The following is a 138535-nucleotide window of genomic DNA, read 5'->3' as shown; positions in this document are numbered from 1 at the left end:
CACCAAAGTGAAGAAAGAAAAACTCCAAACCCATAGAAGGGAATTTGAAAGCCTGAAGATTTTGCATGAAGAAAACATCATAGCATATCTACTTCAAGAAGATGAAATAGTTAATACATGTGGTGTTTTGGTGAAGACATAGAAGAATAAACAATAGTTTAAAAGATATTGAGGTCTCTTCCTGAGATTCAATTCTAAAGTATATGTCATAGAAGAAATGAAGGACTTGAACAATTTGACCATGGATGAGTCTTATCAAAGACAAGTCAAGATAAAAAGATATGTCTAATCAAAGACAAGTCTAAAAAGTAAAAGTTGTTGCCAGTGCTACTGAGATTGGTAGAATGTTTAGGCTTGATACGACTACTAATAACCAAGTCTTGGTGACTAAGGACAATGACTTTGCTATGCTTTGGCATCGTAGATTTGGTCATTTGAGCACTACTTGCTAAAACTTAGTCAGAAATGCATGGTCAAAGGGCTTTCATCACTTGAGAAGACAAGTGATGTTTGTTCTAGTTGTCTTGTTGGAAAACAAGATAGAGAACCTTTCTATCCAAGTGAGCATCATGTCAGACAACCTTTGCAGATGTTGCATACTAATTTGTGTATCCCTATGACACCTAGTCATAAAGGATGCAAGTACTTTCAATTGTTTGTTGATAATCACACAAGAAAAATGTGAGTATATTGCTTGCAACATAAAGATGAAGCTTTTCCCTACTTCAAAGAGTTTCGCACTCTTGTAGAGAAAAATACGAATCATCATATTCATGTTCTCTGCTCAGATTGAGAGGGGGAATACACCAGCACAAAATTCTCTATGTACCTCAAGGAAAATGGGATTAGGCATCAATTGATTGCAGCATACACACCTCAGCAAAATGGAGTTATTGAACGAAGAAATCGCATCATCCTGCAAATGGTTCAAAGTATGTTGAAATATTCTCAACTAGAGCATGCATATTAGGCTAAAGTTGTACACAATGTAGTTTATCTTTTGAATTGTGCACAACCAGAGCCCTTGATGGCATTGTTAGAGTATTCGGGTATATTCGGGTATTTACTTGATTAATTAAACATTCTTTGTTTAATTATTTAAGTTCCCTTTATCTCTTTTACACTTAAGCTAACTTTAGGTGCATATAATTAGTTGTTTTAATTAATTATTATGTGCAAACCTAGGTTTTCCCTTTTTAGGGTTTCTTGACCTATTAAAGGTTGAGTTCTTTCTTTTCATTGTAAGAATCACATTACATATTTTTGTGAATATTGAGCTCTCTCTTTTTTAGCATATTCTTTGTGTTTTGTATGTTCTTCAGATTTTGCTTCATTGCTTCTCCTTGTAACAGGTTATTCGGCTTGCAGAAGATCTTCAGGCTCCTGTGGTGTTGTATTTTCTCAACTCCTATATGGTATCAGAGCGGTGATCTGCAGCTTCCTGTTCTTGTTTTGAGAATTTTTGCTTTGGAAGCAGATCTGGGGTTTCAGGAATTTTTTATGTACTTAGGGTTTGAGATTTTTTCTGAGCACTTTGGGCCTAAACGGACCTCACCATCGTGCTCAGAAGGCCCGAAAACCCCTATGGTCATATAAAATTTGACCTATTTTGGTTCCTGAGCCTCTGGGAGCATTTTTTTCTCAAATACAGGGCGTACGGCCTTGGCACGCAGATCGAGAAAAAAATTTCAAAAAAATTAAAAATTTGCCTTTTTATGGCATGCAGGCCGAAATTTGCTTTTAAAAAAAAAATTCTTTCAAAAAAGTGAAAAAAAAAAAGGGAGGTTTGTTTCGGGGCACATTTTTTGTGGGTACCGCAGGGTACCGGACTGACAGGCCTGTCAGACCTGTCAGTCCGGCCCCTGCGGCCCTCGCCGGCGGCCCCTCCGTCCTTCTCCGGCCACCGCCGTCATTTCTCCAGCCGCCGCCGACCATGCAGCTCCCGGTCTCCGGCCCCCGCCGGCGGCTATCTGCTCCCGTCGGCCGCTACCTGTTCCCCACCGCCCAGCCCGCCGCCGACCATGCTGCGCTCAACCCTGGCACCCGCCGCCGACCATGTCGCGCTCAACCCTAGCCCCCGCTGCTCAGTCGCATGGCTCCGCCTCTCCCCGGCCCTTTTTTCCGATCGGCCACCGCTTCGCCACCCGGCCGCCGCCCAGCCACCGGAGCTCCGCCCGGCCGCCACCGGTGCACCACCCACTGGCCACTAGACCGACAACAAGCAACCAGACCCCCTTTTTTGGCTTTTTCTGGGGGGGTTTGGTTTTTTGGCCCATCTTGGGCATACGGAGTCGGATTTTGGCGAACAAATAGGCGTCGGAAAGCTGGTTCCGAGGCCGACCTCATGGTGTTGGTAATTTTTTCCAATTTTGTTGTTTGACTGTGTTTTTTAACAGTCAAAGTGAGGTCTCTTTTTTGCACTCTGGGAGACGTAGAATGAGCATCCGAACTCCGTTTTTCAAAAACTTTATATTTTTGGAAAGCTTGTGTTGTGTACTTTCCAGAAAAAAGGGTTTTATTCCTAGCTTCTTCTCCATGCATATTTTATTCAGTTTTTTGCTTTTCAGCACTCTAGTGGATATCGTGGTTGTTTCAGGTCCTGGGATCTCTTTTCTGAGTAGGGTGTCTTTGTTTTGATTCTCGTTTCTATTTCCAGTCTTCTTATCATTGTAGCTTGTAATTATGCAAACGCACTGAGATAAAGTGCCATCATGCATTGTTTACTTGGAATCTTGCATATCTTGTGTCTCGTTGTACATGCACTGTTGATCAAGTGCCATGAGGGGGTTGATGTTTGCCTTTGTTTGCCATCTTCCTTTGTCAAGTGAGTGTTCCTTCCATGACATTCACCTCATGATGATGTGTCTTAGCACCTTTGATGTTCTTGGTTCTTCGTCATGCAGCTGTTTTTGGCAGTCCTTTTCAGCGTTCCTGTCCCTCTCCCACTTTCGCATTATGGGGAGGTTTATCCTGTTGGTTCTAATGCTTTCGTGGTTCGATTGATCTCTTCAGGCTTTGGTTTCTCATGCCATCTATATCTTCGATTTCAGTTGTTTTGCCTTGTTTGCCTCCTGATTCGAGTAGTGTCATTTGAGGGCACTCATGCAGATTACAGTCTTCTCTACCTGGTCATGTTCTAGTTCAGTGGATGTTCTTCAGATCAGCAGTTATTCTTCAACAGAGTTTGCATGTTCTTCATGCTTCAGTGGTGTTCTTTTATCTATTTTTGGAGAGGAGTTTTTTTCCCACTGGGTTTTCTCCCTTGTCTCCGTTTCATAGAGATTTCATTGTATTTGGGTACCTGATCAGGCCTTGTTGCCGGACCCATCTTTATTGCTTTCAATAGTTGTTCTAGGTTTTAGCTTCTCCCTAAGTCTAGCTTAAGGGGGGGTGTTAGAGTATTCGGGTATTTACTTGATTAATTAAACATTCTTTGTTTAATTATTTAAGTTCCCTTTATCTCTTTTACACTTAAGCTAACTTTAGGTGCATATAATTAATTTTTTTAATTAATTATTATGTGCAAACCTAGGTTTTCCCTTTTTAGGGTTTCTTGACCTATTAAAGGTTGAGTTCTTTCTTTTCATTGTAAGAATCACATTACATATTTTTGTGAATATTGAGCTCTCTCTTTTTGAGCATATTCTCTGTGTTTTGTATGTTCTTCAGATTTTGCTTCATTGCTTCTCCTTGTAACAGGTTATTCAGCTTGCAGAAGATCTTCAAGCTCCTGTGGTGTTGTATTTTCTCAACTCCTATATGGTATCAGAGCCTGGGTCGGCGGCGTGGAGAGGCACGCAGCCGGAAGGCCAGGTTGTCGGGACCCATCTTTATTGCTTTCAGTAGCTGTTCTAGGTTTTAGCTTCTCCCTAAGTCTAGCTTAAGGGGGGGTGTTAGAGTATTCGAGTATTTACTTGATTAATTAAACATTCTTTGTTTAATTATTTAAGTTCCTTTTATCTCTTTTACACTTAAGCTAACTTTAGGTGCATATAATTAATTGTTTTAATTAATTATTATGTGCAAACCTAGGTTTTCCCTTTTTAGGGTTTCTTGACCTATTAAAGGTTGAGTTCTTTCTTTTCATTGTAAGAATCACATTACATATTTTTGTGAATATTGAGCTCTCTCTTTTTGAGCATATTCTCTGTGTTTTGTATGTTCTTCAGATTTTGCTTCATTGCTTCTCCTTGTAACAGGTTATTCGGCTTGCAGAAGATCTTCAGGCTCCTGTGGTGTTGTATTTTCTCAACTCCTATAGGCATCAGTCCGGAAGAAGCATTGTCAGGGGTAAAACCTTATATCTCTCATATTCAAAAATTTTGGATGCACTGCCTATATGCACATTCCTAAACTAAAAAGGAAGAAGCTAGATGAAAAATCACTTAAATGTATTCTTCTTGGATATAGTACTGAATCTAAGGCACATCCCCTAATGGATCCTAATACAAAGAAGATATACATTCATAGGGATGTAATTTTTTATGATAATAATGATGTAAGTTCTCCTCCCATCTCATCACCTACTTTAGATAGTGCTCTCATGTTTAACATGGATGGCAAAAATGATGGGAATGTTGATAATCAATCAACACCCACCAATGTCACAAAACCTTTACCAAAGTGGTACACTAGTACCATTCGAGATGCAAAGCTAGATGGAGTTCTAGACACTTCCACTTTAGGTCTGAGGACTTGCAACATGGCTTGCAATGAGGTAAATCTAGCCTTGATGAATCCAATTGTTAATGTTTTTGAACCATCTAATGTTTAGGAAGCACACCAATCAAAGCCTTGGAAAGAGGCTATGGATGCAAAATATCAATCTTTGATGAGAAACAACACTTAGGAGCTTGTTGATCTACCACCTGGTAAGAAAGAAATTAGATGTAAATGGATATTCAAAACTAAGTATAAACTAGATGGTAGCATATATAAACATAAGGCTAGACTTGTAGCCAAAGGTTATGCTCAAAAAGAAGGGATAAACTATGAGGAAACATTTTCTCCCATGACAAAAATTAAAACAATTAGAATGATTTTTACTTTAGCTACTCAAATTGGATGGAAATTATATCAAATGGATGTAAAATGTGCATTTCTCAATTGAGACCTTAAGGAAGAGATCTATATGACTCAACCAGACCTGTTAAACAAGAAAATATATGCACACTTGTCAAGTTCCTATATGGTCTCAAACAGACTCTTAGAGCTTGGTATATAAAAATTGATGAACATCTGCTACAAAATGGTTTCACCATGTTGGTAAATAGATTTGTCACTGCGGTAGTTTATTTGAAACTGACCCTGTTTGCCCGATGAGGAGTGACAAACGTTCCAACAGTTGGAGAGATTGAAGTGAAACTACAATCTTCCTCTGCGTTTAAGAGGGGTAGCTCCCTCGTATGATAGGGGTATTTAGGATTTTTGTGTACTTTTAACCTGAAAGTACATAAAGGAGAAAACATAAAACTAAAAATAAATAAAGATAGAAACCCCAGCAATAGACATACGACCATCAACTGAGATTTCTCAACATTAGCAACAAATTGCAAGGGGAGTTTATAAGGTAATATGTGTAGCCATGAGATGACGATAAAGAAGAATGACAAGTCTCAACATACACAGAGATAAGATACTTCAACACATTCAAACTGAGATACCAAAGGTTGCTTGTGCATCATCACATCAATTGTACAAATCACATATGCATAAAAAGACTGCCCATTTGACATACGAGAAATCAATAATGATAACACATGAATACATTTAGAACACACAAACTAAGACGTATTATCCATTATCTTTTGGAAAATATACAAGTCCAAAAACCTTTCTATACATAGTGCAAATCAAAATGTCATTACAAGCCTGGAATTCCAGTAGAGTTTTCCCCTCTGTAAAAAAGTCTTTTTTTTTTCCAACAATGCAAATAGCCTTCTATTTATAGGCTTCCCAGAATAACCACCATAGTAACTAACTTTAATCCTGGGTTAATAACTAACTCTTTTCTGCATGAATTTCAAAGAGTTAATAACTTACACACTTATGCGTGGAAAAAGTCAACTTCCTAACCTTTAGTTACAATGAGTAACATAAGTCACTTTTACAAAAATACAAATTCAAACTTGTAATATTGATGAAGAACCAAGTCATAAGCTATGTTGAGGCACTTCTCCATCTTTATCTACTTCATCTGAAGTTGTTATCATCTTGCCATCTAACCATTTGAGATCACAACATGTCCATACATTAGTGCATTGCTTGTCGAAATAAAGTAGTCATTTGCCCTCCAAAAGCACACATTCCAACTGCATTAGCTAGATATCCTTCATGATCAACACCTACACTTCCTTGGAGTCACAAAGCCTAGCATTTCTGGACATAACATCTTTTCGATTCATTTTGTCAAAGAATTTCTTATGATTTCACAGTTCAATTACATAAATGTTATAGTTTTTGTGATTAAAACATCTACAACTCTCATTCACCGCTTAGAACACAAACAAAGTTTGTAATGTCGAGTTGCATTAATTAAATAATTTTGAGAGCTTCCTTGCAAAATCTATTTTGTGCACACACTATATTCATTGCGCTCCATGAGGTAACGTCTCTTCAAGGTTTTCTATCAACTAACCTAGTTCTGTACATATGTTGCAACCATGGCATTCCATGAGACCACATTCCTCTGAGAATTTTGTCTCAAAGTTACAAGATTTGCATTATATTTTGATTAATGTAGTTCTTTAAACAAATTTGTGTGTCACATATCTCATAACCATATATCTCATGAGATGATGCATCTATGAGGAATTATGTCAAATGAATCAACTAAAATGTATATCCTCTCAGGGCCACGAATTGAGTACGTTGAGGGACCTTGCCAAATAGTTCATTTATCATGTCCTATCTTCTATATTTGCATCCATGCATTTCATGAAATGACATTTCAGAGATATTCTATCAAGCATTAACGTGCATTGCCTATGCGACCATATTCTTTAAAGCATTCTATCAAACACTTTACGTGCATTTTCTATGTCTCCACGTTTTGCACTCATGACTACCAAAGTGGATGTAACTTCCGCGGATGACAAAATTCCTTTATCTCTGCAGTTTGATATTGTGTATATCCTACGATCATTACATGAAATGAGACCATTTTCATTAAAGCATTCAGTCAAACAATTCACATGTCATTTCTGAGCTTTTCCATTATTATGTTTCACGTAGTCTACTATCAAATACCTCACATGCATTGTCCATGTTCCACATTCTACCTGAGTTTTCTGTCAAACAATTCACGTACGTTGTTTATGCATTTACATCCTGCATCATACATGGTGCTTTGTCACACATTTCATTGGTCGTGCAAATCCATTAGAACTCATTAGTCATCGATTTCCTTACTGTCTTGATCTCTGTTTTTCGAAGGGTGAAGAAATTGCAAATCAGCAACATAGTGTTGGATGGCATAGGTTCGTGAAGAACAGTGCAGAGATTCCTTGCTAAGCCCATTTAGTGTTCACTTTGCAGTCTTTTCTCAACATGATGAGGTGACATCTTTTTAAGGCATTTTGTTAGACAATTCGCATGCCATAAGTATGTTACCTATTCTACACACAAATCTACCCAAACATCTCGTGGTATAATTATTTTTTTGCTCCCACGATTTAGATGCATTTCAAACTCCAATGTTTGACAAAACCGAAGTATCTTCACTCCTGGTTCGAAGCTCCCATTTTGCATAGGTAAGAAATTAGCGAAGGCATGGGGGAATTTGACTGAATATTTACCAATTACGTTTTGCTTTAGTGTTTTTTAAAAACTCTTCAACGAATCTGCCATTCTATTCCATGAATTTCCAGCACTCTGAGACCTTTCATAAGATGGTTCAAATGCTTGGTCGATGCCTCCATATCTAGCATACATCTACAACAATAATTGTCAGTATGAGATATGATAAAATCGTACTATCTTTTATGTTGTGCTGAGTGTCAATGTCGTGTTCCAAAGTTCCCATTTTGCACAGGCTGGGATGATGGAGTCAAAAACCTGACCAATTACAAACATCTGCAAATTTCCAAAATCTAGTGAAATACATTATGTGTATATTCTTCCATCATTGCAACCACCGGATGAAAATCACTTTCTTTTCATTACATCCAACACACATTCATAACCTAGAATTTGAAGCTCTTTCCCTTTTTTTTTATTCTTTCTTTTTGTTAAAATTTATGGAAGAGGTTAAGAATGCTCCAGAATGGAGCATTTCTAACCTTCTTGACAAAGTGGGGCCCGCAAGGTTAAGAAATGAGGTTAGAGATTCTTGATTTTGGAGCATTCCTAACCTTTTTGTTAGAGGTTAGAAATATGGGTTAAGAATGCTCAAAAACTAAGCATTTCTAACCATTTTGGCAAAAGGTTAAGAAATAAGGTTAAGAATGCTCAAAAAGTGAGCATTTCTAACCTTCTTCTTCAAAGACTGTGATTTTGACCTCGAAAACCATTGATCACGGAGGAGAATAAAGGAGGAATGCAACTGACGTTTTTAGACAACTTTTTCCCTCAAATGACCAGAATAAAAATAATCTAAAATATTAAATTATTTATTTGAAAAATAATTTAAATATTTTAAATTTAATGCACATGCTTGAGAAAAATGACATAACTTTCAAACGGTAGGGAGTTAGGTCGTGAAATTTGAAACATGCATCAATGGTAGGGAAATGGGTCCACACAATTATTTACACCTCATGAAGAATCCTAGGATGATATACTTTAATCATTTTTGGGTGATAGACACCAAAATTTGAAGGTTTAATATATGACAAATTACGAACTGGGTTCAGGCGAAAATTGGCCACATCATACAAAATGATGCTAATGACATGCGTATCAAATGGTTTCCCTCAATTCTTGGTAATTTCCAAAATTCATTCATTTTTCATATTTTAACTAGCAACGACCTTGGATTGTGTGTTCACTGTTTACGATTGTGTGTTCATTGTTTACGCGTAAACACCTATTGGATCTTCATTCAACATTGAGATCGATTTGAAATTAAAATTTTAGGTATACCAAATATGGGGGCAACACACCAGACATCCATATGATCCAAATATTTACATCAAGGATCAAGGGTAGGATATTAGGATCATTAATTTATATGTTGATGACTTAGTTATCACAAGAAGCTCAGAAGTAATGATTAAAACAACCAAAAAAGATCTCAAGAAGTATTTTGATATGACAAATCTCGGGCTACTGCACTATTGCCTTGGCTTAGAGGTATGGTAAACACATCACCGTATCTTTGTGTCACAGAGGAAATATGCCAAGACACTACTCGAGAAGTTCAAAATGATGCATTCCAAACCCATGTCTACGCCTATGGAACGAGATTGCAGTTATCTACATCTGATACAACTCCTCAAATGAATACAACTCTCTATCATCAAATGATTAGAGGTTTGATTTACCTTACACATGCTAGACCAAATATCAATTTTGTTGTTAATTATCTATCAAGATTCATGCAAGAACCAAAAATGTGTCACTAGAAAGTTGCAAAATGGGTACTAAAGTCTATCCAAGGTACAATGAAATTCATGGTTTGGAATGTAAAAGGAGTGATCAATTATTCTTGACGGGGTACATAGATGCAGATTATGCAAGTTCTATTGATGGTAGGGAATCCACTTCTGAATTATTTTTCTTCTTGGGTTTTGCTCCTATTTCTTGGGGAAGTAAGAAGCAACCCACAGTTGCTTGTTCTTCAGCAGAGGCAAAATATCATGCAGCAACTGTAATGGTTTGTGAAACAGTTTGTCTACATCACATATTGGAAGGATTAGGGGTACCTCAAACTCAACCTACAGTCCCCTATTGTGATAATCAGAGTGTTATCAAGCTTGTTTGTAATCTAGTGTTTCATGAACGAACAAAGCAAATTGATGTTGACTGCCACTTCATACGAGAACATGTTCAACAAAACAATATTCAACTTCAATTCTGCTCCACACAGAAACAACATGTTGATATCTTCACAAAGCCTCTTACGCGTGTGAAGTTTGAAAGTTTTCAAGATTCTCTTATTGGTACTTTAAAGCAATGATGTAATAAGGGGGGAATTTTGGCATATTTAACCATTGTCCACACATGCATAGTTTGTTTTCATTTGTTTTGATTTGTTATTGCCTTCTAGTATATTTAAGAATTGAGCTAGTAATTTGTTGAGCCTGTCATTGCTAGAAAATGCACGGGCTATCTTTTATCTTATTGTATATATACATGTTTCCAATACAATAGAAGATAATTTGGTATCTCTACAGATCTTATGTGTGTGTGTGTATGTATATATACATGTATGTATATATGTATGTATATATATGTGTGTGTATGTATATATGTATGTATGTATGTGTATATATATATATGTGTGTGTGTGTATGTACATATACATGTGTATATATACATACATATGTACATATACATATCTATATATGTATGTATGTACACACATATATATACATGCATATATACATATACGTGTGTATGTATATATACATATGTACATATACATATCTATATATGTATGTATGTACACGCATATATATACATACATATACATGTGTATGTATATATACATATACATATGTATATATGTATGTATATGTATATATATATAAAGATATATATACATATATATACATACATACATATACATGTACATATACATATACATACATACATATACATGTACATATACATATGCATATACATATACATATGCATATGTATGTATATATATGTATATACATATATATGTATACATATGTATATACATATATATGTATACATATGTATATATATGTGTATATGTGTGTGTATAAATATATATATATATGTGTATATACATATGTATATACATATATATGTATACATATGTATATATATGTGTATATGTGTGTGTATAAATATATGTGTATATATATATGTGTGTGTGTGTGTGCGCGTGTGTATATATATAGCTTTAGACTATCACTAAAAGAATAAAAAAGAATTAAGTACTTTTGTAACCACACAGAGCTTTTTAGCAATCTAATAGACTAGATCCTATGCATGTATTGAGATATAATAATAAAAAAAATTCTTCATCGTATATAATTCTATGAACATGGTTATATCTTCTTATAGCTAGTCTCATACATAAGCACATGCAAATCTTTAGATATATATCTAAATATAAACCAAAAAACAATTCTAATCTCCTTGGCTCATCATAATTTTTCTCTTTCATTGTACCGATAAAGGTCTTTCAAACCAATTTAGAGGGTCAATGTCAGGGATCTCTTCATTTGAGTACACAAATTTTATGGTTGACCATTTTCCTTGATATATGTGATATCTGGTTCCTTTCTTTTTGCTCTTTGCTTCAAGTTTGGTTCCTCTTCTGCTCATTTGCCCTCATTGTATTCTTTCACAAAATCTTGTAGCCCTTTTAAAAAAGGCTTGTAATCCTCTCTAGTATATGCCTAGGTATGTCTATATGATATTTTTGAAGTGTTGACTCTAACTATTCCGTACTCAACGAGTTTCTCAAACTTGAATCAAGATATGCTTAAGGTTATAGACACCTGCATAGCAACATTAGTAGATATGAGTCTCTTGTAAGACTTAGTAAGCATCCTTTTGACCCCTTGAAACTTGTCCTCATTCCTCAATAACTAAATTTTCTATTAAACTTCATTAGATAAAATAAGCCAAAATAAGTTATATACCTTTTTCATACAAAAAATTATGCCAAATAATATATTAGAACAGACAATATTATTATTCCAACATCTTAACTTGGAGCAAAAATGGTTCCATACTTCCTTAGCAATCAAAGAAAATATGCTTAATGTTTTCAGGCGTCCTACAAATACTATAAATATTATTATAATTATCATTATTGAAAGCTTAACATGGTAATATTTTTAATAAAAGAAGCCATTTGAAACAAGCTTTCTTAGGCTCAATGTTATTATTTTGGAGACTAGTAAAAATATCTTTCCATTCTTTGTTAGAAAAGCTCAACTTCCAAGATTTATTAAGATGATTAATTAAATCAACATTACTGCAAAGAGAGTTATTGATTAGCTTAGTTTCCATGTTCTTCAATGCAATCCCATCAACCCACTTATATACTTAATGAATCTACTTCTTTGAGGACAGTATAGGCCCTCCATGTACAATCCTTAGGAAGGAGAAGATAAGAACAAGCTTCTTTGTGGACAGTATAGGCCCTCCAGTTAGAGGGAGGAAGATCAAATTCTTGACTCAATGAGGGCCAAGATTTTAACTGCGTATCTTGAAGAATGTCAATAAGGCACTTGATGCCCTTTAGGCACCACTCCCTAGTAGAGCATCCTTGGAGGAGAGCAAGTGGTTTATCCTTGTGAAGAAGGTTCCACCATATGATCTCTCTCCACAAATACTATTGTTGTCAACAATGATACCATTATGGGTTATAAGGATTTTGACATTCTCCCAAGCTATCTAAATGGTTTTAAATGTTGTGGATCCAACATGAGCTATCAAAAAGTTACCAGCTCGTAAGCCATTGAGAGGAACATGCTTCCAATTTTTAGATTTCTTGGGAATATAGAGGCCAATGTTATTTTACACAAGCACTTTCTAGGGTTGATCTCATTCTAGGGCTTCGAAAATCCACTTGGTTGAAGTGCAATTTCTTATAACTTAAGGTCTTTTAAGCCTAACACCCCTCCAATCTCTTATCCAAACAACACCATTGTCATTTCACTAAGTATCATTTTTACCTTTCCCATCAAACCAAAGAAATCTTCTTATCTACTTTTGAATATCATTAACTTGATAGCTGCTAAATAACCAAACTAGGGAGTAGTATAAACTATATGAGGAGAGTATCTTTTCACAAAGTTGCATTATGCCAACTAGGGAGAGGGACTATTGTGCCACTTGCTCAAATTGTGATCAATTTTACTTTTGATCCAAAGCCACATATCTTTTAGGCATGGATTAACAGCAAAGCGAATACCAAGGTATCTTACTTGTTTGGTAGGCCCCCCCCACTGGAAGTTGTATTTTGCAAACCACAAAGAGGGTTTGTCATCCCACACTAACATAACTAATTTAAAATTAGAAATTTTTAAACCATTTGCTTCACAAAAGATGTTTATTTTCTTTATGAGGGAGTCTATATTCTCTTCCTTCAGTTCAAGGAATAAAGAGATATCATCTACAAATTGTATACTTAAAAGATCCTCTCTCTAGTGGGAAGGGTAATGCCCTTGACCTTGGGTGAAATGGATGTTTCTCTAAGAAATTAATATATAGAATTTGATGCAATGACAAACAAGGTCAAGGCGAGGGGGCATCCTTGCCTTATTGACCTTTCAAGAGAAAAATCCTCAGTTAATGTTCCTTTGATATCAAGTCGAACAGAACCATCTTTCATTAGGATCTTAACCAAGTGACAAAAAATGGTAGGAAAATCAAAAGGCTCGCAATGCCATGATAAAAAAAAAAACCATTCAACCCTATCATATGCTTTCTCAAAATATAGAATAAACATTGCTACTTTTGATTAGAGGGTTTGACCCAATTCATTGCTTCCCAACTAGTTAATAGGTTTTCTACGATAGACCTTCCCTTTATGAACCTTGATGTGTGTTGCTAGATCGATATTGTTAAAAGTACATTATATATATATATATATATATATATATATATATATATATATATATATATATATATATATATATATATATATATATATATATATAATACCCCTTTGAATCTAGTTTCTAAAATTTATTTACAATCATCTTAATTTAACACCATATGAGAAAGATGCAACATAAATATTGTCATTTGGTCATAATTGTCTTAAAGAATGAGTATCATAATGTGTCTCAGAAAAATTAATACATATTGACAAACTGCTTTATTATTTTACGGGAAGATATAATCACATTTGCATCTAATAACTATATTTTACATTATTATTTTAATAGTCAATTGTTGGAAACCAAGAACACTGAGAGGGGTGGGGGGTGAATCAGTGTTCTACCGGAAAGGAGAAATTAAACCTTATTAATATAACAACTTATCAACTAGTAAACACAAAAGCATATAACAATAAGCAACAATGTAATCACCAAGATGAACACCATAGATTTATACATGGAAAACCTCAAAGAGGAAAAACCACGGTGGGATTGGAGACCCACAATATCTATCCACTGATCAGATGAATAAATATTACAATAAGGGGCTTGCACATGCAGGAAGGCCAACAGCCTAGAGCACATTGCTCATCACAAAAGGAATCTCACTGACTACATAAAACATCGAACAACAATCTAGAATGAAGATTGAACTGCAAGTATAGCATCTTCCATGCCTGAGTACAGTTTTGGTTAAGCTCAATACCGAAGGCCTAAAACCTCTTCCACAATCCCAGCTCAATCACCAATGGTCAACCAAGTCCTCTGCATGAATGATTACAACATTATTCACTCGCATACATCCTTTTCATTATCCCCTACATTCCATACCATGATCTACAATGAGATCTTACATCATATTTATATCAACCCAGGACCTAAATAATTAGGTCGGCCACCTAAAAGATAATACAATAAATTCATAACTTAAACCCATAATCAAATGATCAACCAAGTCAACATGAGACCAAACAAATAATATCCAACCCATAAGACATCCCATAACACACCAAGAGGTCCAATCCACACGTTACATTAAGCCGATCCATAACCTAGACAATATCAAGACCCAATATAGGTCCATACACGACAAAGCAATAATCCCAATCCACTAAGTCATGAACATGATCACCATCAGCATCTCGAATCTCCACTAGAAGTCGTACAATTACCACTTATGCATATGATCAAAGATCTTCAACATAACTCTGTCGATTAAACCCTCGTCGGAACAACAAACCAAGCTTGCTAGCATACAGGATAACATCTGATCACCAAATCAAAACCAACTGACTGAACATGAATATGAATAAGCCAATTCCATAACCAAAACATACCGGAGCATACCAGATCATGTCAGATCTAAACCAACCAGAAACCAAACAACCTATCGGGACCAATCCAAATACCGGTAAACAGCCAAAGTAGCTAGTGTAGTCGTTGTTGCCAGTGTTATCATCAATGACAAACAACAATGCAACACATAATCAATTCCTTTGAATTGCCAACAATCTCCCCCTTTGGCATTGATGGAAACACTAGATGTGAAAAACATCCAAGTGCCAAGAAATGCCAAACAAGTCTCCCCCAATGGAAGATAACCAACAATCTCCCACAACATGATAAGACAATGAAGTTCTAAAAAAAAATATCTTTGTACCAATTAATCCATCCATAGACTTGAACCAAACTCCCCCAATGGGATACAACCAATCTGAAATTATGCTCCTCCAATAATATCCCCCTTAGAATGATATCTCTGTTAAGCTTTGTTCTACACATAAGTATCTCTCCCCTTAATGTATATAAGTCCTTATGTTTTTCACATGAATATCTCTCCCCTTAATGTATATAAGTCCTTATGTTTTTCACATGAATATCTCTCCCCCTTTGACATCAATGCCAGAAATCTGACTTACATATCGAAGCAAAAACATAAACCACTAAATCACAAGGCTAACTTCTCCCCTAGAGTAGTAGCATCACCACATCAATCTGGAATAAACAATAGTTCTGATAATGCATACCAAACTGATACCAAATAACATCACCAGGTCTCTCTGGAGGGGCAGAAAACCTTAACCTGTCTCTCAAATGCTCAAATGATTCCTCAAACCAATCTAACTTCATTGTCTTCAACCAACTCCTTCAAAGAATTATACTTGATAAAAATATCGGATGACAATAGCAGCAGAGTTATTACAATGAATAACTACCGGTATGTTACAATCCAGCCTTGAATTATTCAACATATGCTTCACCCATAGAACCTGTGTACAGTTAATAGCAACAACAACATACTTAGCTTCAACAAAAAAAGAAGTGCATGACTATTCCTTGCTGATCCATGAAACTAACTTCTTCCCAAAAAAGAAAGATTCACCAGATGAACCTATTTGGTTACGTGTATCTCTAGTCCAATCCACATCTGAACATGCTCATAGTGTAAAATCATAAAACAAAAACCATACCAAATAGTCCTTGAAAACATCTGAGAATCCTAGCTACCAGAGAAAGGATTCAACATAATCAATTCCTTCCTTCTAAAAATATCCATTGCAAACCAATCAACCCAAGTTCCAATAACATCCAAGACCATGTGTTGTCCTTATCTAACTGATCCAATTCCTCTTCCATAGATTTCATCCAACATTCATCTTTACAAACTTCAAAAACTGATGTCGGTACAATTAAAGAAATAAGTATACCTCATCAGCTGCCAACCTTCTTCTTGTCCAATCATCTAATCTTCTGAATGATTTAGCCTTTCATACCTAGAAATCTTTTGACTCTATGTTCCTCTTCCCTTATCTTCAGTTACTATTGAATTTTCTGATACTGCGGAGTAACTGATTCAATATTTTGTTCTGGTAAAGGTGTTACCGATTCAGTTAAGACCATTTCCATTATTGGTTCTCGTTCATAAACTCTGATTTGACTTCTATTCCGCCCATCCACCTTGCCATTAGAGCTCTCCATAATTCCCTGCAATCTCTTTTTACAACATCTATATGCTTTTCTTTCATTAGAATAACCAAGAAATATTCCTTCACCACATTTAGGATCAAACTTTCCAATGAAATCATCTCTCCCGATATAACATTTACTACCAAAGATTCTGAAATACTTAACTATAGATGTATGACCAACCCATAACTCATAAAGTGACTTACCAATAAACCAAACTAGATCCAAGATCAAAGATCCAACAAATATTTGTTGGTTAACCTCCAAATTGATTTCCAAAGATCTGAAATAGGCTTTCAGACCACTACCAGGGGCAATGCAAGATCTGCCATCAATTTGCCTCCCCCTAAGGCGAATGCCTTAGTTACCGAATGAGTTTCTTGTCAGTGCAGGAACAATTTGCTCTACCAGTTGAGTAACAGGGTTAAATCCTTCAGCCAAATGAACATCTGGGGCAATAGATTCTATCGGTTGAGCCTCAGACTTCATAACCCACTTCTTCTCATGCTCCTTCCTAGTGTCATGAACCGTCTGCTTTCCCTTCTCATTAGATTTATCAGTTCCTATCGGTTGATAGGTTGCTTCTACAAAATTTGGCAATATGTCCCACTTTGTTGCATGCATAACATGTAATATCATTCCTCTGAATTGCCTTAATGTAATCTTGACCTGCATTGATTAGCCATATGTCCAAACTTTCCACATGCATGAAATTTTACATTCATTCTGCAATCTTATGTCCTATGACCATACTTCTTACAATTTGAACACTCATCGGGAACTGCATTATTATTCTGATTTTCTCTTTCCTACAATGCCTAGCCATATGATCAAATATATTACAAACAAAGCATCTACCTTTGAATTTATATACATTGTGCTACCTTACCGGTGACCTCAAATTTTGGTTGACCTTTTGATCTTCATTTGCAGTACTGGAGCTTTCTCCATGCTCAAATCCAAGACCACTAGTGTCTCTAGTGTCCCTCCAATCCTTCAATAATTCATCAAGCTTAGTAGAACTAACCTTGAACTTATATTTTCTACTCGTTTACAATAGCTAGATCATCTCTTAGGATTGTTACCATTCTTTCCAAATCTTGCTCACTGTTTTGTGACTACATCAATTCAGTTCTCAATATATCATTCTCATGAACCAACCTAATACATTCCTCAGATCTATCTTTCAGAGATATAGCAAGATTTTCTTCCTTCTTCTTCTGGTCTTCAATCTCCTTTGACATCCTCATAGTTAGGGCTTGCATTTCATTCCTCATAACCAATTTCTCCTGACTTAGCTTCTGACATTGTTCCTTAAGGGCATCCTTCTCTTCATCATCCTGATTTTGTAAAAGTTCCTTCCTCCTAGCTTGTGCAGTTCACAACCTCTCCTGCAGGGTAAAAATAAATTCCTTCGTAGACCTCAACTCATCTTGCATCTTCATGTTCCTCAATCTTTCAACATCATAATCTTCAAGAGCTACTTGAAGTTCCTTCCTTAAACTGATCTCCATAGATTCTGGAAACAAGATCTTCCTCAAGATGTTAAACTTTCTCTAGAGGCACCAGGCTTTGATACCAATTGTTGAACAATGAGGAGGGGGGAGGGAGGGGAGGGGTTGAATCAATGTTCTACCGGAATGGAGAAATTAAACCTTATTAATATAACAAATTATCAACCGGTAAACATAAAAGCATATAACAATAAGCAATAATGTAATCACCAAGATAAACACCATAACACCATAGATTTATATGTGGAACACCTCAAAGAGGAAAAACCACGATGGGATTGGAGACCCACAATATCTATCCACTAATCAGATGAATAAATATTACAATAAGGGGCTTGCACATGTAGGAAAGCCAACAACCTATAGCACATTGCTCATCACAAAAGGAGTCTCATTGACTACATAAAACATCAGACAACAATTTGGAATGAAGATTGAAGTGCAAGTATAGCATCTTCCATGCCTAAGTACAGTTTTAGTTAAGCTCAATACCAGAGGCCTAAAACCTCTTCCATAATCCCAGTTCGATCACTAATGATCGAACAAGTCCTCTGCATGAATGATTACAAGACTATTCGCTAGCATACATCCTTTTCATTATCCCCTACATTCCATACCATGATCTACAATGAGATCTTACATCATATTTATATCAACCCGAGAGCTAAACAATTAGGTTGGCCACCTAAAAGATAATACAATAAATTCATAACTTAAACCCATAATCAAATGATCAACCAAGACGTCCTGAGACCAAACAAATAATATCCAACCCACAGACATCCCGAAAACACACCGAGAGGTCCAATCCACACGTTACATTAAGCCGATCCAGAACCTAGATAATATCGAGACCCAATATAGGTCCATACACGCCAAAGCAATAATCCCAATCAACTAAGTCTTGAACATGATCACCATCAACATCCTGAATCTCCACTAGAATTCATACCAACACCACTTATGCATATCATCAAAGATCTTCAACAAATCTCTGTCGGTGAAACCCTCGCTGGAACAACAAACCAAGCTTGCTAGCATACAGGATAGCATCCGATCACTAGATCAAAACCAACTGACTGAACATGAATATGAATAAGCCAATTCCATAACCAAAACATACCGGATCTAAACCAACCAAAAACCAAACAAGCTACTGAGACCAATCCAGATATCGGTAACCAACCAAAGCAGCTAGTGTAGCTGGTGTTGCCAGTGTTGCCATCAATGACAAACAACAATGCAACGCATAATCAATTCCTTCAAATTGCCAACATGAGTGCTAAAAATTCACTTGATTTAATGAGAAGAAATAGTCAAAATTTGTTATTCAATATTTTAAGTATTATATTAATGAGAAGTTTCAATTTCTCAATGTTAAATTATCAATTTTTTATCAACACCAACATACAACTTTTCACTATTAAAATATTTGAAAACAAATATGGATGGCTTAACACAAATATTTTGATTAGATAAGCTTAGGAGAGGACTCATTTTTTTTAAGTAAAGACATCCATAAAGACAAGTGGAGCTAGTTTCACCAATAGTGACACTAGGAAAACAAACTAAAAACATGCATTTGATTGGAACAAGAAACTAGTAGGAAATCTTGTCCTTCCACGAACTACAATCGAAGCAATACAATCATCCAAATTACCACTAAGAGGGAAACAAGAGGTGAACCCCTCACAAGCGAACCAACAACTAATAAAGGGGAAATAAGAGGATGACAAGAAGGGCGTTCATTTGCCACAAGAGAATAATGAAGTCGAGAGGAAGCAACTCCAATGCAACATGAGTATAACAAGTAGTAGGAGGAACCTCATCAGGGACCTCAACACATGACATAGCTACACTAGAAGCAAAAAAATCATTATAATCCTACGAGGAGCCATCCTCCAAGGTAGGACCTTGGACATTCAAGTGATCTTCATCGGTATTCGTCCACCATATAGTCATTCTCTTCCAACATGAGAGAGAGAAATCTAAAGCCAAGTGACTCATAGTCAAGCAATGACAAAATTTGAAGGGGAGACCCTCATAATTCAACAATTACATCTAAGGCCTATCCTTGAACATCATAGATTCCACATCCTCGTGAAGGGAATTGGAGATTTAAATATCCACCAAAATGCAAGAAAAGGTAGAAAATATCATATAAGAAGTGGAATCATCTACCTTCAAGAAACAATCAACTAAGTTGTCGATGGGCTCATAAAAGGGATCCTCCCAAAACTAAAGGGGAATATTTGGAAGTCTAACCGACACTAGACATGCATTGAGTGGTTTGGTAAGAGGGTTGAAAGAAGAAGACTAGAGTTTGACGAAGAGAGAGTGCTCTCCCAAAGCCCTAAGTTGATCCAAAACCAATTTTATATCCTTAGAAGAGGAAAAAGAAGCAATGAAAAAAACCTTCGCACAAGGAGAAGATATCTACCTTACTAGCCATGAGGGGCTTCCAAGAATCCTCAACCTAGTTGTGTAAGTCTAGCAAAGAGGGCCATATGTTGAAAAATGATACACTACACCTCTACATTAGTATAAATCCACATTTTAAACCCAGTCCACACCACAAACCACCATTTGGGATGGTTTAGCATAAGATAGAGAGTGGTACTTACGTTAAGGGTGAGCAAGTCCCATTCTAGCGGCTTCAAAATATCTAGGAACAACTACCACAAAAGGAAACCAAGGTTGGTCAAGAGAAACTCCAAGCAAAGAGGAACGCACTTGAACAAAAGAGACAAGAACAAGGGTTTCCACCTACAAAGAGACCATAAAGGATCCTAGCATAGAAGATCCAAATTTAGGATTAGGGGAGATGACATGGAGAGCTCTGTTAGAACCTACAAATTGGGATAGAAGAGGTAGGAGAAGCTTGTAAAAACCTACATTATTTGAAAAAATAGTTGGAGAAAGAGAAGTCCCACACACAAACTCAAACTTGAGCTTGGAAGGCGTAGAGAAAGGGAAAACCATAAAACCCTTGGTCGTAGCAAATCCATTCACAACATTACCCAACAATAGGGGCATAAGATGCAACAAAGGAATGACAATAAAAACAAGAGCCAAAGGAGTAGAAGTCATGACAACTAATTGTGTTTTGATTGACATTTAGAAATATACAAAGACTTTACCTTATGTTTAAGAGTTGATATAAGAAGTATGATGCTTGCTTTATAATTATATTTTATAATAAAAAATGTATAAATAGACAACACACAATTCCCCAAAACATAATCGTGATGCCCACACAGAGTAAGAAAAGATTAGAAGATCAAAACCAACACATGTCTAAAGCAAAATTCTAATAATTTTTTTTTGCGCCAACATGAATACTTATCGTAAGAACAATAAGAAACACCCCCAACCACAAACACTTCTAGTAGACTATTCATCAATCCACACCACCTATTACCACCTACTATCACTTGCTTCAACACCACTTCACTACACCACACAAGGCCCCTCAACACTTCCAACTTCAAATGATGGATAATCTCAAACCCCTTTCTCCCACTGGATTTTTACAATGCATGAAAATATTATTCTATTCAAAATAATGTGTGCTTCTTCAATTTTCATTCAAATACAAATTACATATTTATAGGATTTTCATATCCTATTTTATAGGGAACAACCCAAACAAAATTCCTATTAATATTGAGTTGTTTTTAACAACTCAATAAGTATCACTATTATAATTGTTGAGACATGGACCAGCTAAGACTCGAACCTAGGACCTTCCATACGATGTTGGAGTTCTCTACCACTGAGCTACTGGCCCCTCTTGGACCAGTCCATCGTCAGTCTGGGTGTGGCTTATCTCCAACACCAACACCCCCCTTAAGCCACACCTCTCGTGTGCTTGGGGCTCCTAGCCCGGTCCTGGCTCTGATACCATGTTGAGACATGGACCGGCTAGGACTCGAACCTAGGACCTTCCATATGCTACTAGAGTGCTCTACCACTGAGCTACTGGCCCCTTTTGGACCAGTCCATCGTCAGTCCGGGTGTGGCTTATTTCCAACACCAAAAATAATAACCTACTTAACAAATCATGTGACATAATAATATAAAGTTGTTTCTCAACAACTTAATATTATGACACTTATCAACATAAACTCTAATTTCTAACACCTATGTGAACACTAATTCTCAACACCCACCCTTAGTGTGAACATGGGGAGAAAGTAAATCACAATACTTGATGATCACATTTTGCAGTTCATCATAAGATATGAGTAGGGACATACACATCTACTCATGACAAGCAATGGCAGAAATAGCCTTACCATGCTTATTGTACTTTCATCCAAGGATACAGACAAACACATCTACCCATGGAACTAAGGATAGAGAATAACACATCTATCCAAGGTCTTACATCAAGTTTGGATAGGGACAAACACATCTATCTAAAAACAAGGTCATGAATAGGGACATACACTTCTGATCACAACAATTACAGTTAGGGGCACATCCAATCGCAATTACCCAACAAATGTGATTGGGAAAAAACACTTCGAATCACATAAACATAGGTTGTGAATGGGGACAACACATCCATTCAAGAATAACAATAAATTGTAATTTGGGATATACAAATCCAACCACTTACATCATCTTGTGAATAGGAACAAAAACATGCATTCACACATAACCAAGAATTATGATTGGGGAACATGAATTGTGGAAATACACATCAAATCACAAATACAATCTTTGAGAAACAAGTCCTTGGTTTTGCATATGTAGCAACCATTATAGATCATTTCCACTCTGATCACAAATGATATGAGATGGTTGTCGCTGCCACCTGAATTTGATCTTAGCTTAGTCATTTGGGCACAAATAGTTTTGTGACTAATGCAATTTCACGACCTCGTCACTAGTGACTGACAGGAAGTTGTTGAATGTCCTCCAGCCTCATGTACCTCCATCCTCCAGTTGGCTTGTTACCCACTTAGCGAATTTGGCTTCAACATGAAGACCAATTTTAGACCGCTCCCCCTCAAGATGGACGTCGCATACAAGCGATAATACATCCAGTTTACAATTGAGGCAGCTATAATTTAATTTTATTTATTTATTTTTCTAACACATTTGATGCACAATGATAACATCTTAAACAAAATAGGCCCAAAGATAATAAAAACTTCACTTTAAGACTATACAAATTACTACTTTAAACAACTCGACTAGACTGTTATGACTTTCATACATTTGTAGTGGTGATAGTACCAACCTTTGGAATTGAACTTGAATTCCACCATCATGTATTAGCTGACCCCTAAATAGATCAAATTGATTGTCCATGTTGACTGTTATGTTGTTGTCCCAAGGGAGATGTGATACAATTACCTATACGATGGGATTCTCCATCAGCTTGTGAATAGGTGTAAGGGAAAATAGTTGATCAATCAACCAACAATGTGAGAGGGATGTGAAGAATGAAAGGGTCACATGGAAAATCACCAGCCTATCATTTTCTATTACACAATTGGCAAAAATGCCTCTCTCTGTTGCATGAAAGACCCCAATGGCAAGTTTGTCCTCATCTCTTCGAACACCCGATGCCATCCCTTGAATGGTACCATCTATATTTCCAAATATTCCAACATTGGCAATGGACCTTACTGTGGCAATCAATATAGTAAGATTGTCGTGTCCTTCCAAGTCCCTCGATGTGCCAACATCCATAAAAACTCTTACACTGATGAGTTTGTTGTTTCAATTGGATGCACTAAAATCTAGTGCACTCTAGTAGATTCCTTTCTGCTGAGAAGGCACAAAGTTGATCATGACATTTGGCTTAAATGAAGCGCTCAACAACCACATGCCACAATGGAGTATGTCAATTATCATGCTCTTTCTCATAATGAATACCACGGGATCTTGGACACCATCACCAACAATTCCAAGCTCCTCATCTTCTTCAACTTCTACAGCTCCAGCAGAAGCATCCTCACACTTGACAACTTGGACACATGGAAAGGCTAGTAATAATCTGTATATGAAAAGAAAAATACCAACACAAGGCATTGCCATACCCATTTCTCTGCCTGCTCCTACTTGTCGATCTCCAAAACACTATCGTTGATAACAAGCCTCTATGAGCTTTGACTTGATTTGCTTTCCTCCTTAATTGGTAGTTTTACACTCAAGTGGCTTACACTCTGCCCTGTCACAGTGCCTCTATGCCAAACTCCAATGCTTCTATGTGCCCAATTCATGGTTGTGTTAAGTTTTATGTAGTTCAGAAGGTGTGATTGTGGAAGTTGCTTAAGTGCAATTTGTGTTGGATGTTCAACATTAGCATATTTTCTATTCTGTAATTAAAATATTTCTTAGAGTTGTGAGGTTAACACCAAGAGCAATTTTATGTGTGAGATAGTCTGAGTTGTGTGAGACAAGTTTCCTTTCTCTCACTTCATGTAAGGAAAGTTTTGGTTTGCATCATGCAAGGAATGTTTTTCTTAGGTTTTTCTTGCATAATTGATGTTTTCATCAAGAAGGCTATATATGTAAAATTGTTGTAGCAACTAGGATTGTATTCGAAAGGAAAGTTTTCTCTTGAAGATGAATAGAAGATTCAACATTTGCAAGTTTTTCCCCACATTGGGGTTTCCTGGGTATATCGATGTTATCTATGTTATTTTTATTTGTGTGATTGGTTTCGAGTAAATTTACTTATGTTGTTCATTATTGTTAATTAACTCAGTGTATTAATTGTTACAAATCAGATTGTTTCTTTTTTGTGATATTTGTTGAGCAATTAACCCGTTGTTGGGTTATAGAAATTAACATGGCATCAAAGCTCTAAACTCTGAATACGAAGCCAATTTTTGTTTCACAGATTTCAGTTTTCAATTTCTTCGAGGGTTTTAATTTCGCAATGACAACTAGTGTTCGATATGAGGACATGCTTGAGGGTGCATCTAACTTCTTACAATAGAAGGTTCAAATTACATTCGTTCTCAAGGAGAACAGGTTGTGGATCTATTCTAGTACAAAAGTGACTCCACCAGTAAAAGATCCTATTGCCCTAGATTCGCATGAAATCAAGAAGGCCAAGGCTCAGAGGATTATCCTTGATTGGGTATAAGATCATTTGATTCCTTATCTATCCGGGAAAGACACTGCTAAGGAAATGTGGGATAGGCTCACAAAACGTTATCAGAGCAACTATTAGAGTCATAAGATGATGCTCAAGGACAAGTTGCATAACACCAAGATATCCAAGGGCAAGAGTGTGACCTCTTGTCCAAATCGACATAGGTCACGGACGAGTTGGTTTTTGTTGGAGAGACGATTGATAATGATGAGCTCATGTGGATAGCCCTGAATGGTTTCTCAAAGCAATGGTAAGTGTTTGTCAAGTGTGTTGTCGACAGAGATCGCTTACCGAACTAGGCAAGGCTTTGGGATGATTTTCTCCAGGAAGAGATCTGTGAAAATTCTCATTAGGCAGGTCAAACAAAGAGGGTTGACAACAAAGAAAATCTTGCTCTTGCAAGCAAGGGTAAGTAGAAGATCAATAAAGGGAAAATTGAAGGGTCTTCTTCCAAGGATGGGAAGAAGAAAGATCTGAGTAAGATAAAGTTTTTTGCTGCCACCAGATGGGTCACTACACCAGTCAATGCCCGAATAAGAAAAACAAGGGTAAGCAGAATAAGCAAGTTGTTGCTACAACAAAGGTGGATGAGTTTGCAACACGGTTTGAGAATGACTTTTCACTCATTGCTTGTCTCTCAAGTTCAATTGCCAAAAGTGTATGGTATATTGATAGTGGGGCTTCTTACCACATGATGGGAGTTAGAGAATATTTCACCAAGTTAGAGGAGAAGAAATTGGACTTCTGTATTGAGCTTTGAGACAATGCCAAGTACCATGTGACTAGTGTAGGCACAATCAAGTTTCAGAGGGAATCTGGCAAACCTCTATTGGTGGAGGACATGTTGTATGTCCCTAGAATGACAAAGAATTTAATCTTTGTTTCTACTTTGGAGGACAAGGGTTACATCGTGACCTTTGAAGAGGGAAAAGTCTATATCCGTCCTAAGAATTCCAAGGTAGTAAAAGTGATTGGATTTAGGTATGGCAGCTTGTTTCAGTTACAGTTTGAGCTAGCACATACATTGGTGAGCAACTGTAGAGGGCTTGTAGAATTGCGGCCCATGAGGATGGCTCATCTTCACCATGGAGAGCTTAATGTGCTCAAGGAAATAGTGATGGGGTTGCTTGAGATGAAGCTCGAAAAGCATCAATTGTGAAAGGGTTGTGCTCTTGGGAAATATGCCAAGATCAATTTTTCAAGCAACGACAATAGATCTAAAGGGATTTTGGATCTCATACACTCAGAAGTATGTGGGCCCATGTCAACAACATCCTTGAATGGGTATGAGTATTATGTTACTTTCATTTATGATTTCTCCAGGAAGACGTGGATATATTTTATAAAGAATAAATATGAATTCTTCAGTAGGTTCAAAGATTTTAAGGCTCTCGTGGACAACCAAATAGGGAGGAAGATCAAGATACAAAGATCTGATAATGGAGGTGAGTATACCTACAAAGATCTGATAATGGAGGTGAGTATACCTCGAATGCCTTCAAAGATTTTTGTACTCAGGAAGGTACCAAGAAATATTTGATGGTTTCGTACAATGCTCAACAGAATGGGGTTGTTGAATGGAAAAACAAGGCTATAGTTGGAGCAGCCAACGCCATGCTTCATGATCAAGATCTGCCTTGACTTTTACGGGCATAAGCTTGCATTTACAATAATGTATCTGCAAAATAGGAGCTCACATAAAGTGTTGGCCAAATTGACTCCAAAAGAGGTGTTCGTCCGGAAGAAACCAGATTTGGCGCACATTTGCATCTTTGGATGCCTTGTGTATTGTCATATTCCCATGGAAAAGAGAACCAAGTTGGAACCAACTGCAAAGAAGGGTATCCTTGTTGGGTACAATGAAACTTCTAAGGCCTATCATGGTTACATTCCTTCCCTCAAGAAAATAGTTATTCGCAGAGATGTGAAGTTCAAGGAGGAAAGGGCTCTTCAAAAGCCTGGAAGCTTGATGGAGGTTCGGGAGGAGGAGCATGTACATAAGGTTGAGGCTACACAAATTCCTCAAACTTCAATCATGCAAGTTGGATAGCAGAGCAGCCAGTTCAAGCAAGTTGATGAAGAGGAAGAACAAAGGATTCCTCAGCTTCAGACTCCTATCGCAAGGAGGAGAAACATGACAATTAAGAAGACACTAAAAGAGGCCCGAGAGTATGTTGATGATCCTCATAATCTAGTTAGACAAGGAAAGGCTCCCAAACATTTTTTTGATTATATGGCACTTATAAGTGAACTAATTGAGATGGAGCCTTCCAGCTTTCAAAAGGCATCCAAGCATCTGGTATGGAGGGATGCCATGGTGGAAGAGTATTCTTCTATCATGAAGAATAGTGTGTGGGAGGTAGTTCCACAACCCAAAAATAAGTCAAGGTCGAGATGGTTATATTAGATCAAGCATGTTGCAAATGGTAGTGTAGAAAAGTTCAAAGCAAGGTTTGTGGCTAAGGGGTTTTCTTAGAAGGAAGGGATCGACTATGACGAGACCTTTGCTTCGGTAGCTAGGTACTCATCCATAAGGGCTATCATTTTTGTAGCAGCACAGATGGGTTGGAGGATTCACCAAATGGATGTGAAGACGACCTTCCTCAATGGAGTAATTGAGGAAGAGATTTACATAGAACAACTAGAGGGTTTTGAGGTGCATGGGAGGGATTCCCATGTGTGCAAATTGAAGAGAGCACTATATGGGCTCAAGCAGGCTCTCAGGGCATGGTATGTGCATATTGATGGTTACTTGCTAAGTGTGGGCTGCACTAAGAGAGAGGTTGATCCAAATGTGTACTATGTTCAGGTGAAGGGAAAGCTTCTCATATTCGTGTTATATGTTGATGATGTTTTCTTACAGGGTCAGAAGAGCTCATAGCGCATTGCAAGCGAGATCTTGTAGGAGAATTTGAGATGAAGGACTTGGGTTTAATGAACTACTTTTTGGGATTGGAGTTGTGGCAGAAAGAGGGAAAAATCTTCCGTAGACAGAGGAAGTATACAATTGATATCTTGAAGCGATTTAGGATGGAAAACTGTAAGCCAATGTCCACACTATTTGTGACCAACTGGAAGAAGATTGATGCTTCCAAATAAGAGGCAGTGGACCCAACTTTGTACAGACGGTTGATTGGCTCTCTTACGTATTTGGTCAACACAAGGCCAAACATTTATTTTGCAGTAAATTCACTTTGTCAATTTATGGTGGAACCTAAACGTGTGCACTAGGTAGCTGCAAAGCATGTTTTGAGGTATCTCTGAGGCATAGTTTATTATGGGTTGAGGTATATTCAGTAGGATGGAGTGAAGCTCGAGGGGTTCATTGATGCGGATTGGGAAGGGAGTACAACTGGCAGGAAGAGCACTTCGGGGTGTCATTTTAGTTTGGGATCAGGACCAATCCAGGAAACAAAAGTTAGTTGCATTGATTTTTGCGGAGGCCAAGTATATGGCAACATGTATGGCTACATGTGAGTCTATTTGGCTTCAGAAACTTCTAGCTGGTCTCTTTGATCAGGAGCTAGATTCGATAGTCATTTACTGTGATATTCAAAGTTGTATCAAACTCTCTAAGCACATTGAGATCAGGTATCACTTCATCAAAGATTGTGTGGAGAAGGGGTCAGTGAAGTTACAATATATTCCTACGGATGAGCAGATAGCAGACATCCTGACGAAGGCCTTGATGAAGAGAAAGTTTCTATTCTTCAGGGATAAGTTGGGTGTTGTGCATAACACCTTCCCCACTAAGAGGGAGTGTTAAGTTTTATGTAGTTCGGAAGGTGTGGTTGTGAAAGTTGTTTAAGTGCAACTCGTGTTGGATGTTCAACATTGGCATGTTTTATATTTTGTAATTATAATATTTCTTAGAGTTGTGAGGTTAACACCAAGAGCAATTTTATCTGTGAGACAGTCTCAGTTATGTGAGACAAGTTTCCTTTCTCTCACTTCATGTAAGGAAAGTTCCATTTTGCATCATGCAAGGAATGTTTCTCTTAGGTTGTGTTGTGTGAGGAAAGCTTCAATTCTCTTGCATAATTGATGTTTTCATAAAAAAGGTTATATATGTAGAATTGCTATAGCAACTAGGATTGAATTCGGAAGGAAAGTTTACTCTTGAAGCTGAATAGAAGATTCAATATTTGCAGGTTTTTCCCCACATTGGGGTTTCCTGGGTATATCGGTGTTATCCAAGTGTTATTTTCATCTGTACAATTGGTTTTGTGTGAATTTGCTTATGTTGTTCATTATTGTTAATTAACTCAATGTATTAATTGTTATAAATCAAATTGTTTCTTTTTTGTGATATTTGTTGAGCAATTAATTTGTTGTTGGGTTTTAGAAATTAACAAGTTGAAGTCTACAAATGAAATGAGAGGTTGCTATGGTAAGATAGACCTCTCAGGAGCTAAAAATTTCTGCAATACCCATGCGTAGCCTGATCGTTGCACATCACATGTAGCTTGCATCGAACACTCCACTCTCAAACAAAATTTAAAAAAAAAAAACAATCAAGAAACAACAAAGAACTCTCCTATGCTAAAATTTAGCTACTCCTATATTATGGAAACCTACAACTCAAAGGCTTTCATTTTATCGGGCCCTCCTATGAAGGAGTTAAGCCCAATCTTGCTCTGATACCATATTGGATTTTCAAAGTGCACAAAAATATTATTCTATTCAAAATAATATCTGTTTCTTCAATTTTCATTCAAATACAAATTACATATTTATAGGATTTCCATATTTTATTTTATAGGAAACAATCTAATGAAATTTCCTACCAATGTGTACCACTATTCCAATAACCTACTTAACAAACCATGTGATATAATAATTATGCCGAGAGGCATCTACAATGACATCAAAATGTCTATAGATAAAAATTCATTTTTGAAACAATTTGGCATGCAAATGATAGGTAAATGCATGAAATATGTCATGTTTCAGCTTTTGTGCAGGTGTTATTTTATTACTCCAAATAAAATAGAACCCTCGCCACTTGTCTCCAACTAGATTCACAACTTTAATGGATTTGTATTCTTAGTATTTAATATTTTAAAAGAACATTTATTTTACACATGATTCTCTTCTATTATAAGATATCTCTCGGCATATTTTACATATATTTTTTTAAAATATAAGTATACTTCTCAACAACTTAATATTATGACACTTACCAACATAAACTCTAATTTCTAACGCCTGTGTGAACACTAATTCCCAACATCTCCACCCCTTTCAACTTACCACTAACTCAATGTCCTTATCAAAACACACATCCTCTTAAAGCCTGAAATCCCCATCTTTGAGCATAACATTCTTTGGAAGAACCAAAAAGAGCTTGACCCATTTCTACGACTCCTCGTGTGGAATCACCATTTCCAAGTTACATCAAAACCCTTCATAGTTAATGCACACGATGTCACATTCCCATTGTTTTTTTATTTCATCATCCCTGTGAATACATTTGACAAAATGTAGCAAAACATAACCTTGGCACCTAAATAAATTACATAGCTAGAAAGAAAGAAATTTATTTTAATGTCCACGAGACTTAACAAAGTCTATGGGATAGCACATCAAATCTAACCAATTTCTGCAAATCTGCCCGCTTTCTATGTAAAATGTTGACAAGTGGCCCCAACCTCTCGACAAAATCCTCACTAAAAAAATCATACCAAGATCCCTCAGTCAATAATTTATTATACTTTTCCTTAACATCTTTGAAGGTAGCGCACTCTAAAATGAAGTATTTTTCGATTTCAACTTTTCCAGATCTGCAAAAAATACACACTCTTTCCTCCCAAGTTTCTTTTGGTCTTTTCCAACGACCAGTTTCACTACGGAGCTGATGAGAGTTAGTTCTTAATTGAGCAATAATACACTTAGCTTTCCACGAAATATTAGCCCTTATATAAGCTTTTTGATGATGATCAAAAGTAGGATTGAACTCCTTGATATAATATTTTTTCTTTCTCGCTAACTCATTACCCCAAGCTCACTTGTGAAACTTATCCATAACAAAAGCCTTTATCTCTTTACTATTTGTGGGGCATGAATTTAGGTAGATATTCCATTTACTCAACCATTTGACGTTTTCTTGCATCCAAGTCTTCTTTCTTTTGCACAAGGTGTCATTGAAAACCGTTTTAGGCCATCTGCCTTCCTCCATTTGCCCAATTCTTTTGAGATACCTAATGAGACAAACCATAGCAATAGCTTCAATAGGAGCAGCCCAAGTTTCACTCAACATGATATCATAAGGAACCGTATTTTAAATTTTGGACTTGCTTGTTATCAAGCTCTTTTGGATTTGCTCGATCTGCTTCCATCGTGAACCTGAAGTGTTGCTGGCCCATAATTCACAACCATATAGAATAACAGGAAGAACTAAAAGCCCAAAAAGAGTTTGGGAGGCCTTCCAATCCCAAAGCTCCGCTTCTCTACATCTGTTTTGAAGAGCATACCAAGCTTTCCAACCACCTAGGATTCTCTTCTTCCTGCAACCATCCCAATTTAGATTTTTGTTGAAGTCAATCCCAAGATATTTATAGTCTGAAACTTCTTCAAGAATATTGCCTTCAAAGTAAAACTTATGCTGGTTTCAATTTAAAAAAACCATGATTTTTGTCTTGCTGATATTGACTTGCATCCCGACCGTTCTGCAAAAGTGCTCCAAAGCATACAAATACTCTTGCAAACCAAGAGTTGTTTTAGCAATAAGAATGAGGTCATCCACATAAAGCAAAAGTTTTATCACAAATTCACCCAGATGAACACCATCACCATCCTGAGAGTTTAACCACTCTTCCAACTTGTCAATGTATAAACCAAACAACGTAGGAGATAACATACACCCTTTCTTGACCCTATTATCACTTCTAAAGCTTTCAGAGAGACCATCAGAGGTTCTGATTTTGACTTTAACCTCCTCATAAAGCTTATGGACAATAGCTCTAAGATGAATGAGAATCCCAAGATCTTCCATTCTTTTCCAAAGTTCAACCCTAGGAACCGTGTCAAAAGCCTTTTTGAAATCAACAAAACAACAAAAGATATGTTCTTTCTCTTCCCATCTTTTTTCAATTAAATGTCTCAAAGTGATACCATGATCAACTGTGGAATGCTTAAGTCTGAAACTAGCTTGCCCTTTTGCCTGCTAACTATTCTCTTCCGCCCACTTGCTAATTATATTTTGTATCATGTTGCCAAATAAATTTGCAAACAAAGGGTTAATCATAATGGTCCTGTAATTAGAGGGATTATTGACATCTCCACTCTTAAAAAGAGGAATGGCAAGACTAGTAATCCAATCTTTAGGAAAACCCTGTTGTATGATGTTGTTAAAAAATTTCATAATGTGTGACGCCAAAGATTTCAACCCCACTTCAAATATTCCGCTTGAAGATCAACCAAGTCTTTAGCTTTTCCAACACCCAATTTTTTTATACCCCTTTCAATTTCCTGCTTTGTAAAAAGATTTGAATTAGTGTTGAAAATTGGAGGTGATTCCACCCCAACGACCTGCTCGTAAAGCTCTTTAGCATAATCAAACCACTGTTTGGCTGTAATGTTGTTTTTCGTTTGCTTTTTCTTGGATTGCAGCTCCTTCCAAAAAGACTTGGGGTTATTTTTACTAAGGAAAATTAATTCTTCTTGCCTTGTGAGCACAAAATCATTTTTTTTTGTTTTAAAATCTTCTTGTAAATCTTTATGTTCATCTCTTCCTTGTGCAGATCTCTCAAATTCCTCCTTGCAATTTTACATTCTTCGTCAAACCAAGCATTTACCGGGAAGCAATTTGTTTCAGATTTCTTATTCTTAGCCCTTTTACACTCCAATGGTGCACTATGGATTAGATTTGTGAGTTCATGGCTATGGAGACCATGGAACGAGATTCTCACCTTCCTAACAAGTCTCTCAAGCGCAACCTTGAAAATATTGCAGTTGTTTTGGGTTAAAAGAATTTTGCCTTTATTTGAAGATTGTGGAGTACACTGAGTTTCTAGCTCTTGACGTTTTTTATCTGCCCATGAAAAGCTTAAATAGATCGGCCTACAATCAGATTTTAAGTCCCAGAGTTGTTTACCGACTATCATTACCTCCATTTTCTCACATAGGCTATGAGAACAAATTGCATAATCCACAACACTTGCCCCATTATAGGTGTAACAGGTGAAATTACCAGATTTTGCCCATCTAATTGCACCGTTGCAGATGATTAAATCAAAAGCACCACAAATAGTAAGTAATTCTTCCCCAAAGTGATTGTAACTTTTGTATTCAGATACTCTTGTCCACTGATGGTCTTTGACTTCTGTGAGCCATAGAGGATTGCAATCATCTTTACTACAAAGCATGCAAGCTTTCTCACTTGCAGTCCTAGCATTAAAATCTCCTACAAGGAGGATCTCGCCTTGCTAAGCATGAATTGCAATGTCTTTTTTCAAGGCAGTTGAAAGGAAATACAAGAGCAAGGAAAGAAAAATGAAATCCAAGTAAGTTTATTGATGAAGTAAATGTTACCAAGAGAAATGCAAAAAACCTTGGAGCAATCACCCAAATGTGAAGAAGGAGGCACAAGAACTTTTGAAAGGGGAAAAACAAAGAAAAACCCCTTGTGATATTATGAATGAGGCAATGCGTAAAATGAGAGAGAGAGAGAGAGAGAGAGAGAGAGAGAGAGAGAGAGAGAGAGAGAGAGAGAGAGAGAGAAGCTCTTTACAATATTGTCATTAAGAAGAAATGAGAGAGGAGACATCTCTTAAATAGAGATGAGGAGAGGAGTTACAAAGTAACTCCCAAATCTATGAATACCACCATTCATAAAATGCGTGTGCCATGTGTCCACATCCTCTTATGGAGGAAATCTAATATTCCTTAATAAAGGAAAATAAAAGAAATGACTTGTCCTCACACATGTACTAGAGGACAAATTACATGTAGGAATTCCAAATGAATATCCTAAACTAAATACAAATAAACCTAAGCCAAGTAAAGATTAAATATTCTAACACCCCCCCTTAAGCTTTACTTGGGGAGTTTACAACAAACCCTTCAATGGGTTGCAATCCAAGATTTTTACAATGAAATTTGAACTTTTCTTTACAAAGTGCCTTGGTCAAAATATCTGCAACTTGGTCTTCCCCCTTGCAATAGAGGAGTGAAACTTGCTTGTCTTCAATTTGTTCTCTAATAAAGTGGTGTTGGAGAGAAATGTGTTTTGTCCTTGCATGGAAAACTGGATTTTTAGCCAAGGCAATGGCACTTTGGTTGTCACAATACAATTGAGTTGGTTCATGTTGAGGTAGACCCAAATCTTCAAGTAGTCTTCTAAGCCACAAGACTTCTTTGGAAGCATTAGTGCATCCTTTTACTCAGCTTCAGTGGATCCAAGAGAGGTAGATTGTTGCTTTTTACTATTCCAAGAAATTGCTCCTGAACCAACAAAAAAACAATAACCACAAGTAGATTTCCCATCATTGGGATCTCCACCTAGATCGGAATTAGTAAAACCTTTTAAAGTAAAATCAAAATTTGCATCATAAAACAAACCTACATTAATAGTTCCTTTAATATATCTTAAAATTCTCTTAGCAACTTTAAAGTGTGTTTGTTGAGGTTTAGACATGAATCTTGAAACCAAACCAACACTATAAGCAATATCTGGCCTAGTAAGAGTTAAATAATTCAAACTTCCAACTAATTGTCTATACAAAGTATGATCAACAAGAGGAGTTTGCATATCAAGCATTAACTTAGTGCCCAATTCAATAGGAATTGAAACATGGTGAACATCATTCATGTTAAACTTATCTATGAGATCTTGAGCATATTTACTTTGAGATAAGAAAATCCTAGCATTAAAATCTCCTACAAGGAGGATCTCGCCTTGCTAAGCATAAATTGCAATGTCTTTTTTCAAGGCAGTAAAGGGATCTTTGTGTTCCAAACCATAGTTTTGTGTGTTTTTGAGACTTGTGGGGCAAAATAACACGCTGCAATCCTAATGAAGTTTCCATTTTCAGAAATTTTGAACCATAAAATTGTTTGTTTGTGTCTTCTCTTTCTAGCTGAATTAGACGACCTTCTCTTTCTTTCACTAAAACCATTATACTTTCCTGACCTTTGCCATTTCCTGCTGCCTTGTTCCAAACTACCATCTTCGAGTAACCCTTAAACAAAGGGGTAATACACCCTTCATGCCCATGTGTCTCAATGAGACAAATGATGTCTCTCCCCTCTGCAATAGGCCCTAACCCAAGTCCACGTCTTCACGGATAACCTCTGCAGTTCCAACAAACCAAACTCAAGGAATCCTGGGTAGACGTTGATTGCTATTCATATTGACATGCACGACCCAAAATTGGATCTTCAACCACATTTTCCCATGATGACCTTGCACCTCTACTCTCTACCAAGGAATTTGTTGCTATAATTGTGTTGCTAGCTTGATGTCCTGTTAAAACATGCAATAACAACTTTGCCCTTGTATAACCATGCCCTTTTTCCTTCATCTCTTGTTGCTCTAACTTTTGCCAATTCTTTTTTTTTGTACTCTTGCTAGCTAACAGTTAAATCTTCATCAAGGAAGAAATGGGAACCCCTCAGAAGTTGTTTTTGCTTAAAAGAATATGCTTGTCACGCACATCAGATAAGATGAATTTTATGGGCCTAACCCTATCATCACAAATATTGCCCACCCTCCATGCTTGGCAAATTTTTCCTTGCCACCTCACCATGTCACTAAGGAAATCGCTTGCAAGGTCAAGAGTGCGCTCCTTTACCCCATACTCTTTCACGCCTTTAATAATTAAGTTGGCTTCTCTATCTTGCCTTTCTTTAAAATCTTTCTCTTGCATCCTACCAACTTGTGTGTTTGTTGCTTTCTCTCCATTAGTTGACCTGCCATTCATTTGGGTCTGTGTTTTGGGTGCCTTTGGGAGACTTCCCTTTGTCTCTTCGTTCATTGCTTGATAGTCTGCCTGATGATGTGATTTCCCTTCAAGTTGTGAGGCTTTACAATTTATCACCTCTTTGCCTCTGTTTTCTTCTGCTAATACTTTCATACATTGCCAAGCATCTTTCATCTCTTGCCATTCTCGCTTGCCTACTGAGACAACCTCTTGCAGCATTGCTACTTTTAAACATTTATTACTATCTGTCAAAGAGTGATTTGTTGTTGTTACTACATGTATTTTATGTTCCCAAATCTGCTCTTTGACTTCCAAGATCTCCAATCTCCTCTTGGCCTTTAACAATTCTTACACATATAAACTAGAAGACCAAGTGAGAGGAGTGGAAGTGGGACTATATATGCCAAAATCATCCAAATCTTGTCTAACTTTAAACCCACTTTTTCCACCTGCCTGTATTGGAGATTTTAATGAGCTGCACTTGTGACTGAAACCCATCTTAATCCCTTTTCGTGAAAGTTTTTTCTTATACTGTTCCCATTTTAAACGTGCTGCCCTACATTTTAGGATGCCTCGAAACTATTTAACATTTACACAAACCCATTTTCCGTTTTTAACTGAAGATGCGATCTTAACCTTGCCAAAATGATTGGTTTCCACAGATGCAAGATCTTCTTGTCCATTTTCGAAATAAGAGTTTGCTTGAGTTTCCATTTTTAATGAAAGAAAAGAGAAAAAAAGACAAAAGACAAAAGACAAAAGACAGCAATGGAGAATACCTGTTCGCAACCAAAAACATAACAAACCCAGAAAAAGAAGAGACTGGAGCCCACTGAGAGGGGAGGGGCCCTTCCAAAGCCAGCCGGACCCACAGTGTCCCGCAACAAGCCCCTCAAAAGAAACCACTGGCCGACAAAACTCTCTGAAAGCCTGCGTATTCCTCTTTCCTCTGCCCTCAGCGTACTGGAATCCCTCTGGCGTATTCCTGCGTATTCCCTTCGTATATCTTTAAGAATTGGCAGCCAACTCTAGTGATCAAAATCTTGCACGACAAAAAGGATGTTTATTACCAACCAACGACTGTTTGCAAGCCACACAACTGGAGAAAACAATGGAACACACAGAAGAATGTTGTTATGGACACCATACAAGCCTACTACTACAAGAAACCAACTCACGTAGCTGTCAAAGAATCGAATGAAAACATCATATTAAAACCAACTTTAACGCAACACCTGCACTTCTCATCAAAATTAATAGCTTGGATATAGACATTGCTGAGAGACCTCATGACATATCAAAGTAGATGCATCAAACACCAAATGAGCGGTGAATGGCCCACCAAGAATACCTACGTCGCAGTGACTTTTCTTTAAAAACAATGAACTCCAAACCCAGTCAATCAACTAGTTGGGAAATCATTGCTGAAGAAGGCATTTGGTCTATCCTAGCATTAGCTAACAAAATTAATATCCTCAATGCACAAAACGACTGCTCCCCACCAAGAAGCCCGGGAGCTTCCAATTCAAACAAAAGGATTTGGTTTAAAACTGTTGAAAGCGGAAACTATATAAAGAATTGTAGCGTGTTATTTGGTTTCACAATTCTCAAAATAATCGGGTAAATAGTAAAGATTCTTATGCAAATGATCAGGTTGCCTTTTTTGGGGGGTTGCAAAGAGCATCGTGATCCCATTTGACTCACACAGGAGAGAAATCACAAATGGTTAAATGTTCGCAAGCCTGCAACATTAGCAACCATTTTGAAGAGGAATTGTTTTCATTAAAGGGCACCTTTGACTTATTTATAATGGTTTGCATAGATGGAAGAATTCTGAAACATGCAATACCTACAATGGGGCAAGTGTCTTGATAATCAAATTTTCTTCCAAAGTTTGAGTGAAAGAATAGAGGAATTTATGATTGGATAACGGAAGCTGTTAAACTGTTTTCAAAAAGTGGTTATAAAACTTGTGTTATTGACTTCTTCAAAAAAAATTCAAAAAATCAAAGCTGCAGCTAGTTATGTTGATCAAATCAAACCATGACCCAATTTACTAAAGATTTTCTTGATATATGAAGGGGCAGTTTAGAAATAAAACTCAATGTCTATGGAAACCTCCTTCAAGCATCAAAGTTCTTTTGACATAAAAATTTGTTTGATCTTCAAGCAATACTAGACAACCTAATTAAGGAGAAAACTAATTCGCAAGGTCTTAAAAGTTATGAGTTAATGTAAATATAATTAATTCAAGGAGTTCTTAGGAAGTGTAAAAGAATAAAAAGTAAGAAATAAAAAACAAATTGTTTTCCAATTAATGTTTAGTTTGATGAGGAATGCAAAATTACAAGAAGTTTGAAAGAGTCAAGTAAGGAAAAGTTATATAATATACTAAATCGTACAAGCAAATTTTAAAAGGAAAAAAATGAATTCATCAACACAAGGTGGGAAGAGCAAATCTACCTTGCCAAGAATAACCAAAAGCTTTATTGGAAGGAGCTCCAACCAACAAAGAAACAAACTGAAAAAAGAATTAAATACCTCTTTTAAAGAGTGATGAAATCAGTAACCCCTCCAATTATAGCACAATTATAATCAACCCTTTGTTTGCAAAATTATTTAGTAGTATGGTTGAAAATGGAATTAGCAAATCAACAAAAATAAAAGAAAAGCATGCAAAAGGTCAAACAAGTTTTGACCTAAGCACTCTATGGTTGATCATGGTATCACTTTGAGGCGCATCATTGAAAAACGCTTGTGGTGAAAGAAAATAAGTTTTTTGTTGTTTTGTTGATTTCAGAAAGGATTTTAATACAATCCATAGGGATAAACCATAGTGTAGAATTAAAGAACTCGGTATTCCTATGCATTTAAAAAGTGGCTATCCATAAACTCTATGAAGAAGTTGAAGTCAAAATCAAAACTGTGAAAGACATTTCAAAAAGTTTCAAAAATGACATTGGGGTCAAGCAAGTGTACCCTCTTTCACCTACACTCTTTGGTTTATATATTGACAAACTTGAAAAATGGTTGGATTGGCAACATGGAAATGGTGTTCGTCTGGGCAAGTTTGTAGTAATAAAGCTTATTTTATATGTTGCTGACCTTGTTTAGATTTCTAAATCAGCTCATAGGTTGTAAAAGCACTTATATTCCCTTGAACATTTTTTGTAGAGCTACAAGGATGCAAGTCAATACTAGCAAGACCAAAATCATGATTTCCCTCAACAGTAGAAAGTAGAACCGGCAAACATTCTACTTCAAAGGCAACAATCTTGAAGTAGTAACTAAATATAAGTACCTTGGGATTGATTTTAATAACAAGCTTAGTTCGTAGGGCTGCATAAATAAGAGAACTTTGGGTGGTTGGAAAGCTTTATTTTCTCTCTAAAAAATCATGTGAATTTGTTTTGGGCTTTTAGTCCTTTTGGTGGTGCTCTATGGGTGTGAATTATGGACTATCATTTCCTCAAACTAAAAGTGGAAACAAATTGAGAAAGTTCAAAAGTGCTTGATCACAAGAAAGTTTAAAATAAAAATCTCAATTCCTTATGAGATTATGTTGTGCGAAATGATGGTAGTTCCTATTGAAAGCAATTGCTATGATATGTGTCATAAGATATTTAATAAAAATTGAACAAACGAAAGTTAGTAGATGATCTAAGGTTGATTTCAATGACACCATGACCAAAAGAAAGAAGACATGGCTGAAGCAAAACAACAAATGGATGAGTAAGTGGAATATTTACTTGAATTACTACCAAACGAATAGTAAAAAGAAAAGTTTTGTTTTAAATAAGTTTCATAACTGTATATGGGGTAAAGTGCTCTAGGGAAGGAAAAAAAAAAAAAATCTTGAAAAGTTCAATCCCGTGTGTGATCATCAACAAAAAACATACATAGAAACCAATATTTTGTGGAATGCCAAGATTCTTATTGATTAATTAAGAATCATCTCTCATCAACTTCGATGTGAAATGAGATGGAAAAGACCTAAAGAAGTATGGAAAGAAGGGTGTCTTTTTTGCAACATTGGGACAATGGAATTAGGAAAACACTTTATTATGGAGTGTGATGTCTTTGAAGACTTAAAAAACAAGCATGTCAATACAATGACACTTATTTCTTGGCATGGTTTATTCAAGGAGGAGACTATTGAGAAGACGAGGATTCGTATTATCTCCTTGAATGGGAAAATGATGGAAATGTAGAAAACCAAAATAATAAAGTTGGTTGTCTCATAATCTATTTGTAACCTCATGGCCACAAAAATGATCTATATATCTATCTATCTATGAAAACTATTGGTCAAGTCACCTTTAATATTGAATTTCTTAAAACCCACTAGTTTGGCTATCGAGGGGTTATAAAGGACATTTAGTCTATCCTAACATTGGCTTACAACTTTGCAACTAAATTCCTTAATAATAACAGTGGAGAAAAATAAAACCTTCAAAGGTGCACAAAGCCCTTGGTTCCTCTAACAAACCAATGCTTATAGATTAAGCAAAAATATATTAAAAATCTCAAACTACAAATAACTTTGGAGTCCCCTTCTAAAATCAAATTCTTATGACCCATCGGCTTGGCCAATCAAATCCTAGAAAGCATAGTTTCCAATTAGGCTTCATAATTAGTCCAAGAACTCCAAAAGAAGGGACCTCCCTTGAAAAAAAATCCTACAGTCATTACACAACAGCACCCCCAAACATCCTTGAATTAACTTTGGGAATCCCATCACAATTAGTCTCAAAAATCCTTTTGGACAGCCAATGGAAAGTCATGCATTCGACCCATTTTAGCTTTATGAACCTTTATCATCCCATGGACTATATTCTATTTAAATTCAAATCCTCAATGATAATACATATACATTTCAATCATAAATTTAATCTTATATTTTTCTTCAACTTGCATTTAAAAAATTGAAATCCACTAAAAATAATTTTTTTTAATCTTTGTTTGATTTAAATTCATTTTTAAACGATATATGATGGCATAAGTGTCATACGTTTTACTTTAAGTGTTGATGAATCAATAGATATCAAAACATATCCATTTCCTCCACACTTGAAAAAGTGCTCAAAGACAAACACCATTGAATTCATTGAAGCGTGTGTAAACCTTGAATATTATATTAAGGTTTATTTAAACTTCTATCTCACCAAACGAATTGGTGACTTTCAACATTAAGATCAACTTTACCTTGCCTACTTGTTTTTGTTTACTCTATATATACTTGAGCAATTTGTAATATCCTATTTTAGCCAATTTCCAAGTTTTCTCATAAGCTTGTAAGTGAGTTGGGGAGAAACTCCAAACTTCTTGAAGTGCATTGATTCAATATTTTTTAGTTGTTGTTGTCAAAATTGAGCTCAAATGGTGTTCTGAACTGCAATGGCACTTCTCGAAACATTTTTGAGTTCCTAAGATGTTCTCCAAACTTCTTGGAGAACACACCTATTTTTATTAAGTCTTTGAGTTGGGGCCAACCTTTATCTCACTATCTCAAATACATCAATCTCAACAATGCTTCTTTCAACTCAGAGAACTTAAAAATATACTAAAGTTCTAATGCAAATGGTATATCAGTGAATTATTTTTGTCTAGTAGGGCACAACTTCAGCAGAGCCAGCTACATGCTTCTAGTCATACATTGCAAACAAGCGGAGTGATTGCAGGACCTTTATCCACTTCCAGTGTTGTGGCCCAATCATGAGAGGGTAAGGGGAAACAAAAGTTGCAAACTCAAAGTAACCCCATAGCTCAATCGTTCAATGTGCAACTTAAGGATGTGATAGACGATGCCATTGACAAGTTCTTATTTGCCAATGTCATCCCATTTTACGTAGCTCGAACTCATTATAAGGACATGATATCGATAGTGGCAAGGGGAGGACCATCATATGTGTCACCGGGTGAGAGCAAATTGAGGACCACGGACTTGGATAAAAATTATTCCAAAATCAATGTATTCATTGGAGAAACTGAAAGCATGTTGGGTGGAGTTGAGATGCCACATAGTTATGGATGGGTTGACGGACATTAGCCATCATCCAGTCATCAACATCGTGGTTAAATGTGCATGGGGCCCAGACTTTCTCAAGGCAATTGATTGTATAGAGCATTGCAAAGATGTTGATTTTTAGTTTGAGGTCCTTAGCGAGGATATTAAAGAGGTTGGACCACAAGACGTGGTCCAAGTAGTGTCAGATACAGCACGTGTGCAGAGCTGGAAGCAAATAATTGCACCACTGCCAGACTGTAACAGCATGCTCCTAAACTCAACAACGGCCTTGCATTCAGTCTCTTCGACATCCATTTAGTTAATCCATTGTTACTTTCAAGTGGTTGATTGATTTTAATGTGTTTAAGCAGAGTAGGAGATGGCATACTTCAGCTCCTATCTATAGCAGCATTCTATAATTGTCATATTCTTGTATCGGCCTTTGTATATCTCTGTTAATCTATATTTGACCTTTATGAAAGCGAGTAACCACAATCTTGCATATTCATGTTGTGAGTTTACTTGGAAAAAAAAAAAAATTAAAAAAATTAGGGGTGGTATTAAATAATTGTACAAACCAATTGGTTTTCCTGCAAAACTAATTGAATTTCCAAAAGCATGATTGCCTAGTTTCTTGCAACCATGAATACAAATTTTCTCACCATCTAAAACAAAGAGTGAAAATTTTCTCACTATGTAAAACATTAGTGAGAATCCCACATCGCTGATGATTTGTAATGTCCCAACTTCGCAAATCTAAGGAAACACGTAAACAATGATTTTAAATGAATGATTAACTCATCTAGGGTATAATTTGTCTAAATTCATTTGAGTTTATTAGTTATCAATAAGTCAACTCCATATTTAATTCCTAGTGGGATAAAAGGGATAAGCTACCTTAGGATGCCCGTAGCGCTTATCAGGCCCAAGGACAGTACATACCCCCTTGGCCCTCCTGTCAGAAGCCCTTTTGTCAACTGCAGTGGGTGGGCTACCTGGCAGAGGCCTAGTTCCTGCTATCCCTATTGCCTAATTCTTCATCTACCCCACTAGGTTTAAATATGTAATTGCTTTATCCATATTATTCATAATTTAGTAGTAATGCATATTATATCTATTAACCCTTAATTACATAATGATGTTATTTCCTTAATCAGGAGTTGTGATTTATTAATCAGTTCATTTATTTAACTATTTACTGACTTGTTCATTCATGATCATTTACTCATATTGTGCAATCATATATATATATATATATATATATATATATATATATAGATATATATATATATATATATAGATATATATATATATATATATATAGATATATATATATATATATATATATTTATTTATTTATTTATTTATTATTTTTATATTAATTATAACATTTGTCTACCTTTTATATATTATATGATGTATTTAATAAAAACTTTACACTATTATTCAACAATTACACCCTATATACTTTCTGTCTGAATTAATGTTTTCACTTTTACTATGAAATAAATCTCAAAGGCCACCGGTCTTACCTGGACTCCTGCGCTCAATCCCTTTTGGACCCGAGTTAACCCTCGGCCCCGTCTCTGCCTGAGTTTATTTCTCCCTGCGTTGTCCTTGCTGTGTTTTATCACCCTTGCGTTCTATTCTCCTTACGTTTCCTTTCCTCTCTAACCTCCGACCTCCTCACTTTGATGGGATGCCAACACGCACATAAATATCCATGGGAAGCGAAGATACAAAGTCACGCCCCTTTAGAAGAGACGTGACTTGCTTAAAGTCACATCCGCACCTTATACTGTCCATCGTCTTGGGTTACGACCTTTGGGAATATGGTAATACCCAGTGCGATCTTTTTAAGCATTAAGCACCATTAATATTAATAGTTATTTATTAATATTTGTCATTAATTTAATAGTTAACAATGATTCATATTAATTAGAGTTTTAATAAATATTTTTTGCAAAGTGTATTTTATATTTATTATTTTGTAGCACCCATTATATAATAAAAAATTATGTATTAATAATTATATTTTTAATAATATTTTATGGTAACGTTAATTTAATAATTAGAGCGTAATTATTAAATAATGAATCATTTCTTATAAATGGAAGGTATAAATAATTACAAAATGTGGGGTCATGACAGCCCTCCCCACTCAAAATTGCTTGTCCTCAAGCAATCTGGGATTGAGATGATTAATGGTCTCATCTCCTTCCCATGTAGCATCTTCCCTAGGAAGGTTCTTCCATTTGACTAAATACTCCGTTATGGTCCTCCTTCTTAATTTTCTTTCTCGTTTGTCAAGGATAAGTTCAGGTTCCAAAATCAACTTCCCTTCATTATCAATTGGGGGTAGCTCGGTACAAGGGAGAATGTGTTGACCTAAAACCTTTTTTAGCCGGGATACATGAAATACATTGTGTATTTTACTGTGATCGGGTAGCTCCAATTCATAGGCCACTTCACCTATTCTTCTCAAAATTTAATAAGGACCATAGAATCGTGGTTTCAATTTCTTGGCTCCACTGATTTTAATGGATGACTGCTTATAAGGTTGGAGTCTCAAGAATACCAAGTCTCCTACTTCAAATGATCTTTCAATCCTTTTTTTGTCCGCATACAGTTTCTGTTGGTTCTGTGCTTGGTGAAGATTATCTTTAAGGGCATTCATGATATCTGTATTTTGCTGGAGGAAATCTTTTGCACCTGGTACATGACTTTCTGATCGGATGAGATCCCCAAAGGACGTTGCTTCATACCCGTAGAGGGCTTTAAAGGGACTCATTCGAATTGACATATGATGGGTTGTGTTGTAACAATACTCCCCAAGATGCAGCCATTTGACCCAAGCATTCTGCTGACCTGAAACATAATTCCTTAGATAACCTTCTATCCATTTGTTTACTATTTCTGTTTGCCCATCGGTCTGTGGATGATAACTGGTACTTGGAGTTAACTCTGTCCCTGCTAGTTTAAATAGTTCTTGCCAAAATATGCTAAGAAATCGTCTATCTCTGTCACTCACAATATTTTTGGGTAAACCGTGTAGCTTGAAGATTTCTTTAAAGAAGATGTCAGCTACGTGAGATGCTCCAAAACTTGAAGGAATGGCTATAAAATGTGCATATTTTGTTAATCTGTCTACTACTACAAAAATGCAGTCTTTATTCTGTACCTTTGGAAGTCCTGTTATGAAGTCCATAGATATACTCTCCCACTTTTGATTTGGAATTGGTAGTGGTTGGAGTAATCCTGAAGGGAAAGTGTGTTCTTCTTTATTTCTTTGACACACCATCCATTCTTGGGTGTGTTTCAGTACATCTTCCTTTAACCCTTTCCATGAAAATCTTTCTCTAATCTGCTTGTAGGTTTTATAATACCCTTGATGACCTGCTAAAGGAAGGTCATGATAAGTCCTTATAATGTCTTTTTTCATATTTGACCCTGATGGAACATAGATTCTATTTTTGTAGAGAATGAGGTCATCAATTACCCGGTAATTTTCATCTGTTTCTTTTCCCTCTAGAATGTTGCTAGAGAATTTGTCTTTGGCATATTCGGTACTTAGAGCTGTCTTCCAATCTATAGATAGGACTGATAAGGACCCCAAGTAAGGTTTCCTTGAAAGAGCATCTGCCACAACATTATATTTCCCTTTCATATATTCTATGTCGAAATTATATGCCTGAAGTTTACTCACCCATTTTTGTTGTCTATCATTCAAATCTTTTTGATTGAGAAAAAACTTCAAACTGTTATGATCAGTTTTAACTATAAACTTCCCACATATCAGGTATTGTCTGAACTTCTCTAATGCATGCATAATAGCTAGCATTTCTTTATCATAAACTGAATAGGTTCTTTCTGTGTCTCTAAGTTTCCTGCTTTCAAAGGCTATGGGATGTTTCTTTTGCATTAAGACAGCTCCAATGCCTTCTCCTGAGGCATCACAATAAAGCTCAAAAGGTGCTGAAAAGTCCAGAATTGCTAAAACCGGGCAAGTACTCATTACCTCTTTAAGTTTTTCAAATGCGGATTGGGCTTCATCTGACCATAAGAATGCTCCCTTCTTAGTTAAATTGGTTAAAGGAGAAGTTAGCTTTGAAAATCCTTTAACAAATCTTCTATAGTAACTGCATAAACCTAGGAAACCTCTGAGGTGAGTGAGGGTTCGGGGCCTTGGCCAATTTTTGATGGCTTCAATTTTTTCTTCATCCACCTTAACTCCATGGGTGCTGATCTTATGACCAAGATACAAAATTTCTTCCATCCCAAACTCACATTTTGACATTTTGGCAAAAAGAGAATGTTGTTCAAGTAGGCCCAATATTTCATCTATGTGCCTCAAGTGTGCTTCCCAAGTTTTGTTGTAAATCAATATATCATCAAAAAATACTAACAGGAACTTCCTCAACTGTCCCCTGAAGATGTGGTTCATGCATGACTGGAAGGTGGCAGGGGCATTTGTAAGGCCAAATGGAAGGACCAAAAACTCAAAGTGGCCATAGTGGCATCGAAAAGCTATTTTGGGAACATCTTCCTTCCTCACTCTTATCTGATGGTATCCCGATCTCAAATCTATATTTGAAAAGTATACTGCTCCATGTAATTCATCTATAAGTTCGTCCACCCTAGGGATAGCGTATCGGTTCTTTATAGTCTTCTTATTGAGTGCTCTATAATCAATGCACATCCGCATGGTCCCATCCTTCTTTTTTACCAATACAACAGAGGAGGCGAAAGGACTGGAGCTAGGTTGAATGTGCCCCATTTCTAGAAGCTCTTTGATAGCTTTCTCAATTTCTTCCTTATAGCCCCTTGGATGGCGATAAGGGGTGGTGATTACTGGTTTTGCACCTTCTTCAAGCTCAATAGTGTGTTCAAATCCTCTCTTGGGTGGCAGTCCTTTTGGGATATCCTCAAACACTTTTTTATGTTTTTTAATAATGGGTTTAATATCAACATGAATGGCTTCCCCTTGGTTTAAATTTTTGTCTAGTACCATGCATTGGGCAGCCCACTCTCCTTGGCTACGTCTAAAAATCCTTTCCATCTTTTTGGAAGTTACCATTCTGGTTGTGCCATCATGCAACCCTTGGATTAGTGCTTCCTGTCCATTTTGAGTGAAACATAACTCCAATTTGGGGTGATCGAGGTAGAATCTTCCCAAGGAATGTATCCACGAAATTCCTAGGATTAGATCTGAATCCCCTAACTCTACCACATAAAAATCTTCTTTGGTAGGGTATTTCCCTAATGTTATGTTTAATTGAGGGATCTTTTTGTTACATGAGGAAGTGGATCCGTCTGCAAGAGCTACTTGGAAACCCTTAAACTCTTGTGTTGTCAGCTTCAACCTTTTTACCAAGCTTTTATCAATAAAGTTGTGGGTAGCCCCGCTATCCAAGAGCGCAATTACTCTCTGCCCTTTGATCGCACTTTTGATTCTGAATGGATGGTGTTTTGAAGCTACGGAAATTGCTGCTAATGATACTTGCACGTCTTCAGTAATTTTTTCTCTTTTGCTTGGGGGTTTATTGAGTTCTTCTTCTTCATCACTAGATAAGGCTTCCAAGTTGTGGGCTTGGCTCTTCCTCCCACATATGTGACCCGGTTGCCACTTTTCTTTGCACTTAAAGCATAGCCTTTTTTTCTTAAGCATATCTCTTTCATTCCTTCTTTGCAACTGTGACCATATTCCCATTTCTCATGACAATGGTAACATACGTTCTTTCTCTTAAGCTCTTCCCTTTCTTTAAAGGAGTTTCCCTTCCTAGGCCATTCTTTAGTATGTGTATTTTTAGTGAATGTTTTGGAGTGTTTCTCCCAAGTTGAAGTGTCTTCTAGGCCCAATGCTTTATCTATGGCATCGTCTAGAGTAGGAGGTTTTAATGCTCTCATCAATCCTTTAATGGAGTCTTTGAGTCCCTCCACAAAAAGATAGGTGAGCCTGTCCTCATCCACTCCTGAGACCCTTACGGAAATTTTTTGAAATTCAGTGATGTATTCCTCCACTGTTCCCCTTTGTCTTAAGAGGGTTAATTCTTTGAAATCTTTTTGTGGGTGTTTCTTCTCAAATCTTTAATGAGTTTCTGAGTGAACTCGTCATATGTTGTTATACCATCATGACCTTGTGTGAGGGTGCCATGATACCACCACTCATGGGCTAAACCTTCTAGGTGTAAAATGGCAAATTGGACTGCATCATTTTCTGTCATGGGGCTGAGATTTAAGTATGTATTAAGTTTTTGTATCCATGCTTGGGCTGATATTTTTCCGGAGCCATCAAAGTTAGGTATTGACAGTTTATTTACTTTGTGTTTTAGATCCTTGCTGAATGGTTTTCTCCTAGGGGTCTCATTTTTCTTTGCTTCACAAAACTCCCTAAAAGATACAATCTCTCTTACTTCTGGTCCTAATCTAGCATAGGCCATGGCTATTTCTTCTGTGTTATTCATGGAGGGGTTATTTGTTTCTTCTCTATTATTTCCTTCTCTAGGTAGGAAATTGGGTTTTTGTATCCTGGAGCTAGAAGATGTATTATGAGTGTTTTCAGAATGGTTAGAGTTTTCTTCTCTGCCATTGGAATGATTTCTAAGAGTATTCATGGTGGTATTCATATCTTGTAAGGCTTGAAGCAAAGCCTGACTTGTTTTTTCATTTTGCTCCATTAGAGCCTGAGTTTTTCTATCATTGTTTTCCATGAATGTTCTAAGTTCATTTTCCAATGGTTCACCCATGTGGTTACTACTTCCTCTGGTTCTCCTTTGATAAGTTTGCATTAACAACCCTTAACAGGATGGCAGAATCAGGCTCTGATACCAATTGTAATGTCCCAACTTCGCAAATCTAAGGAAACACGTAAACAATGATTTTAAATGAATGATTAACTCATCTAGGGTATAATTTGTCTAAATTCATTTGAGTTTATTAGTTATCAATAAGTCAACTCCATATTTAATTCCTAGTGGGATAAAAGGGATAAGCTACCTTAGGATGCCCGTAGCGCTTATCAGGCCCAAGGACGGTACATCCCCCTTGGCCCTCCTGTCAAAAGCCCTTTTGTCAACTGCAGTGGGTGGGCTACCTGGCAGAGGCCTAGTCCCTGCTATCCCTATTGCCTAATTCTTCATCTACCCCACTAGGTTTAAATATGTAATGGCTTTATCCATATTATTCATAATTTAGTAGTAATGCATATTATATCTATTAACCCTTAATTACATAATGATGTTATTTCCTTAATCAGGAGTTGTGATTTATTAATCAGTTCATTTATTTAACTATTTACTGACTTGTTCATTCATGATCATTTACTCATATTGTGCAATCATATATATATATATATATATATATATATATATATATATATATATATATATATATATATATAATTTTTATATTAATTATAACATTTGTCTACCTTTTATATATTATATGATGTATTTAATAAAAACTTTACACTATTATTCAACAATTACACCCTATATACTTTCTGTCTGAATTAATGTTTTCACTTTTACTATGAAATAAATCTCAAAGGCCACCGGTCTTACCTGGACTCCTGCGCTCAATCCCTTTTGGACCCAAGTTAACCCTCGGCCCCGTCTCTGCCTGAGTTTATTTCTCCCTGCGTTGTCCTTGTTGTGTTTTATCACCCTTGCGTTCTATTCTCCTTACGTTTCCTTTCCTCTCTAACCTCCGACCTCCTCACTTTGATGGGATGCCAACACGCACATAAATATCCATGGGAAGCAAAGATACAAAGTCACGCCCCTTTAGAAGAGACGTGACTTGCTTAAAGTCACATCTGCACCTTATACTGTCCATCGTCTTGGGTTACGACCTTTGGGAATATGGTAATACCCAGTGCGATCTTTTTAAGCATTAAGCACCATTAATATTAATAGTTATTTATTAATATTTGTCATTAATTTAATAGTTAACAATGATTCATATTAATTAGAGTTTTAATAAATATTTGTTGCAAAGTGTATTTTATATTTATTATTTTGTAGCACCCATTATATATTAAAAAATTATGTATTAATAATTATATTTTTAATAATATTTTATGGTAACGTTAATTTAATAATTAGAGCGTAATTATTAAATAATGAATCATTTCTTATAAATGGAAGGTATAAATAATTACAAAATGTGGGGTCATGACATGATTTTATAAGGAGCAATTTAAAACTTTCTAGATTGCACTTGACAAACAGATCAAATAAATTGATCCAATACAAGCACTTGAAGAAATTCCATAATTGAATGGAAATGGGTTCATGGAGCTTGAATTACAGAATTAGAGAAAATCACTAAAAAATAGAACAATTGTTTTTGCATTTTATGAGAAATTCAATCACGTAATCATGGCACAAGAAGGAACCAAGGATTCCCTTTAAATTCCAGTTATACTCATGTATTTTATCTAAATATTACAGGCATAAAGATGTTCAGTACTTGAGGTATGATCAAAATATCCTAGCAAAGTATTTGTAGTAATTAAAACTCATTTAAGTGATAAAAAGGAGTTTGTCATGGATGGCAAGGTCACCGAATTTGAAAATTAAAGTGTATTTTGTTAAAAAAATTGCACAATCCTAAATCAATATTATTTCTCACTTTCTGTTAAATTTTGATAGAAAGTAAGCATTCATCCATGTTCCGAAATCCATCATAAAATAAAAACGTAATAATTCCAGAACTTAGTGGAACACCGAAAGCAGTGAAGATGTATACAAAGAACAAGCATATGGGGAAGGAGAAGAACCCTCCTTAATGATTAGAAAAGGCTAACAAAATCATTAGAGTACAAAGAAATATAATATAGAATGTTCGCAATTTCTCAAAACTTTGTGGAAAACAAAGAAGTGCAGTTCCCCATAGAAAGCAAAAGAGACACCAGACCTAATAGATAACTCACTAGAGTAATACATAGCAGCACAAAATAATAATGTCATTTTTCATATCACAAAAATACACTATACGGAAATGATGGCCATTAAGAGACGCCTTCCAAACTATCATACAAAGCATGCAGCAAATCTTCCACTTCTCATTGGACAACTGAACTCAGAAACCTGAAATCGAAATATCTTCAACTAATCTTATTGAGTGCGGACTCTGCTTGCCTCTGTAGCTCTGACCTGATTGAAGTACGGATGGGCCTGCAAGTCAGAAGAAAATTAGTAAAACAATAAACTTAGCCAGTGCTAACGCAATTTGTTTCTTGTCACATTCTAAAATACTCATAATTTTGGAAAAATGAAATTGTCAACCAATTTCATGTGGCAGTTGACTCTTAGAATCATAGGAGCTTGAACAGATTGGAAGCTAAAATATCTTCACAATAAATCTTGAGGAAAAAACTGTTTTTAGAAACCAAATAACTTCAACTTGGACTCTACTGGCTCCAACTATATCGATGATACACATTTCCTGGAAACCTCAAGATTATGTAACCTAAAGGCCCAACACAGAATTCAGTAATAATGTAAGTAAAAAATATATACACGTGATAATTTAAAGACGGGCCATCAAATCCTACTAATTAAGATCTGACATTGTATCTTAAGAAAAGATGACAAGCAACATTGCAAGTATATACTAGAAAAACAAAATATGGAAAGAAAGGAAGCACAAAAACATAAATATTATTGTGTGCAGATGATAAAAACAAAGGAACTAGTGAATCAGAAAATGATATAAGAACCAATTAAACATGGAAATTGAGTTTTTAATAACAAAAAGAGTGAACACGAGTCAAGAAAGTCATTTGAAAGGGACACTTATGTGTAAGTTATATGTAAGCTAGCTTCACAATCAGATTATGGAGATTAATCTTCACAACCAGTGTCAAGTTCTCCATGTTTATTTTGCTGATAATCTCCCTCTTCCCCTAGAGTCAACCAGCAGGTGGTAACAGGAGCTCTATCAGTTCGGACTTGAATTGTGCAGCTTCAGGAGCTTTGTAGATGAGCAAAAGATTGTTTAGTTATGAATTTGAACCATCCCAACTGGAAATGGGTTCCTATTGCTAGAGTACTCTGCTATTATTGGATATGTAACAAACAAACACAGGTACTTTTGCTAACTCTAAAAGTTGACCATGCAGAGGTTTACCAATTGCCTCTTACGATATTTGTATTGTGGAGGTGGTGATCAGAGCTAAGGGAATAATTAATCTAAAATCGTGAGAGATGGTTTTTGATGTGTCAGCTACATTAGCAGAGACACTAATGGCAGACAAGTAATAGAGAGGACAACTACAGCAAAGATCTATTGCAGTATAAGCACTCATAGGGACAGTACTACTACAGCAAAGATCTGTTGCAATATTTCTATTGTGGAGATGGCAATCGGAGCTAAGGGAATAATTAATCTAAAATCATAAGTGGTTTTTGATGCGTCAGCTACATTGTCAGAGATACTAATGGCAGACATGTAAATAGGGACAGTACTACTACAACAAAGATCTGTTGCAGTATAAGCACCCATTTTCCACAGCGGAAGTGCTGTTTGCAATACTACATATTTCTTGATTCAAGGATCTGAAGGGAATCTGGAGCATGTGATAATTAGATTCTTCTCCTTGAGATGAAATTTACAGGATGTCAGACGCAGTTGGAACCCCAGCTGTATCAGGATTTGTCACTGTCAGTCTGCTTTGAAATCTCTTTGGTTCCAATTTAGGCTACAAAGTCTTTCTTTTCCATGATAGTGTGACTTGGGACACAAACTGTGCATATTTCTTCTCCTCTATAAATATTTCCATTTCCTTGTCTCTTTGAGTATAGACCCAGCTGTCTCAAGACTTAAATAATATTGACCCAGGTAACACATTCAAAGTGGCCTCTAAAGTAGTGAACCAAGGTGGCAAGAACAAGTGTAGATTTGAAGCAGCCTCTAAAGTTAGTGCTACATATTATAAATTCATAACTGAATACAAAGTCCCTGCATATATAACAAAACCGCACAAATAAACATGCTTTAAAGAATTAAGTATAATAACAAAACAATGGTGGAGTCTAAAAATAAGCATTTTCACTGTTTCACATTTTTCAATTTTACCAGGAACTTCTGATCAGATAAAACTCTTGCATATATGCATTCAAATGCATTGCCATAAAAGACAAAAGAATACTACCATAGCTTCTCTTGCAGTAAACCTTTCTTGATGATCATAACGAAGAAGCTTATCTAGAAAATCAAGAGCCTGCAAACATAAAGAATACTTAAAAATCATATAATGTAAATAACAAACTCTGTATACCTAGAGAATGTAGATACTTTTAGTACATTTGTTTTGTAATGAGAACAGTACAAACTGGATATCAAATTTCTTAAAGCATAAAACTCCAAACCTCAGGAGAAACCAGATGCTGATTGTCAGAATTAATGAATTTTGACCAAGGTTTCCTACTATGCCTGAAGGAAGAATGGCTCAAAATTAAAAAAAAATATGGTGATAGCAGTTAAGAACAATTATGTAAACAATATGATCACACCATAACTGAATACAAATGCAAAAATGAAAATATGCATGGAATACCTTCCAACAAGAGCCTCAAGGTGTGGATCTAACTCCAAGCGGTACTTGTTCAGGTAGGCATTTAATTCATCTGTACCAAGAACCTGGAAGAAATGAAATAACTACAAATTACGGAGTGCTTGCCAATTCCTACTCAGTCCAGTCATATGCTGTAAATTATATATACAAATTTATATTTGAGAGCCTTACAATTGATTAATATCCATCATTTACCAGGATTAGCAAGCAGACTAGGAGTACAATAAATATAAAATTGAATGAAACTATAAATATCCAATGGTGTAGCTGATTTTTCTAAATTCTGCCCCTGGTCAATGTAACAAGCCTATAAAGTCAGATCTAGCAGTTTCCACTCATAGGCTCATAATTTTTGCCTAGATTATCAAATTGTCACGAATATTGCAGCATTGGAAAGCTTATTCGGCCCTCTTCACAAATCTTAAGCCTATTTTTCCAAAAAAAAATTACCGAGTACCTGTTATTTTCATCAAATCTCAAGTTTTGCTTTTTTGGTTCTTTTGTTGGAAAACATGCAAATCAAGTCAATTTTTGGGGGACAAGGGAATTGTTTTGCATCGTGAGGATCTATACTATTGTTTCTCTTCAATTTTTGTACTTTTTCATGCAAATCATCATTTGATCCAACCCACATCTATAAGCCCAAACAATACAACCATTCTGGATCGAAAAAACAAATGGATATACACTTGAAGAAACAAAGGTTGTATAGTGTGAACATGGGTACAGAACTTGAGCCTGCGAGAGCTGCAAAGAAGATAAAGTGGTTCAATAGGTGTGATGAGTCTTTTGGGAATGCATGTCTATCTCCTAATATTCTTTTTCATCTTGAATCTTGCACCACACCCACTCAATTTGGAGTCCTTTCTTGGGAACTAGATACCTTGAGGGGATTTCAGTTGGAGAATGAGCTTATTGGCTTGAATCCTACAAATTTTGATTCTTCACCAAACTCAAGTCTCTCAAATTGCAGTTATACCAATGTAGTAATAACAAAGAAGTCTCTCAATTGATTCTTTCTATACATGCCAAGCTTAGTCCTAACTAATCATTTTTTGTGTCTATCATTTATGCCATTAGAGATGTACTTGGTACCAGATTCACTATGCTTTCACGTGATGGTTTTGCTTCATCACTCACTAGGGAACAAGCAAAGTTGGTATAGATGGGCTTATTGAAGACTTTACACAACAGGCTCTTGTTGCAACACAAGGCACTAGAGATCAAAAAGCTTCAAATGGCAAAGGCGAGAAACAAAAACACAAGGATCCCAAGTCTAATGAGCAAGGAAAGGAATCACATTCACAAGATACCTCAGATTCTTCTTCCTCCTCTAAGGGGGACTCATCTAAGAAGGATCAACCAAAATGTGCTTATTACAAAAAGTCAAGACATTATAAGCATCAATATTATGCAAAGCATATTAATGAGCTAAAGCAAATTCTACAAAAGAATCATATTCAGTTGCCCCCATCTAGTAAATCCTCTTTCTCCACCTAAGCACCTGGACAATCTGGGTCAGCTACTATAGCACGTGGACCCAACAAGATGAAAGGCCATGCTCACTTTGCATCCACCAGCCCTGAATCCAACCAATGGCTTCATAATTCAGGAGCCTCTTAGCATATGCCTTCATCTCTATGTATGTTGTCTTCATATGAGCCTTGCACATCATGACATGTTCTAATGGGGAATAACACTTATACGAGTGTTACTAACAAAGGATCTATAGATGTTGATGATGGCACATTTCATGCTGTACTTTGTGTTCATTATCTTCCAATCTACTTTTCATCTATCATATTACACACAGTAAGGCAGAAAAGACAGTAAAGTTCACACCTATTTAGTGTTTCTCGGAGACCTACATAGAAGATAGAGTCTTGCAGTTGGGACAATTGATCATGCCTCTCGATTGTGTGCCTTATCATTTTAATCTGGATGAGCTTGTAATTCCATTACTGGTTCACACTATCATGCATCTACAATAGATCAAAAATCTAAGGAGACATTTGGTCACTTAAACCTGTGTACTTCCATCATCCACCTTGGCTCATGAGACTTGTATCAAGCTTCCACCTCCTGCATTTTCAAAGATCAATTTAGTTTAGCAAGATGTTTGTTGTCTTCCAGTTCCAACTTTATAGGATGACTTTTCACCAAACATCACAAAGTTAGAGTCACACATTGCGGACATTGGGAACATGCTTGAGGATATTCACTTCCTCTCCAGTGACAGCTATAGCCCACCTCTCATGACTTTATCATTGCCTTTGGAGGTTGTTCTACAAGTATCTTCATAGTTGTTTGGGTTTGTTTCATTTGATTTGCCATTTTTTATTAAGACATATGGACCATCAAGCAATTTTCCATGGCCCACATCATGAAGCCTTTTCTCCATCTCTTTCCACGGAGTTGCTTCTACCTTTGCCATTGGATTTGTTTCTTCCTAAGGGGAGGACATTGTTTGCCGATCTTAGATCAGCATCAGCATTCTTCTTCAAAAATTCATTATTCGCATAGTAGCTCCTACCTTACGGCTGGGATTCGTCGTCTCTTCTTTTCTTTCCTATAGGAGGCTCCTGATTGTACTTATATGATCGAAGCAGTACTTGGGGGACATGTTGAATCCTACATTCTTTTCAGACATGTATGCTTTTATTTCTCTTTTCTCTCTTTTGGAGAGGAATTTTGTCCCATGAGGTTTTCTAATTTTCTTCGGTTATAAGAGATTGAATTTGTTTGTGCATGGGTACCTAATCAAGGATTGTAGTCAAGAACCATCCATTCATGCGTCCATCCTCACATTCATCATTAGATTTTTAGCTTCTCCCTAAGATAATGTTAAGGGGGAGGGGAGTGTTAAAATAGCAGGTTAATTGCCTAATTGACTAATTAGTCGTCATTCTTTAATTAGGTCTCCTTTATTCACTTAAGCGGAACATAAAAGTGTTTTTTCTATTATTAGATTGAGCTAAATATAAGTCATGTTGCCTCATTGCATAGGATGAGGACAATTGTCAAAGTCTAATTTAATCCTCATTTGGATTTTAGATCTAGGGTTTTTATCTACTTTCTGTAAGGATTGATCATTCATTGTCATCGTTCATTCAAGTGTATGCATTCTCAGATCGTCAAGCAAATCTATATTGCTTGATCTTCATTTGTGACAAGTATTTTGTTTGTAGATATTTGATGGGAGATGTGGAGTTAAATCATCAATTCAACATATATAACTATAATAATGATTATATAACTTATTTAAGAATTAAACACAAGCACTCATAATCCAATACATACTACACGATTAGGCACATATCATGCCCCCCACCCATTTACAAAAGTGTTATCCTCAACTCTAATCAATCACGGATGCTTCTGCATAAAATCTTCATCTTTCCATTAGGCAATTTTTGTAATGTCCCCTTCTAGGATGATCCTGAATCTTGTCCTAAAATTACAAATTCAATTGAAATAAGGAATGTAATATAGTTATCAATATAAATCCTGGTTGAGGTCGTGCAACCATGTTAGGTAATACTTGAAATATAATCATAAGACTATTAATTTCTATTAGGGTTAGGAATCCAACAACAAATATAAATGCATATATATGTCAAAAATCATCTTAACCTTGTCCAAGGGGTTGTGTTCTATCGGTTAAAGCATTGAGTTCTCATTGTGGAGATCAAAGTTCAAATCCCAAAGGGACATCTAATGTGGAATTCAAAGTTGTGACTCTTAGTCTTCCACAGTTGGCTTCTAGGTGGTTTCTAATAAGTGGATTCTAATATGTGACTCTTGGTCTTCCATAGGTTGATTCTAGTGTGGTTGCTCATAATGAGCTAATGGTGGCTTCTAATAAGTGGATTCTAATTTGTGACTCTTGGTCTTCCACAGGTTGATTCTCGTGTGGTTGCTCGAAATGAGCTAGTATTAGTGTCATGGTTGTGGTTGCTCGATATGAGCAAATATTAGTGTCATATAATGGTCTCAAGTTGATGCTCGTATGAGCAAAATATTTGTAAATGACCTGGATTATAAAAAAAAATCATGTTAACCTTCTTAGATAAACCATGCAACTTGTTGATCTAAGAAATCAAGCATCAATAGTCCATTCCCCTAAATCAACCATAGTAGGGTTTGGAGAGGAAAGCCATAAGGGGTGCTCAAAATCTGTTAACCCCAAAAGTGCGCAGCATCCAACTAAGACAACTCACCCCTTGGCCCATAAGTAGTAGGACCATCCACCTCTGATGATTCCAACCCTTGGGGTGGCCTGCTTAATTCGAGTGAACCCAGATCATTGAGGAAGACTGTTCAGTCCAATTAAGCCCAAGAGCATGCAGCATCCAACTAAGACAACTCATCCCTTGGCCCACAAGTGTCAGGAACATCCATCCTTGATGATTCCATCCCTTGGGGTGGCCTCCTTAATTCAAGGGAACCCTATCTACTACCTCTCCCCCAATCCATTTACCTCCATTCCCGTAATGATTGATTATAGGAATAAAGAATAGAAAAACTTAGTTGTTAATTAAGAAACATAATAAATTTACAAGACATACTAATATCTTGGAAAAAGATATACTAAAGAATAGAAGATCATCACTATCTATATTGCATATTGACACTTGTTAATGCACAAGACTGCTATTTGTCTTATGACAACCTGATCAGCTGCCCATATTCAAACGTATATCTCTTATCACAAATTCTCTTTTTCGATTATCTTATCCTGATCAAAATACAAATGCTTTACAATCTGTTCCATTTTATTTCCTCGTATCTCTATAGGAAGAGGCGATTGCAAGGAAGGGAGGTGTTGATTCAAGGGAAGGACGACTTCTCACAAAAGGTGACATCACTTTGTTAATAACTCTTAACTTAATGTTGTCTTATGTGAATCTCGCTGTTCTCTCTACTTGACTATCGCTGCCTTATCAACCTCTATCACTGCCTTAATAATCCCTGCCTTGTTAATGCATCACTGCCTTGTAAAAATAATCACTGCTTCTTCAATATTGATTGCTACATATCATAATTGTTTCCTTCTTATGGAATTGCTGCTCTTAAGGATAATTCCCTTACCTTTTTTTAAAACTTGTGTGATTTAAACTTTATTTATACACAGCTTTGGAACATTTTGGGGTCCGCCAGAATAGGATTTAGTAACTTTACTTATATACCAAAAAAAGTTGGCTCAAAGACAAATATTAAGGTAATGTTAATTTGCATTTAACAAAGGAGTCGGCCTATTGTTATCTAATGAGCATCTTTTATTATTTGCACTTAAATCCTAGGTCAGTTTCTTATTGCTTTAGCCGTTCACTTTTAATGCTGTGATTTGTATAAGCCTTAGGCGGGGCATGACAACTTCGAACAAAAAATACTTCCATTTGATGAGGTACTTGGGTATTGATCTTGTTCTCAACTTCGTGTGTCTAGAAAGTTAACTTCAGTTCCAACATGTATCTTCCCTCTACATCTAGCTTAAATAGAATTGTTTGTGTAACACTTTTGTATCAATCCACTTGCCTCTTTATTATCTATTGTTTAGTTGCCTTATTCTCCTTGAAACGGGAGGGTACCTCCTAGAAATGAATGTGTTCTTCCAATTCTCTAACCTTTTGGTATGCCTTCGGGGAAGACGTGAAGGATAATAGATGGTACCCTTCGACTGATTAAATAGCCTCAGCAGAATCTCCTTAAGGAGCTAATGCTTTTGAAATTATCTATATAGTGACAATGCACGAAAAAAGTTATTAGTTTGACTTTTTCTCCTTTTTCTCTTCTAGTTTGACTTCTAAGCTCTAAAACAAGAAAAAAGACTATAACAACAAAATATGAACTCCAATAATATCTATGCATTCTCTCATTAATGGGGTGATAAACAAGTAGCTGGTTAGAAAATGATCATCTAAGCTAAAACCTCCTCAAGGCTTCTTTATCGAACTTAATTTTGATGCTTATTCTAGACAAAATTGTAATGTCCCTTTTTGGGATATTCTTTAAAGCAATAATATTCACTCAAAATATAAATACTTCAATTGATCAATATTCAAATCAATAAATCATAGCACAATATCCAAAGTTGATCACATCATAATTCTTCGAAAATACTTTGCACATCTGCTAAATTAGAGGGTTTTGTCCTTAACTCAACAATGGCAATACCAAGGATATCCCTAGCTTGTCAAGGGCATGAATAGATTGTCATCCTTCCAACCCTTAGCCAACCTTGGAGGGTTTTCGTACTCCTTGTCCAAGATTTCAATCCAAACTTGGTAAAACCATCAAAGGATCCTTCCAATAATCATGAGCCCGGAAGGGATTTCATCCTTTTGATTTGCAAATACTACCTAAAAATTAAAAAATAATACCCTGATGCAATTGCTAGACAATTCGATTAATATTTTGTGATGGATTGACAAGTCACTCCTTGGATAGTCCTTGAATGCTTTACAAAAAGAGGTACCTTCTTCTATCTTTTATTTGAAGGGAGTCGTAACTTTTTGTTCTTTGTACGAGTTACCTCTTTTCGCTTCCGTGACTTTTAGTAATTTTTTTATGTATGTTATTGTAAATTAATGCTCCTTTAACCTTCATCAACTAATCTATTGAATCGCTATCGTTTTATATTTACATCAACCAAGTTCTATTCATTAAAAATGTCGTGATCTAGTTTTTATGGGTTGTGGTTCCTAGGTGACAGTTCGCCCTTCCCAAGTGGCGTCCTCCATAAGCAAATTTGTCCATTTAACCAAATATTTTGGACAAACCTTATTTCTAAATTTATTTTCTCTCATGTCAATCATGGCCTTAGTTTCCAAAATTAATTTTTCATCGTCATCAAGCATGAATAACTCAAGTCCTAGCACCTTCTTGAGGCAAGATATGTGAAAGACATTATTAATTTCATTGTTCACTAGTAACTCCAATTCATAAGCAACATCGTTGATCGTTCATATAATCTTATAAGGCCCATTGAATCATGGCTTGAGTTTCTCAACTCCACTTTGCTTGATAGAGGATTGTTTATAAGGTTGCCAACATTAAGAAGGCTATGTTTCCAACTTCAAATGTTCTTCCAAATCTTTGACAATCAGCATACATTTTTTGTTGATTTTGGGTGTAATACAAGTTGTCTTTGAGTGTGTTTAAAATATCTACTCTTTGTTGCACCAAGTCTCTTGCTCCAAGGACTCTGCTATGTATAAGAATTAAATCTCCAAATGATACTGCCTTGTATCCATATAGTGCCTTGAAAAGACTCATTCCTTTTGACATATAATGAGTAGAATTGTAACAATATTCTTCGAGATGTAGCCATTTGACCCATGTTGTTTGCTATCTTGTGACATGATTCCATAAATATTTCAAGCCACTTATTTACAATTTTGGTTTGCCCATCAATTTTTGAGTGATAGCTTGTGCTTGAGGTAAGTTATATTCTTGCCACCTTATAGAAATCCTGCCAAAATAAACTAAGGAATCTACTAACTCTGTCACTAATGATGTTTATGGGTAACCCATGTAGTTTGAAGATTTGTCTAAAGTATAAGTCGGCTATTTAGGGTGCTCTATATTCAGAAGATATTGCATGAAAATGAGAATACTTAATTAGCCTATCCACCACCACAAATATACAATCCTTTCCTTGTACTTTTAGAAGCATTGTTATGAAGTCATGGAAATGCTCTCCCATTTTTTATTTGGTATTGATAAAGGTTGTAACAAAACCATTTGGAAATTATTGCTCCACCCTGCTTCTTTAACAAACCATGCATTCCCTAATATGCTTCAAAATATCTCCTTTGAGGCATTTCCAAGAAAATCTTTCCCTTTCTTGTTTGTTTTATAGTAGCCTTGATGAACTGCTACTTGAGTATCGTGGTATGCCCTCACAATCTTTTCTTTCAATTTCGATACTAGGATGAGATATATTTTTAGTAGAGATTGAGCTCCTCCACCATGTTGTACTTATCCTCTTTTGATTTCCCTTCCAATATATCATTTGCCAATGCATCCTTGGCACATTCCACATTATTGAATTTTTCCAATCCACAAAGATGTCCATCATAGAACATAGGTGAGGTCTTCGCGATAAAGCATCAGCTACAACATTATTCTTTCCCTTCATATACTCAACATTAAAGTCATAGCCTTGCAAATTGCTAAGCCACATCTGTTGTCTATCAGTTAGATCATTTTGGTTCAAAAAGAATATTAGACTATTATGGTTGGTCTTGACAATAAATCTTCCACAAACTAGGTATTGTCGAAACTTAGCTAGACCATAAATAATAGCAAGCATTTCTTTGTCATAAATAGAATAATTCCTTTCCATCTCCTTAAGCTTGTGACTCTCAAAAGCTATTGGGTGTTTATTTTGCATTAATACAGCTCTAATACCTTCCCTTGAAGCATCACATTCTAACACAAATGGAAGAGAGAAATCTAGAATGGCTAAAAATTGACGAAAACTCATTATTTCATTGAGCTTGTCAAAAGCTTATTGGGCATCCTTGCTCTGGGAAAAAGAAACTTTCTTAGTCAAATATGTCAATGGGCCAAATCATTTATAATAACTACAAAGCCCTAAAAATCACCTTAAATGAGTTATAGTCTTTGGTCGTAACCAATCTAATATTGTCTTGATTTTTTTTTTCATCCACACTAACCCCTTGGCTATAGATCTTGTGCCCCAAATACAAAATTTCAGCCAATCTAAATTCACATTTGAATGCTTAGGCAAATACTGATTATTGCTCAAGTATCCCCAATACTTCATTAATATGCCTTAAGTGATCCTCCCAAGTTTTACTATAAATCAAAATATCGTCAAACACCAAAAGAAATTTCCTTAACTGATTTCTTAATATGTGGTTCATGCAAGATTGAAATGTAGTTGGGGCATTAATTAGTCCAATGGTAAGTCTAGAAATTCAAAATGCCCAAAATGACACCTACTCATCCTTATTTGATGATATCCAAAACGTAAGTCAATCTTACAAAAGTATATTGCACCATGAGGTTCATCTATTAGTTCATCAACCCTAGGGATGGGGCATCAGTTCTTGATAGTTTTTTATTAATAATCCTATGATCCACAAACATCCTCATAGTGCCATCTTTCTTCTTCACCAATACCACAAAACAAGCAAAAGGGCTAGCGCTAGGTTGTATATGCCCATCTCAAGTAACTCAATTGTTTTCTCAATTTCCTCCTTATATCTCTTTAGGTGGCTGTAAGGTGTGGTAATGACAGGTTTTGTTCCTCCTAGTTCAATGGTATGCTCAAAACCCCTCTTAGGAGATTTTCCAAGTGGAATATTGCTAAAAACTCCCTTACAATTGTCGAAGATAGACTGAATATCAGCATGTCTAGCTTTCCTCCCTTCGACAAGGATCTATCAAAGATAATGCATCGTGTCGCCCACTCTACTTGCCCATGTCTAAAAGCTCTCTCCATAATTTTGATCACACCACCCTTGTAGATCCATCTAACAGACCTTGTAGAATTACTTTCTTGCCATTGTGTTGGAAATATAGTTCCATCTTTTGGAAATCTTGATAATAACTACCTAAAGAATGTAACCACTGAATACTCAAAACCACATCCATCCGCCATAACTACATTGATTTTAATTTCATCCTTATTACTAAACCTTCATCAACAAATTTATGTGTAGCACCGCTATACACTAAGACAGTCACTCTTTGCCCTTGTAAGACACTACAAATTCTAAAGGGGTGATACTTGGGTGCCCTTGAAATTGTGGTCAATGTGCCACTTGCAAACTGTTCATAATCTTGTTTCCGCTTCTTCCTTTCAGGTTCAAATTCTCCATCTTCATATTCGTCCTCTGTTATTGCTTATATGTGGCAGATTTGTCCCTTCTTGGAGCATTGATGACCTAACTTTCATGGTTCTCTAAAATTAAAATATTATTTCTTCATTCAAAACTCACTCAAGGATTCTTCCTCCTCATTGGAGTGAGGAGGTGATTCTTTTGGTTTCCAATTGTCCTTGACAAAGGGTTGCTTGTGTGAACCCAATGGTATATTCTTGGGATAGCTCTTGTTTTTAAGTGTTGAGTCTTGTAAATATAGAGCCCTCCGAATAGCATCCTATAGAGATGATGGTTCAAAAGCTCAAACCAAGCCTCTAAGTGATTCGAAGAGACCTTCAATAAATAAAAACGTGTCTATCTTTGGTAATATCGAGCATCATGATGAATATTCTTTGAAATTTTGTTCCATATTCTTCCACGATACCTTGTTGCCTTAGTCGTATTAACTCTTCAAAATGCATCTTCGAGTTCTTCCTATCAAACCTTTCTATGAGTTTTTATGTAAAGTCATCGTATGTGACAATGATATGATGCCCCTATGTGATTAGTCTATGATGCCACCATTCATGAGCTATTCCCTCTACATTAAGAATGGCAAATAATATAACTTTGTCTTTCGTCATAGGACTAAGAGAAATATGGGTATCTAGTTTTTGGATCCATCATCAAGCAATGCTCTTTCCCTAACCATCAAAAGTGGGAAGTGTCATCTTACTTATCCTTTGTCATAAATCTTCATTGGGATGCCTTCCTTCTCTTAGGCATATTCTTGACCTTGCATTACAATATTCTCTAAATGGAATGTCTTCTAAGGTCAAGATCAATTCTTGAATAAGCTTTCACACATTCAGAAATGTAATTTGCTGCCATGTTGGGTTCTTCTTCTCGCAATTGCTCCACTCTTAATAAGAATGTAGGCCTTGTTACTCTAGGTGAAAATCTCAATGGAGTCCAATTCTTATTCTCGGAATGGTTTAAATTAACATCTCTTCCATTGGTTTGGTTAGGCTTAAGAGAACTGATCGTATTATTCATGTTTTGAATTGATTGGAGAAGCAATTGTGTTTTTAGTTCTTGTCTCTCTATAATAAGCTTTCAATTCATTTACTTGATTTCCATCTTGATCACCCATTTGATTACCTTGTATTAGGTTGCTACTTGTTTCTAGTTTTCCCCTTCCTCTTTCCAAGGCTCTTTAAGGTCTTTGGCTCAACTGCATATACTTTTTTTTTTATCGTCAAGCTGGCAATATCAAAGCTCTAATACCAATTGCAATGTCCCTTTTTGGGATATTCTTTCAAACAATAATATTCACTCAAAATATGATAATAGTTTTATCAAAGATTAAGAATTTATAATAATATTCAGGTCAATAAATCATAGCACAATACCCAAAGTTGATCAAATTATGAATTCACTGAAAATACTTTGCAAATCTGCTGAATTAGGGGGTTTCGTCCCTAACTCAATAGTGAAAATACCAAGGATTTTGTCCCTAGCTTGTGAATTGTGTCTGGACGTCACGGGAGTGCTTAGAAGGCTCAAAGGACGAAGATCGCAATTGATTAGGGTCAATTTTGACACCTATTTTTGTGGGATTCTTCTTTTTTGCTTTTTTTATTTTTGGAACTTGGGACCAATCTGGGAAGCAGCTTTTTTGTCCTGCTTTTCTGCTTTTTTGAAAGTTGACCTAGGATTAGGTCCCTCAAGTCATGGCAACAACATTCCTATCTTCAGAATCAAAAATTTATGTCTCCAAGTATAAAAAAGCAGGGTGAAATCTCTAGACGGGGGTTTTGTTCCAGATGTTCCAAATAAACAAGAAAATCTACTAAATATCTATGCCAAAGACAAGTTCGAATGGAGACAGCAATGGAAGAAATTCAAAGTGTCTAGCCAAACATGAAGTTCGCCATGCCAAAGGTGAGATGGCGAGGTAAGTGCCAAGTCCGCCATGGCAGAACACTCTCAAAGTCCGCCATCCTCAGGCAAGGTTGATTGTCCAAGGCATAGCCAAGTCCGCCAAGGCTAAACTCAACATGGTCAAACATTGCCAAAGTCCGCCTAGGCACTTGCAAACTTGTCTTAGAAGCCACAAAGTCCGCCATGGCAAGCCAAGGCTAAAGTCCACCCTCAAGGAATGTCCAATGACTCTGAAAGTCCGCCATGCTTTGTATGCGAAATGGCCTAAGACAGGTGAAGTCCACCCTAGCCATGTCCAAACCAGGACAAAGTCCACCAAGGAAAGAATAGGGGGAAGATGGCAAAGGATGTGCAAAGTCCGCCCACCTTTTGGCATGCTAATGATGAAGTCCACCAAGCAATAAGCAAGAATGGCAAGCAAACCACAAAGTCCGCCCAGCTAGAAAGGAAAAATGGCAGAGAACTCGCCAAGCCCGCCAAGGCTAAAAGGTCCAAGAAGTGTTACAGTCTGCCTAAGCAATAAGCAAAGATGGCATAAAGAAGTTAAAGTCCGCCTAGGCCAAGATGGCAAAACAATTGCAAAAGTTCACCTTGCACATGGCAAAACAAAGACAAAGTCCACCACAACACCCTCAAAATCCGCCATCCTCAAGCAAGGTTGTATGTCCAAGGCATATTAGACTCTGCCCAAGGTTAGAGTGGACAATCTCCAAGGTGTTATGAAGTCCGCCTAGGAGGGAATGTGAAGGTGGTTAGCCCAAGGTGAAGTTCGCCAAAGTAAAAAAACAATGTTCAAATGAAGTTAGCCATGCCATCAATGGCAAATGGCTTGGAAAATAAGAAGTTCGCCTAGAACAAAATGGCATAATGATGCGCCAAGTCCACCAAAGCATGAGAAAGTGTCTCAACGCATGAATAAATTCACCATGGATAAAGGTTAAGCTTTGGAAAAGTTAAGAGAAATATTCAAAAATCCCACACTTGGAAAAATTCTCAACACTTGAATTTTTTTATTTTTTTTTAAATTCACACTTAGGAAATTTCGAACTCAAGAAGGATCTAGAAGATTCTATGCCAACTCGCTCAAAGGGAAGATTAGGTTTCCATTTCAGAAGAAATAAAACAAGTCCAAGTTTGACGAATCTAAATAGAAACATGAAGTTGCTAAAAGGGTCGAACTTCTCCAGCTCTATATCAATTTGACTTGTCCTTTTCAATTCATTCTCAAGTTGAAGATTGAAGTGCAAAGGTGTTTTTTTCTCCCAAGGTTATGAAAGATAGATTTTTGAAGGAGAATTTCTAAAGACAAAGTAAATTTTCTAAGTGGAGGACAGAGAATAAAGTGAAATTTCTAAGTTGAAGGACATAATTTCCAAAGAATAAAGTGATTTTTCTGAGTTAAAGACAAAATTCTCAGAATTGAAGGCAAAACTTTAACCAAAATCAGTCAAAAGTTGATGACAACTAAAGGAGGACCTTCAAGGAAAGCCTAGATGAAGTTCGCTAGCAAAGGGGTGCAGCCTAAATCAAAAATTAATTCCAAATGGAAAAATGTTACAAACACCAACCTCAGGCATGTGGACTTCAAAGATTTCAAAAGGAGAATGTGTGGGCAAGATGGATTTTTGCCAACACCTATTGCTTGCCGGATGATGAGAAATGGTGTCGTCCAAGCAGCTGCATTTCCACCAGCTATGGAATGTGTTGAGCTTATGGTTGAATGTGCCATACACTACAATGCCCAAGAGAGAGAAATCGTTGCGCCAGATGGGAGAGTATTGGCTCATCTCGGAGAATTAGCCATTCAAGAAGCATTCAAGATTCCGAGTTATAACCGGACTTCATATAAAACTAAGGAAGAAGCTAAAAGACTTTATGAAGATCAGCCTGAACTTTGCACAACAAATGTTAATAAGTTGTGGCTGGAAAAGCCAAGACCCAATCTCAAGAAAGTGCCAAAGAAATTATTCCGCATAGACTTCAAGGAGGAATATGGTGACATCATTTTGTTACTGAACAGAGCAATAGGCAGCCCTCAGGGTGCGCCATTCGAAACATGGATGTATTATTTTATTGATGAGATCACCTCTGGAGTTAAAATGTTCAATTGGTCCAGGATAATCAGCGACAACCTGAACGAACAGCTGAAAATTTTAGAAAGGACGAAGTCCTTTTACATGAGCTCCTACATCATCTACTTACTAGCAAGAAACTATAGATACACAGGACTGATTTGCAAGGGCATAGTAGGCAATGGCGAGAATGAATTTAAATCTTATGATTGTTATCTGCAGTTGCAGCTAAGTGAGAAGGCCCACTTCAAGCAGGTAAATGATGCATTCTTGATGTATATCACCAGAACATTGCAAGGAAGAACCCATCAAAGGCTCACTCAGGAAGCCAAGAGTTTGATAAGCAAGTATGGATCCTGGTTTATTCAGTTTCCAAGATTCACAAACATAAGAGTCCAGAGATTTACCGGATGTCCTTATCGGCTTCCGATTTATCCAACCAATAGAATGATCTTGCTCGAAGTCCTTAGACAATTGCAAACATATCAAGGCTTCCAAAGAACAAAGCAAAAGGCGGTCATTTCCTTTCCATTTATCATTGGGAATATGTTGGAGTCTTGCCCAACAGCACAGGGAGCTGAGAGTGCCAAATTGGAAATGCAATGGTTTCCATTCACATTTTATCGATCCAAGGCTGATTTCGATCCACACAACCACATTGGATCAGTAAATGGAGAAAGGTACAGGCATAGAATTGATCTGGAGGATTTTTGGGCAAATGTTACGGACGAGTTTGAAGTCAAGAAAAGACTATGGTCTAGATTGCCTGTAAGCTTGATCAGAACAACCGAGCTCTTCCATGTGCCTGATCAATTGCAGGATGATGGAGAATACACTCAGTCGCGCTTTGATGAAAATTGGCCTCTTTCTTTTGTGAGATGGTCAGAACCAGAACTAGCGGATCTAACCACCTTGATGTAGCCAGTGGTTAAGTATTCGCAATGGTGGGTTGACTAGCAAGTCCAAGTGCTGAAGCGAAGAGGTGTGACTCTCACTTACAACTTAATGGGCGCCATGGAATCATACTCTTCAAATGAAGGGGCATCTCAAAGTGTCAAGCCAATCGAAAGCATCAATTCAAGAAAAAGGAAGGAAGCAGTTGATGACCCTTAAAGGTCAAAGGGGAAGGAAGTCGTGAATGAGGAACTTGCTCAAAAGAAGCAGAGATCAGAGCCATCCCATTCTGCTACGTCTAGGAATTTGGACAGCCTAATGATTATTGAAGATTCCTTCTCCAATCCATGAGGGAAATATTGGATTAGTCTAGTAGGAAGAAGAAGAACCTCCATCTCCTACAGGCACCGAGATACTTGAATCAAAAAATGAAATGGATATTCTAGGCGATGAATTTCAGGAGGGAATGATTTCCGCTCTTCGAGGAGGTTAGGATATTCCATGTGAAGAGATTGATCAGGAAGAGAGAGGTATTGAGTAGCCTACGATTCCTAATTGGTTGAAAGAAAGGTTGAAAGTAAAAGCACCAATGGAAGTCCAAGAAGAAGATGACACGGCCGATTTCCTGGCTAGATTAGATAAGGTTGCTACAAAGAAGTCGGCCAAGAAATTTTCCACAATCTAGAGAGATGAGATAGGGTGTCATACAGTCCAAATTGTTGTACCAAATGTGAACAAAGCAAAGGAGGATATTACTCCTCAGGAATATGAGATCACTACCATCAACTTTGGACCAACTACAAAGGGTTAAGAGATGGAAAACTTAAACAATTTAGTCACTTCTATGAAGGCAAGATTGGAAAAGGAGATAGGAAAGAAAAGAGACTATAAGAAGGAAATTGAGCGCCTGAAGGAATACATTCAACACTTGACCAAGCCACTTAACCAAGGCGATGCAGCAACTCCTCCACTTTTGAGTCCCTCGCAAGAAGCAATTGAAAATTTTGAAGAAGAAAAAGTGACAGCAAGAGAGGCTAAAGAATGGATGGCAAGCAAAAGAGAAGAAGCAGCCACATTCATGGACAAATTGATGCTGACATATGGCTGGACTTCCTCTTTGCTCTCCAGAATTGCGAGCATGGCAGAAGCATGGGCTAACCTTCATGATGTTCAAGACAAAATTATCTCGTGCCTTAGTGTTGAAAGGGATTCCCAAACAGTATTTGATTGATGGAAAGATAATTGCAGCAGGAGCTGCATATGATTTCAACACATGGCATTGGGCATTGGTTGCACAAAGCAAAGTCCTGGAGAGGGTGAAGGCTGATAGTATTAAGGCCAAAGAGCAAATTAAAGAAATACAAAGCAAAATCTTCATTGTAACTGTCGATTTGCTTGAAAAGGAGACCATCCGAGAAAATGATATGCGGCTGGAAAATCTCAAAATGCAGAACTCGAAAAAAATTTCACTGTCACTAGACCAATCCTGAAGCAAAATTTGACCAAGGTATTGGATTTCTTGTCCATGCAGAATGCCTTCCAAAAACAGGAGTTGGAATGGGAGATTGCATTTGCCGCTTATGCAGACGACTTGGACAGTTGGGAATACGGGATCAATATGCTGCCACATGTCATCATGAAAGAGGTCGGTCCGATCGTGTCCAACTTCATTGAACACACTGCCACTCGGGAGGATAGGGATTTGCCTTCCTAGGAGATAGCTCTTCACGCCACTTGTCTAGCATGCATTTGTCTCTGGTGTTATTTTGGGAGACTCTATCTAGGGTTGCTGTGTCTTGATCTCAGCCGTTGATCTTAGATCAATCTCGGCCTTTCATTTGTTTCCTCAAACTCTATATAAACTCTCATTTTCTCATTTTGTCGTGTGGAGAGATTTATGAAATTGTTGCTTAGAGCTATTTTGATAATATAAGTTCATTTGCAATTTGCTTTGAAGCCTTATTATTATCACATGGTTGCATGGTTGCATATCTTTCTTCAACATAGAATAGTTTTGTTTAGAGTAAAATTGTTTTCAAAGTTGTTAAATGAATGAAGGATTTGATAGTACAGATTGGTGAAACTATTGCTCATACTTTCTTTGAATAGATGGTTTTTATTCAATCTGTAAAGTTAGCCTGAGCTTATATCGTGGGTGTTTAACTTCTACTTTGGATGAATATTGTTCGTTGGATGGTATCATTCGTAGTCTGAAAATCTCAAGCACAACCTCAGAAGATTGCACTTACTTTGTCTAGTTGTCCTTAGTGTGGCGAAGCAAAGTCTTGTTGATAGGTTTCACCCAATCTTTACCGTCTCCCAAGTTCTTAGTAGTATAGAACTTCTAAACCCCTATCCTTTTGTCCTTTTTTTTAAATTTGAAATTGCAAAGAAGAGAGCTTATATTGTTAAATTTCTCTAAGTCCTAGCTTTTGAATGATATCAATTGAGCGTAAGTCCCCCTTGTATTTCAGCATACATAACCAAGGAAATTATCCCACATAAAGTCGCTCATTCGAACATATAAACCTTGTCGTCGTGTGGTCTTTCTTTGCAATCTTGGCACACGTAATGATTTTGTTCAAGAGAGGGTAGAGTGTCCTTAACATTTTATTTTGTGTTCGGTGAATGATAAAACATACACCAACACTACCCTACAAAAGATGTGACGTAATTTGTAGGTCATTTGGCCACGAATGCATAGAAGGCTTCCCCCTTCTCCTCAAAACGCTCTGCGACATGAACCTTCTGTCAAGACCCTCCCTAGTTTTGCAGAACTTTTGGATATGACCAAGTTTGCCATAATCCTTCTACCACAATCCTTTCAACATAATGTTGGGTAACAACGCCATCACTCTCTTTATCCAAAGACACCGAGATCAGCTTCTCAAAACTTGCACAAAAAAAATAATCATGATTTTTTTTATTTTCAAAAATCAAAAAACCCAAATTTGCAATCTTGGCACAGTGATTTTGTTCAAGAGAGGGTAGAGTGTCCTTGAAATTTTATTCGAAGTGTTCGGTGAATGATAAAACGTACACCAACAATACCCTACAGAAGATGTGACATAATTTGTAGGTCATTTGGCCATGAATGCATAGAAGGTTGCCCCCTTCTCCTCAGAATGCACTGCGACATGAACCTGCTGTCGAGACCCTCCCTGGTTTTGCAACACTTTTGGATATGACCAAGTTTGCCATAATCCTTCTACCACAATCCTTCCAACATGATGTTGGGTAACAACACCATCCCTCCCTTTATCCAAAGACACCGAGATCAGCTTCTCAAAACTTGCACAAAAAAAAATTATCATAATTTTTTTGGACAAAAATCAAAAAACAACAACACTTTTCATGATTTTTTGTGGAAAATATACAAAAAATCAGAAAACCTTCTAGCAGAGAAAGAACCCATGATTTTTGTGTGAGAAAATCGTGAAAAAAATGAACCACAATTTTTTAATAGAAAATCATGCAAAACCCTCCATGATTTTTTGTGGAGAAAAATCAAAAAACCCATCCACGACTTTTGAGAAGAATATTGTACAAAACCCCCCAGTCTGTTCAAAAACTTTACTTGCGGCCATCACTTGTAGTAAACAGAAATAAAACTACCTAATTTTTGTGAAAAAAATTAAGTAAAACCCATCCATGATTTTTTGTGGAAAAAAATCAGAATACCCACGAATATTTTTACTAAGAACTTTTGCCAAAAAAGAACCTAAGCTTTGATACCATGAAATGATAATTAAATGGTGTAATTAATTAAGGAGAAGAATACTTCTTATATAGAAAATCACAAGACGATCTTTCCATAAAAGAAAGGATTGAAAATAGAAACACGAAAGATAGAAAGGAAACTTCTTAAAACTAACTAAAGACAAAAGACATAAACAAAAGTTTCTAAATACTAACTAAATGACTAAGATGGCCATTATATCAATATTACAATATTATTTTAATAGTCAAGGGCAAAAAAGGATTGTTGACCTTCCAACCTTTAGCCCACCTTGGAGAGTTTTCATCCTCCTCGAGCAAGATTTATATCCAAACTCGGTAAAAGCATGAAAAGGTTGTCGTCCTTCCGACACTCGTGAGCCCCGATGGGGCTTCGTCCTTTCGATTTTCAAATAGCCATATACAACCTAGAATTCGAAACCAATAACTTGATCTATCAACCCTTGGATAATCCTTGAATGCTTTAATAAAAGAGTTCTGCTTTAATTTACTTTTTGAATTATATTTCTGAATTTATATTCAGAATGTTGGTGTTGGATATAAGCCACACCCGGACCGACGATGGATTGGTCCAAGAGGGGCCAGTAGCTCAGTGGTAGAGCACTCCAGCAGCGTATGGAAGGTCCTAGGTTTGAGTCCTAGCTGGTCCATGTCTCAACATGGTATCAGAGCCAGGCCCAAGCTAGGAGCCCCAAGCACACGAGAGGTCTGGCTTAAGGGGGGGTGTTGGTGTTGGAAATAAGCCACACCCGGACCGACGATGGATTGGTCCAAGAGGGGCCAGTAGCTCAGTGGTAGAGCACTCCAGCAGCGTATGGAAGGTCCTAGGTTCAAGTCCTAGCTGGTCCATGTCTCAACACAGAATTGATTGTGAATTGATTTCTCAATTGATGCCTCTCCCAAATGATTTGTTCTCCCTCTTATATCTTCTATTTGGAGGGAGTCACACCTCTTCAATGTTTTTGTTCTTTGCAAGAGTTAGCTCTATTCATAATTAATGCCATGACTTTTCATTGCTTTTTTATTTGGATGTTATTGGAAATCACTGTCCATTTAACCTTGATCGACTCTTTCATTGAATCGCTATTCTTTTATGATTACATCGTCCAAGTTTTATTTACTAAAAATGCCGTGATCCAGTTTTTAAGAGCTGTGGTTCCTAAGCAGGAGCATGACAAAAATCCAGTTATAGCAGGGGCTAGAATTGTTATTAGAAATTTTATGGTCAAATCTTTAAAAGAGCTTCTTTCTTTCTGAGGTCAGAAAACAAATGATAAAATCAAACTGGAGGTAATCCTAGTTAGTCTTTCTTTGGCTTCCAAATGGGACGCAGAAATATTGTAGTGGTAGGCGATTCTTTAGTAGTAATTCAAGGTCTATATAAAATGGTGCATCGAATCTCGAAAATGGTAGTTTGTTGGGTGATGCTCTAGCTCTTTGCAAATCTTTTAATGATACCATTTTCACTCGTCGTATTTGTGAACACTGAAAAGTTGCCAACTTCTTGGCTGAGTAGACCAATCCCGTTTTTCATCTTAATTCGGAGAGAGAATGAAGGCTTGGCTTGTCTTGGACTCACTTCTGAATTTTTATCTCCTGCCTTAGCCTGTTATCAGGCTTCTATGTTTTATTGTTTTCTTATTAAGGCTCCTGTTGTTAATTTGTAACCCTCCTTTTCTAAAGCAAATTTAAATATCAAAAAATTAATGTCAACAGATATTCTAATCATGGTTGCAGTCCTACACTAGTTATGGTTTAATTGTCTAAGACAACACTTAAGCTCCTCCAGCATTAAACAGATGTCCCTTCCATATCATAGCTTGTGCAAGCCTCAATGACCTGCATTTTAAGGCATGGTGTCTGCTTGATATTATTATGTCACTTTCAAAATGTGTTTTAAATTTTCTTTTCCTGGGTATTATGCGTGCCATCTTTGTTGGTACAAGTTTGGTGTGTGTTTGTTTGTTCCTTGTGTGCAGATTTAGATGTTCATCGCAGGAGCATGAGAAAGCCTTGATATCCCTATTACAGTAGTCTGGATTCTAATAGATGTGTTTGATCTTTCACTGCCCTGATGTTGAAACCCTCAATCTGATTAAATGTGATATAGGTAACTCAGGGATATGCGAACACAGGTGCAGCAAATTCGAGGGGTTCATCTTGGCAGATTTTTTGGAGAAATTGGAAGAGGTGGTGTCAGCAATAGAGATTAGGGAACGAGTAGTTCTTGTGTTCCTACCTGTGCATAATACCTCCTCTGTGCTTTGGTGGTTGGAGCTGAAGTGAAATCAAAGATGACAGATTAGCTGAAGCGGACAGTGACCATCGGTGACCTGAGTGTGTAGCAACGAGCAGGACTTAAAAATGGCAGTCAGGCATCTGCTGGTTACACACAACAATCACAAGTTGCAGGTCACAAGCATGCTCACCTTGCCCATACTGGAGGATGGATTTTGGGGTTGTACAGCCCAGAGAGCAGAAATTATCCCAGGTGTGAAATTCAGTACCTGGAGAATAGCAATTGTAGCCGAATTTCTGGCAGTAGCACTAGTGGTCAGCCCACACATGATGTTGGCAGTTGGTAGGCTAATCAGGCTGGTAAGGCCCCTCTTGCTTTTGAAGTTCTTTTCAGTTTCTTTCCATCGGAAGGATCTTGTTAAACAATATGTGCTTTCTTTATTCTTTTGTTTATTCCATGGAACTTTTTTATTCTTCTTGTTCCTTTACAGCATTTTTAAGCCTGTCCATCTTTTTGTATTTTGCATGTGTGGAGGCCCTAATTGAACCTTCACTAATCTATCAAAAAGAATAATGTGCAATGCATTGAAATCAAACACAAACCATAGTATATTTGAATGATACATTTTGACAGATTCTATAGACTAATTTGGTCTAAAGGATGTTCAAAGTCATCGAAATCATCATTCGTCCTTCAACTACAGATTATACACAGTTATTTCCAAATATATTCTTGATAATAAGGACGTAGAAGTACTGTCAAAACTTTTCCACTTTTTCAAGTAAAGATTGTAATAAAACAAATACAAAGACATGCATACTGGCAACCCTAGTGCAAACAACAAAGTTTTTAAGCAAACAGAAACACCTCAAACAAGTCAAAGCTCTTAATGACACTTAATATATGATGTGTTCATTTCCTGTATTCAAATAATCCTACCCCAGATTCTCCACATTTTATTTACCCAAGTTGCCAAGGTTCCCTAGATTTATATATGTTTGATGCAAACCTTTGCAATTTTCACTAGTTGATCATAGTTATCATGTCCATAGAAGAATGGCTCCTTGCGAAATATCTGCACAAGAAAATAAGATTGTAAGAAAACAGGACATACTATTCCACATAAAATGATTTTTACAATAGTTAATACTCACCATTCCTGCAAACATACAACCAAGGCTCCACATGTCCAGAGAATAATCATAATCTTGTAAATCCACAAGAAGCTCGGGACCTTTGAAGTATCTGTTGAACAGAAAAAATCAAAAAGTTAAAATCACAAATGACTTTGAACTCTATCTTCCTTCGACCAAGATTAGAAGAATAGGAACAGTAGCAACAAATATGCACATTCTCACCACGTCCTACCAATTCTCAAAAAACTATAGCACCCACAACACCAAAAAGGAAAATATATTATGTCAATAGAAGCATAGCCCCAACAGTTTAATAACTCTATCATTCCACCTAAATAAACAAATAAAAAGGGATGGCAGACCCCCATGAACTACCCCACATACTATGGCCCCATACTCACAATCAAAGTGCTCCTACAAGATAACTAAATGATACCCTCAGGCCTCAACCATAATGCCAAACATCCACAGTAGACACAATCCAATAAAATTGTTGTTGCAAAAATGCAAATTAATGCACTGTTCTCTTTTATGCTTGGGTTAGATGCTTAAACTTTTCTTAGAACACTGTCTTCAACAAGACCTTGGTGCAACTCACCAAGTGGTATATCAGTAAGTGTCCCAAGACTTGGGATGTATTACACACGTAATTGGTAAATAATTGAATGTATTAAACAAATGATCAAACAATCATTATATAGAATTACAAGATTGATGTTTCTAATAAGAAACAAACGATAACGGAAGCAAAATTAGAAACTACTAATATTTACAATATAATATAATATTGACCATTAAATAACTGAATAAAGATATTATTCTAATAAATCTAAACTACCGACAGTGTGAGACCACACTTCCAGGGAGGTTATGATTTATTAGTGTGTTTGTTGTTTTTAAGTTAGTGTGAGTTTTTTTAATTTTAAGACTAAAATTTATCTTTTGAAATTTTCTGTTTAGATTTCAACCAGCTTTTCAAAATGAAGAAGTAACCCAAAGATTGTGATATCGTAATTTTTGGATTTCACAATGAATGCTTTGAAACCTATCAACCTCTACCTTGTTGTGTTTATTAAATTATTCTCCAAGTATTCACTTACTACAACTGTGTTGGGATTTGCATATCATGGAAAAATTACATTGCAGTAATATCAAGATCGATTATCATTATTTATAGGCATTTTGTTGTTAAGTAAAACACATCTTAGTATTATTTTAGTTTGCATCATCCTCAGCATATCTGAGAAAATGCTAGAAAATGCTATTTAATATTTATGTTCATGGTAGTACGTGGAATCTTAAAAGGAAAAGCTATAGTATTTAAAATTTAAAAAGTCTACTTTGAAATGAAGAGACGATAAGAGCGGTCTATTTTGCTTATGTCTCTCTTTTGTAAAATATTGTGGATATAAGGATTATAGTACAAACTAAACAATATATATGCTGATTTAAAATTATAGATTTCCTCCAATTCTCTCACCAAAATTCTATAACAATTCACGAACACAAAGCAGTTTTCAAAATTATTTACCTTGATGCTACACGAACATTGTATTCTTTTCCTGGATGATAGAATTCCGCAAGCCCCCAATCAATGAGACGAAGCTTTCGCTGTTCATGATCAATCATCACATTGTGTGGCTTGACATCACGGTGCATAATGCCTTGTGAATGGCAATAATCTAAAGCCTACATATAAAAATTTATTTTTTAGTACATATAAAACAACAAAAACCATTATTGCATGCAACTTCATGACATCGTCTAAGGAGAATCTCGGACATTAATATTTTAAAAGCACAAAATCTGAAAAATAAGATAAAAAATTAGAAATATCAATCTAGACGTGCAAAGCATTTTTCAACTTTGTCTGAATGCATACATTTTCACTTTCTGCAAAAGCAAAAGCAACGTGAAGCTGAAATGAAGCTCTTGCTCAACAGCAGGTCGACTGTGGATAAAGATATATCAAGGCCCAAAGTGATTTTTTACCTTAATAGGCAAAAGTCAACACTGGTAACCAAATAGGATTATTCAAAAGGTGTTATCATGGTTCTCAAACTTAAAGAAGTCTGCCATGGACAGAAAGAGATGGTGAACAGAACCTCTGATTTGCAGGAAACAAATGTTAAAGGAGAAGAGGACTTCCATGGATTGAAATTTATGGAAACAGCAATTCAAACATAGCATGTTTGAGTACAAACAATATGTTACCATAAAATTCACACATAGTTCACTAATTAATGTTGATGAGGTAAAGTAATGGCAAAATTCTGCACTACAATATTGTTTCGTATTTTATTTTTCAGGGATCTTCAGTAGTTGGGAGAATTTTAAATAATGATCACCACTGTTAAATTGACAGTAAAACTGACCAATAAGGGCTGTTTGGAAAATGTAAATGCAACAAAAATAGTGTGCAGTATAGTTACAAGTTGATGATGGTTGTAGCTAGCATTAAATAGCACGTCCTCTCTTATCAACAAGCTTTCTTTTATCCTGAGGAGTCTGTAATTTAAGTAGTCTCTAGTATTTTGGCTGCATCATGCATTCACACTCTGCACATACTATCTTTGTTATTAGTTGTTAATAAAATCAGTAGATACATACAGAAAAAATAACTGTCTTTGATAAATTCAAAAAGGAGAAATTTGCACTTATAGCAATCCAAGAAACATTTCAAGATACTTCTATAAACAAATCACCTTGATTTAAAAGAACCAGAACCTTCAAGCCAAATTTTTCTTCTTGTTTTCTTAGACTGTAAATTAATAAATTCATATAAAATGCTAAAATGGAATATAAGGTGACTACTGTTCATGTTTCTAAACTACAAGCACAAGAAACTAGAAAGCCATAACAGAACTTATCTGTAAAACTAACAATCAGAGGAGGGCAAGTTCCTGTATTTTTTCAGATTAATGATGAAAAACATATCAAGGTAAAAACTTGGGCGAGTAGAAAATTAGAAATACATCTATGCATCACCAATCATGAAGCTCACCTTAAGAATTTCAAAAATGTAGTACCGGATGTCATAATCCGTAAGTGTTGGATATAGGACTTTAAAATCTGTATTGTTCACATATTCAAAAATAAGGCTCGGAGTTTTTGACTGTTGATCACGAACTATGTCAAGAAGTTGCACAATATTTGGCCCCCCACAAAGGTTCTGCAGAATCTTGATTTCTCTCTTAATCTGCACAAACAACAAATAACATGTTAATAAACAGGAAGATCAATCTTTCAACCAAAGGAGAAGCACAGAATCAATGATGTAAACAGTTATTAAAATACAGACAAACATCAAACGTATCATAATTTGATTCCACACTATCATGATTGATTGGAGGAGCAAGATTTGTGATCCAAAGAGTAGTTTTAATTAGCATAGCAATACGAAAATTGTTATGGTATGCTCCATCTGAGCTCTTTGTACCTACTTTGGTGAAAGGAAGAAAAGGAAGCTAAGCATTTGCCACTTCTAGCCAATTTTCCCCACACCAGAATTTCTAGGTTAGATTGCATGTGTCATATTTCTTTTGATTGCTGTAATTTATTATTTTCATGCTTGTTTCCAGCATGCTTATACAATTACAGTACTTGTTTTCTTCCAACAACTTTAATAACCCTAACTCTAGCACAACCTACATTTTATTTTTGTTGATTTGAAGTACAATTTGTAAAAATCAGATTCATTGGTAAAATATCTTCATTCATATTAACTGGTAAAGATTACAATTTATAGAAATACAAAACACTGTAGAAATTAATGATATTACCTACCTCTATCTACCTAATACTGTAGATACATTAATGAAATCTAACAACCTAAGTTGACCATTAACAATATAAGAAATTATTATTCTAACACCCTCCCTTAATGGTCAATCTATCAAAAACACCAAGTTGCCCCCTGAATTTTACAAATTTATCCAGACTAGGAGACTTGGTGAGAATATTCGCAGTCTAATCCACTGTCGGAACATACTGCAACTGAACTGATCCGTCTTCTACCAGCTCGCAGATATAGTGACAATGAAGTTCAACATGCTTAGTATGTTCATGGAAGACTGGATTTTTGGCCAGTTTGAGCTTGGAGGTAGATTATTGTGACCTGCCCCCCTCCCCCCTACCTTGAGTCGATCATTCGTCTGGGTCATATGACTGCCCGGTTTATATTATTGTGACCAAACTGCATAGAATAGTAGGGGCCCCTAATAAACCCTACCGGCACGTCGATCATTCATCTGGCTCTACTGACTGTGCCCTACTATTCTATGGGGACCTGCCCCCCTCCCCTTGCCAATGGAATTTATGGCATGACTATACGTTCTTGCAGAGCCGGAGCGAGACCCAGTCCCAGCCACAGATCAACAAGTTGCCCCCTGAATTTTACAAATTTATCCAGACTCGGAGACTTGGTGAGAATATCCACAGTCTAATCCACTGTCGGAACATACTGCAACTGAACTGATCCATCTTCTACCAGCTCGCGGATATAGTGACAATGAAATTCGACATGCTTAGTACGTTCATGGAAGACTGGATTTTTGGCCAGTTTGAGCACCCCTTGATTATCAGTATACAAGGGAGAAGGACCTGTCTATGGCATCTGCATGTTAGAGAGCATCCTTCGGAGCCAAACTGCCTCACATGCGGCCTTGACTGTTCCCCAGTATTCGACTTCGGCCGAGGAAAGAGCCGTGGCATGTTGCTTCTTGCTGCTCCAAGTGACGGCACCAGTACCCAAACTGAATACGTACCCAGAAATGGAATTTTTGTCATCCACCAATCCTACACAATCTAAGTCAATATAACCAATCAGCTTTGGATCATTGCACCTAGTATACAGAATGCCATAGTCTGAAGTGCCTTTCACATATCGTAGCACTCGCTTCGCTGCAATCCAATGATCAGCTTTTGGAGCTCTCATGAAGCCAAAGATGTAGCTGACATCGAAACTGATGTCAGGTCTAGTGGCAGTGAGATCGATGAGGCTGCCTACTAGCTGTCTGAATTTTGTTTCATCTACTATAGGTGAATCAGACTTGGTTGATAACTTCAGCCCTTTCTCCATAGGTGTGGAAGCAGGTTTACAATTCTGCATTCGAAACTTCTCCAGCGAACTGCAAGCATACTTGGACTGTGAAATAAAGATACTGTCATCAGTCTACTACACTTCGACACCTAAGTAATAATGGAGAAGCCCCAAATCTATCATGTCAAAACCTTGGCACAAGTCTTGTTTGATTGCGGCAATCAAATATGCTGAATTTCTAGTAATGATCAAGTCATCCATGTAGACAACAAAAAAGGATCTCATCACCGAAAAATTTGACATACAAATTAGTGTCAAAGGGACTGCGTTGAAAACCATGTTCAACCAAATACTGATCAATCTTGAAGTACAAAGCCCGAGGGGCTTGCTTCAGGCCATAGAGGGCTTTTACCAATCTACAAACCTGATGTTCCTTACCAAGAACCTTGAAGCCAGGGGGTTGCATATAAACTTCTTCCTGCAACTCACGGTTGAGGAATGCACTCTTAACATCCATTTGGTGAAGTTTCCATCCAAACTGAGCTGCAATGGCGAGAAGAAGACGAATGGTACTCATCTTGGCAGTAGGATCAAAAGTCTCCTCGTAGTCAATGCCCTCCTGCTGTGTAAAACCCCAAGCAACCAATCTGGCCTTGTACTTATCCAAAATACCATCTGAATGATACTTGACTTTGTAAACCCATTTACAGCTGATAGGTTTCTTCCCAGGAGGCAAATCAGAAAGAACCCAAGTGTTATTCTTCAGAAGACTATGGTATTCTGTCTCCATAGCCTTTTCCTACTCAAGAATGCCTTTAGCCTCGAAATATGTCTGGGGCTCATGGATGCTATGGATGTTGGCCATAAGAGCAAGGTTGACTATATTTTGCTGCTTTCTCTTGCTACGAGCAGATCTACCCTCAATAAGCTCATCTTCATGAAGATCTCCTATAGTCTTGGCCCACCATTTAGGTCTGAGGGTAGAAGTACCAACATCTGGCATAGGAGGAACAACATCCCCTGGAGTTTCTGGAACAAAGTCATCTGGATACAAATACTGTGACAAATTAGGTGGTGTTGGATTGGTAGATTCCTCATCTTCAAAGTCAAAATGCTCTGAAGCCCTCCCATCATGGGAACCAAGAGGAAGACGAACACCAACGTCACGAGTCTTCATAGATTGAGTCGCGGGACTAGGAGTAGTAGAAGGCATAAATGGACCAGTAGTCTCATCAACCACAACATCACGACTGAAAAATGAGACGATCAATCTCTACATCAATCAACCTGTAGGCCTTGTGGTTGTCAATGTAACCAGTAAACATAAGTGATTGGCTCTTTGAATCCAGCTTAGCATGCTTAGCATCTGGAATCCATACATGAGCCGTAGAACCAAAGACTTTCAAATGGCCCACTTTAGGCTTGCGTCCTGACCAGGCTTCTTCAGGAGTTGTCTTCTTAACGGCTACTTCAGCCCAGTATTTCTTAGGAACATTTCTATGTTCTATCATAGAACAAGCCATTTCAGTAATGGTGCAATTTCTACGTTCAACTACACCATTCTGCTGAGGGGTGTATGGTGTGGTGAGTTGGCGTTTATTGCCATGTGTAGCACAAAATGTAGAGAAGTCATTGGAACAAACTCCCCCCCATTATCTGACCTTAGAGTGAAAATTTGAGAACAGGATTCCTTCTCAACTAAGGCCTTAAACTGTTGAAATGTACTGAACACATCTGATTTATTTTTCAGAAAATACACCCACATTTTACGACTGAAATCGTCAACAAATAACAAGAAGTACCTACAACCAATAACAGATGGAGTGTTCATTGACCCACATACATTAGCATGAACCAATTGAAGGACCTTGGAGGCTCGCCAAGAATCACCATCCAAGAATGGTGTCTAATGTTGCTTCCCAGCTTGACAAGCTACACAAACCCCATGATTTTGAGGTTGGATCTCAAGTAGACCAGCAACCAAACCCTCTCGATATAACTGAGAGAGATAGTGCATGTTTAAGTGCCCATAACGTTGATGCCAAAGTGTTCTGATGGATGTACTCCTAGCAACCAAAGCATGCTCTTGAGAATCACCGGAATCAGCAAGTCTATACAAACCATGATCTTCAAGTCCCACAGCGATTGTAGTACGAGTCTCCCTATCAACGATGTTGCAAATGGACGAACTGAAGACAACATCTAATTGAGGAGAATGCCTCATGATCTGACTGACGGAGAGGAGATTATGTTCCATGCCTGGAACATAGTAGACATCAAGAAAAATTAAATTTCTACCTCCTGAGTGAATCTGGACAGTGCCCTTACCAGCAACTGTGTACTCTTCTCCTCCTCCAAAGATTACTAAATCCAAAAATGGTTCAAATTTCGTGAACCAATCCCAATGATGAGTAAAATGTCGCGAAGCTCCTGAATCAATATACCAGGCAGAAGAGTGTACTGGATATATTGTTCTCTTGGCCATAAAAGCATAGAAAGCAGATTCTTTCTGCTCAGAGTGTTCGGCAACATTTGCTTTCTGTTGAGACCCTCCCTGCTTCTTTTGTTCAGAAGCCAATCGAATTCAACACTCGGCCTTCATATGACCAAACTTGTGACAATAATTGCACTAAACGTTCTTCTTCTTCTTGCTGTCCTGAGAAGAACAAGAGCCTTTCAGCTGAGAAGATTGAGCCTTCCCTTTGTTCTTAGTAGAAGATTTGGCAGAGCACACTTGCTCGGTAGAGAGAGAACTGGGACTGCTTCCAAACTGTTGTCGCCACCGATCTTGCTATAAAAGCTTGTTACAAAGATCGGAAAACTTCCAATCGACGTCAGTGGAAGTGATATTGAGTGCTTCGATGAAATGCTCATACAAGCGTGGGAGACTTCAAAGTAATGACCACAACATCTTCTTCCTCCATTTTTCGACCAATAGCTTCCAGCTGGTCGCGAATATCCTTCATCTTTGTCAAATGCTCGTGAAGAGATGTTTTCTCATCCATTGTGATCATGAAGAGCATATTCTTAAGAAAGAACGCTCTGCTCTTGTTAGAGGTTTCATGAAGACTCTTCAAATGATCCCATATTTCCTTCGCAGTTTTGTCGGACAGTACCTGAGGTAGCTGCTCATCGTTAACAGAGAGTTTGATGAGCATAACGGCTTCCCGGTTGCGCTCATCCCATTTGTCTTGATCTTTTCCGGCAGTGTCTAGACGCTGAGATGTGCCTAGAACAACTGCATCAAGACATCGGTACTCAAAAGTCATCAACATACGCTACTTCCAGGTGTTGTCGTTGCGGCCATTGAACTTCTGGCTTCTGGCTGCTTTCGAGCATAATGTTCGTCAGCGATGCCATCACATACCCCAAGGTCGAACTGGTGAAAGCACAAATGCACAAAAACCAGAAAATGAAAACAGAGGGTTTTTAGAAATAAATTCTGCGAGTCAGATTCAAAGGTAGAAACTGAAACCCTGGCACGATTTTCGAGACAAAAATTTTTCGTAAGACCCGAAAAAATCTGATAACCCAATTCAAATCTTGAAAATCCCACAAAGATTCTGCAAATAAAAAAAATTCTGAATTGAAACGAAAGAGAATCTCAAAACCATAGCACAATTTTCGAGGTAAAATTTTTGACTGACCCAAAAAAAATCCGACAAGACCCAGAAATCCTTGTGAAAAACCCAGAAAGAATCTGCAATCAGAATATTTTTTCTGAAAAATGAAGGGTCAAATCCGCAGGCTCAAAAAATGATGCACGAAAAACGATGCACCCAGAAAAATCCGACGACAACCCAATTGAGCTCTCGAAAAATCCAAATTGATTCCTCAACCAAAAAAAAAATTCGCCTTAAAACAGAGGGTCAAAACCCTAGGCGAAGTTGCAGAAACCTTAGGCGAAAAAAAACCTCCAAAACCAGAAAAATGTGATGGTGACCCAATTGAGGTTTCGAAAAACACACCAAGAATCTGCAATCAGAATTAAATTTTCACTTGAACTGAAGGGTCAAAACCCTAGTCGAATTTGCAGAAACCCTAAACGAAAAAAATCTGACAGTGACCCAGTTGAGGTTTCGAAAAACCCACCAAGAATCTGTGATCGAAAAAAAAAATCGCCTTGAAACAGAGGGTCAAAACCCTAGGCGAAGTTGCAGAAACCCTAGGTCGTTAAAAAACGTGCAAATTTTCTGAGAAAAACAAGTTCCGTGCCCTAGCTCTGATACCATGTGAAAATCAGATTCGCTGGTAAAATATCTTCATTCATATTAACTGGTAAAGATTACAATTTATAGAAATAGTTATTAATTGTAAAGATTACAATTTATAGAAATCAGATTTGAGCAGTTCAATCTTTCGGTATTGTTAATAGTTATTAATGTTGGTACTTGGGGACCAGATTGGTTCTTCTTTCTGTTGACATATCAAGATAGGTGTCATGTTCCTCTTCCCAATGAGCTGGAAAAGAACTAATAAAATATTGTAAATATTAAATGTAGCCAAAAAAAATATAATAATAATAGAAGAACAGAAAAAAAAGAAAGCAAAAAAAGAGATGACCACCTGATATATCTGATATAATTTTAAAATATTGAGCCAAAAAGGTGGCTGCCCTAGAAGCCACCACCCTAGTGAGAAAAGAGAATATAAAACAAAGCGTAAGCAGCAAAAAGGGCTATCTATCTTTCATCTTCAGGATTCTTGTTTCGAGCAATTGAGTGCACTCAATCCGAAGGACCAAAGGATGAAAACCCTAAGAATTGCTTGAAACCCAAGGGCAAAAACCCTTGAGCATCTCAAACAGAGACTGGGAACAAAAACCTTCAGGTTTCCATTTGGTGATTGCAGTTTGGAAATTACACAGCGCATGAAGATTTCAGCATACCAGTCCAGTTCAGCATCCTCCTGTTTTCAGCATAGCAGTCCAGTTTAGCAATTCGTTTCGGCTACTTTTTGTTCAACACAGCATAGCTTCCTGAGCATGAGTAGAAGTATTGTAGATCGCAGCATAGACCAGCAACAACTCAAGTAGCTCCTAAAACAGAATGTCTGCAAGGTGGGGTAAACAAAGGGAACAATATTACAGCGTGTGACACGTGAACTTCTGGTAGTAGAAACTGATGTTGGATTGTCATATTTTTATTGAAAAATCGTTTAAGCTGTTAATCTCCTTCTGTATTCAGACATGCAATAATCCTGCCAACCTGTAGGTTGGGTTAATGCTATAGAGTGCCAAATATCTCCACTTCAAAAAGAGAAGAGAAAGAATTCTCAAACTTCAGATACAGAAGCAAAAAAGATGGATGATAGAGCAAAAAAATCATCTAAAATGCCTTGAGAGAATTTGCAGTTCAAATCACACAAAGCTCAGAAGCACTGACAAATTCAATGAGAGACTCCTTAGCCAATCTTATTCTTACTCTACGTGACAACAATACAAGCAAGGTCAACAATAGAGAGGGTAGTACATTATTAACTAGTCAGGTTCCTAACAACTCTGTTCCGCCTAATCCAAGCCCCACAATATCAAAATAAACTCTCCTCGATGGAAGAATCATAGTTGTAAGCAGAAGAATGGCAACGCCCATCCCCAAAAATGAAAAATATCTATTGCAAAGAATATCAAAATCTCTATCCAAGATTCCAGATGGATATGTTCCTCACTGAGTGTTGTGATTTGAAAATGAGGAATGCACCAAGAAGGGGAGGAAGGACCCCTCAATATCAGGCTCCCAAAAACTTCTAGAGTTGAGTTGGCAAATTAACTGTTGTCACAAAAGTTTGCACCCTTGTTGAGCTATCAACGCAACAACCTTGTGAAACATGGAAACAACCCTGAAGTGTGGGAGTTTGTTCAATAGGGTTGAATCTATGGAGAAAACCGGCTTCCTTTCTAATCTAGTTGCAGAGTGTTAGACCAACCTAACACCTAAAAGATCATATTCCAGCCTAACCTAGCAATTTGCAGAGAAAGGGGAGAAAGAGATGCATAAAATAAAAAGGGAGGTGATGCACCCAAATGAGAATTTGTTTCTCTCTACCTATGATTCCACAAAACATCAATGAAGATCACCAAAAGCTTACACATTTTCCTATCTTATTGGTCCCTAGAGGTATATGGAAGTTAGGGTTTGGTGAAATGCTGAAGGAAAGAGATATTCACAATCAGCAACAGCAAACATGGTTAACACAACATATAACATAGTTAAAATAGTAAGAATAGATTTAGACAGAGGCAAGATAATTTGTACGCGACACCAAAATGAGAGAAGAGGCAAAATGATAACTTCCATTAAAGTTAAGGCAAGGCCATTAAAGTAAAGGCAAGGCCATTTTTTACAATTACAAAGTATGAAATCTCTGTCAAAGAAAAGAAGGAGAGAACCCTTAGGGTATGTTACAAATTTGCCTTTATAAGTCAAGCATAACTGAGATACTACAATCAGGGTCTAAAACCCTAACCCAACTGAGGTTTGCCACATCGAAGATCAGAAGGCATATTAGGCAGAAGATCTGATCTTAGCATCTACATCTTGGTCTTCAAAAAGGTATGGTGGGCTCAATGAATGCCCATGCAATCGAGAAGAATGAGAGCACATGTAATTCAAGCGGCTTTGATATCTGATATGGCATCCCTCTATCAGAGAATGAGCCATCTATAGCCATAAAGCTGTATGGAGTGTCTGATGATTCTGAAGGGAAGAAAGTCGAGTAATAGAATTGTCCTACATATTGGGTCTAAACAAAGGTCGTAACATCGAATTCGAACTCTGCATAGAGGTTCCACTGCCTAACCGTTACAGTTTAAACGTAGGTTGTTGATCCTGAAGTTCGGTGTGCAATTGGACAGTGGAAAAGGCCAAGATCCTTCATAAGTTAACTTTAAAGCGTGGTCATTGATGTCATGTCCCTCTTTCTAAAAATAACACTCACTAAGTCCCCATTGGCCAAAAATAGTAAGTCAACTATGACAGGATACATTTGGAAAGATTATTTAATTAATATTCATGATCTCCCCTTTCCAAAATCAGCACTTTCTATTTTTAGTAAGCTCAGCTTTCCAAAAATAGTAAATAAGGACTTTTGGATAAGACTGGAAAATAATATCTTTTTGGGTGATTTAATCAAATCAACAATAATGATTTATCATCAAAGATATTATTTTGAATTTTCTACTCAAATGATGGTGTGGGTTTTTGGAAAATCTAATTATAGCAACATTTTGAATTCCATTGCCCGTTTTGTATTTGTTGGTAAATGGCAAGTTTCCTTAGGAGTTGTACGAGATTGGAGACACTTGGAAAGAGGGAACTTTCCTTTCCTTGAGAGTGGGATTTTTGGCGCTCATTTTGGTTTGAATTTGAATTCTGAAAGTGATTTCATATATGCATGGAATTGGCTCCATTTGGATTCATTCTATCTTATCATTTTAACAAGGTTTGTTGTTCTTCTTCAGAGGCTGAGAAACCATTGAAGGAGTGATCTTCCAGGCTGATAAACCAAGGGTGTGTGTTTACGAGTCTCCAGTGGCAATCACATTCAAGGGTTGCAATTGTGCTTCAAAGAGACTTTTATGTGGGTTGTTTTGGCAAGGGTTGTAATAGTTAGTGTGTTGTAGCTTCGTAGTTCATTTTCAGATTTGTCTTGCTGGTAATAACAGCATATATTGTTGTTCTTGGCTGTTGTTAGACATTTGTTTTCATGCATCTTGCTATTGTGGGAAGGTCTGAGGAGTTTGGAGAGTATTTTGGATTTTATACTGGATTTGTGAAGCTTTGAGCTCCATTTTTGGAGTCTATTTTGTAATGCTTCATGGCAGATTTGTAGACTGTCATAAACATATTTTTGCATGCTGTTATAATGCCAAAATTTCTACAGAATCTTCTTCTTATGTTTTTATGAGGGTTTTAAGTGTTTATAAGTTCATAGGTGCAATTTTCGACATTCCTGATTTCAACATTGCAAATTGTAAATCTAAGTTGGGTTATTAGAATTTTGTAAAACTGATATAAAATTGCAGCATACAATTGATCACCTACATCAACGGCATCCCGCTGTCCCCCAAAGTAGAACAAGACCCACCATTAAGGCCTAGGGGGGTGCAAGGGCCTGGCTTTAAAGCACCAAATGGTCAAAACATTATCACCTCCCCGCAACGGCTAGCAGATTGCTAGTGATACCGTCGCGCAACGTGGGGCAAAGGACTTAACCGCTGCCCACGACTGCCAACCATCAAAGGAGATAGCTGCTGCGGGGGCACGAGACACTAAAACATGAGACACAAGGTGTTAAGTGGCAGTCACATAAGGGCTTACCCATCACACAAGGTTTTTCTGCAATTTTTTGTGACTGTTTTCTGTATTTGGCGGCGCGATTTTAGCGCGTCTGGGTTTTTTGTTCACAGTCGAGGGTTTGAACGGAAGGATTTTTGCGACACCTCTGTTCGTTTTTTTTGCGCATGATTTTCGCGTTTTTCTGGGCCCAATCAGGATATCTCCGCCTTTGCTAGGGTTTCCTGACCGTGCAAAAAGAATTTTCGCGATTCTCTTTGACACGCGATAGTTCTCCTGTGATTTTGAATCAAAAATTGTTATTCAGATTTGCAGAAACATCATTTGGGTTTTTTCAAACTTGCAGAAACATCATCTGGGTTTTTTCAGATTTCCGAATTGTGGGTTTTCTTTAGTATTGTGGGTTTGGAGTCAACTAGGGTTTATAATTTTTTTTAACTGTCGGTTTTTTATAGTTTTTTCCATAAAAATTATTTTTTTGGGTTTTACCCTCTTTTTTTTTAAACGATGATTTGTAAATCCAACTTTTAGGGTTTTCACGATTTTTTCCTGAAAAATAATCTATGGGTTTTCTGATTTTTCGCCATAAAAAATCATCGGAGGGTTTTGCTTGATTTTTTCCTCAAAAATCAGGGTTTTACCACGTGATGTCTGGTATTTTACCACGTGATGTTGTTTGTTGTTTTACCACGTGATGTCTGCTATTTTGCCGCGTGATGACTGTTGTTTTACCACGTGATGTCTGATTTTTACCACGTGATGTCTGGTGTCTTACCACGTGATGGTTTGGGTCTTGCCATGCGATGTTTCGGGGTTTTGTTCCATTTTTTTTTCCTCAAAAATCATTCCAAGGTTTTTACCATTTTTTCCACAAAAATGATAATTTGTATCTTCAATTTTGGAGGGTTTGACGATTTTTCCTCAAAATCGTGGTTTCAGGTTTCAGTTTGGTTACCCGACATTAGGTTGGATGGATTCTGGTATTCTTGGTCATTAACGCTTTCAAGATCCAAGGAGGATCTTCGCCGCAGCAAAGTGTTCTTTACGTTTGTGATCAAAAGACCGGTAGTGTCTTCTGTAGGGTAGTTAGTAGATAGAATGACCAATAAGGGAGGGTATTAGAATATTTAATTATATTTTAGTAACCTATATTCGGTTCCTTGTTTAATGGTCATTTAGCTTTTTATTCAATTAGCTTTTAAGCTTTATTTAGCGTTTAGCTTTTTAGGAGTTCACTTTAAACGATTAGTTCTTTTTATAGAAGATCGTCATGTAAACTCTATATATACGTGTGTATATCGTTCAATTTAATTTATCTGATTATTTGAGCAATCAATTTTTCAAAAATTATATTTGAGGACACATGTCCTTCTTGCTAAATATAAACCAATAATAAAATAGAAGGTTGTTGCATTGTGAAGTGTGTCTTCTAGAAGCTTCTGGATAAGTCAGGTTCATTGAACCTGCACATGTTGACTTGGAACAATCTGATTGTTTGGATGTCCTCCCTGAATTCTCCAATTTGTGTCAAAAAATTGTCTAAGTATGGGAATTTGTTTGGAATACTCTTCTTGTCACCATCGGATTCTGATTGGGAGCTTGTTTTTAATTCTTCAGGAGATGAAATCCTTCAAGAAGTCCAAAATTTCTTTCTATATTTTTGCCAAGTTTGAAGAATTTTCTTTCTTGATGCCTTGAAATTCTTTCATGTGCCCTGAATTTGGAGAAGAATTCTTTTGTGTCTTCGCCACAATGGAGGAATTTGGAACTTTCTCTGTGAGGTATTTCCCATACTTGGCCAAATTTTGGCTATTCAATTTCATTTTGTGACACCTTCATGTGAACCTTCCAACACCTAGCCGAGATTTTGGCCATCGCTTTGCTCGAATGAACTTTGCCTGTGGATTTGCCCTCAATTCTAAATTTGGCTTGTGCTAAGTAGGACAAACTCCACCCTCGAACAAAGATTTTATTCATTTCCTCTTTTTCCTCTTTATTCTTCTTCTTTCTTCCTGTTTTCTTTCCAACACTTAATCAAAATTTGATTCTTTTATTGTGGAAAATTTCACACGGCCATTTTTTTTTTTATTTTTTTTATTTTCTCTTGGCAAATTCCAACACTCGGGACAAACTTTGGAAATTCCTTTCCTTCCTTGGGTAGGTGAATGTGTTGACAAAGAGCCTTTAGAAATTCATGTGTGTTCAAAAATTTTCAAATGTTGAATTTATTTTCCCTTTGGAAATTCATGTGTTCGAAAAATACAGCGTTCCATGCAAACGTGTTTCCCCCTCCCAGGCCCAAGTTCCCCCGTCCCCGAAACCCGTCTCCCCGTCCCCAACATCCGTGGAACACTAGAAAAATACAAGAATATTCTAAGCGTATGAACTTTATCTTCCAACCCCTTTCAACCTCAATTAATCTTTCGACAATGGTGCATCAAATTTATCTATCTTCTAACCATTTTCTTCTTTGCTTTTGGCAATCTTGACCATCTTTATGTCTATGCCAATTATGGTTTGGGTGAATTTTGTAGTCTTCAAACTATTTCACCTTGAATATTTTGTCCTTAGCCTTGGGCGGACTTGGAAAGTCCTAGGCCATTCTTCCTTGTGCCATCTTCCTCTCATCATGGGCGGACTTTACTTCGTATTGGACCCCTTTTACGCCTAGGTGGACTTTGAGGCTGGTCAGACATTGCCTTCTTTGGGCAGGGCGGACTTTGTCTTAGTTATGCCTTCCATATGCTGAGTGGACTTCACACTTCATGTGCCATGTCTAGGGCGGAGTTGTTGATTTCAGTGATCAGAATTAACATGACTCAGAAATAAACAAAGACACATACGCAAGAACACCAAGATACCCTGGGAAAACCTCCCTCTTGGAGGAGAAAAACCCAGCAAGAATCCTTAAACTTTACTCAACTGTAATCAGCAAGTAGTTTTACAAGTTCACTTCAATTCTTGAAGCATACATGAAACAGAACTTCAATCTAGGGCACAAACATAAGATTTATCTGCAATTCGCTGTCTAGCAGATGAAGATTATCTTGCTAACAATGTAGGATATTTTCTTCTTCAGATTCACAAAGGCGAAGTGCAGATCATTGCCTGTGAAGTGGAGTGCCAGTCTCTAAGGAGTGTTTGCTGCCCTTAGATAAGTATTTGCCGCCCTAGAGTGCAGCTCCAGATTTGCTGATCACGGATGCTGATCAATGAAGGAAATTGCAGATCACATACAATAGAAGTTCGCTAACCTTGCAGAGGTAATTCGCTAAGTGTGAATGTATTATATTGATGCTTGCATTGCCTTGAATATATATGAGTTTTTACATCTTATTTGACTTAGGTCGGCCTTTACAGTAAATTTATAAGGCATCTAAAGTTGGCGCCCAAAATAGGGTCTGACCCATAATAATTACAAGTTACATATTATAGGGTTGGCCCTATCACATCAACAAGTTACATTTTACATATTATAAATTATATCACCCATTTAGGGCCCAGCATGAATCACAAGTTACAATGCCTATTTAGGGCCAGACCCAATTACAAGTTACACAAGTTGAGCACCCAAATAGGGCATGCCCTTAACATTCACAAGCTACATAATATAATCACATAAGTAGGCCTATTAAACATTTACCAAGCTAGGTCGGCCCAATCAAGGGATACGACCTAGCTACATTTCAACAAGAGTTTGTCCTTGTCTTGCCAGTGGAGTGGGCGGACTTTACACATGTTTAGCCATCTTTTCTCTCCTTGGGTGGACTTGAAGGCTGTTGTGCCATATTTGCATGTGCTAGGGCGGACTTGGCAAGTGTCAAGACATTCTTCCAAGTGCTTAGGGCGGACTTGACCCCTCCTTTGGACATCCTTCTTCTTGGCTAGGCGGACTTGCTTAGTGTTTTTGGCATTGGAATCATATTGCAAGTCAGACTTTAACTTCTCCTAGACACATCCAACTTCTCCCTTAGGTGGTCTTTAACTTGGTTTGGACATCTTTTATATGCCTAGGTCGGACTTGGATGTTGATAGGCCAGGGCAAGATGGACTTGGAGCTATGTTGGGTGTGCTTTATATCTTACTAGCTTGGGCAGACCTTGACCTTCCTTGGACATCCCTTGGGCGGACTTCAAGCTCCATTCGCCATTCTCTACTTGGGCGGAGTTGCTAAGCATTTGGCCATACCTCTTCACAAGGCGGACTCCATACCTTTTGTGCCAATATGCTTGGGCGGACTTTAGACATGCCCTGCCATTTTGCTTCCCTTGGCGGACTTGCAGATTGCTTAGAGAAGCTTCCAACCTTAGTGCCAAGGCGGACTTTGAGGCTGATCGAACAAATTCATCTTTGCCTTGGCATGGCAGACTTCATGCATTATGTGCCATACCTTCCTTGTGCCAACTTCACATACTTCCTTAGGCAAGTCGGACTTTGAGGCTGATTGGCTACTGAATTTCTTTTTTACCATGCTATCATCCTTTCTTCTATTGCCATGTTCAAGTTTTGATCTGACATGTTGATGTCTGGATCATCTACAACAAAACCCTAGCCTAGGGATTTTACCCTGCTTTTTACACTTGGAGACATAATTTTTTGATCTGAAGACATAGCACTGATGCCATGACCTAAGGGACCCAACCCTAGGTCTACTTTCAAAAAAGCAGAAAAAAGCAAAAGCAAGCTAAAAAGCTGCTTCCCGGATTGGTCCCAAAGTGTCAAAAATCAAAAAAAAAAAAAAAAAGCAAAACTCCTTAAAAATAGGAAGGTGTCAGAATTCACCCTAAGCAATTGCAATTTTCGTCTTGTGGGCCTTCTGAGCACTTTGACAAAGTCCAAACACTGTTCTAAGCATGAATTCCCTATTTGACCTAGATGACTTCTCAAAAACTGTAACTCCTCATTGCAAAAAGACTGGACTTAGCAGTTGCGACGCCAAGGCAAAACCCTAAAAAGCAAAAAACAGGGGGGGTCCCCATTTGCAATGGGGTGATGTGTGAAAAAGGTCACAACAGGACCCAATATGAATAGAGGAAACATAAACTTTAATCCTAAAAAGGGAGACAAAACTCTAATCAAAAGCTAGAGACCCATCACTCTCCTAAATGTCTCATACAAGATACTGAACAAAACACTAGCCAAAAGGTTTGGAGAAATATTAAACAAATTGTTTTAGTTACCCAATCGAGATTTTATAAAAGGAAGATGCATACTAGAAAACTTGATCACAAGTTGGGAAGGGATGAATTGGACGCAATATGAATATGTAATGTCCCCTACCTGATTAACATAATTAATCTATTTCAATATACTTATGACTTAAACTAAATTGATTAGGAGACGAATCTGTTTTTACATGAATCAAATCTATGCTATCCATAGTTCAATTAATTTATCGATTATTAACAAGTAAATTGTTCATCAACCATATTAGATAATTAAGTTTGTCTTCCATAACTCTTAATGCAAGTACTAATCTTTGTTACTACTTCAGCTTTAAGGAAGGAGGATATGTATGTTACCAAAGCACTTAGAGACCAACTACAATAGGTTCCCTCAAAGTTTACAGATCCAAGCCCTTACCCCTCTTGGGTCTATACCCTCAAGGTTTATGGGTCGCTGATCCCCACCCTATCTTGGGACTTAACCTATTGCTTGGATTTAGACTGCCCCTCTTTGGAACATCTCATTCCCATCTTCTTAAATACTAACAATAATAACTTGATTCAAACTATAAGTATACTAACTTCTCATGTATGATGAATATATATGCAATTAAGTATGACTGTCATACATATTGCAGTCTATATTGATATTACTACTAAATTCTGCATAACAACATTATCAGGCTTCGTATATTAAGCATACATATTCAACACACCCCCATGCATACCACCAAGCACAAAGATGCTATTGACTGTAACTTAATAACAGTTCTGATCTGATCCAATCCATGGTGATGTTGTTGGATGTTTTGATTCGTTTCCTTTATATCTCTCAATGTGAGCGAAAGGTCACACCTCTTCATCATCCATGCCCTTTGGCAAGAGACACACCCTTTCACCATTAGCACCTTTTGAAGGAGTGCAACTCTTCATTATTTCTGCCCTTTGAAAGGGACATAACCTTTCATAATCAGGTCTGCACTTATTTAATTCAGATGAGCACTTCTCATTTCCAAATTCCCCCTTTTCAAATGAGTTCTCTTCTCTCTTTTATATCTCACATTTGAGGGAGTCACAACTTATCATTTCATGCCTTTTGACCATTCATTAACTTAATTAAATGTAATTAATTATATTTCATTATATTCTTTTATATTTTAATTTATTTTTTTATTTTTATTCGTTTGTATTTTAATTTTATTATTATTATTAAATTATATTTCAAAGTAGGGACATTACAGAATAGGGGAATCATTAAGTTTATTGCAAAAGAGGGAGACAAAACTCTGATCAAAATCTAGAGACCCATCACTCTCCTAAATGTCTCATACAAGATACTGAACAAAACACTAGCCAAAAGGTTCAGAGAAACATTGAAAAAATTGTTTCAGTTACCCAATCGAGATTTTATAAAAGGAAGACACATACTAGAAAATTTGATCACAAGTTGGGAAGGGATGAATTGGGCCAAACATGATAGAGAAAATGTTGCAATGATCCTTTTAGACTTTGAAAATACCTATGACCGGATTGAGTAGCCCTCTGTGATTGATATGTAAAAAGCTTTTGGTTTTCCACCTACATTTTGCAAATGGGTCAACATTCTTTTCAATGATTCCTCTACTCAAGTGGAGGTGAATGGAGAACTTACAAAGCCCATTATTCTATAAAGGTCTATTAGGCAAGGTTGTCCAATAGCCCTTGCCTTATTTGTGATTGCAACTAATGTCTTACATTACATCCTAAGAAACAATCTCATCTCCCACCAATCAAAAGCATTTAGACTACCCAACTAGGAACACCTTCTAAATGCACAGTTTGCTGATGACACTGCATTGTTTGAATTAACAGATAGGAACTTTGATAATATTATGAAAAGATTGGAAGTTTTATGTGCAGCCTCAAAGTCAAAAGTATATCCTTATAAATCAATTGTAATTGGATGGTCATCTTAGTCATTTAGTTAGTATTTAGAAACTTCCTTTTATGCCTTTCATCTTTAGTTAGTTTTAGGAAGTTTCCTTTCTGTCTTTCGGGTTTCTATTCTCAATTGTCTCCATTATGGAAAGATTGTCTTATAATTTTCCAGATAAGGAGTATTCCTCTCCTTAATTAATTACAACAACGAATTATCATTTCATGGTATTAGAGTTTATGTTCTTTTTTGGCAATGAGATAAAAGAGTGTTGGAATTTGGGGATCAAGGATCAGGATTTGGAGATGACTCATACCCAATACCATTTTGAGGGTAAGTTACTCCTCAAAATCCGACAAAAAGTATAGGAGAAGTTATCAGATGATGAAGTTTCAAATAAGCACTAGGAGTAGTAAGGTTAAAATATGGGCAAACATTGAAATTCCCAAAAAGCGAATGAAGGAATCAGCAAAAGGTTCAAGAGTCGAGCATGACAGGAAACAAGTACCTAGGTAGATGGAAAGCCACAACTCTAACTCTGATAGCCTACTTAGTGAAAACATTGAGTCAAGAGTCGAGAATAACATATGACAAGTATTTGGAGAAACAGAAGTCTAACAAGCCCACGTGAATGAGCGAAAGACAAGGCGACACAAGTAAAACTAAAAGTTTGACACAAAATAAAAGACTTCAAGAGGTTGGAGGGGAATTTTGGGGCACAAATCTATACGTCCAACAAATGATGAAGGCATCCAAGTTCAAAGGAGTAAAGGAGATGATACACAATAAGGGATTCTTCAAACTCAAGCACCAAAAAGGACTTAATGCAAAGGATAAGGATTTTGAGGCTTGAATGAATTATTAATATTATATTTTCCTAAGTTACTAATGCTCAATAATGTAATATATTGTAAGATATTGTAGTTTTAGTTTCTTATTAGAATCTTTCTATTTTGAGATTCTTTGTAATTCATTGTAATGATCTTTATGATCATTCGTAAATACAATTATTTTTACCAAATTACTTTCGTAATATGGTATCAGAGCCTCCTTAGAAAATACTGTGCTTTTTTCAATAAAATTTTTGAAAGAAATTTTTTCAGAATTTTGAAAAACATTTTTTGTGATTACTGAGCGATTTTTCTGAAAATCATCTTCTTTGCAAGTCGTGATTTAGGGTCTTCTTCCGGCTTCTGAAGACGCAACTTCTTCCCTGCAAGCCCGACGCGATTTCATGTGTTTTTTTTTGTGACGCAATTTTCAGATCACAATAGGAGCTCTGCAACTTGCGACGCCCCTTCGTCTACTCTTCTGCAATCCGCGATGACTCTGCATTTCGCGTCCCTCTGTTTACCTAAGGCGATGCAATCTGCCCACGATTTTTTTGTGTCGCGATTCACGATTCGTGATTTTTTTCCCGCGACTGCAGATCTTCTTGTGTTGGTTTCTTTTTGTGATCACGGTATCTGTGTATGTGCGCGGCTAGGGTTCTTCTCTGGCGCAGCCTATCTTTTTCGTGGTTCTAGGCGACGGCTCCTTACAGACTTTCTTCCACAAATTTTTTATTCACAACTATTGGTATAAATAAATATTCATCGTGGATATTATTATACTTTACTTAAGTTAACTTAAGATAATGCATCTCTTCGTAGTTTGGATATGAGACACTTAGGGAAGAGTGCACATAGGGATATAGTTTGTAGGAGAAATTCCACCTTTTGTGGTCTTATCTTGCTGTTACACTCCACATTCGGTGGGTCATCCACCTCTTGTGGAATATTATATTATTTCTCCTACCTACCCTTGTTTCTCATTAAGCCACATGTCATGATTGTGTGCTCATATATCCATATGGCCTTGCCTATATAAGCAGGCTCATATTCATTGTATTGTTAATCCAGTTCATCATTTGCATATTGATGAGAATACGGTTTGTTCTTATCATTCTTTTGTCTCTCTTTTATACTTTTCATTGTGCCCTTGATCTTGGCAAAATCTCACATGGTATCGGAGCTATTGGGGTTTCATTGATTGGTTTTGGGAGACATCTTGGAAGGCTTCTATTTTCGGATCTGAGGTAGTCTGCATTTTGGAGGCATCCTAGAGCGTTTTCGACCTCACCATTGCGTCCAGGAGGCCGTTTCCATAAAAATCGAGTATAAACTCGACCTATTTTGGCGAAAGTAGGATTTTGGGTGTGGAGAAAAAATTTGCCCAATTTACGGTACGGGATTTTTGGATTTTTTCGAAAAAAAAAAAAAAAAAAGATTTTTGGGGGGGACAATACCTTCTGCCCAATCAACAGCGCACAGTCAGCCGCTCAGTCAACGCCCAGTTAGCATTTTTTGAAAAATTTTAGACCCCTCTCCGTTGAGCAGTTTGGATTTTTGGGTCAACTTTGGAGGCTCATAACTTGCTCAATTTTGCTCCTTTTTTGGTGCAATTTTTTTTCTATTTGGGCTAATTTTTTGTGCTCTTCGCAGTGGTATGGTTATTTTCTGATTTTGGTGCACAGGTTTTTCGGAATTTTCGGATTCTCTCAGCTGTACCTGTCCAATCCTCAATTTTGCAACTTCAAAGGCTTCGTTTGAGCTCATATGGCCTCTTTTTCAGGTGTCGTTTTTTTTTAAGTGCATATTTTTTCGTCTACTTTCATAATGTATGATCAGTTTTCAGAGATTTTGAGTGGATATTGTACTTTCAGATATTGGTCTTTTTTGGCCTATTTGGTACTTGTAATTTGCTTGGATCTTAGTTTAGATCACTTGCATTGTCAGTTTGAGTCTCCTTTGGCCTTATTTAGGTAGTTGTAAAGCTGAAATCAGAAGTCCACTTTGCCATTTTTTGCAAGTGGCCCATCGTACACGCACTAAGTATAAAGTGTTGAATCATCATTTTGGGGGGGTTTGATTGAGTGAATTGGGGAGCGTGTCTTGTGTGATTGTGCCTCTCTTTCCTTGTGCTCTTTCATTTTTGTTGCAATGAGTCCTCATAAATTTCCACCTTTAACTCCATATAATTATGCATCATGGAAAATTAAAGTATGGAGCAAATTAATGGAAAAAGCTCTCACGCATTACATAGATGGAACAATAGCAGCACCACCTGATCCTAAGGCTGATCCTAATGCTCAGTTAGAATGGCTCACTAAGAATTGCATGGCTCTTGGAAATTTGCGTAAGTATGTATCAGATGACCTCATTTTTCACACTGATAAGTGTACTACAATCAAAGAGGCTTGGGATATGTTTCAGAAATTGTATGGTCAAGTTGATGAAATCAGAGGTTACAAGATTGACAATGAGCTCACCAACTTGGATCCCAAGAATTTTAATACAATCCAAGATTGTGTTACCAAAGCAAATGAGCTAAGAGCAAAGCTTAAGGATTGTGGAATTGACAAAAAGGATGCTCAGTTGATATTCAACTTGTTGGACAAGCTTGCACCAGAATATGCAGCATTTGTTTCAAGCTTTCAAACTCATTGTTTGACAGTGGGGAGTTCCTACATTATGCCTTCACTTGATACTTTCACAGAAATGTTGATATTGGAACAATCTAAGTTGTTGAACATGGGACTTCTCAAGTCTTCAAAGTCCAAGGCTTTGGTGGCTAATCAAGGAAGTCAAGGGAGTCAAGGCAACGATTCCAACAACAACAAGAAGCAATCTAAGTCAAAGCCAGAGCAGGAAAAAGGGCAATCATCGTCTCCATCACAAGGCGATTTTTCATCCTCTTCCAAGAAGGGGACTCCACCTAAGAAGGATAAACGAACTTGTGCTTATTGCAAGAAGTATGGTCATGATGAGCATCGATGCCACACCAAGCAAGTTGATGAGTTGACAAATCTTCTTAAGAAAAACAACATCAACTTGCCATCTGCCTACACAAAGAAGGATTCAACTCCTTCCTCTTCCTCACAGTCTAAGCGAAAAGGGCAAGCATTTGTGGCTACAACAGGTTCTTCATAGCAGTGGATACTTGACTCAAGTGCCTCTTATCACATGGGTTCTACAAAGGAGCAGTTTTCTTCATTGGAGCCATCAAAGGTACCTCACATTTACATAGGTGATGATACACAAGTTAGGTTGAAGGGAAAGGTTCAGTTGACATGAATGATGGAACATTTAAGAATGTTCTTTATGTTCCTAACTTGTCTACCAATCTTCTCTCTATCTACCAAATCACTCACTATGGGAATGGGAAAAAGGTTGAGTTTACACCTGATTCAATTGTGATAAAGGAACTTGATGATGATGCCTTGGTAGCAGTGGGACAAGTCAATGACAACTCAAGGCTTTATTCATTCTCCCACTTTGTACCAAGTTCACCTTTTAGGGCCTTGCTTACTCATTCAAATTTAGAAAATAAGCTATGGCATGAGCGGTTTGGTCACCTCGACTACTGCTATCTTCAGCAGCTCAGCACTAAAGACATGGTCACCGGTCTACCTCGAATCAGTTTTTCAGAGGGTGTATGTTCAGGTTGTTCCATGGGCAAGCATCCTGAAGAGAAGTTTGATAAGGAGAAAGCTTGGAGAGCTTTGGAAGTTCTTCAACTTGTTCACAGCGATGTAGCAGGTCCATTTCCAACACCTTCATTTAGTACGGCCCGCTATGTCCTCACCTTCATTGATGACTACTCCCGCTTCACTTGGGTCTACTTTCTTAATCATAAGAGTGAATTATTTGACAAATTTCAGGACTTCAAGACTCGTGTGGTGAAGCAATCCGGGAAGAATTAAAAGATACATTCATTGGAAAGTTTGGAATCCAAATTTCCCCATCAGAGTTGCATAGACAGTTTGTTGAGTGCAAAAGACAAGAGAATGAACCTATCAATTCATTCAACAACCAATTCCAAAAAGCTTACACAAGGTTGCAGACTCCTTATCTCATTCTAGATGCTCAAGAGATATATTATCATGCTTTAGATCCACTTACAGCTATGTTTGTGCATACTCATCCCTCTCCAGCAAATTTGAACGAAGCATATGCAAAGGCAATAGAAGTTAGCAAAATATTACGTCAGAATCTTAGTGGACCTTTGCTCAATTTGGGGTCGCCCGCGGTCACCAATCAAATTCAGAATTTAAGCCAAGCTTTGGTGCATCATACGCCGATAATGAATCAAGTTCCACAGCCGATGTATCCAGTTGCTCAACCATCAAATCAGTTGGTACTCCATCCTGGAGCACCCAATTCTCAAACTCCGCAAACGCATCCAGTGTACCTGCAAAATACTGTGACATCCACGAGGACACAGGAGGAGAAAGAAGAAATGAAAGAGTTAATAGATCAAGTAAAGAAATTATCTACAGAGGTTACTCACCTGAGGAACCAAAACAATCAACTCTACAGTATGCATAGAAATTATCAAGGTGGTAATCAAAACAACAATCAAGGTTACCAAAGTAACAATCAGAATTATCAGAACAACCAAGGATATTGTGGCAATAATCAGAATTATCAGAAGAAAACGTGGAATACTACGCCCAACAATGGAAATGTGCCGTCACCTCTTGACAATCCACCTGCTTCGGAAAGTCGACCGGCTGACAGAGTCTTCCTCGCGGAGGCCGCCTTATCAAATTGGTGCAGATTACACAACACTAGTCAGCATTCAGAGTTGCATTGTCCCGAATTCAAGGTTGCTACTGACATTTTCCAGCAGGAAGTGCAAAATAATGAAGCCTCAGAAAGCATGCCAACAACGGGATATGAAATTGTCCCCACTACAAGATATGACCAAGCACTGATCATTGAGGATTTAAAGTTTCCTCCAGTTTATGAAGAAAGTTTAATGTGCGAACAAGGTGGAAGATTTCCTCCAGAATCGGCGAATGGACCTATGATTCCGCCTAATTCTCAGTTCCCACCTGCTTCAGCCAATGGACCTATTGAAGATTCAGACTACTATTTCCCACCATTGAATAACAGTGTTTTAGTTGAAGGAATTAAAGAAGTGTTTCATCAGTCGTCAGGAAACACTGGACCAAGAGTTTATCAGAGGAATCAAAGGAATCAAGAGCCTTTAACTACTTCCGTTCCTCCGAACAATTTCGCTACGCCACCAAATCCAAGTGCTAGCAATACACCAAGCTATCCACAAGATTCACCTGAGTATAGACAGAAGAACATTCCCCCTCAAGGAGAGGAATTAAAGTGGCTGAGTCTGTGTGTGTTAGAAGAATTCAAGAAAATCAAGGTGAGCCTACCATTGTTTGAACTAATGAAGGTGCCTGATATCAGAGATACATTAATGAATGGATTAAATGAGAATACTGTCGGGAGAGTATCAGCTCAAACCAGTTCCAACATTCAGAGAGGTTCAAATGTTCCTCAAGCAAGCATAAATGTGGTTCAAGATGAACCAAATATTCAACAGTCATCAGAAGAGGCATGTAGTGTTCAAGATTCATCTAATATGCCTAAGAAAGAAGAATTAGTAAAGATGGCAGATGTGCCAAAGAAAGAAGATATGCTAGAAGGCAAAGCTTTTCTCACCAGAGATAACATAAAGAGAGTCAAGGATTCACCAGTTGTGACTGAAAATCCTACCAAGGGTGAAATCCCTCCTAAGAGTGAGATTGCTTTTGTCGAGAGCACGGTTAAAAAAGAAGAAGTTTCCAAAGAAAGTGTGAAAAAAGAAGAGAGCTTGCAAGTCCATAGGGATAAGCCAGCAGTGAATTATCAAGATGAGCCAGCCCCATTCTTGCTTTCAGTAAGGATTTTCGGCAAGCTTTTGCATAACTGTCTGGTTGACTCTGGAGCTTCAAGTAATGTAATGCCAAAAGCTATATGCGAGAAATTGGGTCTCATTCCCATACAGACTAGTAAAAGAGTTACACAATTAGATAAGACAGAAGTACCTATGATTGGAGAGTTAAACAATATTCATATGCAATTGGCTGCGGATCCAAGAGTCTAGCACTTCATAGATATATCAGTTGTAGACATTCCAGACGGATATGGCATGCTCCTGAGTCGAGATTGGTCACGAAGACTAAATGGTTATTTTTCGACCGATTTCTCTCACATGTGGTTGCCATGGAGAGGTGTACCAAACCAGATCAAGATAGATAGTACCCCAAGATTAAGATTGATGATAACAGAATATGCGGAAAACAATGAAATCCTTTTCGTGGAAACAAATCTAGGAAATTACAGGCCGAAAGTTGCAAAGGTTTTGATGCTTCAAAACCCAGTTGAAAAGATAAAAGAAAATCATGAGATTGTGAATTCCACAGAAATGGTAGTAGAAAGTGATCATGATACAGATGAGGAAATTGATATGTTTGAAAGTTTCAGAGGATTTGTATTCAAGAATATCCAGCAGGGAGTTGAGTTAGGCAACCGTGCCCGCATTCAAAATTTGTTGTTGCCTAATTGGTGCCGAATTCATGATACTGCTCATTCTGAATTCTCTTGCGCAATGTGCAAGGTTGCTTTGAATCAGATACACAAAAGAATTCCTGAAATTCTGACACTTGAAGAGATTAGAGAGGCCTCTCCTAGGCCAAATGAAGAAATTATAGATAAAATCAAAGAAGAAATACATGACGAAGATCAAGTTTGGACATTGAGATTTGATGGTTCAAAGTCAAAGAAAGGGTCAGGAGCCGGATTTGAATTAATAAGTCCCTCTGGGGAAACTTATTTGGCCTCCCATAGATTGCAGTTTCCATGTACGAACAATGTTGCTGAGTATGAATCCTTAGTTCATGGATTGTTGTTAGCCATTCAGAAGAAAGTGAAGATTTTACACGTGTTTGGAGATTCAGAGATTGTAGTAAGACAAGTGCGGAAGCAATATGTCTGCCACGACAAAAGATTGACAAAGTACCGCAACAGGATATGGGGTCTCATCGAGCGCTTTGATGCTTTCAATATCAAGTCAATATACAGATCATAGAATCAAGTGGCAAATGCGCTTGCACAAGCTGCTAGTTCCTTGGCACCCATTGCCATGGAAGGATTAAAGAAGTTTACAGTGGAACTCGCATCAGTTCCATCTGTACCAGATAATGTCACCAATTTCCAAGTTTTTGAAGATGATAAGCATATATTGGATTTTCCGACAAATACAGATGTTTTCCTGAGTCAGGTTATTGATGAAGAGGAAGCCGAAGAAGCAGAATATGATTCAGATGGTATCCTAGATTTGAAGACAAACTTCATTCCTAAGGGAATGATAGAGCTAGAAAGGATGTTTGATAGAGATAAAATGAAGATAGAAAGATTGCATGACTCAAGTGGAAGTGCCTGTGAAACGGTGAATTTGGGAAATGACAACAAAGTTAAGAATGTATTCATAGGGAAAACATGCACACCCAGTGAAAGGGAAGGCATATTAAAGAATATGAGAGATTTTCCTGATGTGATTGCATGGGGATATGATGATTTGAAAACATATGACACATCAATCATTACACATACTATTCCCTTGAAGCCAGACAGTAAGCCATTTAGGCAGAGACAGAGGCCAGTGAACCCTTTGCTGGAGCCTCTCATATATCAAGAAGTGAAGAAATTGTTGTCAACAAGGATTATCTTTCCTGTGCGACACTCGACGTGGGTCGCCAATCTGGTCCCAGTTAGAAAGAAGAGTGGAGAGATAAGGATTTGTGTTGATTTCAGAAATTTGAATAGAGCGTCAGAAAAGGATAACTACCCACTTCCATCATTGGATGAGGTTTTACAGATTGTGAATGGATCGCAGATGATGTCCTTTCTGGACGGATATTCAGGATACAATCAAGTGATGGTAGAATATGAAGATAGATTAAAGACAGCCTTCACCACAAAGTGGGGTACGTTTGCATACAGAAGGATGCCATTTGGCTTAATCAATGCTGGAGCCATATTCCAAAGAGCTATGGACATTGCATTTCAAGATTTGATTGGAAAATGCATCATTATTTACATGGATGACATTACAATTTTCTCAAGGAAAAGAGAAGATCACATTGAAGATTTGAGAAAGGTATTTCAAAGATGCAGAAAATACGGGATATCTCTTAATCCCAAGAAATGCATATTCGGGGTTACAGAAGGTAAATTGTTAGGACATATTATCTCGGAGAAAGGAATCTCCATTGATCTAGAAAGAGTTGAGGCTATATCTAAGATAAACCTCCCGAGCAGTAAGAAAGAACTGAGGTCATTCTTTGGTAAGATTAATTTTGTGAGGAAATTTATCTCCGGATTTGCTGAGCTGATACGACCACTGAATGAAATGTTGAAGAAAGATGCTAAGATAGATTGGACAACATAAGCAAAGAAAGCATTTGAAGAAATCAAGTCCACCATCGTTGAGACTCCTGTTTTGGTTAGTCCTGATTATGCGATGCCTTTTTATGTGTATTCATTCTCCTCAGAACATACTTGTGCTGCAGTCCTTACACAGAAGAACGAAGATAAAGATGAACATCCCATAGCATTTATGAGTGCACCGTTGAAAGATGCAGAGTTGAGATATCCGAACGTAGAGAAACAAGCTTATGCTTTGGTGAAAGCAATAAAGAAATTCAGACATTACATCTTGAGGACAAAAGTTCATGCCATTGTCCCAGATGCGGCAATTAAGACACTCCTTATGCAGAATGAATTAGGAGAAAGAAGAGGAAAGTGGATCGCCACTATCCAAGAGTACGACATTGAGATACAACCAATGAGACTTGTTCGAGGTCAAGCCTTAGCGCAGACTCTAGCAGTTGACGGACCCGGATTAGTCCAACAAGTCTATGCAATTGAAGATGTCACTCCAGATGAATGGTATAAAGACATTGTTTGCTATTTATTGAACCATAGATGCCCCGCGCATATGGCCCCAGCTCAGAAGAGAACATTAAAATTGAAGTGTCAGCATTTTATGTTACAAGGCTCGGTTTTATACCGAAGAAATCATGAAGGAATATATTTGAGATGTGTTGGAAAGAATGAAGCTAAACAGATTGTGGAACAATTTCACAATAGATTTGGTACAGGTCATGGTGCAAGCTTGGCTACTGCACACCAAATTCTAAGAGCAGGCTATTACTGGCCTACCTTGTTCCGAGATACTCATGAACATGTGAAGACATGTCACACATGCCAGGTTGCTGTCGTTCGAGAGAAGAATCCAGCCATGCTGTTGCAGCCCGTGATCGAGTCCAGACCTTTCACTATGTGGGGTATCGACTTCATTGGTATGATCAATCCACCTTCCTCTGCGCAACACAGGTACATTCTAACCGCGACTGATTAGTGTACTCGGTGGTCAGAAACTCAAGCTTTGAAGTTATGTACAACTGATGTCGTGGTTAAATTTTTAGAGGAGAACATCATTACCAGGTTTGGATGTCCACATGCTATTGTTTGTGATAATGGTTCTTCCTTTACATCATTAAAATTTTCAAATTGGGCTTTTGAATATGGTATAACCCTTAAGTTTTCATCGAATTATTAATCTCAGGGTAATGGGTTAGCCGAATCTATGAACAAAAATTTGCTAAGTGTGATTAAGAAATTGTTAGAGAAAAATCCGAAGGATTGGCACACACAATTGAGATTCGCCCTTTGGGCGGATAGAACAAGAGTTAAGAATTCATTGGGGACATCCCCATATTTTCTGGTATATGGCCAAGAGCCTGTCTTCCCCGTACAACTAAGAATTCCTACACTGAGATTCATACAAGATTATATGGAGGGCAAAGACAAAGTGCAAATGAGACTGACACAGTTGATGAATTTAGAAGAAAAAAGAGATAAAGCATTAGAGAATTTCGCCAAACATCAGGGCGTAGTTAAGAGATGGTTTGACAGACAAGCACGGGTAAAAGCCTTTAGGATTTCTGACCTAGTGCTATATTGGGATAAAGCCCATGAAAGAAGGGGAGATCACGACAAATTTGACAAACTATGGAAAGGCCCCTATCAGATTGCTAAGATACTGGGAGAGAATGCGTTCAAGCTGAGAACCTTAACTGGTGAGGATGTTCCGTTACCCGTCAATGGACAATTCCTCAAGCATTACTTCCAACCTTAGGTTTCTTTTGAAGCCTACCCCTTGTATCATAGTTAGAATAGGTCTGCTTTGGTTTGCCTTAGTTTAGTGTTTGCTTCCGGTTCTGTTGTAGGGTTTTGGTTCGACTTTGCTTAGGTGTTGGTTCTGAGGGATATCCGCTTGTGATGTGGGAGTTGTTGTCAAGACACACTCTGCGTTTCACCTGGTTTTGTTTAGTCCATTTCTTGAGCGATACCCCATGAAGTTCTTTGGATTAGAAATTGTTTTTGTATAGTGTATCATAAGTTGAATCCGTATTTGACAGGATTGGAAAACTTTTATTGTATTTTGACGCTGACATCATTTCATTATTATATTTCACATATTAATTTTATCCGAGTTATTATAAATTCTCAGGTGAAGCTGCGACTAGTGAAAAATCTATATATCCTGCTTCAGTGCCACTATAATCCTCAAACCCAAGTAAGTTTATTACTCACAAGCCAAATGAATTGACGGAATTTGAGAGTACGCAAAAAGCGAAATATCAAAAGAAAAAGAAAGAAATGCAAAAGAAATGCAAAGAAATGAAATATCTAAATTGGCTAGTGGGAATATGCGAGTAACTCCACCGGGGCTATAGACGCCTGGCTGGCAGTGGAGCAATATTCGTGAGGTTATAATCGGCCGCCTGCGAAGTATGGACATCTTACGTAGCTAGTCTCACTGGATCTTTGACTTTACCATATTCTCGTGAAGGTAATGAACGCAATTGCACACACCTAGATGATCAATGACTAAGTAACTTGATACAATTCTTGGATTCCATCTTTTCAAATGAGTTTTCTGACCTTTTGCTATGTTGTGCAAGGATTAATTGAAGATTCCAAGTGTCGGATTGAGCTTTGTTCTTGAAATGTTCTGGAACATTTCCTCAGTGGAGTCGCCAGATGTTGTGACCTTTTCACACATCGCCCCATTGCTAACGGGGACCCCCCTCTTTGCCAGCTTCCTGCGTCGTTAGGTTAGGGTTTTGGCTGCTTAGTGGGCAATTTTGCGTTTTCCGTGCCCGAGTCTCAGAGTTTTGATCATGCCTAGTGTCGTCTAGGGTTTTTGAAGTGCTAGGATCAAGTTGCAAAAGATGATATTTTAATGATCCTGAGTTTTTCTAAGTGTTTGACCATTTGAACGTTAACGTGTTTTTAAACACGCGCATCAATAATTTTAAAGCGCTAAGATATTCACAAACCTTTTGGAGTTGTTTCTCGCTCCTAAGGTAATATTTAAATTGGTTTCGCACTTTATTCCAACATTTTCCTAGCGTTTCGCTCATATTTTTGGAAAATTAGTCTAAGTCCAATTAAATTTAAAGTCGCTGAGTGATTTTGAGTGGTTAAAATGTTAAAATCCTAAGGGAAATCCATATTCCAAGGGTTAAAGGGTCAAAATCCATGCTAGCGGTGATTTTCCCCTCACATTCCAAACTACCCAACCCATTCCCCCACTCAAAATCCATACTACACATGGGTTTCCCCAGGAATCCATACTGGCCACTAATTTCCCCCACTGTTTATCCACACCTGGAGCGATTTTCCCCTGGGAATGCTAAAATTTGGCTAAGTGTCAGGATTTATCCAGACACCCATCAAATTTCCCCTAGGAGTGCGGACTGGAGTGCAAGGATAATTCCATGCCTGGGTCGTTTTTCCACCAAGATTTTTGTGACAACTAAGTTAGGATTTTTGTCCGGATTTTTATCCAGACGGGGATCAATTTTCCCCTGAGCATTTAAGTTTGGATTTTTGTCCGGATTTTTGTCCAAACAGGGATCGATTTTCCATTGGGAACATTATGAAGAGTTTTTTGAGTCAGGATTCTTGTCTAGACTGAGGTCGAATTTCCACCAGGGAGGTATTTTTTTCAAGTTAGGTGATTTTTGAGTGTGGATTTTTGTCCAAACACCCATCGAATTTCCCCTGGGGGGTGATTTTTGCAAAATGAGTGCAATTTTGTCTGGATTTTTGTCCAAACTCATATCGATTTTCCCCTGGAGGGTGATTTATGTGCATTTTGATGATTTTGAGCATGGATTTTTATCCAAGCATGGGTCGAATTTCCCCTATGGGGCAAATTTTGACACTTAAGCGATTTTTGAAGGGATTTTTTAATCCCAACCTATAGCGATTTTCCCCTGGAGGCTTTATTTTGGATTTAAATTGGAATATTTTAAATAAAAGCCCCATTTTGATTGCTTTTAAATAATTATTAAATGATTATTTAAAATTTAAAAGCAAATTTAATAACTTGCAATAATTATTAAATGTTTGAATCTTCTAGAAGCAAGTTAGGGTTTCACCAAGCAAGTATTTATACAAGTGTTTTTTATCCCACATTGCTTGTGTGGTGAAAGTTGGAGCTGAAAGCAAGTATATGAAAGGAACTTCAGCATTATTTTATTATTATTTCTACCAGGTGTCTCCATGACAGCGACTTTTTTCAAGTTGGGCGAATTTTTTGAGCAAGGCATTTTTGTGAAGTGTGGGATTGAGGATTTATTTTCCTCCATTTTTTCCAACTTGCTGATTTATTCCTCTTGGCTGCCATTAAAGACCAGTTTCAGATTTTCGATTTTGCTAAGTTTGGCGATTTTTTCCAAATTTAGCATTTTTTGGTGAAAGTTGGCGAATTTGTGTTTGGAGACCTTGGGCGATTTTTCCTCCACCATTGTTGCTTGTTGTTCAGACCTTCATTTCTGTAGATTGCTGCCATTAACAACAATTTTCAGAATTTTGAAAATTTCGATTTTTTGCTAAGGCAGGCAAATTTTTGTGTTTGGGGTTTTCAATCCCAACTTGGGCGATTTTTCCAGATTATTGCCCTCCTCCATTGCTGCAGATCTGAGCTATCATTGGCATCAAATTTTCAGATTTCCATTTTAGCGCTAGACTTGGAAAAATTTCGATTTTGCTTGGAGGCCACATTTTGGTGGATTTTTCATGCATGTTTGTTGGCTGTCATCATTTCCAGCCTGCTGATTCGCTTCAGATCTGAGGTTTGCTTCAGATTTTGACCTCCATTAATGGCTGCCATTAATTTTCAGACTTAAGTTTTTATTGCCCAGCCAATTCTAACTTGAACATTTAGCATTTGGAGGCATTTTATGGAGTTTTTTGTGCACTTTTTAGACCATTTTAATGCTGTTGCAGGTCTGAAACTCCATTGTTAGGCGGTTGTCCTCAGAAATTTTCATTTCCAGCCACCTAACCAATTTTGGCGAATTTGCTTGGGGCTGTTTCCTAAGCCATTTTTCATCATTTTCAGGGATCTAAACCACTTTGCAAGGTGCTGGTAAGTCTTAAGTGTTCGATTTTCAGACTTGTCCTCAGAAAACTAATTTTTACCAGCCATACTTACATTCCAGAAAATGATTGTTTTCATCAATAAAACTGATTTTTATTGATTTTATGCACATTTTGAAGATTACAACACGTTTTGAAAGTCTGAATTTTCAGGTTGTCTTCAGAATTTTGACCTCCATTGTTGACTGCGGAAGGTGTCTTCAAACATTCATTGTGTGAAAACACAACCTTTCACACCTTTCCTAAGTCATCATCAATCCGGTATACTCCTTTGCATTCTTTGCTTGCATATTTTCTAAAGCATAAGGAGGTATAAATGAATTTTTATGGAAGGCTTCCATGCCTTAGTGTTGTCACACATTGAGCGTAATTGCTAAAACTTACCAAATGTATGGATTATTTTCCTGACTCCATGCTCTAAATCGACTAAATCTTTAGAAAGTCAGGAATTTTATTACAAGTATTTATTTTTATCCTAGGACTAACTTCCAGCTTCGTACAGGTGCGATGTCAAAATCAGGATACAAGGAAAGGAAAGAGATGCTGAAGACGTTGGAGACTGGATTTTATCCAGAGTTCAAGATTTCATCCAGATGGAAGGAGATCACTGATACCAACATGCATTTCCTAGACTTTGACCAGATGCAGCGTCGGATGTTCGGATCCAGAGATCAATTTCCTTCTCCAGCATATGCGAATATTATGAAGAGTGGCATTTTCCATGCCGCTGGGTTTCGACAATCCATACAGTGCAGTGAGTTGATCCTGGAATGTGCACGATGTTACGATCCGCTCACAAGAATGATCAAGAGTCCGAAGGGTATTGTCATCGCCTACCTTGCTGAGGATGCCATTACTGAGGTATTCGGAATTCCACGCAGTACAAACATGAAGGATGTGACCAAGGAAGATTATGCAGACAGATACACGAAGAAGATGGGTGTATGCAAGAGTTTAATTAATAAGGAGTGGATGATTGAACCTAGGAATCATCATTCCAAGGCTCCCAAGACACTTATGTGCGTAGATTTTAAGGAGGAATATAGTGATTTGATATTCCTACTCAACAGAGTGATGGGAATGCCGCAGGGAGCAATCTTTCAAGGATGGATGTTCTACTTCATCCAGGATTGTGTTAGAGGAACACTAGTGAATTGGTCCAAAATCATAAGCGACAATCTGGATTTTCAGTTGAGGAATGTAGAGAGGTCCAAGTCATTCGCCATGACTTCCTACTTGGTGTACTTGCTTGCACGATTTGTTTCATACAGAGGATTAATATGCAAAGGTGAAGTCGGGAATGGGCAAAGACAGTTTAAGAGTTATGAATGCTACCCCCAGTTGAGTATGCACAGAATTGAAGACTATAAGAGAGTGAATGATGCATTCACTATGTACATCACACGGATGTTGTAGGGCGGAATCCACAGAAGATTGTCCAAGGAGGCAATAGAGTTAACAGAGAAATATGGATCTTGGTATATACAGTTTCCCACTTTCACATACCTCAGGATTCATGAGTTTCAATCTAAACCCTACAGACTTCCTAGGCATCCGACTGACAGAATGATATTGTTGGAAGTGGTAAGACAGCTTCTAGAGTTCGATGTTATCCAGAGAGAGAAGCACAGGACAGGAATGACATTCCCTATTTCAGTTGGGAAGACGTCAGAGGTCTGCTAATCCGCCATAGCTGCCAGCACTGCAGGTGAGGAGATTGCATTCTACAGATTTGCTACCTACAAGAAAAGAGAAAGATTCGATCCAGACAAGAAGGTCGGAAGGATCAAAGGAGAGAAGTTCACTCGTAAGGTTGACATAGAGGATTATTGGGCTAACTTAATGGACGAACAAGCAGTAAAGAGAAGAATGTGGTCCAGAATGTCAGTGGATTTCATGAGGAAGTGTGGACTTTTCCTTATCCCTGATCAGGTATTAGATGATAGAGATCATACACACCCACATTATGAGAATGAAATGAAGAAGGCAATCCTATTGCCAAGTTGGTCAGAGTCAGAAGAGACTGAACTGAATGTATTGATGAGAGAAGTCTTGAATTTCTCCCGCACATGGGTAGATATGCAGATGAACAGATTAGTTGACATGGGTGTTCCCTTCACTTATGAAAGGATGAAGCCGGAAGAGTCTACTTCCGAGGATGATCAGAGGACTGTCAGTGATGTCAGGATTCATGCAGACGAAGAGAGTCAAGCTCCCAAAAGAAGGAAGAACATGCCTGGAGAAGTCAAGGCTAGAGGGAAGAGGATTGAGGATGTGAAGAAGAAACAGAAGACTATCATTCCCCCACTTATCATTCCTTCACCCCCTCCCAGTGTCTCATCGATCGAAGTGATTGAAGTAACAGAACAGAATAAGGAGACTCAGCAGTGTTCCAACACAGTGATACTACCAGAGAATATTCAGGAGTTCCATGCCACAGCAACATCTACACCTCCTGATGAGAATAATGACCAGCTGGGATCCCCTACTGTCCTTTTGGAAGTTAGCTTGGGAAATGATGTATATGATTGGACCAGGAATAATCCTGATGATAATGATGAAGTTATCTCGGCACTGAAGGACCTTGATTGAGAAATATATCTTGACGATGGTATGGAGATGACCGCTATTCCTGAATGGTTAAAGAAGAGTATGGAGAAAAGTAAACAAATGATAGTAGTACAGCCTATTGAGGATATTGATGACTACCTAGCTAGGAGTGCTAAGAAGAAGGAGCCCAAGAGAGCGGAGATTTTGTCGCACATAGCTAGAGATGAGACAGGAATGCGGATTGCGCAGATTGCTATTCCTAGAGCAGGCGTGACAGCGGACACTGCTACTCCCATGGATTTCCAGATCACTTCAATCGCCCTTAGTCGTCCATCCGCAGGGCAGGAATTTCAGGAGATTGGTGACAACCTCCAAGCAATCAATGCAAAGTTAGACACAGCGATTGCGGAGAATGAAAGGTACAAAGAAGAAAATATTAGACTCAGAAAGTATATTGCAGGGACAAGGCATGGAGATCCCACCCTTATTTCCCCTATCGCAGTTGACCATGGAATACATTCACACTACGAGGTAGCGAGAGGTACACACTCAGAGGTGGAAAAGTGGATTGAAAGCACAAGAAGGCAGGCAGATGATTTCCTTACTCAGTTTGTCCATGCATATGATAAGACAACGACGCTTGTATTCAGAATCCAGTATTTGGAGGGAGTTTGGGAAGAATTCCGGCCTATCCAAGAGAAGACTATTCCACGCCTCCTGGCATTGAAGAAGGTTCCTAATTCCACCTTGGTCAACGAGAACATTGTGCACAGTGGAGACATATATAATTTCCATGGTTGGTATTGTGCACTAGCTTTGAAGAAATCAGCTTATGAGAACGCCCAATCGAGTTGTATGGAGATGGAAGGATTAGTTCAAGACATTCAGACGAAGATCCTTGCCTCGATTGAGGAATTATTGGGTGTTGATGTTAGTGATGCTAGTGGTTTACACTTAGCCGAATTAAGAGACAAGATAAAATTTATGTATTTTTGCCAATTGGACTCTTTGCAGAAGAGTCAGATAGATGACTTGGTCTCTTTGTTGATTCATGTTCATAATTCGCAGAAGCTCATGCCTAAATGGGAGAACACTTTGAATGCTTGCTCGGATTCATTGGATGTGATTGATTTACAGCAGGATACCTTGCCTAGCATTTCCATGGAGGAGTTAGATTCAGTATTGGCTAGATTCTTGAAGTATGCTAGGAGAGAGAGAGATGCAAGGAGGAATCTTCTAGAAGATTCCCTATATGATGACTAGGTATCTTTTCATTGGGCCATATGTTGGTGGCACCATTTTTGATGTAACTCTAATTAGGGCAATTCTAGGGTTTTGTTGACATGATCTCGACCGTTGATCTTAAATCAATCTGGGCCATCCATTTTGTAAGAGACTCTATATATGCCCCTTTGACTCTCATATGTAAGGGAGAATGTAGAATGTAGAATTGTTGGTATATGCTACAGCTATTTGAATCCTAATCATTGTTCAATTGTTGGTGATTTTGCTCTTCAAGTGTTGTATTTGCATTCATGGTTCTCAATTCCTCCAAGTTAGATTAGAATTTAGATTAGAATTTATTTTCATGTATGTTAGATTGAATGGAAGATTTGTTGAGGATATTTGTGTGGAATCCTTAATCCATACCAATAGCCTCTTTCCGCTGGTAAGTGCGCCTTGTGTGGTCAACTGGAGTTTGAGTAAGCATAACTTCAACTATTATGCGTCCGTTGACAAGCATCAACTTGGATGGTGTCTACGTTTGATGGTAATAGTCTGAAAATCATTAAGTATACCTTAGATGATTGCACTAAGCTTGTGTCAATACCTGATTGTGAGACCTTGCCTGGTTTGATTCCACTAGATCCATTCATCATTTCCTACATTCCTAGGATTAGAATAGATTTTCTGAACCCTATTCTTTTTCCCCCTTTTTTAGTAAGAAGTAAATCCAGAGCCCTATTGATAAATCTTAAGTTGTCAGCACACCTATTCCGCATCATTCATGATAATCCAAACATTTGCGTAAGTCCCCAAAGTGAAACACGGCAATTCACATCAACCACTAAACTTACCCACTCGTCAAGACCTGACATGTAGAAACCTTGGAATCATTTTAGTTGATCTCATTCTTAGCATCTGAGGTGATTTTGTTCAAGAGAGGGTAAATTACTTTGGTAATTTATTCTGTATTTTTATGTGCATAAAAAACACATCAACACGTAGCGACTGAGACCATTTGGCTTCAGCAGATTCTCATAGAGTTTGGGTTCACCACTACACGACCAACAGTTCTACATTGCGACAATCAAAGCACTATTGCAATCTCGAAGAACCTGGTCCAGCACGTCGAAAAAAAATTTCAACCTCAAATTCTTTTTGGGTTTTTCCAAAGCTCAATTGGAGTGTTTTCAGAATTTTGTGGGAGCATCATTCTTCGTGCCTCGAAATTCGTGCCATTGGATCTGCATTCAGATTTTAGATTCCTTGTGGGTTTTTCGAAAGCTCTTCTGTGTCTTTGCCAAATTTTTCTAGGTCAACCGGAAAAAAATTTTGAAATCTGTGTTAGTCGTACTTCATCTGTTTTTTGAAGTCTATACCTAAATCTACCTTTGTTTTTTGCATTGGGATTTGTGCTTTGTATTATGTGCTATATCCTCTTCTTTGATTTTTATTTTTTGTGCATTGGGAAACGTGCAAGATGGCCAACTTATAACACAAATTATAACACCTGGAAGCAGTGCATGCTGACAATCTTCAAATATCGCCGCCTAGATGATCTTGTCTTGAGAAAAGAATCTCGTCCTTCTACAACCGGAGCCGATCAAGACAAATTCAATGACCGCAATAGGGAAGTTGTCATGCTTCTCAAGCTCTCTGTCACGAATGACCAGCTACCTCAGATTCCTTCTGGTCAATCAGCCTCAGAAATTTGGAAGCATCTAAAGGAGTTGCATGAGACATCCAACAAAAGTTGAGCATTCTTCTTGATGAACCAGTTGTTCTCCATCATGATGGATGAACACATGTCCTTACAGGAGCATCTCATGAAGATTAAGGACATTCGAGATCAGCTCAACGCTATTGGTCGGAAAATGGAGGAAGAGGATATGGTAGTGATAACCCTCAAAAGTCTACCAAAATCCTACAAGCACTTCATTGAGACTCTCAACATTACGTCTACGAATGTTGATCTGAAATTTCCAAAGTTGTGCACCAAACTTCTGCAGCAGGATCGTTGGAAACAACAGTTTGGTAGTGGTGGCACTTCATCCTCCTCTGAGCAAGCCTTTGCAACCAAATCCTTTCGCAAGGATAAAGGCAAATTTCAATCATCTCAATTCTCTCAGTCGAAGGGCTCTAGTCAGTCACAGGAAGGCTCGAAAAAGTAGAAGGTTCAATGCAATTATTGTCACAAATATGGCCATCTAATTAAGGATTGTCGCAACCGGATAGCTTCCGAACAACGGAAGCGGGGAGGGTCTCAGCCTAAAGCCAATGTCGCTGAGCACACAGAGCAAAAAGAGTCTGCCTTTTACGCCTTCATGGCTAAAAGATCTGCAGACCATGTGAAATCTTCTGCTTGGTATATTGATTCTAGTGCTTCTCGGCATTTCACTCACCGGCGTGATTGGTTTACAGAATTCTCTCCTTATACTGATTCAGTTATTTTTGGAGAAGGTGAGGAGTATACAATTGTCGGCAAGGGCAACGTTCAGATACAGTTTGGTGGGAGGAATCTCGTATTCCTCAATGAGTACGACATTCCTGGCATGGAACTGAACCTTCTCTTCGTGAGTCAGATTATGCAGCATTCCACTCAGCTTGATGTCATCTTCAGTGAACATAAGTGTTCTATTGTTGATTGTGCGACACGCACTATAGTTGTTGTTGGTATTGAGGATTGTGGTCTTTATAGACTTGTGGATACAGGTAATTCTCTTGAGCATGCCTTCGCAGCAAAATCCTTCTCTATCTCTTGTTTATGGCATCAGCGATATGGTCACCTGAACATTCATTATCTTGCTCAGCTTGTTCGGGAAGATTTAGTACATGGCCTACCTGAAATTCAAACTCGGAATCAACGAGTTTGTGACGCTTGTCAAGTTGGGAAGCAGCACAGGACATCGTTCAAGGATGGTGACTCATGGCGAGCATCTAAGGTACTGCAGTTGGTCCACGCTGATGTATGTGGTCCAATGAATACTACTTTTGTTATTGGGTGCAGATATTTTTTACTTTTTGTTGATGATTACAATCGTAAGATGTGGGTGTACTTTCTTAGACAAAAATCAGATGTGTTTCCTGTATTTCAGAAATTTAAGGCCTTGGTAGAAAAAGAGTATGGTTGTTCTATTATTACTCTTAGGTCTAATAATGGGGGGGAGTTTTGTTCTACTACTTTCTCCACTTTCTGTGATACACATAGCATAAAACGCCAGTTAACCACACCATACACCCCTCAACAGAATGGCGTTGTAAAACGTCGTAACCGCACCGTTACAGAAATGGCTAGGTCTATGATGGAACACAAAAATGTTCCTAAGAAGTATTGGGCAGAAGCAATGTTTACTACGGTCTATATCTCCTTAATAGGTCTCCCACTCATGTTGTTAAAGGGAAGACTCCTGAGGAAGCCTGGACTGGTCGCAAACCCAGGATCAGCCATTTGAAAGTTTTTGGCTCTCTTGCATATGTTTGCATTCTAGATGCCAAGCGCTCTAAGTTGGATTCCAAGAGTCAAAAGCTCATGTTTACAGGTTACAGTGACAACCATAAGGCCTACCGACTGATTGATATAGACACTAATCGTCTCATCTTCAGTCGAGATGTTGTCTTTGATGAAGATCAAGGACCATTTCAGCTTTCCTCGTCTGAGCAAAATTCTGAGGATCAACCTTTGAAGGCTTATGATTTAGGTGTCCGTCTTCCATTTGGTTCACCTGATGGGAGGGATGATGCAGATTATGTATTTGATGATGCACTACCTGAATTTCTTCCGAATGATGATAATCTTCCACCTGTTCCAGATCCTCCTCCACCTCCAGTTCTAGTTATTCCTCCTCCATCTGATGTTGACACATCTACTCTCCAGCCTAAGTGGTGGGCTAAGACCATCAATGATCTTCATCCTAATGAGCTCATTGAAGGTAGATCTTCCAGAAATAAGGGCAAGCAACAAAATATAGTTAACTTTGCTCTCATGGCCATCATAGCATTTATGAGCCTCATACTTATGCCGAAGCAAAAGGGATTCCAGAAGTGGGAACAAGCAATGGATGCAGAATACCAAAGCCTTTTGAAGAACAACACCTGGGTTCTCTTTGATCTTCCTCCAGGGAAGAAACCCATTAGCTGCAAATGGGTCTATAAGGTCAAGTATCATGCAGATGGTACCTTAGATAAATACAAGGCCAGATTAGTTGCTCGAGGATTCACACAGCAGGAGGGCATTGATTATGAGGAGACAATTGCTCCTACTGCCAAGATGAGTACCATTCGTCTTCTTCTCGCTATTGCAGGTCAGTTTGGATGGAAAGTCCATCAGATGGATGTTAAGAGTGCCTTCCTCAACGGTGAATTGCAGGAAGAAGTCTACATGACGCAGCCTCCTGGTTTCAAGGTTGTCGGCAGAGAACATCAAGTATGTAGACTCGTTAAAGCACTCTATGGACTTAAACAGGCACCTCGAGCGTGGTACATTAAGATTGATTAGTACTTGGTTGCTCATGGTTTTCAACGTTGCCCTTCTGACAATAATCTATATATCAAACACTCTGGTGATGATATTCTCTTTCTTGTTGTCTACGTGGATGACTTAATCATTACTGGCAGTTCAACACATTTGATTGCAGAAATCAAACAAGATTTGTGCAAGGATATTGATATGACAGATTTGGGGCTTCTCCATTATTGTTTGGGTGTTGAGGTTTGGCAGACTGATGGTAGCATTTTTATTTCTCAGTCTTAGTATGCCAGGAACTTGCTTGACAGGTTTCGAATGCAGGATTGCAAATCTGCTTCCACACCTATGGAGACTACCTTGAAGTTGTCAGCCAAGTCTGATTCTCCTCCTGTAGATGAAACACAATTCAAGCAACTAGTGGGCAGTCTCATCTACCTTACTGCTACTAGACCTGATCTCAGTTTTGCAGTGAGCTACATTTCATGCGTCATGACAGCCCCCAAGGCTGATCATTGGGTAGCTGTGAAGCGTGTGCTGCTTTATGTGAAAGGCACCTCTGATTATGGACTTCTTTACACTAGGAGTCATGATCCTAGACTCAGTGGGTTCACAGATTCAGATTGAGCAGGGTCGATTGATGACAAGAAATCAACCTCTGGATATGTGTTCAGTTTGGGATCCAGTGCAGTCACTTGGACTAATAAGAAGCAGCAGGCAGTGGCTCTCTCCTCGACAGAAGCAGAATATCGGGGAGCAGTTAAGGCAGCTTGTGAGGCAGTTTGGCTTCGTCGGATGCTTGCGGATATGCAAATATCTCAAGCAGGTCCGACTCCCTTGTTCTCTGACAATCGGGGAGTTCTCAAACTTGCCAAGAATCTAGTCTTCCATGAAAGAACCAAACATGTAGAGCTTCATTGTCATTACATTCGACAATTGGTTGAAGACAGATCCATTCAGTTGATGTATGTTCCTACAGCGGAGCAGCAAGCCAATATTCTCACCAAGCCCCTCAGTCGATAAGTTTGTAAAATTCAGGGGGTCTATTGGTGTAGTTGATAGATTGAGCATTAAGGGAGGGTATTAATATTATATTTTCCTAAGTTATTAATGCTCAATAATGTAATATATTGTAAGATATTGTAATTTTAGTTTCTTATTAGAATCTTTCTATTTTGAGATTCTTTGTAATTCTTTATAATGATCTTTATGATCATTCGTAAATACAACAATTATTTTTACCAAATTACTTTCGTAATATGAATGTTATGCAAGTAAGGAGAAAGTTGATAGTCCAACAACCATATTAGACAAATTTTAAAAAGGTCATGCATCAAATTGTTAGGATCGGGTGGAAAGGTATGCTAGGAGGATGAAGTCCAACAACCAAAAAGGACAAAGGGGAAAGCAGAAATGGATGAGATGACTATTGGGATAACCCCAAAAGTCCTAAACTAAGACAGCTTACAATACTTACGGAAATGACCCAAATACATCCCACAGCTAGAATTCGTTGGGTTTTTTGCAGACCTTGACACATGATAAGCACACAAGGGAGGACACAAGACATGCTTAAACAAAATTTTGGATCATGGAAAACCCACTTATACTATCTCAAATCAGTTATAAAAGGTAGGTTTACACAAAGTCACTGCAATACATAGGCAAACACATCCAAATCTGCAAATTTTAGACCTACACAACTGGATTCTAACAGGAGGACGACTATTTAAGAGAGACCAAGCAAGGACAAGGAGGAATATTGAGAATACATTTTACTATCTGATTTTTGCTCCTTGTTGGAACATTGAATTTCAGTTCAATTAACCTGATGAAGGAAACCCCCCACTCTGGAATTGGTGGACAAAACCCGAAATACCTTGAGAATAATTTTACATAGAAATCACCATCATGCAAATCTGATTTTCCACCAATACAATCTGTCTGATAAGTGAGGGTTTATAATGCTGCTCATTGGATTAGAGAGTTTGATAAAATGATACAAATCTTAATCATTTAATGTTGATCAGTCAGCATGTATATCATTGTCAATTGCTGTTTTCAGTTTGTACTTTGATAAAAATTCAGAAATACAAAAAAAAATAGTAAATTACCAAAAAAGACTTCCGGATATTCCAGCTTAGTTCGTGTAGTGTCTGAAAGGTAAAGATAAGCTGGGTCTGTCAAATGGGATGAGCTTAAATGGTTTGTTATCAGGGACTTCCTTAGTTGAGACCTGTGTTGAAATCTACAGAATACATGTTGCATGTTTAAATATACGAATGTTGAAAAATCTAAATGGGTAAACCCACATCCAATTCTGGGCATGACATCAGATACAAGACAGGTGCAAGTTTACGGTGAATTTGACAGAAACAGCATCCCTATGTCATGGCATCTAAGCAGGACACACATGAAAAAAAATTACTACATAGGAAAAATCAGTCTAATGTGACCTAAGGGTTAAGTCAGGGTCTCACCACACAAGAAAATCGGCTTACACACCATTACTCCAGGCATGGTCTAGTGATTTAGACCGGATTCACCATATGATGGACTGGCTACCACCCTTACAAATGTCGAAAGCCTTTCTTGAATATCATTTTAGTTCGGTTAAGGAGGAGGCATCATTGCTCTCCCGACGTGGCCCTAAACCAACACAAAAGCTTAATTCATGAGGGGCATAAAATCCTACAAATTGTGGTCTAGTGGTTCAGAGGACACGTCTTTATTCAAAAAACCAATGAAAACTCGAGTGCCCTAAACTTGGAAAATAAAATTTAGTGTTGAACTAAAGAATTTTTAGAAAAAATTACTGAACAACAGTTAAAGCTAAAGTAGAACCCGCAAAGGTAAACTTTCATCTAATTCTGGGCATGACGTCAGATACAAAACAGGTACAAGTTTAGACTGAATTTGACAGAAACAGCATCCCTATGTCGTGGCGTCTAAGCATAAGGACACGCGTGAAAAAGTTTACTACAAAGGAAAAGTTAGTCTAGTGTGACCTAAGGGTTAAGTCGGGGTCTCACCACACAAGAGAATCGGCTTACACCCCATTAGACCAGGTGTGGTCCAGTGGTTTAGATCGGGTTCACCATAAAATGGACATAATACCACCCTGGCAATTGTCTTGAGCCTTGGATATCATTTTAGTTCAGTCAAGGAGGATGCATCATAGCTCTCCCGACGTAGCCCTAAATCAAAACAAAAGTTTAATAAATGAGCAGAATAAAGTCCTACAAATTGTGGTCTAGTGGTTCAGAGGACACTTCTTTATTCAAAAGCTCAAGGAAAACTCGAGTGCCCTAAACTTGAAAAATGAAATTTGAAGTTGGTCTAGAGAGTTTTTAGGAAAAGATACTTAACTACAGTTTAAGCTAAAGACCTTCTATTCTTTCTTCTTTAAGATCGCATAGCTCTGTAGTGCTAAAATAAAAAGGATAAATGGAAAATCAGACAAAAGCAATAAATAAATTCAAGAACCTTCTTCTTCTTGACGGGTTTGAGGATCTTGATAACGCACGGCTCGTTGCTAGTTGTATTAATGCCCTCGAAAACCTCGCTGTATTTTCCCCTTCCAACCTTTCTCACCACTTCATAGTCCTCCTGCTCACTGTGAAATCGCCCAAACAAAGAAAAAGCAAGTCTCAAAAAATGAAACAATCAAATTCTAAATACCAGACAAAGATAAATAGAACAAGAGAAAGATAAACGGTAGGGTTTTAAAAAATTAAGCTTACCCCCATTGCACAGTAAGAGACTCGTAATCCCAGTAATCTTTGGGGCGAATAACGTTTACATCTGCGTACACGCGGGCCTTCGACATGACCCCAGGCCGTCGAATCGATTTGCCTATTTTGTGCGCCAGATTGACGGCCTGTAAGGCAAAAGTAGAACCCGCGAAGGCGTCAAATGTTAACGGCTGCCAGGAAGTATTGACGGACGTGGTGATTGAGATTGACGGGGCGGTGAATAAACTGGTGCAGGGAAGACGAAATGGTTGAGACCGCAGAGGCAGAATAATACAGACTAGGATAAAGACTAAAAAGCATTTGCCCATTCACCTTTATGAATTCTTTTTTCTTTTAAATGTTTGGGTTTAATACTCTATTTTGGGCCAGAGAGTTAATAAGTTCAGCATAAATTTGTTACGTGCCACAAATAAGATGGAATGAATTATTTGTGGAATACAGGAGTTTTGATTCAATCGCCCAGGTATCCAGTAGAAAACTAATTTTGTTCATGTTTAGAGTGGTGTTAAGAATTGCAGAGAAATTTCTAAAGAAAGAATGTTTGGTCTACCAAAAAAATTATTACACAATTTATTTTTAATTTTTCATTTTTGGTTTAAGTTTAATATTATAAAGGGTTAAATTTTGTTTTGAATATTGAAGGATATTAATTTGAGTATTCTCCATATTTGTTAAGGGAAAGATGTTATTAGTGGTAGGTTTAAGTTTACGGGTGTTTTGGAATCTATGAGTGCTCTCAACTAAAATTAAAATTAAGTGGTAATTAGTTATTTTTGTTAGTAACTTATGTCTTTTATTTTGTATAGCTATCACAATGAACAATTTTTTAGGTAAATGTTAATATGTGATTTAAGGATTTATCTAAACAAGGATGACAACATAGTATAGGGCATATTCAATTGGATTGTTATTACTAAAATTAAGCTCCGTCTAGGTTTGAATTGACAATTTACATATTTAGTTAAAATATCAATTAAATTTTTTTTCTTTTTTAATTGAAGATCATATACCAATACTATTAAATCAAAAAGAGCACAGATCTAGATACATCAAGTAGTGATAAAGAAGATCACTCAATAAAGCCTATCCAGACTCCACCAAAAGATCATTGTTTATCGAGAAATCAAGATACTGAAGTTTAAACTAGTGAGTCATAAGGCCTAATACAAGCAATAATATAAAGTATATACATATATCAAAAGGAACCATGTAATGGCATATCATATGTATTAATCATCATTCATGTCTTGCCTCTCATCTTTAGCATTGTCATGTTTTCGTTCAGCATCCCCATCTTGTTCATCTTCAACATCATCCTGTTTTTCGGCAACATCATCGTATTGTTCTTCTTCATCTCCTTGTTATCCCTCCTCCTCATTAAGTTGCTCATAACCTTGTTGCTCCTCATCTTCATCTTGTTGATCATCTTTTTCATCTTATTGTTCCTCATCGGTTGCCACTTGTTTATCCTTGTCTTTACCTTTGCCTTTTTCTCTTGGTTGTACCCTACTTTCCTTAAATGACTCATAGGTGCCTAATGGAGGGGAAATTCTTTCCCAACTTGTGGTGTCAAAATTTTGATGTGACACCTCCATATATCTAACTGCTTCATCCATTCTAAGATGATATTGATGTTCTTTGATGTACACATTCTAAAAATCAATATATTCATATTGCAACTTTTTGTCCACCTGTCTCAAATCTTGAGGCCAAAAATTTGCGTCCTTTTATGTCTTCTTTGAACACCAGAGACGAACCATCTTCTATCACCTTCATGACTCTATCTACTAGTAACTTGAGTGTCAGAGTGGCCTGCTCAATAGATCATAAATTTGTTAGTTTATAAGCAAACCTAGTAAAAACTCTATCCTTGCCTTGGTAAAGATGTTCATTATGTTTTTTTCCAAAACAACCACAATATTTCAGTAGACGAACTAAACCAAAAGATGTTATGCCTCCTTTTAAGCCCTTTGACATAACCAAATACTATTTTAAACCAAGATTTCATCTCACAGACATTCCAAGCATTAATGTGACCCATAAACAAAGACCAAATAGAGGCCACATGCCTACATTTGAAGAAAAGATACATATAATCCTCAGGATATCCACACAAAAGACATATAGCAAATCTATCATCAAATAGTAATTTTCGAATCACAAGTTGCCATCTAAAAAAATTATTTTTTTTAGGATTAGACATACCCGACTAGCACATAGAAAAGATTTTGGACCACATTCTACCCTCCCAAACAAGGTTCCAAGCCCTATTGACATGTTTAAGGTTACGATTGGATTGGACTAAGATTTTATATAAACACTTTTCTTTAAGCTTCAAAAATGGAGAACCATCTGCATGTTTGAAGTTAGAGAAACATTCATTTTCATCTATCATTTGCACAGGTTGCTTAAACTGTATCAAATTCTTTTTTTATCTCTACATATGTTCTTTAATTGTTATTAGACAAATTTAATTCTTCCTATAATTTGTCCCAACTTTTTAGTTTTCCATTACAAAAAATGTCTTTGAAAGTAGAGATCCCAAGGTTGTTCCATTTCTTAATAGAGCATCCCTGTAATAGTGTCAGGTATTTGTCCTTATGCATTATGTTCCACTACGGGGATCTAAAACCACATATAGTACCTTGTATATGTATAATAGCTCAATTGCACCTTATCTTACCTTTACATCTCTCTCAGGCCCTCCATATGCTATGTAAGACAAGAGACCCTGATGGTACAATGCTAATATTAGAGAAAAGGTTGTTAATAATGTGGATATTATTCCACCTTGCAATTTTAGGGTAGGCTTCTTGAATGTTTTGTCTAACTAAAATTTTCCATGGGTTTCACAATCCCTTTTGTGGCTAGTGCAATACCTTGATTTTTTAAATCCTTCAACACTAGTCCCCCATCTTCTTTATTCATGCAACGCCATTCCCATCTAACCACGTGCTTCTTTTTACCCCCCTTCCCATCTGACCATAGATACTTGTTGATAACTTTCCGATTAATATCCATTTGATAACTAGCAAAAAACCAAATAGATGCATTATATAACAAACAAGCAAAGATGACTTTTTGAAAAACTTGGACACTACTAGCCAGGGATAAGTAAGTTCCCCACTGCCATCCAAATCCTCTTAACCAATATGGTGCTTCATTATTCCATCCTAATAGGATGGATTTAGATTGAAATATTTTTGCCCCTGATGCAAGACAAGACAAATCCAATTTGTTTTTAAGATTTATCATATTGTTTCTTTCCAAGATGGGGAATAAGGTTGTATCATCCATGAATTGAATGTTTATTAGCTAAGACTCGTTAGGTAGTTTGATCCCTTGAGGACTAGGTCATAGTAAATCATATCTCAAAATATATTGTAGAGCTTTCAAGACAATGACAAGCAAGGCAGGGGCCAAGGGGTACCCCCACCTAATAGACCTACCCAAAGGAAAAGCCTTAGAAAGTTCACCATTAATATCCGCATGTGCATTTGCATCCTTAAAAAGAACGTCCACCATTCTACAAAATGAATCAAGAAAACCAATTGTTTCAAGAACTGTAATAATAAAAGAGCAAATTCCACCCTACATAGGCCTTCTCAAAGCTTAGAAGCAGAATACCCTACATCTTGCCTAGCCCTCTTAGCCCAAATTTAGACCTTCCCAACTGGTCAACAAATTCTCAAGAATGTATCTACCTTTGATAAAGCCAACTTGGGTTGGACTAATGATACTAGATGAGATGTCAACAAGTCTTCTAGCTAGCAACTTGGCCAAAATATTATGATGCATTCAAAAAGGTTATCAATCTCCAATTTCTGATGTTACTTTTGTCTCCTTCTTTGGGTAAAGGTTTTATTATACTCTTATTGATTTCCTTCCCCAAAGTACTTTCCCTACTTGCATCGCTATAAAATTCAAACAATCATCTACCGCCCATGCCATGTTAGCCTTGTAGAATCAATTAGAAGGCCATCATCTTCAAGAGACTTCCCATTCTTTAATGACATGATGACACTTTTAATCTCACATTTATAAATCTCCTTACCAACATGCTCCATCATACTTAGTGAGAGTTTTCTAGGAATCATTCTTCTAAAGATTCTTTAGACATCTTGGTACTCTACTTTTTTTTATCATCAGCAATAAATAGTGCTCTATAAAAATCATAAAAAACATTGGTTGTTTGATTTTTAACATGTTGCAAAATAATTTTGACCCTCTATCACCTACCTTCACCCAATTCATCCTTGACCTCACTCTAGCCCCCTGTGCTCTTCTAGTTCGATGCTTCCTTAATGCATGCTAAGTGATCTTAATTTGGTGGTTCAATTCTGCATCATTTGGGTTCTCTTGAATCTTATCTTCAATATTAACCAATTCCTCCCGAAGCATACATTCATTCTTCCTACTAATAATAATAATTCTTTCCCCTTCAATTCTTAGAATTTTTTGCATATTGCCTACCATTATGTTCCAATATATTACATGACCCTCCTTCTAATTTAGAGATTTAGAAAGGCTTCCAAGGGTATAAATCCCTTTAATGGCATCTTGTTGCCTGAGAAGGTTCACATTCAATTTAAACAATCTACCCTTCTTATATTCCTTAGTTATATATATGTCCTTGAAGACAATATCAACTTCTATTGGACGATGATCCGATAAAGCCATTGGTTTTAATTGTATACAATTAGCATCGGGGCTATCTTCAAAACAAAACAAATCTTTATGACATACATCCTATCCAGTATACAATAAACTATTTTACCATCCCCTTGGTTATTACACCATGTAAACCATATACTCTTACTAAGTCTTTTATTTCCTTCAAGAGGAGCATATAACTTGAGAATCCCCTTCAATCTTGACCAAAATAATTTCTCATTTTCTTTTTGACGCCATTTGTTTCCCCCCCTCTTATCCTCCTCATGATTTGTCATATTGAAGTCTCCAATGATAATCCAGGGGATACTAGGAGGGTTAGAGACCATACATTGCCACAATTTTATTCTTTCTTTACAATCATTAGATGCGTACATCACATATACTCCAAAATGTGTATCAGTATTCCTAATCTACACACATGGACATCTATTGCAAGGAGATACACCAGTATATTGCATATGCTTACTCTGTTTAAGGCCAACCAATACAATCCCTCCTTTCCCTTTTTCATGCTTAGTAAACAAGGCATTTACATATTTCCATATAAACCTAATTCCATGTCCAACTGAAATCCCACACCTTTAACTTATTGAAGGAGCAACAAGTCCAGATCTTTTTTCAAACTACAAAAATTCTTGATAATATATTTCCTATATGGAGATTATAGTCCCTAAATATTCTAGCTCAAACATTGTATCACCATTTATTGATTAGAGGGATTAGTTTTACCATTTCTACATAACCGTTCAAAACACTCTGGGATATCACTCCCTTTCCTCTTTTTACCATCTATCTTAGAGTTGTTGGATCTATTAACATTCTTTCTTTTCCTTCTAGCTTTACTCGAGGCCACTTTTTTCCATCCCTTTACCTCCACCATTTATGAGTCAAATGGGGGAGGAATATATGTGCTAGCATCTCCACACAATCCATTGCCATCACTATCAGATAGACCACTTTTTGAGCCTAATGACCATATTGTATCAAATAGGTTCTAGAGGGTTGTACACTGCAAGAAGGTGGGATATGTTCCACAATAGCTAATGAAACTTTTGGTTCTTGGCCTTTTGGGAGCAGTTCCTTTAGCACTACACCTTTACAATTTGTTTCTTTAGTAGTACTATAAGGGTCTTCAAGGGATTTTTTAAGTCTATTTATAACTGATGCTCTGCGAAATGAACAATGTTAGACAAAAGCCTGTGGTCGTATAACACACAAAACACAAGAAACAAAGACAAACGTTAGTGATAATCAACCAAAAACAAGTCTAAGCAGGCATACCAAAAGAGACACTAAAAACATGATGAAATATTTAACTATGGAAGCAAATATGACAAGGCATCTCCAAATGCCTTCTACCATGCTCTTAGCTCCTTCTCCCTTGTTCCTCTCCTCTCCGAGTTCCAAATTAGTGTAGCTCTCAGCAGTTTTTTGCACTATGGATGTCTTATGGAGATTCAAGATTGAAAATGCTTTTTAACTTATGCTATGCAAGTGTAAACATAAGTTAAATATGAGATGCTATGAAATGAACTAAGATTTATTTTAGTCCAAAATGACAATATATATTAGTGATTTTATGCTAAAATGCTCTCTAAAATTGACTATAGATTAAATGCATACAAGTTTTCAGGATCTAGATTATGAAGAAATGGGCTCTATTTATAGGGAAAATGGAGCAATGGATGGTTGAGATTGAGTAATCACAACAAGGGTCGGGATTGAATGATATTCAATCCATGTGAGGGCTTTCAACCCAATCCCAGGATGACAAGTGTCAACATGAGATGAGTTGAGAGGAGAGGGAATAAGCATTAAATGCTTGACATGACCTGAGAGTTAACTTGGGAGTTAAGGTCAATGTTGGGTTGAGTGAATAAATTCATTATTCAAATAATCATGTTTTTATCCAATGGATAAACTCTTGTGCAAAAGTTAAAGGGATAACCATGGTCAAACAATAAATGCTTGAGGAGACACATAAGTTACATGAGGGTTGAGTTAGGGGTTAACCATAAATGGTCATGTAAGAGCCATAAGTGGTTTGGAAGACTTTAGAGGTTAAATTGTTGAACACACAAAGCATTTAATGCTTTTCAAAGACTTTGAAGTCTTTGAGAAGTGACTCCAAGTTGCTTAGGAATGTGACAATAATTAGGGGATGGATTAGGCTAATTAGGAAGGGGCTAGAAGAGTCTAGAAGGGGGTTTAGGAGTGCAAGTGGATTTGGTGGGTGAGGGAAAATAGGATTTTTATTAAAATAAAATTAATTTATTTCAATTTGTGGTTGCAACTTGCATTTGTAGGAAAATGCAAGTGGGGAGGGTGAATGATTTAAATAAATGTTTTTAATTATTTGCTTAAAAGAGGAAAGGGGGATTTAAATTGAATAAATAGGATTTATTCATTTAATTGATTGTGAATTTGGTTTAATGAATTAATTAAAATAAATTGAATAATTTATTTAATTAATAGGAGAATCTTTTGAAGATGAATTAATTAAATGTTAATTTAATTAACTGATGGCTAGTGGATTTTTAATCAAATAAATAGCAAATATTCATTTAATTAAAATGGGCAGATTTATGTGACTACAATAACTTTATTCAATTCTCTCAATTTGTCTAAGACCAATTCTCAAGCCAACCATTTATCCCTCCACCTCTTAATTTCTCCAGTATTTTCTCATTTTCTATACCTACCCCCTAATCTGAGCCAACCAGTTATCCCTCTGCCTCTTAATCCTAGCCCTTCATTTTCTAAGGTACTCTATATAAGAGGATCCTTTCATCCCTAGATCTCTAATCCTGATCTTAATCATTCAATCAATCAATGCTTATGCAACCTTTCATAGTGTTTAATCACTCAAGCAACTACACAACCACAATCCATTCTTTGTTGAGCTCTTGTGCATAATACAAATCTGAGAGCAATTGTATTAGCAAAGATCAATGGAGATAGGAAACAATGGAGATCAAACCCTAATGAGCATGTGAATGGTATCATCTTTCAATATTTTGTGTTTTGCATGTTTTTAGGATCTTCATTGATGTATGGTGGATTTAATTATAGAATTAGGGTTTTAATGTGGTTGCACCTATGTTTGGTTTTACAATATTTGAATCTCCAATTTTACTGTAAACAATGTCCATCAGATGTATATAGAAACAAGAATTTAGCCCACACAAAGATTCTATATCACATTTAACTATATGATCTATAATCAAAAATTCAATCATATCAAGGATTTGGACTCCTTCATTGAAGAAGATCAAAACCCTAGCATTCATATGGAGCCAGGTAATACAAGATTCTCCCATGCGAAGAATTTAACCTAAAGGTTCCAACCATTTAGGTAAACATACCCAAACCTATATAGGGACATTCTTAACTAGAATCAATTTGGGTGCTGAAAAAAATAGGATTTCAATTTGAGATACATTTAGTGCCCATTATATGGCTTTGAATAAGGAGTTACCAACATTCCAATTTTTCTTCTCAACAATCCTTTTATGTATATTGTGGTTCTTAAGGAAAATAACAAATAATCTAGATTGAATCATTCTACAAAATGTTATATACACTCAAAGTTTCCTACTGCAAATCGTGTTCAACCAATTATCAAGAAACCTTTTGCCAACATGATTTTACTATCCAAGCACACAAAGAATATTGTTGTGTTTTTTAACCTTGTTTATTCTTTTTGCACAACCTTTATCATTTCTTCATTAGGGTTTAATCTCAGCACCCTAGGAAGGATAGAGTCCTTACCTCCTTTGGATGATCTTTTGTCTACTTTTTCTTCACTTGGGAAGGCCCTTGAATCATCTCCTCTGACATTGAACACTACTTCCACAAGTATCTTGTTGACTTCTTCTTATTGTGCAACTTCTTTAAACGTTTTTCCACTCTTTTCATCTCCATTTGAAATCATTCGAACAATCTTTGTATCTCTTAATTTCTCCTTTTCTTCCACTTGTTGACCCATATCAATACAAGGTGACCATATTACTAACACATTAGCGTAACATGGAACTTACAACCCACAAAATAATATGTTATGTGATCACCAATTTAAAAAATAGAGAAAATGAAAGCACATCACACACAGAGACCACAAAATTGATGACGAACTACCAAGCAACCACAAACATATATACCAAGGCAAGGACAAGTAAGGTGGGGTGGCCAGGTGCATGCCTCGAGAGATGAAAAGCCCTTGCACATGCAGAGCCCACCCACCGTTATTTAATTGCAAAGTTAAAACATTGAATAAATCACTAGGTTATATACATTTAATAATATATATAGATTAATCCAAGAGATATCCTTTTTGAGGTGCCTATTGACCTTTAATGTAACAAATTGATAAAAAAAAATAGGTGCCTCGAGAAAAATATCCCTCGACTTTGTCTATATATATTATTAAATATATATAAGCTAGTAAGATTATTTTTTTGATGTGGTTCAAATTGTTTACTTTTTTCAGGTGTCTTCCATCAACTCATTTTTTCTTCTCCCCCAATGATAAAAGATATGAAAATCTCACACCATATTATTAATATGTAAAAATTGTTTAAAGTAAATGAAAGACACATGGTGTTTGTTAATAGTGATGAAAACAAATAAGTTGTTATTGTAATTAGTCTCTTTTTTATTTTGGCCTTAAATGTCATCTATATATGATTTTTTCATGCAAATAAGTTGATGGATAGGTTGGTGCATTATGATCCCTAACAATAACTATGACTAGGTTTAAAATCAATAGTAGGGTTATGATTACGATTTTGTGTTAGTCTTAGTGTTAGTGTTAGGGTTTTGATTAACCCTACTCCTATCTCTATTTTTAATTCTAACCCCAATCTATATTAAATGTATCATATTTGAACCCCAATGCTAAGCCTATTTAAACCCTAATCCAATATCAATCCTAAACCTAATTTAACACTAACCCTAATAATATGTCTAATTCCAATTCTAACTACAAATCTAACCCTAACAATAATGAATCTCTAATTCTAACTATAACTTTAATCCTAATAATAATTACGATTGGGGTTAAAATTAGTAGTAAGGTTACGATTAACATTATTATCAGGGTTAGTGTTAGTGTTAGAGTTCGGATTGTGTTTAACCCTAATCCTATCTCTATTTGTAGTTAAAACCCTAATCTAATCCAAATTAAACTCTATTGCTAACTTTTTTTAAACCCTCGTATAGCATTAATCTTAACTCCAATTTAACCCTAATCTATCTCTAGTTATAATTGTAATCATAACCTTAACTCCAACCTAACATTAAATCTTATTCTAATTGAACCCTATTGTTGAGCTTGTTTAAACCCTAGTCTAGCATTAATCTTAACTCTAATTTAACCCTAATCTGTCTCTAGTTCTAATTGTAATCATAACCTTAACTCCAACCTAACATTAAATCTTATTATAATTGAACCCTATTGCTAACCTTGTTTAAATCATAATCTAAAATTAATTCCCTCAACCTAATTAATGTGTAACCCTAACCCTATTTAAACCATAACCATAAGTTAACCCTAACCATTGCCTAGGTAGCTGAAATATTTTTCTTACCCCAATTTTATCATAACTATAATTAAACCCTAGTCATAACCCTAACCCAAATTCTACTGGCAATCCTTATTTTAGTCACAGCCTTAATTAAACCCTAAACATAAACCTAATTCAACCCTAAACATAACTTAAATATTTTCCTAAAACTGAATCTTAATCTAATATTAACCCTAGCCCTAATCTTATCTATAATCTAATATTAACCCTTAAATTATTTAAACCCTAATCATAATTTAACCCTAACCCTAACTTGAAGATTTGTCCTATAACCCTAACTGAACTATACCACTAGTTTAATCCCAATCGAAACCATATCTCTAATTATAATTCTAACCTTAACTCTAATTGAACTATATCGCTATCCCTATTTGAACCCTGACCATAATTTTACCCTAACCCTAATTGAATTGTATCCCTAACCTAAAGCCTAATTGAACCCTATTTACAAGCTTAATTGAATATTAATTGTAAATTTAAATGAACTATAACTTTAGCACTTATTAATAACAACTCAAAATGGACACTAACCTTCATCATAACCCTAACCATTATTGAAATGTAACCCTAATTTAACCCTGACCCTAAACCTATCTCTAATTCTAATTTTAACTTTAACCTTAACCCTAATATAACATTAAATCTAACCCCAATGGAAACCTACTGTTAAGCTTATTTAAACCGTAATCCAAGTTAATCCTAATCCTAATTTAACCCTAACATCATTTGTATCTCTATTTTTAGTTCTAACTATAAGCTTAACCCTAATCCAACATTAAATCTAACCCTAATTGAGCCCTAATATTACCATATTTTAACCCTAAACCTAATTAATCCTTAATAATAGCTCTATTTTAATCCTAACCATTATTTAACCCTAACACTCACCCTAACTTAAATATTTTTCTTATAACTCTCATTTTACCTGGCCCCAAATGAACCCTGACCTTGATTTTCTTACAATATTAATTTTACTCTAAATGTAGTTGCACATTAACCCTAATCATATTTTTTATTCTAATTCTAACCCTAATTACATTGTAAGCATAATCCTATCTTTGTTTAAACCCCACTCTAATGTTAACCCTCACCCTAATTAATTTCTAACCCTAACCCTAACCCTATTTAAACCCTTACCATAATGCAACCCTAATTCATACCCTAATCCTATCTATAATTCTATTTCTAATTTAATTGGTGAATTGTTATAGAATTTATTTTTTGATAATATGATTATTTTGATTTCTTTTTTTTTTAATTATTTGTACATAGTCTTCATACAAATGATTCTTTTTTAAATTAAAAAATAAAAATATAATTATATATCAAACTAAACATGTCTTTATTATCATCATTTATTATAAAATAATAAATATAAAACATGTTGATTAAGTCATTTTACATTGACTTTGAAGAATTATCGTGGTTTTTAGACTTTGACTATATCTATATAAAATTAGAACTAGATATGTACATCATATCAGTAAAAATGTTCGTGCATTTCATCTTAAACATTTACCTTAGATCATAATAAAACAACATAATTATTCAATTAATGGAAAATACGGGTTTTTGAAGGGGTGCAAACCCCCTTACAATGAGAATCTAAACATCATTGAAAAAATCCAAAGGACTAACAACATATACCTATCAAAATTAAAAAACATACAAAATTTTGTATTATCGTTGATTTTGAAGAGACTTTTGATTTGGTGGCTAGAACGGAAACAATCAGGATGTTTCTAGCTTTTGTTGATCATAAGGCCTTCAAGGTATATCAGATGGATGTCAAGTGAACTTTTATGAATAATGAGCTGGAATAAGAAGTCTACATAGAACAACTAGATGGTTTTTAGTTGGCTAAAGATTTGGACATGTTATGCAGATTAAAAAAGGCATTATATGGTCTCAACCAAGCCCCTAGGCCTTGGTATGTAAGATGGACAAGTATCTGTTGCAACAAGGCTTTAAGAAAGGTATTGCACGCAGTATTCTCTATTTCAAGGTTGAGAATGATGAATTGTTGATAGTTGTTGTATATGTTGATCATATTGTCTTCAAAGGAGATGATGAGGTATGCAAAAGGTTTGCAAAGGAAATGCAAAAGGAATTCGAAATGTTAAGGATTGGTGAGTTGTTTTTCTTTCTTGGTCTATAAATCGCTCAACTAGATGATAGAATTTTTATCTCTCAGGCGAAATATGTTAAGGATATTTTAAAGAAGTTTGGTATGGAGAATGTTAAACCAATGAGTACCCCCATGGCTACTAGTTGTCAGTTGTGCAATGATGATGAATCTTCAAAAGTTGATAAGATCTACTATAGGTCTATGATTAGAGGATTGTTATATCTGATTACTTCTAGACCTGATATTATGCATGCAATAAGTATGGTTTCCAAATATCAAGCTCATCCTGAGAAATCTCATGATATGGTTGTCAAAAGGATGTTTATATACTTGAAAGGTAATCAATATTATGGTTTATGGTACAAAAAGGACAATTGTTTCTCTTTGATAGCTTGTATTGATGTTGATTGAGCTAGTTGTGTTGATGGTGAGAGAAGTATCAATAGAAGTATATTTTTCTTGGGAGGAAAATTGGTCTCTTGGTTCAATAAGAAGTAAGATTCAGTTTCCTTCTCCACTACATAAGAAAAATACATTATCCCAGTAGCCTTTTGCACTCAAGTATTATGGATGAAACGAATACTAAAATATGTTAAGGTGATTTATGATGAACCTATTCCTATCATATGTGATGATACCAATTTTATAAATATTTCAAATAGTATGGTAATGCATTCAAGGACCAAGAACATTTCTATTTGACATCATTTCTTAATGGAGAAAATTGCACAGGAGGAAGTCAAATTGGAGTATGTACCTACTAAGGATTAGATTGCAGATATATTCACTAAGGTACTTTAAAATAATAATTTTGAGTATCTTCGACATAAGCTAGGGGTTATTACCCCTCCTTTTTCCAACTAAGGTACATATATTGGTGGATCCATCTAGGGGGAGAATGTCAAGGCATATCCTTGTCCTGGATTGATGTTGATTGTTTCTCTCAGGGGGAGTAGATGGTTGGTGTGTTGCTATTGAAATGAAAGAATGTAAAACAAAAGAAGGATTTTAGTACATAATTAGGTAAATATATGCACCCTTTGTCCTTGATGTCAAGGGGGGAGAGATAATATGGTAGAGATATTGTTGAAAGGGGGAGAGAATGCATATACGAAAGGAGAAAACATTGCATTATGTATACATCAACAAGTGTTTCAATGAACGACAAAGGAGAATATTATTGGCAATACGTGTTGTCATTTATGTCAACCTAATGTCTGACAATACATGTTGTCCTTGTTTGTGTAGTCAGTAATGACATGGTGATTGGTTGGATATAGAACTGCTCAGTTGTTAAAGAAGTAATGAGGTATATGATTATGTTTGCTTGTATATAAGATGGATGTCGGTTGCAAGTGATTTGTGGATGTCCACCTTCTTGGTGTCTGGTGTCTACACTAAGTAATTCAATTAATGATGTTGATGGGAAAGAGTGCATGACGAGGATAAGATGGTTTGAGATATTAAGATGAGGGTTAGATGCATGACATTAGAATGAAGATATTGTAATATGTGAGAAGTTAATGTTTTGGGGACATTTTGGTCCTTGGAAGTTTGACAAAACAAGTTGGTGCAATAGTATGTATTTATACATGTCCAGAAGAATGCTCCACATTCCACCACATTTGCTAATATGGTTTTGCAGACTTGAACATAATGTTTATGCTCTATGGATTTAATGAAACTCATATTTTTTCTAGTCTCGAATGTTGTTGTCAATATGGTTGTTGATTGTAGTTGGCTAACAACCCCATTGTTTATTAGAATTAGTCTAGGAAATACTTTGCATTTCTCAGCATTAATGTTTTAGGGGTTGCGGCTTGGAGAACATGTTTATAACATCTATACTATGTCATATCAATTATAAGATGGTGATGTAGTCTGCAAGTAGTGGTAATGTGTTTTGCGTTTGAATGACTCTCCAAAATGAAATGATTTGTATTAGTTGTGTTGTGCTAGTATGATCTTGTTATAGAAAGATAAATGAAGGATTTGAGGATGTTGTTGGACATTTAAAGAATGTCTCGGTTTGCTTCACATCATGTTAGATGTTGCATTGTATTTGGAATAGGTATTTCAAGGTAACTACTCTTGTTCGGCATATAGATGTCATTATTCTACTTGTGAAACTTTGGGTGTCTTCGCTTCCTTTGAAGGACATGTTGCATTGTTTTTGGGTCCTACCTTGGCATGTTGGGATCCACATTGAACTTGTTCATACGGAAGACATGTTTTGGGTCGGCTTATGGTGTGTTTCTTAGTGTATCTACACGTTGCCTTGTTGTTGACCTTGGAGGCTGTATGATAGCCTGTGAATTATTTTAAAATACTTAAAAAGAAGTTGTAGTCACACAAATCTGTCCAACTTAATTAAATAAATATTCGCTATTTATTTGATTAAAAATCCACTAGCCACTAGTTAATTAAATTAATATTTAATTAATTCATCCCCAAACATTCTTCCATTAATTAAATAAATTATTCAATTTATTATAATTAATTCATTAAATCAAATTCAAATCAATTAAATAAATAAAATCTATTTATTTAATAAAATCCCCTTTTCCTCTTTTAAATAAATTAAATAAAACATTTATTTAAATCATTATCCCCACCCCACTTGCATTTTCCTACAAATGCAACTTGCACGCATTTATTGAAATAAATGAATTTTTATTTTAATAAAATCTTATTTTCCCTCACCCACCAAATCCACTTGCAAAATCTAATCCCCTTCTAGATTCTTCTAACCCCTTCTTAATTAACCTAATCCATCCCCTAATTATTGTCACATTCCTAAGCAAAATGGAGTCACTTCTCAAAGACTCCAAAGTCTTTGAAAAGCATTTAATGCTTTGTGTGTTCAACAAATTAACCTCTAAAGTCTTCCAAGACCACTAATGGCTCTTACATGACCATTTATGGCTCTTACATAACCATTTATGGTTATTTCAAACTTGTCTCACCAAACATTTATTGTTTTAACCATATTCATCCATTTCACATTTGCACAAGAGTTTATCCATTGGATAAAAGCTTTATTCTTTGAATAAAGAGTTTATTCATTCAACTAACCTTGATTTTAACTCCCAAGGTCATATCAAGCATTTAATGCTTATTCCCTCTCCTCTCAACCTATCTCACATTGACACTTGTCATCTTGAGATTGGGTTGAAAGCCCTCACATGGATTTGAAATCATTCAATCCTAACCCTTGTTAAGATTTCTCAATCTCAACCATCCATTGCTTCATTTTTCCTATAAATAGAGCCCATTTCTTCATAATCCAAATCCTGAAAACTTGTATGCATTTAAGCTATAGGCATTTTAAGAGAGCATTTTAGCATAATTAACTCATGTATTGTTATTTTGGTTAAAAATAAATCATTTTAGCATCCATAGCATAGTATTAGCTTTTCATTTCACATTTAAAGCACAATACTACAATCTCAATCCTCCATAAGCATCCATAGTGCAAAAAGCTGCTGAGAGCTACACTATTTTGGAACTTGGAGAGGAGAGGAACAAAGGAGAAGAAGTCAAGAGCATGTTAGGAGGCATTTGGAGATGCCTCATCATATTTACCTTCCTAGTTAGACATTCTATCATGCTTTTGGTGTCTCTTTTGATATGCTTGTGTAGGAAAGTATTTTGCTTATGATTTCTAATACTA

At 37.0% G+C, this 138535-nt stretch overlaps 1 protein-coding gene across 1 annotated transcript; it reads right to left on the bottom strand.

The window, feature by feature from the left end:
* Window positions 1-51100: 51100 nt before the first annotated feature.
* LOC131044305 (casein kinase II subunit alpha-2) lies at window positions 51101-122970 on the bottom strand. Its single transcript, XM_057977603.2, has 10 exons — window positions 122464-122970; window positions 122207-122336; window positions 78729-78923; window positions 77256-77413; window positions 75743-75833; window positions 75598-75663; window positions 53848-53930; window positions 53660-53723; window positions 53443-53511; window positions 51101-51463 (listed from the first exon to the last, which is right to left on the bottom strand). The coding sequence occupies exons 1-10, from the start codon at window positions 122781-122783 to the stop codon at window positions 51404-51406; spliced, it is 1236 nt and encodes a 411-aa protein (XP_057833586.1). The 5' UTR covers window positions 122784-122970; the 3' UTR covers window positions 51101-51403.
* Between the last annotated feature and the right edge of the window lie 15565 nt (window positions 122971-138535).

This window comes from Cryptomeria japonica, chromosome 6 (assembly GCF_030272615.1).
Source record: "Cryptomeria japonica chromosome 6, Sugi_1.0, whole genome shotgun sequence".
Lineage (NCBI taxonomy): Eukaryota > Viridiplantae > Streptophyta > Pinopsida > Cupressales > Cupressaceae > Cryptomeria > Cryptomeria japonica.
The sequence above is the reverse complement of the archived record's forward strand: the minus strand, read 5'-3'. Positions and strand labels throughout refer to the sequence as shown.

Coding starts and splice junctions, on each gene's coding strand:
- LOC131044305 (XM_057977603.2), bottom strand. CDS start 122,783: ATGGGCAAATGCTTTTTAGTCTTTATCCTAGTCTGTATTATTCTGCCT. Junction 122,337..122,463: donor TCTCTTACTGTGCAATGGGG/GTAAGCTTAATT, acceptor GCGATTTCACAG/TGAGCAGGAGGACTATGAAG. Junction 75,834..77,255: donor AATGTTCGTGTAGCATCAAG/GTAAATAATTTT, acceptor TCTGTTCAACAG/ATACTTCAAAGGTCCCGAGC.